This window comes from Dermacentor silvarum, chromosome 7 (assembly GCF_013339745.2).
Source record: "Dermacentor silvarum isolate Dsil-2018 chromosome 7, BIME_Dsil_1.4, whole genome shotgun sequence".
Taxonomy (NCBI): Eukaryota; Metazoa; Arthropoda; class Arachnida; order Ixodida; family Ixodidae; genus Dermacentor; species Dermacentor silvarum.
This window is the reverse complement of record NC_051160.1, coordinates 18,488,666-18,632,844: the sequence shown is the minus strand read 5'-3', so window position 1 is coordinate 18,632,844 and position 144,179 is coordinate 18,488,666. Positions and strand designations below refer to the sequence as shown.

Here is a 144,179-nt window from a genome sequence, read left to right as displayed (position 1 = left end):
CTGACCATGCAGTCCGGGGTAATTCGGGCGCGTTGGTTATTCACAGTGAAATCTGTTTTATACCGTTTGACAGACACGAGCGCGCAAGAACGGGCACAAAGCTCGAACGAAGCGCTACTTTGAGCGCATTTATTTCGAGAAAAAAACAAAACGCTTATATTAGGGAGTGCCACGTGACGTCCCATACGTCATTTTGTAGTCCTATTCGCAGCTCTGACTGTGCATGCTGGAGTTGAGCGGACCTAACTAAAAGCACAGCTTATCACCGTGCTGGCTATACAACAATATGGCGGCTTCAATGACGTCATTGCATAGCCCGGCCCTTACGTGACATATAGGTACGCGCATTCAAAGCGATTTTTTTTTTTCATTTAAAGAGAGCGGGAAGAGATAGAGGGAAGGCATGCCGATACGGCACTCAATACTTCACTGTCTGATCGCCATGGCAACGATGATTTTCCTGCGGCATTTGTCTTCGCTCCGTGTCCTCGCTCCAACTGTCAGCGGTTTGAGTGTCCTGTGCCCCTTCTTGTGTGTCGGTGTCCGTCAGCGCTGAAACAATTTACCATGTGACCCATGCACTTATTCCTGGGAACCCACACCGAAACTCTTTCTAAAAACAAGTACAATATTAAATCATTCCTGGTATTCACACACTCTCCAGTACTTTTTATGGGGTTTGTACAGCTCGGACTTTCGTTTAACAGTTGAGGTGTCATACGTCGGCTCTCCTTTAAAAGCGACGCAGAAGAGCAATAGTGAGTAAGTTTAAACAACGTGATCTTTCAAACGTGTATTTCAATTCAAGTTCTCGGAGAGAGGTTTCGAAGTGTACTTCAAATACGCAGAACGGTGTCTTAATTTAATTCACGAGAAAATGAAGGCCGAACTCGCTTTTCTTGAATTACGCGACAAAAGCGTCGTCGCCGGCACACACACCATGCAGCGTGTCGTTCCGCATTTCAAGATATTTTCTCAAATTTCGGCAGTTCTGACGCAGGAGTACGTTCTCGCAACGTACTATAGCTGCAGTCCTTGCATCCTCTAGCAAGCAATGTAACCCTTGCTTACTGATAAAAAATTAAGTCGTCCAGAGCAGCAGTTATCAAAATCGCTGACGTCATAGCGAGCTGGTATACGGGAACCTCACCGAGGCGTCGCCCAGCCGTTTTTCGCATGTGCGTGCTTTCTTTTGCGTGCTTTCTTTTCTTTTTATTTTTTATATTTTTTAATGCTGTTCAAGCCAGTCTTCCCGGTAACGAGGGGCCACTTGGCCATTGCAGAAACATATCTCGCTAATACAGGTTGCGCTTATTATCCACTTTTGTGCTATTGTTAACACGAATAAATAAGATGTTACCAACAGATGGCACCGGCTAATTGTTTCCACCTGTGCGACAGGAAAATTTTACCACGCATATCACAAAGGTAAAGCAGACATTATAAAATGACACATTCGCTGACAATCTGCTATGAAAATATCCTTGCGCATGGTGCCCGAACGGGTAATCTAGGGAAAACAGAGTCTTTGCCATGAGACGCAACTATAAGCGCGACTTAACGTTATTTTTGTGCTACGGTGATAAGACAGTACTACAAAAAGACTTGTAGGCTTGTACGTAACTGCTATATTTAACTGATATCGTATGTATACTGTTGTATACTGTTGTTGTTAGTAGACTTGTAGGTAACTGCTGCTGGTATGGCTGGTAAACGCTATAGCGCTGTGGACGTTTAACGTCCAAATGATGGAGGCCTGCAGTGCGCACGTTCTCGGTGAGCTTTCAGGTAGAGATTGCCGCATTTTCTACTCGTGATTGCCCTTCCCATTTAGCGTCCCTTTAGCGTGACATTTCATCCGAGCCAACCTAAAGATTGGTGCTAAGGTATAGGTGAACTGACCCGCATTTCACGCAGCCACGTGTCTCCTAATTCTCTCACGAGCACTAATTTTAAAGCGAGATATTAACACGGACAGCATCTCCGCTCACCCGTCTCTTTCGCAAGAGGAGCGCAATGTGGAATGATGTTGCACCTGTGCTGATGAGCGAATGGTGCTCGAACTATAGGCGCCAACTCTCTGGGAATCGGGCCTCCGACGGGACTGCACCGACGCGATGCGTCTCTTCTATGTCGGTTGTGGTAGGGAGTTGCCTTTACGAAAAAAAAAAAAAAACGCATTCAGCACTAATTGGAATGACTGACAGTCCTGCGTGTGAAGTCTGCGGATGCCGCTGTCCTCAATTTGAAGCAGAAAGACAATCTATTATCAACGCATTCAGGATACTAGATAATCATCCTCTGAGTGAACAGACTATACTAGAACACCATCCCCGCCGATCATCGGCTCAGAAGGCAGCGAAGGCACTCTTGTGCTTTCTGAGAGAGCCTGGTTTGTACGAGCGCCTTTGACTCTGCGGTACGGTCCGTGCGCGCCTCCATACCTCCCACCCTCTCTCCCTTCTTTCTCTTCCCGTCCTCCTTTCCCCAGCGTAGGGTAGCCAACCGGACTCGTGACTGGTTAACATCCCTGCCTTCCTTATCTCTATTTCTGACGGAGAATTTCTATAGGCTATTATTCTTATAGTGGTTAGCGTTACGATACACTTTCTACCGTATCGTGGCATACATGCGTTCGATATTCTTGTCACCTATATATTTTGCGCGCGCGCAGGGTGCTCGTGTTTTCTTTAGATTTTCTCGCTACAGCTGCAGCGGAAAAAGATTAGCACAAGTGGCCGACGACCGGAGCAGGAAAATTGTGGTATGCGGCGCTGTTGTTCCCGGGCAGACTGGTATCTAATGTGCCACATGACTCACGTTTCATAGAGGGAGTGCCCAGGCACTCTTGTCTTCGGAGTGTTGGGGCACATCAGCGTCGCGTGCTGCAATTTATCGGATCGGGTGATCGGTCACTAGTGCTAGTCTTTTTCCGCTACAGCTGTACATCAGACAATGCCCAATGCACTCCAATACAGCCCCAATGCAACTCGATCTCTTTCACCAGAGAGCTGCCGACGGATGCCAAGAAATTGCACCCGCGACCATTCTGCTCGCTTACAACAGAATGCCATCCGCTTTCCACCGCATTTCCACATACGCGCGCCAGTGCGAGCGATCAGCAGTCCCAATTTCCGCGGCGCTGCACCCAAGCTCTCGCTCTGAACGATGCGTTCGAGCACGCCGTTTGTGCAGCAAACCGCCGCCGCCGTCCGTTGGCGTGCCGCGATACAGACTCGGCGAGGCGTGAGCAACGGTGGGGTGGGCTGCTCGCGGGGCGAAGGCCCATAAGTTAGCGCGCCGTTGTGTAGCTATACGTGTACGGCGGGCGGTGGCGCGGCGGTGAGTGGCGGTAAATTGTCGCGGCGGCCGACAGGCTGCCCGCCCTCCCGGCTGCGTGCTACCGCTGACGCGCGTCACGTGACCGCTAACGCCTGATGGAGCTTGGATCGCTACCGACATGGAGCGCACGCTATATAATACGGTGGTGGTGCGGTGTTTGGGCAACTGCGGCGTGTCTCATGAGCTTTGCTGAGCACTCCGAGAAAAAATAGCTGAAGCGTTGGAAGACGGTACGTGACGCGGTACTGACAAGTGGTTTAAATGCTACATGCGCCAATTTGTAGAGAGGTTCGGGACGAATGGATTTCTTTACGAAGATAGCCATTTTCAGCTTGTTTTTTGTGTGTTTGTTTGCTCTTTGTTTCGTTTTTGGACGTGACAACTTGCCACGCGCATTGGGATCCTGTTTCCGTTTTCGTGTGCTTTCGTTTCTTGTAACGTGCCCGACCGCTCGCGTTCGTAGTCACTGATTCGGAACGTATACGAATATATAAAACGTAAAAAAAAACTAAATAGAACAAACCTATTAAAGTGTAAACACACGCTGGTCCTAGTTTCGCTACACAATTCTAATTGAGGCTTCCAACAGTAATTACTGGATCGATAGCTGTACATAAAAAGATATGATTAGACCGAAACGTTACTTCGATACTCCTTCAAAAGTAGTATTATCTGTAGTCGTCCTGCGCCATGGCAAAGGAGTGACCACCGAACAATCGAACGACCGTTCGTAACACGCGGGGACATTATTGATGTTAGGCTGGTAGATTTGATCACGCTTTCCTTGCCTTAAAGAGGCAGGCAATTATGAAAATCTCTCTCTCTCTCTCTCTTCGCCCTCTCTCTACACACACTCGCACACTCTCTCTCTGTCTTGTACTCGGCAAATGCCATAAGCCAAGGCAAGCGCTCCAGCAAATCATCAGAAAAGAAAGAAAAGAAGAAGAAGAAAGCTTCAAACGAGAGCAATCACAACTTTGAATGAGAAAAAAAGTAAAACCTTCAAGTTCCCGTTGAAAGGAGGGGCCGACGAGTGGTGTGTTTATATCGACCACACCTACGCGTTTCTCCAAAGCAAGCGAATCAAGTATACACCTACTATAAATTAAGAAAATAAAAAGAAAAGAAAGAGAGAGAGCGATAGACTGAGAAGAGAGTGGGTGATTACGTCGAAGGCCCTTATATACAAGTCGAGAGAAACGGATCGTTTGTCGAATTGCGAGACGGAGTCAACTCGTCGCCCAAGCGAACACATCGCACGCGTGCGAGCGCGGCGGCGCCCATTAATGCCAGGAAAGTCCACTGGCCGGCCATTCACGCGGCCGCTCCCGCGACAGATCAATCAAAGCCTCAGTCGCAGCGCATTGGCCGCCGCCGCCGCACCAAAAACGCCGCAACGCGCATAACAGCGTGGCGTCTCGGCAGGAATCTTTACTTATACCGCCGCGCAGAATGCGAGAGAGAGAGAGAGAGAGCAAACGATATACGCAACCGAACAACACCAATCTTACGCACAAATAAAACCGCCAGTGCACGTGGCTTCGTTGTAGGAACGAGTTACGACAGACCGTGAACACCCCGCAATGGTTATGTATAACCAGCGCGCGATCGTGGGCATGTCGCGCTTGCCGGCCGCCAGGGGAATCTCGTTGATAGCATTCCGCATTATGCGTATTTCGGGATAATACGTTTTTTTGTTCTTTTTCCCGGCCAATGTCTTACAGGAGCAATGATTACCGGATAATACGAATTTCGGATGATACGTTTTATATGTCCGGTTCCCGTGGAGATCGTATCAACGAGATTCCTACTGTATATCTGACATCTTGTCAGAAAAGCAATATCATAACGCGGCACACATTTAGTAAGCGCTGGGGCTGTGCCAGAAAACCATCTTGGAATAAAGGCGTTACGTCCCTTTGTAGCAACAAAATTTATTGGCATCATCATCATCAGCAGCAGCAGCATGCAACTTGTCAAGCTGCGAGTGGGGCCCGTATTCGGGTATCGGCATTCGCAATGGTAGAAAGGTATGCTAAAGTATATTTTAAATCTCTAGTAGTGCTGCGCTCTGTCAGACTTTATCGTAGAAGCCAGCATGCTTATACAGGTCTGAACGCTCCCAAACTGCACTGACAAATGCTTAAGGAAGGCTAACTCCTGGGCCAGTTGGTCTAGCGTATAGCGTTTCATACGATGTTACCTTGATAGAAAACTGGCGCTGCGACGCTGTCATTTTGTTGTATGCGTGGGAAATGCCGGTATGCAGTGGCTTCGGATTGGCATCGCTTGGAGAGCCGTGGACAACTTCCAGATTAAGCGACCACAGATACGCAATCACAAGAGAGAGAGAGAGAGAGAGAGAAACGAGAAGGAAAAAAAAAAACACCGCATATCCACGGGGTGAATGATGATGAGTGGGCGAAGCTCCGGAGGGAATCATCGGTAAACCGTGAATCTTCCGTGTAATTCCCCCAGTCTCGCCGCACTAAATCGAACGATTGACTTCCATCAATGACACGCGCCATATGTGACGTCATTGCTATTTTATAACAGCGCCCTTCATTATAATTGCACCATCTCCCGCTTAAGGGGACGCTAGCACAAACGCGTTAGAAACGTGCAGTACTCTCTAGTAAGGGGAGAGGCCACAGCGTCTTACGCAGCCGTTTACACATGCCGGAACGTGCACCGCGTTTGCCGACGCCATCACATGACTGCTGAGAGAGTATAACCCCCGTATTCATAAACGCTCCTCGACTTGAACTTGACTTGCCACCGCCTTCAACGCGTTTCGAACGCGCTGCCCTAGGCGGTGGCAAGTCAAGTTCAAGTCGAGGAGCGTTTATGAATACGGGGGTAAGGCGGAGAGGCCACAGCGTCTTACACCAGCTTCTTACACGGGCCGTAACGCGCTAGCACAAACGCGTTAGAAACGCGCTAGAAACGCGCTAGAAATGCGGCCTTTCGTTAATGTTGGGTATTTATTGCCATCGTGGTGCGTGTGTCCATGTCCGCTTCGTGGCGTAGTGGGCTAACGCCGCGCGCTCGGAAGCGAGGGGTACCTGGTTCGATTCCGTGCTACGGACACAACTTCGGAATTTTTTTTTCTCATTTTTCTCAGACTGGTTACACACTACTACTACGACGACGGGGACGAACGGGTGCCCCTAAAAGTAGACGTGGCTACCTACTACGACGACTACTACTACTACTACAGAGGAGGGACAGACCCACACCCTAAGGAGCGTCGCCCCTAAAATCACAGCATACCCACTAAGTGAATGATGATGAGTGGGCGAAGCACCGGGGGATCATTCGGGTAAACCACAGCTACGGACGCGAGATAAAGAGAGCGCGCGTCGGGAACGAGAGAGAAAATTACACCATCTTCCCGTAGGGGAACCCTGAGTAGTATGCGAAGCAGCCATGGGGTCGACTCAAGGTAGTTTTATCAGCTGTATAAACTTGGACATGCAGCAGCACCAGCAACGCGCAGAACTGTTGTCGACGCCGTCGGCGTTTTGCCCGTGTTCGCACCGAACGCGCGCAAAGTGGAACCGGAAGTGGAACCGGAACGCCATCTAGTGAACACTTCATAAAACTACAGGTGGCTACATAATACTACTACTACTACTACTACTACTACTACTACTACTACTACAGAGGAGGGAACGACCCACACCCTAAGGAGCTTCGCCCCTAAAAGGTAGGAAGGTTAACCAAGGACGTGCACGGTTGGCTAACCTACGCTTGGTGAGAGGGAAAGCAGAAAAATAAATTAGCGAGGAGAAAAATAAAAAAGGCAGTCAATCACAGAGTCAGTCGCAGAGGAAGGTTCACTGTCACAAGCACTCGTACAGTCCAGTCGCCTTCAAGAAGTGCAGAAGGGCTTTCATAGCTTTTTTTTATTATATGGTATTTAGGAGATGTTGACGCCTTTAATTGGCGCCGGCTACTCTATTTCACATAGAGATATAAAAGAAAAAAATAACCTACATCCTTTAAAATTGAATGTCGACTCCAAATCACGTTAACACAAAGTCCAGTCACATAAGTACACTACCACACTAATACTAAACGCCAACTCAGAAACACAGCCACACAAAGTTCAGTCACAAAGGCGCATTAAGGTAAATACAAAATCCAGTCACATAAGTACACTAATGCCACACTAAAACTGAAAGTCAACTCAGAAAAACGGCACAAAGTTCAGTCACATAGGTCCACTAAAGTAAACATAAAGTCCGGTCCCGTAACTGTATTAAAATCGCGGCACATAAGATAGCATGGATTCGATTCAAATGAAGGTACATGAACCCAGGTGTTGAATTGGCCTTTCGCATGCAAGAATGCATAGGCCATGGTCCAAGGATATTTTCTTCCGAGAGCGCTCTGTTATCTAACAGGTTGAGTTTAGCTTGGAGAGTACGTCGTTGAGTGTCAAAGGATGGGCAGTGACACAAAGGTGCTCTAGAGTCTCATCGTACGCGCACAAATTGCACGCCGCACTGTTGGCTCTTCCTATCAGGAACAAATAGGTGTTGGTAAATGCGACGCCCAACCACATGCGACGCAGTAAAGTTATTTCGCGACGGAAGAGTCCAGGTGGCAGGCGAAGTAAGTCAGGGTCGAGGGAGTGCAAGCGTGAGTTGGTGAAACCCGGTGAATTCCATCGTAGAAGTGTGATGTGGCGAGCAAGTTCTTGAAGTACAGAAAATAAGATTTGAATCAAGCAAGGAGCTCAAGCAAATGTGAGACAGGGTCGATAAAGCAGAATAAAAAAATAAAGAGAACATTAATTCAGTCCCGATTTCCACAAGCACAATCGCGCAACGCACTGTCGGATTTCACGATCTTTTCTTTTTTTTTCCTCTGCTTCGATGCAGTCGTAGAAGACGGGATTCTACTACGAGCCGCCCCCCAAAATTCGGAAAAGGCATACACATTGTTCCGTAAAACACCTTAATGTCCATAAGATTGTCGTTTGTCTCCGACGTGTAATGAAGCTGTTCGGGAGTGCAGGAAGAGAGAGGGGAGGGTGGGGTGGGGGATTTCATCTTCTGCTTAAAAATCGCAGCATATTGAAGACGAGGTACGTCTGCAGAACGAGACACATTGACTCCCTGCGATTGACTCTTATTTCTACAGTCGCCCCTTGCCGCCAATGCGGAGCGATTTACCAATATACTTATGTGATACCGACTAGGCCCGAATTTACGTTTTATCTTCTGCTCCGGGGACTTCTTTCACGCGGCCGAAATGGACAGAGTTGAACCAGACGGTATGCATAAAATATGGCGAGATGTTCATCGTGACACGACGAGCGGCATGACGACCATAATTATCACAATGTGTTATACGCGTGTGGGACATGTAACTGCTTTGCATTTTTGCACACCCGGCTTTCTTTCATTTCCTTTCGTTGAGTAGCACTGACAATTGGGCTAGTTGGTACGGATGCATGGCTTCAGAACGGCGCAACAAGGAAGACGAAAAGACGAAAGAACACACGAACATAAGCGCCGTTCTTTTTGTTCAAACCTTCGTTCAGCTGGGCAACTACCAAGTAGCTGCCGCTTGCGCTCGTGCTTGTATGATCACGTATGCTGCAGTAGGTTGCGTCGCCCCGCGATTGACTCCGCAGTTTTGCAACCGCCAAATGTACATGCAGCGCGAGAAGAAAAAAAACGAGAAAAAAAAAGATTAAGAGAATGTCGGAATCAGTGACCGCCATGGAGGAAGGAAACAAAACAGGAGAGGCCCTGACGTCACATTTTTGAAGCCGGAAGTGCAGCCATGTTGGTGTGCCACCTCTCTTTGCGCCTCCAATCAGGGGTTCTGCAGCTCGCCGGAGCAGATGGGCGCGAACTTTGAACTTCCATTGTTACGAGCCACCAGAAGTGTGTGCTGCTGACGCGCGTCAACACAAAGCCTACAAAACTTCTGTAGCAGTTTTAGTGAAGCAGACGCGATCCTGTGTTTCTTCGTGGCACGTTGAAGAAGAAAACGAAGACCCGCGCCGTGATTGCTTCAGTGTATCTATTGCTGGCTGACACTCACACTCGCAGACCCAAAACACAACTTTCAATATCACACACCTCGCGAACAAAAAGTGCTGCAGGAAAGACACCGGCGGAAAAATCTTATCTCACTTTTCAGAGACCGAGAGCAGCAGCAAAGCTTCAGGAGCGCGGTTGTCATGGCAACGTTGACATTTGGGGTACCCGTCCCAGTGCTCCTTTGCGAAAAACAGCACGTGACTTCCGCCACACCTTCTCCAATACGCTCGTGCTGGCCAGGGCCTCTCCTGGGGTTTCCTTCCTCCATGGTGACCGCGAATTCCCGCTGTGCCCGAGGTGTTTCTGATTAAAAGCCGCACTTTCGCACCGGGGGTCCCGTATGTACCGTGTGCAGACAGTGATGGAACACACCGCACTCGCATATACGAACGCCAAGCGCGTGCCGCCACTCGTGGTGCAAGTATTACACGAGCTTCCATCTTGATTTTGTTGCTGTTTTGTTTTCGTTTTTACGATTTCTATTTGAAAGCTACACCCGAACGACTCGTTCCGGGGACGCAAGCGAGAGGTCGCGCAGCTGCAGCAGTGTCCCGACCTTCTTAGGACTACCGCGTGCTTACTATGTCCGTAGCCAGAGGGCGCAGAGTTCTAGTTTGTTGCTTAGCGAACATGACTCAATTGTAAATGCTTTATCTATATCCTGCTAAGATTCCTTGTACAATACATTGCACATTGCCTTCTACATCTTTTTTTATAAATTCACTGGCAAGTGATTACGCAAAATATTCATTCTGGGTATAAAGTACCGTGCATGTGTAACTGTATAAAGAAGTGTTTCACTCATATTCTTGTCATCCGCTTTCGAGGAATTTGACACTCAATTGATCTAGACCTCTGTGTCATCCCAGACCGCCGAAAGCAAACTCGAGGTGTGTTTCGAAATCACTGAGATTGCGTGAAAATAGCGGATGCGCCAGCAACATTGCAATGTACTACGCGTAGTTCCAACTTCATCTCTGCGTTAAAGCAAAGAAAAGCAGTTTTTACCATAACAAGCATGAGGAGATGAGGAGATTTTCACGTACATGGAAATGCAGTTTTTGACATCTAACCGTGGTATACAAATTTTAAAAATTGTTTTCCAAGTTCATAACATGACAGTAGAAAATAAAAACCAACCTGAATAGCGATTATATCACATTGTTCTGTTCGGGTCTCAGGAGGATATACACTCCTCATTCGACATCCCGATTCGACGCTCATCGACATCTGAGGCCGAATTCGCGAAACCTTTCTTTCGTATGTACTGTTTGCCAATAGCCGGGCCGCCTTTGCCGTATACACTCCGGGACACTGGAACTTGTGAGGCACCATCTATCTATATAGGAAGCGTTTCACCACTACATTTTTTTTTCAAGTTGTCTCATATATTAGTGTAGATAGGAGAAGCTGAAATGTCGCACGGGCATGCTGCCTGGAGAGGAGCTTCACTGCAAACGTGGACGCTCTGCCCGTTAGCTTCGGAAAGCAAGCGACATTTCTTCCGTGCATTCTCCATGCCGTAGCCAAGTAAGCGCATCCAGTTTACGTAATGTGTCCCGCCTACCCATTTTTGTTTTATTTTTGACCATTTTGGCAGTGGAAGCGCCAGCTGATCAGCACCCATGCCCGGATGACCAGCGCAAGCTGGAGGACTTGCTCAAGAGGACGGCTAAGCGCCAAGGCTTCCAGCACTAAGGGAGCCTTCCTATATATAGAACGAAAACAACCGTCTCCTAAATAAAAGTTTAATTTATCATCATGATCTTGGTCCTTTCTACATAACTGCGCGGCGCACTTCCAGTGGTGGTATATTGCAAGTTCTGTGTTGGATGATTTACCGAAGTCACGTGCCATAATCAGTGACGTTTCAGGCTTTCGTTTGAAATTTCACCTGTTTTAGCGCCATGCAGCTGTTTGACCCTCTGCGGGCACGGTTGCCAACGCTTGATATGTATATACTGTGCTTGCATGTCGGCAATGTCCAAATGATGAGGGGTCCCTTAACCTGCCGAGACCTTAACACAACTACGGGACATAATCGCTCTTCAAGTGGTTTTCATTGTCTAAAATGTTATGTTACGAATTTGAAAAACAGTTTTTTGAAATTTATATACCACGGTTAGATGGGATAAGGTGCGTCTCCATGGACGGGAAAAAAATTATCTCCATCCTCTCCTCATGTTTGCTATGGTAAAAAGGGCGTTTCATTGCTTAAACGCAGAGATACGAAGATGGAACTACGTGTAGTACATTGTCACGTTCCTGCCGCGTCCGGCATTTGCACGCTATCTCAGTGATTTCGAAACATACTTCAAGGTTGCGTTCGGCCACCTGGGACTACACAGAGGTCTACATCAAATTAGTGCAAAATTTATCGAAAGCGGATGAAAAGAATATGAGTACAGCACACTTATTACCAATTACACATGCACCATACTTTCTACCCAGAAATAATCTTTTCCGTAATCACTTTCGAGTGAATTTCTAAAAAAAGGTTGAAGGCAATGTGCAATATATTGTACAAGGGGATTTAGGAGATTAACACAGCCCCACAGTCTTCTTTCTGTTTGTTTAAGCTTCGGCACAGGAACATCTCACTTATACTGCAGTCATTATGTTTAAAATAAGACGTAAAATACGTTACGCGCTGGCAAATTCAAATTTTATTGTCTTCCGTCGCTCTTGTGCGTTCAATGAATGCGAAACCATCGCAAATTACGAGTTATGCAGATTGAGTATCCTGCTCCGAGAAACATAAACAGAAAGCGTTGTAAACCTGTGTGCCGGACTACACTTGGTGGGTGCTGAAACACGCATGCGCCGAGCCTTCAGCCCTAAAGCTTTTGATTCATTGCGACACGACGCTGTCCGCAGGTACAATATTATACTCGATGTCCAAAATCGCGATTGGCTAGCGTAAGAGTTCTTTTTTCATATTTTCACGCTTAAGCTATGCGTCCCAGCCTCCTACATTTTTAGTAGGCCGATGAGTCTTCCACATTACAACAAATTCTTTGCCTAATCATCATCACCATCATCATAATCATATTCGACTCTGTGTACAAGCTGCAGAGTGTGACGTCACGAAAAAGTTGTGGAGGTGGTATCATGACATTACGTACGGGATAAAAAAAAACTATTCGACAAAATCTACTGGTTCAAATTTTCATAGTAGGCAAGAATACCACGCGGCGCTAAGTTTTCAAAGGTTACTTTGCAAATGCTTCTGCTTGTAGCTGCATGTTTACAGGCAAACTGCGTTTCTCTATACTATGAGTGAGTCTATGAGTGAATACATTTGCTTTGGCTAAAGGGGGGTGGAAAAGTAGACGATTAGCGATATTTCGTCCACCGTACAGTTCGATCATAAAAAGCTAGGAGTACACGCACGCGAAGTCAACGCTAGAACATTGCCACTATCTTTAGCGTTTAAAGTAAAGAGCGTTTGCAACTTGGCCATGAAGTATACGTATATACACGCTTGGTGCGCTTCCGCTGTTCGGAATAATTCCCCCGTGAAATCTGCCTCCTGCGAATAGGCTTTCGGGGAACGCTGAACATCGAAAGACGTATAACGGACTTGAAAAAGCAAGACATGTAGCTAAGATATATACATATATAAGAAGCAGTTTAAAGCCTTCGAAGTGTTCGTGCCTGCACGGGCGGTTCAGCAACAGCGTCCATTCATCTGCCAACCTCCCACGACGTAAATCCCGGGAAGTGAAATTCAAGTTCTCTTCTTTCTTTTTTTTTCGTTCTTTCTTCTTTTACCTCGACGTTGTACCGAGACATCCATCTCTATAAAATGCACGATCCGGGCGCACACAGAAGAAAGAATCCATCGCCGCCGCCGAAATTCCAGGCGCAGCCGCTTCTCCAGAGCAACCCGACTCTCACCTCTTTCATCTTCTGACCTTTTGTGTGTCGGTGTGTGTGTGCGTTTTGGCGTAGGACAAACGAACCTTGTACGGCGTTGTACGCGGCTCGAGTTTGATTTAAAGGATGGCCGCGAGGTGTCGCCACATTTATTGCCTCTTTCGGAGCGTGAACGCAAGAATGTTGCGATCCCTTGAGGGGGGAAGCTTCGTGCCGCGAGTTTCCTTTCAAGGTTGCCATATTCTTCATATCGTGGTTCTAAGTGCGAAAGGCGCCACTATCTGAAACCGCAGTAACTCTATACAGTGATGCGTATGCTTGGCCAAGTGTGTGTGTATATATAAACGCCATTAATTTTCTGGAAGAGCGCTCGACAGTCTAGACCGCGCGTGGGCTCGAGATTCATGCCACACAGAGTGTTTCTTGCTTTTTGTTGCTTCTCGCACGATGTTGAAGAAACTTGAAGAAGGTTGAACGACCCCTTTTCCATTGTCTGGTCGGTTTCTCTTGTTTCGGCTCTCCGTTTTGAAACTAAACTCGAATGCGAAAAGAAAAAGATGCAAAAAAAAGGTAACAGAAATAACGCTGGCCAATTTGTTACCTTAGAACATACTAACGATGAATTTTTGCTTTGGGCACTGGTGCGAGATGGAAAAGGTAAAACAAAAAAAAAAAAACATTGGGCATTGTGAAAGGTATGCAATCCCTGTAAAACCTACCAGTCCCACTCAGTTTTCTAAGCGCTTTGTCCAAATTAATTCTTAGTAATATGACATGAAAAGTCACAGGCGCGCAATCACAAATCACAGATAACGGCTAATTGAATTCGCAAAGTGATAGTTCACCGCATGAGAGACACTTGGCACAATTTTTTTTTTCACGAGGATGTCTCGATGGGCTAGAACCGCAAGAGGAACATTGACTAATACATGCACGTAATTCCTTTTTATCGCTGTTAGCTATCGATTTTTTTCAGTATTAATTGACACAGACAATAGCTATTTAGCGATTGAGGATCGTTGGTGTGCGGATCACGTGATCGTCTGTGATTTATCAAAGGTAATCCACCATTGGGCGACATAGCTTGCACCGTACAAACTTCTTTACGTAAATTTTGTTGCTATACAATTGACTTTTCGTTGCATTCAGTAGGCTTTCTATTGAAATGTTATTGAATGTCCTGCATAATTTTAGCAAGGGTGTTCATTGATAACACTAAGAAATGAACGAGTAGGCTACAGTTATTACAGTCGGAGGTGTATTGTGTTACCGTTGCAAGTTAAATTCTTCCACTTTGCTGCGACGTAGCACACGCACGAATTTGTCGACAGCGTGAGCGTTTCAACTTTCCTTTACAAAAAATTTGTGCTATTAAAAATTTATTGGTGAACGTCAGGAATGCAACTGAAAGTGAATGTTCCGACCATTCGTTAAAACACCTCTGAGAATTTTATTGACAAATGTTAAAAATTGGCGTTTCATTTGTTGCGAAAAGCTATTGTGAAATTTCGCATTGAGAAGTTGCTGTTTTATCATTGGTAATGTATTGAATGTCAACGCCGAACTTATATTGAAATGCCATTGAAATATGGCGCTACTTGTATTGGGATAGTTAAAATTGTCCAGGGCTTTATCATTGGAGTGCACTCAAAGTGTACTGTTCTGTGAAGTTCTTATTTGACTATTGACGCAGTCCTTGTATGGTGCTTGCTTGTGAGTTCGTCCTGGTTCGGGACGAAAATGTTCCTCACATGCGAAGCTTGTCTTTTGAAATCGCATTTGCATATTTAAATCTTGGTGCATGGTAGTATGGTTGCGACTTCTCTATAGTCTCCCTGCTCTGGATCGTGCATCATATTCAGTTTTTCGCAGTAAGTGAGACCAGTGTAGTCTACACTGGGTGTCTAGTATATACTGGGTGTTTAGCCTACACGCACGAATATAGTCACGAGGCACTTTTTTTTTTGGTATTTCGCGGGCTTTCTTTCATGCTTGAAAAAACTTTTATGGAGCACGTATTGAACAGCAGAAAGCTGGAACAAAAATTTTTCGGATAGTCTACAATTTTCTTTAATCGACACTTTTGCTCTGAATATAATATTTGAGCAGTTAATTAATTCATAACCATTAGTTATGTAATTAGACGAAATACAAATAGTCTGACTTGCTCCGAGCCACAGTAAGCAACACAACCTCGGTTCTGCCCAGATACGTGGCACTTGCATACATTTTTTTTAAATTTCGGCAAACGTTACAGGGACACATGACATAGGCTGTGGACGCCAACAAGCTCAAATTAAGACGCCTCACTGCTTGCTATGACAATTCTGTTCTACAAAACACCATGTTGTCTACACACCTACATACGGCAATAGTCTGGGTGCATACACGTAGGAGCTAGCGTCGTATTGAGCCGTACACAGTTACTAGAAAGCGTGGTCATCCAGTCACCATTTGTTCCTTCTTCACCGAGTTGCACCAGATTATGGATCTTATGAACCGTAAAAGCTCTTGTTTATTAGCTAACACTTCGGACGCTTGTGACTCTGTGCTCGGGTACTCTCTGGAGATGCCCGTCTGCTTCGTCAGCGTCTTCAGTATTCTTCGGGCACAGGTGGGTGTCCTTAAGTGGGCGTCGTACCCAGCGTCTGAAACTCCCGTAGTTGCCGAGCACCAGGCCGGGAGCGCGCGTGTACCAATTTCACCTGCTAGGTACCCGGCGTCAGCACTATTGAGTGCCTCCCACAGTATACCGCGGTATACTGTGTGGCATCCACTGCGGTGGGTACAAGGGGCGCCCAGAGACCCTCGCAAATCTCTATTGAGCCGGCTTTCGAGACGAGAACCCACATATGAACCACCGAGCGCAAGGTCGTGGTACATCTCTAACCATTAGAAAAAACGAAAAAAAATAAAAAAACTGGAGGTTTCCGGCGGCACCAGGATTCGAACCCAGTACCTGCCGCATACGAGGCGGACGCTCTATGCCATTTCAGACGTGGCATGAACAGCCGCGTCTCCTTGTAACGAACCTCTCCAGAAAGAGGAACTAAAACAAGAAAATCATCCGCGTGTGTCATTCCTCAGCAACAACAGCGAGTACCTACAACCGTATAACCAGCCGCAGTAAATAAGTGCGTATCCCTCGTCGGCCAATAAACAAGCGTCGGTCGACGGATGCAAACTCTTGGACCCCCGTCAGGGGGAAGCGCATATTTCCAACACTCGCTTCTTTTGTTTCTGCCCCTCTGTCAGACATGCCTGGGCAGGCCGTTTGACGCAGCGCGCTGTACATGCATATACGGGTGCTGGCTCCTTCCTCGCCTTATAGAGCGTCGCGTATCACGCCTACTGCTTCTTCGATCACGCACAGCCTGCTGCTGCTGTCGGTCCCGTGATTACGTCTTCAGCCGCAGCTGCGAACATCGCTGGCGCCTCTCGGGAGTACGGTCTTAGAAATCCCGCGAACTCTCTTATCGATATATAGAGTTCCGTGTGTGTAACGTTGCTACGATGCGTCCGGCGAGAAAGATTTACGTTCGCCGTGTTTACCGTGGAGCAAGCGGCTCGTCTATATGCAAGTGCTCTCACCGCGCCCGCTGTGATGCCGACGAGAGCGCGAACGGGCTATGCCACCTTCCCTGCACGAGCACGCTCCCCTTGAATTTCGGCGAAATCACGTTGCATTTTCTTTTTTTTTTTTTCTGGCTAAGGCAATCTTAGGTTAGGACGAGGAATTGTTTCAACATATACCGATCGCGCGACGGGGGCTGAATAATGGGACGAGTCTGGCGCCGCAGAGCGCTAAATGTAAGGTTCCGTGATTTCAGCGCCCAAACTGTTGTAGATATATGGACAATAAGAGTGCACGCGCCAGAGCACTGCCTCACGGAGCACCACGTTAAAGTAAAAACATCTCCTAACTCTGGGAGAGTTGTTTGCTCTGTAAACATCCTTTAACTGGAACGGTCTTCCTCGCAATATCGTTGCCATCACCTGCTCATGCATCATCTTTTTTTCTGAGAATGTGACAGAGCGCCTGTCGACGCAATGTTCTGCGTCTTTATTCTTTCTTTCTGTACACTCATCCCTTATGTAATACCCCTTCGTGGGTGGTTTTAAGGTAAATGAATGAATGAAACACTTGAAACTTCAGCGGGGAACTGCATGCCAGTATTCAAAGGCATGCGTTGACAATATTTTGCTTGAATGGTCGGATAGATTGGTTTGTAAGTTCAAGGTCGAGACGTTGTAAGTGCGACAACCCCCTCATGTGTGATGTGCGTGCGCGCGTGTGTGCGTGTGCGTGGACTTTAAAACAATTGCTTTAAAAAAAAAAAACCCTATCGCGAAGAAACATGCATCAACTGAGCAAACATCGTACACGTACTAGCGGTAGTCTTTAATACCTTGGGGTGGGGGTTAAAACTGAAACGTGTGATTAACTACTAAATACGCTATAACTTAATAACTAGCAGCTCCGTATAGCGCATATCATAGGATTATGACCGCCAGTTTAAAGCTCTAGCTGTACAGGCAAATGAGTAAAGTTACGCGGCAGAAACTTTCCCCAGAGCTATAGTTGAATCGCTTGACCTTCCGATAAAAGTCCTACAAGGTACCTCGCGTGTTTGCAAATACTTATTAATAGCAGAAATCATGAAAGACATAGAAATCATAGAAAACACGGCATGGCTTGAGTGCTTCGCGGGGGACACGTGACGTCAGCGGCTAAGAATAGAACGGCGTTCTGCGTGATTCACTCGCGCAAGGCGACTCAACAGCCAATGGGACTGCGAGGAGCCAAACATCGACGCCTGTCTTATACTTACAAGTATAGAAAATGCTGGGCGAGTCGTTATTCCAAACTGAAGAAGGATGTAGCGCGACGCACAGAATGATGACGCAAGCGCAGGTCTGCAGTCGTGCCGTTATTCTTTCTCGTCCCTTGTGTATAAAGTACGAGTTAAAATACACTCCGTTATTTACAGGCGTCCATCTTGACTTCCTGAAGTATTAAAGCACCAAACAGACGACGCAAGAAGAGACACGGACGAGCGCTTAACATGCACCAACTCCACCAACTAACATGCACAAATTGCCCAACAAAAATTTCGGCTTGAACACCTTGACTTCACTTCCTCAGCTTCCTCACGTTCCTCGTGTTTCTTCAGTCTACTTTTTCTCCGGAACATCAAATGTATTCTTGTCAGTGTTACATTTAAAGAACGGTCAACTCTCAAACGAAACCCTAATTTGTTATTCAATCTCCCATAACTTCATGGGAGGATTCGCATTTTAAAGACAAATGGATGGTTGATATATAACAAATTCGGCAAACGCAGTTAATTGATGAAGGATCAGCCGGGAACGCCGCCTTCTTGTCAAAGAGAGTACACAGTAATTGAGACGCTCGTGTCTCAATTACGCGTTTTCTTTCGCAGTGGATTCGTGGGGGTTGCACAGTTACCACGGCGTTTCGCAGCCGAGCACGAAGTTACCGGTTCGATACCCGATCGCTGCTGAGCCGCATTCGGGTGGAAGTGAAACTCAAAGGTGCTCACGTATACAGGGTGTTTGAGCGAACACTTTCAAAATTTTGTAAAGGATGCGTGTGGCAGATAGCACGTACAATTCTAGTTCATGAGCTATGTCTACTCGAAGAGGCGGACATTAGTTGCACAAAATATTTAAATGAATGATCGACTAATGAACAAAAATTCACTCAATAATTTTTTAACTAATTACCGGCCTTATGTGCCATATTGCAATTTACAAATTCTAGCCGTGGTGTTCGCAAGGCGGATTCACTTGGAACGAATTATCAGGATGGCACCAGTTTCGAGATATTAGTTCCCAAACTTTGCAGAAAAGTGCATTGGCGCTCCAGTTACTTTTGTGCCTCAATGCATAACACGAAGTTTTTTAAGAAAGTAACTGGAACGCCAATGCATTTCTCCGCAAAGTTCGGGAATTATTAGCTCGATAACTGGTGTCATCCTGAGAATTCGCTCCAAGTGGATCCGCCTTGCGAACTCCACGGCTAGAATTTGTAAAGTGCAAGATGGGCAGTAACGTAATTAGTTAAATCATTATTCGAGTTTTTTTTTCATTAGTCGATTATGCATTTCAATTTTTTGTGCATGTAATGTCCGCCTCTTCGAGTAGACCAGCTCATGAACTAGAATTGTGCTATCTGCACAGGCAACCTTTAAAATTTTTTGAAAGTGTTCGCTGAAACACCCGGTATTTATTTCGGTTTACGTTCGCGTTAAAGAACCTCAAATGGTTAAAACTATACCGGTGCCCTTCACTTTACGGCATCCGAATCATGGCGAACCTGCTGCCCAAAGCAGCTTCCGGTCACGTGTCCTATCAGTCTATACCACGCCGGAACAAAAAGCATGTTTTTAAAAAAGTTGTTTGGACATGCAGAACGTCTCTCTTTAGGTTTCCAGATAAAATAAAGGCGCATAAGAATGCCTCGCGACTAATGCCCTATAATTTTTTGTGCAGCTTACGGCATACTTGACTTGTAAGAGTGTTATTATCTGCAGGGGAAACCGAGTTCAAAATGAGCGGGTTTTTGCGTTAACACACTCGTGCTACTCGACCTTGTCTTTCTCTCTTGTCGCTTCTCGCTTCGCGCTTCTTCCTTTCTTTCTTTTTGCCCGCTAGATTTAGTGGGCTCTGTCAGTGGGCAAAGCCGGAAACCCAGTAAGGCATACATGTATATGCTTGTAAACAGCGAAAGGATCTATGTTGCGTAGCTGCGGGACTTTAAACGCTATAATTTATTTGCTTAATAGTGGAACGTATTGTACATTTCTCAGAAGCTTGCAAATGTCTGCTAAGCCTTCTCCTCTCTCTCTCTCTCTCTCTCTCAGGAGTAGCTTCAGCAGCCTACCAAAAGAACGAAAACGACGACGATCCCACCCCCCCCCCCTCTCCTCCCCATCGGAAAGCCGATTCCATTCCATGTGCGACGACGGAGAGGCACACCTTGTTAGCAACCTCTGCGAAAACACGCCTGCTTTCTCGCACGACTCATTAACGGCCTGCGGCGCGTTCTCGTTCAAAAAAAAACTTAGGCGACGACGACTCCTCCACGGTCGTTTGTACGCGCCGCCTATCGCATGCAAGCACTCGTGCTCACTCGCATTCGCAATTGCCACGAGGTTTCTCGGTGCGCGAAGAGCGAGTCTATCGCCCGTCCACGGCCGTTTTCCTCCTGTACGTACATACGGAGTGGGAGCCGTGATGGATGAAGTGCCAAGACCTGTGCTACGAGGTGGTAAAGCATTGCCACGTTCATGGATACCCCAGGCGCTTGTCGCCTCTCTCTGAACGGCAAGCCAGAATCCGATTACTTCAACCACGAGACACCTCACTACAAGCCTGGCTTCATCCCCCCCCCCCCCTCCTCCTCACCCGGCCTAAACAACCTCCTCGTCCCTCTTCTCTTGACCATCCGGACCGACCACAGGAGAAGGCATCGTCGAGACCATTTATCAAGAGCGAGAGCGCCTTTGAAGAAGCCACGACCGTGAAGAATCGCACGTATCGTTCGCGCTAAACGGAGGATACGCGGGGAACAACCTGATATTTGTGATCATTCGTGTATCGGCGTCGCCTCTGTCACTGTAAAATAATTTGCGCCCTTAAAAGTGAATAAGGTGTAAATCAGTCTATAACTGACAGTCAGTACACTCTTTTTAGCACCCTTTGAAGTGAACAAGGGTGTAAATATGTATATAACTCACATCAGTACACTAGGTTTTACACCTTTTCTAGTGAGTAAGGGTGCAAATCTGTATGTAAGCTCACATCAGTACTATCTGTTTACACCATTTAAAGTGAATAATTAAGGATGTAAATCTGTCTATAGCTCACAGCCTTGCACCCAAAAATGACTGTAAGGGTGCGAGTTATAGACATATTTGCACCTATTTTTAACTTTTAAGCGTGTAAATTATATTTACCGAGTCGCGTACAGTGCGATCCACTGTTAAAGAAAACACTCAAATGTGTGGCTCTCACTTGGCTGACGCCCTAACTGCAAGTGGCTACGGAAGCAACACCAGAGCACTGCACAGGTGCGTCGAAAGGCGTCCGAGCTTTAATACAAATCACGAGTTATCTGCCGCAAATCTAGGCGATTGCAATCTTGCGAGAGAGGAAAACCCGGACACGGCTCCGCACTCAAACGTTAACCTTTAACAGTGGACCGCGTCTGCAGATATTTTTTTTATTTTTTGTTTCCTAGTTTGCAAAATCACTAATTAGTCATCTTCTGGTAGTCCTTACTCGACATGAAGCTGTGGAGTTGAGGCGCGAAGCAGGGTAATAGCAAACATTTTATGGAAATACGTACCGAGGGCTTTAAACTCAGCCCTACAGTCTTCTATAGCCTACCTGAGGCCGACCTCTCTGCCACTTTATTAATAAATTTCTTTCTCTCTCTATCTGTCAGTACTCAGTTCAGTTACATGCTTACGTAGTGCTAACACAATTACATTTATCAGCATATTGCACAAGTTTGATAGCTCCAATGTTAGTCAGTCAGTAAAGCAATCAGTATTTTATTTGCAATAAGAATGCGAGAAAGGCCAGGGAAAACACCATGCTAGCAACTTGAGACAACTTGGCTTCTTCGTGTACGCACGAGACAAACAGCAACGACCACGATATAATAAACACAGTTATACAAATCGAAATATAACAAAAGATTGAAACTCGCGTTTTCTGTCAATCCATGTCTTGTCATGTCTTTGTCATGTATTTGTCATGTCTTTGTCATGTCTGGGTCATTTCTCTGTCATGTCCTTGTAGTGTCCTGGTCATGTCTTGTCATGTCCTTTGTCATGTCTTTGTCATGCCTTTGTCATGCTTGTCATGCCTTTGTCGTGTATGGTCATGTCCTGTCTGTTTGTTTATACTATACATAATTCTTTTTTTAAGATCGCCTGTGGCAGTTAGATAGCCTCATTATGCTCATTGAACTAGATTTCTCGAAGCGGCAGACATTACTTGCCCAAGAAATCTAGATGGATATTCGACAAATTCACAAAAATCGCTAATTATGTTTTTAACAATTACTTTACGGCACATTGGAGTTTACAAATTGTCGCCGGTGTGTTTGTAAGGAGCCCCTACATGCAAGATGCAGCCGTGAAAGCTGGTTCGTGGGGAATTGAAGAAAGTTGGAAAAAAGCGAGATTCTATAACGGTTGTTTCACGTAACTTGAACCGAACTTAAAGCTTAGACGTACAGCTTAGACGAATGAGACAAATGGTATATTGTTGCCGGTTGACTTGAGTTACTCAAAATAGTGTTTGAAGTGTGGCTAGTTATTTAATTAGTCATCTTAACTTATGCAAAAATTTAGACATTCGTTTTGGAGCTCTATTCGTATTTGAAGGTTTCAGAGGAAGTTTTGTTTACAAGCCGTTATTCTTCGCACAAGCTTGATCAAATAGCAGCGTATTTTCGATTTTTAATATTGGTCCTGCTACAACTTATGAGGTGTTCTTATTTACAACTGCGATTCACTTGATTTTGTTTCTGAATAACGCATCCACTAGTGTTATTTTCTCTATTAAACTTACTAATCTATTCACTGTATTACAAAATGCAACCGTATATTATCGCATTTCAAGTGCTGCGGCCACGTGTAATGTAACCCGGGCTTCTGTCAAACTGCTTTGAGTGCTTTCATGCCCAGGTGCCTCTCCAGTTCACCCCTGTTCAGTACAGAAAGTGAGAGAGGCATAAAGGAATGATGCCTCGACCTGCACACTACTGTATCGCAGGTACACTGTACAATTGAATTAACTTGAATTGCACTGAATTTAATGGAGTGTCCAGAGGTGGCCTTGTCGTCGCTTCTCACATTAGCTTCAATATGCGCCGCTTGAAAGACAACCTCCGAAGCCGCTTTTAATTTACCCTCAACGTGGAACCTCCACCAGTATCTCGCGTTTCAATTCATATATATATATATTACTTTACGACGGACGGCTTGTATACGGTGACAAAGACGCCGGGCGCAGAGCAAACAAGACCGCACACCACTCGTTGCGTGACCGCTCTTTCAAAGCCAGGCGAGGCCGAACGCTGCGTTACGCTTCAGCACACAACGTTATAAGCGCAACACACTCCACAAAAAATCAATTGCATATAGATCCGAGACGGTGCGTATGCTCGGATAGCCTGACCTTTACTTAAAGAGCACACACACACTTCCCGTGTCATGTTAATCCATCTCTTTCCTATATAGATTCTGCAGACGCACTCTCCCTTTACGCTTGTCCTCGTGCTTATCGTGGCTGTCGATTTCAATGCGTAACACGACCACGGGGCTTATTAGAAAGCGGCTCGGGTCACAACGTGACACGCTCGATAATCAATGCTCCTAAATGACGGGGGCGCTCGTTCCCTCCAACGTAGAACAAGAACTACCTGACAAAAGCGGGGACGAGCTTCGTTGTGAGTCAGCAGTGGGTTGCACGCGGTTGAACGCTATATTGCGAACACGCAATGTTTGCTGGCCCACACACGGCAGAGTTGCGCGCGCGAGCTTTGTTTGGCCGGCCGGATCTGATCATGATCTTTCTTTTGAGAGTGGTATAGCTTGTTGTCCGCAGTATTAAGATCACGGGGCGAGATGATTCAGAGGCGTTGATTGCTTGCTTCGGGGAGTTTCGAAGGGAATATTTGTTCGGATCGGAGAAGAGGCGTTTCTTCACCACGCAATGTTTCCTTGGTGCGAATCGAATTTTTGGGGGGTTTTCTCGTTCAGTCTTTCATGACAGTTTCGGAAAGGCTGTGCTTGCCAAGGGAGGTGCTGCCAGCAGTTTCACTTTACGGTTTTGCTGATTAATCCTATACTGGTTCGTATAACGAACGCCGTTTGGCATGGGGTGCAATCGGCGAGTGTGATGTGAAAGGCCGCCCTTAATTACTGACTCGTCCTCGATGCTATGTTACGTGTCATGAACAAATATGTGCCTATTTTGTGACTTGCCTAGCTCGACTACCTTGACACCACGGAAAGAAAAATATAAGAAAAATATGTAGGTATCCGTCCATGCACGTCTTGTCGCACTATCGACTGCCAAAAGATTAAGTAAACGCTTTTGCTTTCCCCTTTCGTTTTCTAACGGCCAACAAATGTCGGTTCATAGAAATGTGAAATTGTTGGACAAAGTCTCGTCGAAAAATTGTGCACCGTCTCCAAGGAGTAATGGAGTATAGCAATTTGCTTGGCATTTTGGATTTTTTATTTTCTTTTTCTTAGCGGGAAACACACTTCGCATCTCACGGACAGCGCAACTCAAGCACAGCAATCCCAATGTTTTCTTTTTTCTCTCTTTGTTTTTTGTTTTTTTTTCTTCAAGGGTGGCGAGCTCGACACATCCTCACTTTTGACCTACGCTTACAGTGAAGCCATTTTCTAGCTTCTGTAGGGCCTCACGCTTTCAGGCCGGCGTTACTGCAAGTACGAACACATCAAAAACACACCCCAAACAACAACAAAAAGCAAACGCAATCATCTGGAGAGTGAAAGCAGTTTGAAAGTTGAAAAGTTGTGCAGTGGCCACGATATTTTAGGTGTACCTCATAACTGCACGTAAGCACCATTTGGCACGCTGTCCGGCGGAAATTGCTCTCACCTTACCTCGGGGCACCCAATAAAATTGAAAGAAAAAGAAAACAGCCATAGGGCACCGAGCATATACACGAGCCACCTAAGGAGCTCGGCCAAAAAAAAAAAATCACGCGTCCAGCAAAACTGCCGCGCGCGCGAGCGCGCGTTAACTTCACTTCTGCACTTCTTACACCCGGGGACACAAAAGACGGGAGCAGCAGCAACAACGAACACGGCAAAAGCGCGATTTACGCAGCCAAACTTTAAATAAAGGTCGCACCTATAGCTGTCCACCTTTCTGTTCTCGTTCCTCTATACCTCTCCAAAAGGTCGACAGCAACCCGCCCCCCCGCCTATCCGCACCCCTCTTAAGAAAAGAAAAGTGAACAATTGACGTAGACAACGGAAACGGGAGACATATTCTTCAGTTCAATACACGGTAGCGCCCCCTGTGTACTACAGTACATACCTGTGTACTACAGTACATACTCGGCACTTTTGACCACTCCGGGTTTTAGCGTAAGTGCAACAAAAGCCCTGGCAACTTTGGAGTCAGGCAGGCAGGCAGGCAGGCAACGACTGTCAACGCCACTTCGTTTTGAGTTTCGAAAGACAAACACGGGGGCGCGTTGCGTATGTGTGTCTGTAAATGAGCGAGTGTGTGTGTGTGTGTGTGTGTGTGTGTTATTGGCGCTGCGTGTGCTTTTTTTGTCAGGGCGGGAGCAGCTGCAGCCAGGACGGCGAATTGTCGCTGAAAGCCGCGCTCTGAAACAAAGACGCTAGAGATGACTGCTCCTCTGACTTCCACATGAACGACAGCCTCGAGCACTTCAAACTTGCTTACAGAGCAACCCGACGCTTGCAACCGTCCTTATACAACGGTGAAAAACTTTTCAAAGTAGGTATATATATGGTCGCGAGGAGTTTGGAAAACCGGAATAAACGCAGTTCGGTACATTTGAGAAGAGCAAAAGAAAGAACGGCCTCAGGAATTGACACGAGCTTTTAGGCGCTAAGTATAGAGAGACATGTAAGGTGCTGTGTGTACTGTATACAGTGCATCTCTGGGTAAACTGTTGGTTTGTTGCCAATTACATGGCCGGAGGAGCCACGAGAAAACTGAAATTGTAATTTTTTTTCTCTCTTTCTCGTCAGAAACGTCGTTGGATCATAGGAGCAAGCCAAAATGTAGAAAAAATACATTCTTTATTTCTCATTTATACAAACAATAAATGGAGGCAGTTGAGAGAAAAAAGCCACAATGAATGTTTTGAGGAGTTCTCAACCTCCGGCAACAACATCCTAATCTGGAACACACAACACACACAAAACACAAAACACACAACACACACACGCACACACACACACACACAGAAAAAAGAATCAGGAAGCAGAAAAAAATTTGTCGCAGTTTCATCCGAAAGGTGAAACACCAATTGCGATAGCAAATTAGTAGAGAGCTATACGGAGTAAGGATAGTAGTTTTATCAGCTGTATAAACTTGAACATGCAGCAGCACCAGCAACGCGCAGAACTGTTGCCGACGCCATCGGCGTTTTGCCCGCGTTCCCTTCGAACGCGCGCGGCGTTTTTATATAAATATGTATTTGGTGCCGCAGCTAAACGTCGCCTCCCCTCCCTCCCTCCCTCCCTCCCGTCCCCCCACAGCCTTTCGCGCGACGGAAAAAGTTGCGTTTGCTCTCTATATATGGAAAGGAGGAAAGAGACGCTCAATTCTGCAGCCCTTCAAGGAGCACGGCGCAGAAAGCGCGTTTGCTCTCCGACGTGCGTTCGCTGCCCGTGAAAGCGCGCGTCCCTCGCCCCCTTTCACTCGCACATACAGCGTCCGGAGCGCGGCGATGATTTCATCGCCATTGACGTCATACGGAACCTCACGGCGACGGCGACGGCAGAAATCTGCTTTGGAGTGTCCATATATTTGCTATCGCAATAAAAGAAGGAAGTGATTGCGCTCACTGTACACCTAAGTCAGAAGAAGGGGGAAGATTATGAAGGTCAATCCTGTAACTTTAAATTACACGCGCCTTAAATATCATTGAGTGTTATCAAGGAAACGAAGTGACGCTACAATTGTCACTTGAGTTTTAGCCTTTGCGTGATAAGTGGTAGGCAACCCTGATAGCCAATACGCCAGCCAGCGCTTGCCGCCACTTCGCCTCTGAAAGAGGGCCGTGCATGCGGCAGTCCACACGCCCACCTCAAGAGGTTTCGCCCTTGTAATAAAAATGAAACAAGAACCATAAAATAAAAGAGTGTCGTTTTCAGACAAAATATTACTCATGAAATAATATTGGTGTCGTTATTTCTTGCCAAAATTTATTAACACGCTAGAGCTTCGTAATGAAGCTTGTGACACAAAGACGCACATCGAGAAGGATCTGTACGAAGTTTCACGTGAAATGCCAACAACGTAAACGATCAGAATATCCCATGTCTATACATGTACATTCACAATGCATTAAAGAATTGTACTTCGTTTCAGACATCAGGTACAACGCTGAGGAGGCTAAAGAGTCTCTTTGGAGTGGCCGCGTCCGCACTTAGAATAGTTCGATGTTCTTGACAGCTGTTGTGTGAAACTGTTCATTATGTAGGCTCAGTATTTTCTTAAGAAAGCTTTAATCCTTATAAAGAAACAAATTGGGATATGTGGTTACTAATGCGTGTGTGTGAGTAGTTCTGAAAAGGAAGAGAAAAGTACAGCGCGGTAACTGCCTCTCGCGAGAGGGCACCTCTACAGCGCTGTACGGAGAGGGGTGAGGGAGAGATAGCGAGTTAGTAGAACAGATAGAGTGTGGGGAAGATGAAAAAGATCCCACGCCCTGTGGAATCGATGTTATGCGAAGCAGTGTGCGGGGAGCCTACCAAGTTAACGAAACGACCATGAGAGCACCAAGACGTAGGCGGCGGCTCTTTCGTGACCTACATGACACGCATGTCATGACATTCATGTCATGAGTCCTCAGGAGTCCCTTTAGCTACACCTAAGAGACCTTAAGGCGAAAGCCATAGTCATGCACATGACTATGACTTCGACCATCAAGCTTTAGCCTTTTCCTTCACTTAGTACCACATGAGAACCCATTCATTTGGTTTTTTGAGTGTTAATCTTTTTTTTTCGCTGAGTCATTGTCATTTTTTTGCTGAGTCATGCTCATGACTGACTTCTACCAGCATCATTTAGTGTTTCGTTCACTTAGTACCCACGTCCGAACCCATTTCAGTGGTTTTGGGTGTTAATATTTTTTTTCGCTGGGTTCATTTATGTTCGTCTGGTACATGGTGTCGCCTTGAGTACATGGTGTCGCCTTGAGGCGAAGCACATACTAACTGAATGTAATCGTTCCTTGGTTCATTTTAACGCACGAAGCCTCCGCAAAAATTCAGATAATATCTATAACTTCATAAGTTCACTTGCTCATTCCTTCGATATTGTTTGCGTCTCTGAAACTTGGCTCTGCACGTACTACAGGAACCTTTTCGGCCTGTCATCGTACGAAGCTGAGTACTGTCACCGTTCATCAGGTAGTTATGGTGGCTCAGCAATCTTTATTGACTCTGATATACCCTACAGACGCCGACAAGATCTTTTGTTTGACGTCATACATTGTGAATCCGTGTGGATTGAATTAGATCATACTTTTTTTAATGATAATAACAAGGTTATCCTGGGGTGCATTTACCGCTCTCCTTCCTCGAACGTGAGGGATTTCATTTCTGGCCTGGACACCATTCTGCATAAGTTATCATCAGAAAACAAGCGTGTTCTCTTAATTGGAGACATCAACATTAACTTGCTTAATATCGAAAATACCACATACGCAGAATATTCTGATTGTTTCAGTGGCTATGGGTTTGAGTCCCTCATATCATCTCCCACTAGATGTCCTCTTCTTGGTGGTGCTTCATTGCTGGATCATGCACTTTGTAATTTCTCGCCTTCTCCCTATGCTGGAGTAATAGATGTCAACATTACTGATCACTATCCCATATTTCTTGCATTCAACGTGGTTAAGCCCTTTAGAACACTTACTCATGTTACTTCCATATTTGACCAGGAATCATTCCTTAATTCGATAACTTCAACTGATTGGTCCAGCGTTACATCGTTATGTGATGCAGATCAAGCCTTCAACAAGTTTTCTTCTCTCTTTCTCAAAGCCGTGCACGAGTGTACAACAACAATAAAATGTAAAAAAAGATACAAATATCCCCAGAATCCTTGGTTAACGCAGGGATTGCTAAAAAGTATGCGGAAGAAAGATAACCTGTACAGAAAAGTTAAAAGGCAACCATTTAACGCTGCTCTAGCTTCGCGCTATAAGAAGTATTCCAACACTCTTTCATGCCTGCTAAAAACTGCGAAGAAAAAATATTACGAAACTCAATTATCTAATGACACTAACAGTTCCAAGAAACAATGGCAGCTCTTGAACGACTTCTTAAATCGATCACCACATAGTTCACCTTTACAGAAAGTAATACATAATGGCATTACACATGACATCCCTGACACTGTTGCTGACGCGTTTAGTAACTACTTTTTCGAAATTTTCAGTCAAGAACATAGCACTTCGCATTGTAACCTAATTCGTTCTGACCACTCCTTCTTTCTTTTTCCCGTGACACCTGCTGATGTGTCGACAGCAATTGTAAATCTTAAAGAGACCAGCCCCGGTATAGATCAAATTTCTGCCCGGCACTTAAAACTTGTAGTTGATGTTATTTGTGAACCACTTTCTGTAATTATAAATCTTGCGTTCAAGAATGGAATATTTCCTAACTCGCTGAAAGTAGCTAAAGTTATTCCGGTATATAAAAAGGGTGACCGACTGTCAGTTTCCAACTACCGCCGCATCTGTATTCTTTCATCCCTCAGTAAAGTTATCGAAAAATTATTTATAATTCGCCTAAGCAAATACCTGCAAAAATTTAATCTACTGAAGCCATGCCAATTCGGTTTTCGAGAAGGAAGTTCCACTAACCTTGCCCTGCTTTCCCTGACTGACTATATCAAGCGCTCTATTGATTCAGGATGCGTAGTTGGCTCAGTTTTTTTGGACTTCACAAAAGCATTTGACACCATTAATCACCTCGTCCTGTCTAACAAACTCGAAGCATACGGTATTTCAGGTCCGGCCCTCAAGTTCTTAAAAAGTTATCTACTGAACAGAAAGCACACGGTATACATATCAGGCTGTTTCTCCGCTACTAAAACAATTAACCAAGGGGTGCCTCAAGGCTCATTACTTGGTCCATTACTTTTTTTACTTTACATCAATGATCTTCCCGACTGCATACACATGGCTCACTGCGTTTTATATGCCGACGATACCACTATTTCCTTTGGTGATACATGTATTAATGCTGTCGCTGCCAAATTAAATGATGTCCTATGTAGCGTGTCCAAGTGGTGCCACGAAAATTATTTACTTATTAATCCAAATAAATCTAAATTTCTTATTTTTAAATCACCTCAACGTAAGTTAGCCTCATTGCCAGGCATCAGAATTGACTCGCATTTCATAAGTGTCAGTGATAGTGCATCATTCCTTGGCGTTCAACTCGATACTAACCTTAAGTTCGTTAACCATATTGCTCACATTAGAAAGATGACAGCATTCGGCATTCGTGCATTGCTTAAAGCACGCTCATATTTCTCCCATCAGACCCTGCTTTGTCTTTACTTCGCTTTTATTCATTCTCATATCACTTATGGCATCGCATCATGGGGAAATACTTATCAGTATCATCTTTCATCCCTTCAGCATTTACAAAATCGAGCCATTCGCATTATTTTTCACTGTCCTCGCGACGTCAGCGCCACTGCTCTTCTTCGTTGCAACAACATCTTATCTATCAATAACTTGTTTCGGTTTAGTCTAATTTTGTTGTTATATAAACAATTAACAAATCAACTTGCCATCAATTTCATTGATTCAGATCTTTTAGTAAATTACAACTGTACTAGGTTTGCTGCTAACAATAACTTTTTGTTACCTAAGGTTTCTACCAATTACGGCAAATCATCTTCATCCTTCTGTGCGATCACATTGTGGAATCATTTACCCATGTCTGTTAAATCCAAAGTTTCTTTAATTTCATTCAAGAATTCATTAAAAGATTATTTGTTGAATTATTGATGTTGATGCTTGTTAAGTAGTACTAGATTTGCGTTTTTATACACAATAGTTATTTCTCAATTTACTCTTTTTTTTGCGTTCATGCCTTTTGATGTTTTGGATTCCTTTATGCTTACTCTTGTTTTTTGCGCTCATGCATTTTGATGTTTTCTATTCATTTATGCCTAATGTTATTTTTTACTTCATAAATTTGTTCCATTTGTTCGCACTGCTGCTAATCCTTGTATTATTTTATTTGTAACCTTCATCGAGGGTCCCGTTGCAGTCTTGTACTTTGGGACCCTCGTCTGTATATTTTATATGCTGTCATTAACATACGATGTAATAATAATAATAATAAACTGATTTGATTTGATGCCAAGTTAACGAAACGACCATGAGAGCACAACGACGTAGGCGGCTAGATAAGAGATTAGCTAGCTCTATCTATCTATCTATCTATCTATCTATCTATCTATCTATCTATCTATCTATCTATCTATCTATCTATCTATCTATCTATCTATCTATCTATCTATCTACCTTGATATAGCTTGTCAGATATAGCAAGATATAGCTTGTCAACTTTCTAATCGTATTGCACCCCCTATAATCTGTTTCATTTATGGGGTCGTCACTAATAAAAATTGGGCCCCTCATTTACCCATTCTTCCCGTTCAATGCAAAGCGAGGGACTCGACACAGGCAGGTTTGATGCCTTCGGGATAGCATACGAGGGTTTATTGGCCAGCTAGCTGCCTGCTCCTTAATGTCCACGTGCTACGGGACGTCAGCAGTCGAAAGGATGTGTCGCAGCCAGTGCCATGACCACGAGAGGCGCTGAATGGCCCTGCCGAGGTCAGACCTTGCACACATACACAACTACCAAAGAATGTGGACGTGTTAACACGCGTCGGCCGTAGCTCAATAGGTGAGAAAATCGCACCAGTGTAAGGGTGTATCGATTTGCACCCTTAACGACACTTCAAGGTGTAAATTGGTTCGCAGTGTGCCGTGCCCTCTAGGAATAAAGTGTACAACCATACGGACAAGTATGTTCGAAAGTACCGAAGTACACAGCGGGCCGCAGGTGTGTCGAACCATTTGTACATCATCAACGGTTCACCGTGAGAAAGTACCATGTGCATGATGACTGCATGTTTGTGTTTGAGCCCTGTCTGCGCGTACACAAGTGCGCAAATTTTACTTACTAACGAAGGATAGAAAGCTCAAAGCAAAAACGACGGAGCTCCTCACGTTTCTATGCCCGACGTAGAAGTTTCTGACGCCTTCGTATATACTCGCGGCGGATTTTTTTTTTCTTTTTTACTGCTCTTTCCACAGACGCGAGAGAGGCTGTTATAGCTCTGACTCGCTACACTTACCCTTCGTGTCTATGTTGCTTTCTTACATAGCAAGCCTGCCTTCTACAGGCAAAAGTGAATTAGGCGCGAACTGCAGCCTATAGACAATAGCCGTGCGTCCATCCTTAGCCGTTGCGCCTAGGAATAGCATCATGTCCACCCCCGCACCCCTAGAGAACGCGTAATCATCACATTGTTCGACACGCATTCACCCTAAAGAGTTTTTTTTTTACCACACCTCCTATTCTCTCTCTCTCTCTCTCTCTCTCTCTCCTTTTTTTTTTTTTACTCAATGTATGAACACCTTTTCATGCATCCAGAGCGCTGCATCGTCCGCCCGCGCAGCTTCTATCTTATGATGGAGAAATCATTCAATCGTTCTCCCACACTGAGTTTTTGTTGTCCTTGTCATAAATTTTTTTTTTTCGCCGGCATTTCTTTGGTCGTAACCTCGCGAGAATGAAACAAAAAGAAGTTGCACTAGAAACAGCCGAAACAAGAGCGAAGAAAAAGAAAATGAACTACAACAGCGCACGAATTTGAAAGAAAGAAGAAAGAGCAAACGATAAATTCACTAGCGTTTGCATGGCTGCGGCTAAATCAATCAGCACTCGCGCGCGCCCGCGCAAATAGGCGGATAGCGTGCCGAGGTACTACGCGTTTCTGAAGCGCATGATTGGGGAGGCGCTATTGGGACGACCGTTCGCCGCTTCATTGAGGGGACGGTGAAGAAACAAGTCCGCGCTGCAGCAACTATAGCGCTAAACAAAAAAAAAAAGACAAAAAACAGCTGTATTTAAAGTAAATGCGCACGCCTTCTATAATGCAGATCCAGAGGAGACTTGCTTTAAGGAATGGCAACGCAAGGAGACCAACACAAACAAGCTCTCTCGTGTAACAATCTCGCTGTGATGGCGTACGCGTGAAGATTTGAACGTATACAGCATAAACACGAAGAGTACGAGGACGGCGCGAGGTGAAACGCGGACCGGCCGGCAATGGAGGCGACGCTGTGAAGAACGCAATTTGGAGCCATTGAGTTCCGATTAAGATGTAGGAGGCGGGCAGAAGGGGGCTCTCGAGTTGGCCGCTTTTCCTTTGCTCCGGTGGGCTCTCTCTTCCTTTCTTCTTCGTCTTTTCTTTTTGCTGTGTGCATTTACAAGGAGAAGAAACGGGAAAAGCCGCTGCCGCAACATCCCTGATACTCATCTATGTTTTAAGTTTTGTTTAAGCTTTTACTTGCATTGTTTCTTGTTCTGGCCAGTAGTCTATAAGGGTCGTTAGGAGCTGCCGCGGACGTATGCTTGGAGTCTTCAATGCGGTCGGGTTCGCGGATTTACCCGTGTCGCTTTTTATGCGTGTGTTTTCGACAAGATATATCAGCAACGTGTAACGGTGCCATAGTCGTCTGCAAGGAGTGTTTGCTATCGTTAAGGTGTGCTCGAACGGCAGCTTTGCAAAACACAGGGTGCACGGACGAGAATTCGAAACATCGGCATGCCGTTGTTTAAGTGACGGTCGAAGAAGAACTACACGAAATCGGTACTCTCGATAAAAGCGTATAGTGATCGGTATAAAACGCGTGCTGCTGATGCGGTTAAAAATAAATAAATAAATAAATAAATAAATAAATAAATAAATAAATAAATAAATAAATAAATAAATAAATAGGGGAAGAAAGGCGCGAAGAAAGGAAAGAAAGTAAGAAAGAAGGAAAGAAAGAGTGTTGCAATATTCGACTGCTTTTGAGCAACAAATCGAATATATTGCCTTACTCGATTCGGTTATCGAATGGAATAGTTGCTATTCGTAAATACGAATGTTTCGAATAGTTGAAGTAATTTAAATCGCCACCAGTGCGCGATCAAGCATAACATCAAAGCGCCACATTCATTTTCGGTGGCCATAGTAGACACAAAACGTGAGGAGTTACGTGGCGAAACACGAACCGTCGCTCAGGGATCTGAGGCTAAATTGCCATCACGCGCAATCTTCAATGAGTTCCGAGTTCGCGAACAAGTTGCTTATTTCCTCCTGATGCTCCTTCCATTCGTGCCTTTAATAAACGACTACGTGTTAACGTGCGATAGCATCGTTTTATAATAATTGTGAAAACGACGGCTCATTATTCGAAAGCTATTCAAAAAATGTTTGATATTCGATTTGATTCGATTCGTTTCTGACACTGTTCGTTTCGTATTCGATTCGATTTCGAAAATTACTGTTCGCAGAGCCCTAAAAAAAGAAATAAATAAACAAAGAAAGAAATAGCAAGAAAAGAAATACTAAGGTCATGCGGAGGAATTTGTCTGTTTGGCACTTTTCCTTACGGCCAAATCATGTTTTGTTACATTTCCAACTATTCTTATAGGTAAACTTAAGGGAAAGGGTGGCAGCGTTGAGCGTCCTTATTCAATAGCTGACATGGGTGAATAATGGATCAGAGCAGTATCATCATCATCAGCCTATTTTTATGTCCACTGCAGGACGAAGGCCTGTTCATGTGATATCCACTTACCCCTGTCTTGCGTTAGCTGATTCGAACGTGCGCCTGCAAATTTCTTAACTTCATCACCGCAGTATACAGGCGCACGTATGGAAATTGACAAAGTAATCTATTCATTACCGAGTCAAGCAATGTACTTATTAAGCACGATTCTTCGAATGGCAAATGCCAAATGTTGTGATCGTTGTTGAAAGTGATTGATGATTATGTTGCATGCGCGCAAATTGCGTGTGTGTGTGTGTGTGGGGGGGGGGGGGGGGGGGCACAGGAGAACACTGGAGATTACAAGTATAGCAGATTACACGTAACTATTAAGACTAACAGATTGGTCACAAAACGTCCAACTGAAGCAGAAAACTTCGTCGGATTATAATAAATCGAGCAGAAAAAAAAAGACCCTGCCCCTGAAGTCATAAACCATGGCCTTACGTTTCTTTGCTCCCGTTGTTTGCGCTATTTGTACACATACAAACTCCACTCAGCCAAAGGAGAGGCCCGCGTCGTCTTTCGCGCGTCAAACGCCTCGCCGAAATCATCGCCGAAAGACAGGTTCGTTACAGTGGCCGAGCCACCGCCGCCTTCTATACACATCCGCGCACCAAACTCCTCGACAATCGAAGAGCTCGCGACGCGTCACGGCAGCGCGTCTGTTGACAACGACGACAACGTCGTCCCACGTCACCTCCTCCTCCTCCTCCTCCTCGACCCTCTTTCCTTCGTTGTGCTTAACTCCGGCGTCGTCTCGACCGGACCTAGTCAACGTCGTCGAGCCTATCACACGCCTCGGGGAAACCGGGAACATATTGAAGCAATTCCCGTGAAGCCAGCCGGGGTCGGGACTTAATCTTTGATCGGCCCCAGGCTCTCGCTTCTGTAGTCTCTTGTTCTACGAAACCCAGCTCCCTGCCTTCTCTCCACTCTCTCTCTCTCTCTGTGGGTCCCTTTCCCAGAAGACACACACTTGCGCGAACCACGCAGCGCGAGAGACGCCCGAACACTTTGGCCCACCACACTCCCTCGCTTGCGTCCACACAGACAACAACGTCGCGCGCTCGGGAAGCACCCGAAGCTGGAGAGCAAACAAGCGCGCGCGCCCTTTGCTCGAGCACGGTGCTGACAGGGGTTGGGACACCGGAAAGAGCTGTAGGCTATCAGCGGGAGACAATAGGTCGCCGGAGTCTGCGCTTAAACGGAACACTGTTACTCGGTGCCCTCCAGGAGCGAGTTGGTGGTGGCTCGATCGATGCCCAGTGTGTGCCACTCCGTCGCTTTCCCCATCGCACAATAATAATAATAAAATAATAATAATAATAATAATAATAATAATAATAATAATAATAATAATAATAATAATAATAATAATGTATACGTTTCATCACCCAGATATCAACTATTCCGGTATAAACGTATGTGCTTGTATATAACAACCCGTATGCTCCGGTAAATCATTTGGTATTATTGTATTTGAAAGTTTTTGTTTGTTCATTTCAAAACACCCCTATAGGCCCTAAGAGAGAGCGCTACATATTTAGACGGAGAGGGAATACAACGAGGCGTAGTCAGCAATACCATCATAACTAGGTGGCAAACATATATATCGCATATTATTTCGCTTATAATCAATTTAATGTGGCCAGCCCCGGTTTTCTTCGCCTCGTTTAAGTTGAAATAAAAGAAGGGGTTGTAGGAGGCCGCTAAAAAGGTCCAACAGCAACGAAATTTCACTTTGGCTAAATTTGTTGTAAATAAGTAGTATATGCCACTAAAGCAACGTGGGCAAAGCCGCAGCGCTGCTAATTGCATAGTTTCTTTTTTGGCAGCCTTATAAACAGCAGCTAAGTAGACGACGCATGCACCTGGTGGTTGTCGTTATGACGTAAGTCCCAGTGCGCCGCGCGCCGCCGCGGGCGCCGCTTATCTCGGAGGCCATGTCGTGGCGATGCGCGCTTTAGGTCTTGCGTCACTTCCGGTGAATACTAATGGCCGCGTTTTTTTTTTTCGGTTTCGATATCAAAGGGTGTGTTACAATTCTGTCTAGCATCGGATACAGTCTACGTAGACAGCTAAGGAAACAGCCGAGACAGCTTCGAGGGCAAGTAATGGAACGTGTTTCGAGTCCGTCTGGAAGACGCTTTCTGCGACGTGACGCCACCTCGCGGCGACAAAAGAAAGTTGAGAGAAGCTCACATTACTTCTGTATTTTAAGTCTTTGCGCCTGCAAACCTATGAAAAACACGATGTGGCTTACACTGAGAGCATACGAAAGCGTGTCTAATTTTTTTAGTGCGCAGACGACCTTCCCGTCGAGTTTCCAGTGAGTTTCCAAGCGTCCTGCTCAGCCGCCATCTTGTTTGGACAGGAAAGTAGCCTGCATCGCTTTTGACTTCGATGCTGTCTTCGCGAAGCTGTATACTTTGACGTCTTCGTGAGAATTGGAACGAGACTTAAAGGTGACCGCTGTCCGCTTAGCCGTCTACTTTGCCGCCTACGGCGAGCATTGGAACACCGCCAAGGAAGAGAACCGCTGCGTCGAAGCACAACCGGAAAGGGCGCGAACGCGGTCGCGGACGCTACATTGATGTCGAGGGTGCGATACCTGGTGTGCCACGGGGAAAGCGCATATTGCTACACATGCGAAGAATAGACACCGCGAACAATGCACAGCGAGCACATCGGCATCGAAGCACACACGGAAAGGGCGCGAACGCGGCGATGTTCTTCGCCTCCTGGCGCCTTCTTCCACCGGCGCTCACTTCCCTCACGGCGACAAACGTAATTTCGCCAATTTGACCGACGGGGCGGCATGCATCTACGCTTGCGTGTGAAAAAACTGGTCACGTCGTTGTCGCCGCGTCAAGGTCATAGCAAAAAAAAAAGAAATAAAGAAGTTAACACATGAAATAGCTATACAGGGTGTTCATTTTTTTTTAAGTTTTGCTCATTTTTAAAAATCGCCTCTGGCAGGTAGCATAATTCTTATCGTTGAGCTGGGTGATTCGAAAGGGCGGACATTAGTAGGACGAGAAATCGAAACACATATTCAACTAATTTAGAAAAATTTACTAATGAACTTCTTAGTTAATTAATTTACGACACATATTGCAATTAACGAGTTGTAGCCGGTGAGTTTGCAAGACGCACCCACTTGAAATGAATTTCGCGGATGACACCAGTTTCGAGATATTTCCCGAAGTGATGGCGCCGAAGATACGCCTGGGGATTCGTAAATTGCATGGGTCATAAGGTTGCCATGGACCTTGAACCGAATTTCTGCCGTCGGCGTCGTCGTTCGTCGTGTCGCGTGAGGTTCCCAATCTTCGCCGCGCGCCGTATGAAGCGTATTAGCGAACGAATCTTTGCTGCCAACAACCACGCTCGTCGCTCGCTCGCACCGTCTCTTATCTCCACACGGCTCTGACCTTTATGCGCCGCGTGCATTCGCCGCTCAGTTTCCGTTGAAGCGATAGACCGCACGTACCTTCGCCCGCTGCGGCGTATGCTTGCTGCCAGCGTTTTGACAGTCGTTGTCTGCTGTCATTCAGTGTGATCTCTTCGTGTTTGTGCGCGCGCACATCATTCTGAAATATCATGCTCCATCGGCAGCAGGCTAAGGTGTGTCCCTTCGCACGCGCTGCCCAGGAAGCGCTTCTCATCAACACCACCGTTTCACACGCGCCTTCTCGTGGTCATCAAGCTCACCGGCTACAATTCGTAAATTGCAATATGAGTCATAAGGTTTTTGACTTAGAAGTGAACTAAGAAGTAAATTCGTGAATTTTTGTTAATTGGTTCAATATATGTTTTGATTTCTCGTGCTACTAATGTCCGCCTCATCAAATAACCAAAGCTTTATAACCAAACAAAAGTTTATTAACTTTTGTTTGGTTTTTATAAACAAGGAAATAGCCAAACAAAAAGTTTTATCTCCCCGGTGACGTCACGGCCAAGCTGTGGCTGGTCGAAACCTGCCGAGCCGACGCCAGAGGCGCCTGCTGCATTCACGGACACCGCGAGCGTTCGGCGCGAACGCGGCGACACGGAGAAACTCGGGCGGCGTCGGCAGCAGCTCTGCGCGTTGCCTCGTTGGTGCTGCTGCAATTTCTCGCCATTCATTGCGCAATCCGGAGAGGAGAGGAGCGTCGGAGAGGATAGGAGGAATGCCGAGAGGAGAGATGAGACAAGGAGAGGAGAAGAGGAGGATGCGCATGCGCAGTAGCGCAGTAGGGGTGTGGACGCCGCACGGCGGATGGATGGACTGAGGGAGTGACATAGCCCCGACCATAACGTGTTTCGCATCTAAAAAAATTCACAGCATATCCACGGGGTGAATGATGATGAGTGGGCGAAGCTCCGGAGGGAATCATCGGATCGCCCGCTTAAGGGGACGCTAGCACAAACGCGTTAGAAACGTGCAGTACTCTCTAGTAAGGGGGAGCGGCCACAGCGTCTTACGCAGCCATTTACACATGCCGGAACGTGCACCGCGTTTGCCGACGCCATCACATGACTGCCGAGAGAGTATACCCCCCGTATTCATAAACGCTCCTCGACTTGAACTTCACTTGCCACCGCTTTGGGCAGCGCGTTCGAAACGCGTTGAAGGTAAGGCGGAGAGGCCACAGCGTCTTACACCAGCTTCTTACACGGGCCGTAACGCGCTAGCACAAACGCGTTCTGCGCCGTGTTCCCTGAAGGGCTGCAGAATTAAGCGTCTCTTTCCTCCTTTACAATCACCATATATAGAGAGCAAACGCGCCTTCTATCGAGCGAAAGGCCGGGAGTGGGGGGCGGGAGGGAGGGAGGGGAGGCGATGTTTAGCTGCGGCACCAAATGCGTATTTATATAAACATGTTGCGAGGTGAAAAGGTGGGTAAGATTTCCGACGCTGCTCGATGAGCGTCCCATTCTGATCTCGTCGAAAACCTCCGAGCCGCCCCCAGAGGCACCGGCAACAGTCACCAACGCCGCGCGCGTTCGGAGCGAACGCGGGCAAAACACCGACAGCGTCGACAACAGTTCTGTGCGTTGCTGCTGCATGTCCAAGTTTATACAGCTGATAAAACCACTATCCTTACTCCGTATAGCTTTCTACTAATTTGCTATCGCAATTGATGCTTCGCCTTTCGGGCGAAACTGCGAATTTTTTGAACACATCAAACTTACTTTTCTATTGCATGTCGTGCGACACATATAAAGCAACAAGTTATAAGGCACGATGGCGTGCTCGTGGTAGGATTATTTCACGCCAAGAATGTGAACTGCATTAAGCATTGTCGTTGCCTTCCAGCTGTACATAATGTATAAAGGGTGCTTTTCGAAGTTTTCTGTAATAAAGACTGTCCTTACTAGTCTGTTTAACTAAAACGTAGACGTGCCGTGTACGGCGCTCAGACGCGCCATTTGTCTCAGGCTGCTGAGGCGAAAGTTTATTAAAAGAAGTTAATTAATTTCACGTCACTAAGGGTTGCGGGAAATGTGGTCTGTCGGCTGGTCTTTCGCCATTTTGTGCCTCAGATTTAACCCGCCAATTTAGCTGACGGCGGCAAGTGCCCTTACAAAGGCTGTGACCACCCTAAAACGGCGTTGCATGTAGGCTCCCTATAGCCACACGTTTTTTTTTATCCAGGGGCCGTTTATTTACTGATAAAGAGTCATGACTGGTTCGATCAACTCAAGGCAGTCCAGAAGGCCCACGATGCGGCGGGGAGGCTTGGCCTTCCCGTCCCGACGTGGGAGCGGCCCGCGGTCCTCCCTCCATGAAAACGAGGGGTGACTACTTCAGGACGTCAATAGAGTTTACTACCTACCTACCAACCAACCAGCGGCCGTTTCCTAGCACGGCATCCCCGTTGAAACAAGAGAGTCATGCCATTGTGATTGTTTACGTTGTCGGCATTTCACGTGAAACTTCGTACAGATCCTTTTCGATGTGCGTCTTTGTGTCGCAAGTTTCATTACGAAGCTCTAGCGTGTTAATAAATTTTGGCAAGAAATAGCGATACCAATATTCTTCCATGAGCAATATTTTGTCTGAAAACGACAATCTTTTATTTTATGGTTCTTGCGTCGTCTTTATTACAAGGGCGAAACCTCTTCAGCTATGCATGTGGGCTGCAGCATGCACGGCCCACTTCTACAGGCGAAGAGGCAGCGAGCGCTGGCTGGCGTATTGCCTATCAGGGTTGCGTACCACTTATCACGCAAAGGCTAAAACTAAAGTGACAATTGTATGCGTCAGGTCGTTTGCTTGATAACCCTCAATAATATTTAAGGCGCGTGTAATTTAAGGTTACAGGATTGACCTTCATAAACTTCCCCCATCTTTTGTCCTAGGTGTACAGTGAGCGCAATTGCTTCCTTCTTTTTCTGCTTCCTTTGCTCGCGAGGTGACCACCTTTTACGTGGTCTCCGAGATGCGTGGCACGCCGGTGCGTGCAAACTCCTTATTAGAATTACTCATTCGATGCCCGCGGGCATTCGTGCTGTATAGCGCTAAAGCGTCGGGCTGTAGTGTGCCATCTTCTCTGTCGTCCCCATCGTCGTCGCTCAGTTCCAGGGAGGTTGTAAAAAACCTCGTTGATCAGTTCAAGTCCGTATCGGGTCAGAGATCTCTCCTAGTGATCAGGGCTTAAAGTCTCCCTTCAGTGGAAGGGGGAGGGGGCTCTTATGGCGGCGACCTGTATAGCGCGCGCACACTCACACTACGCTCATATATATAGATAGATATATTCCAGCAGTGAAACCGGTCAAAGAATAGACGCACGTAGGAAAAATATCAGGATTTTACTGAGGTTTCCGCAGGGGACCAGCCTTCACTCCGGCCCCATCAACAGATTGATCGCGGTTAAATCATTGGCCGATAAATTGGAGAGTTAGAATGGCCCTGCTCAAGGCACTACTGGTAATAAAATCACCGCCAGCGCTTGTCGAATGGGTGCCACAGTGCTACAGTTGGCCTGCCGAGGGGGGGGGAGCGAGCCTCTTAAGAAATGGAGGAGGGGCATCAGATGGTGGTCTTGAAAACGCGGTGTGCGGTACAGAAAGTCACGTGACGCAGCGACGGGCTCGTGCCACTGCTCGCGCGTTCGTCGTTGTCTTCCACAGCTGGCTCCGATGCCACTTATCATGCCAGAAAAAAAAAGGCAAAGGTAATTAATGTAGAGGCAATTCAGGCACTCGAACCCACGCCCTTCGGTGGGAGTCAAACCGTCGACCATTGGTGTTAATTAGGGCGAGGTTAATTAAGGCACAGATAATTAAAGTGGCATAAATTAAGGCGCTCAAACCCACGACCTTTGGTGGGAGAAAACAATGTAATAAGAAGTAACAACGCATTCTGAATGAGGATGTCAAGTAATTTAATGAATGTCTCTCGAACGCGCAGGCTTCCGCCTTGACCATCTTTGGCGGTGACTGTCAATTTTTCTACGGATTATAGGCCTCTCTTTCTCTACTAATTTGATAGCGCCACGTATCACTGCCCCACCGCTGCCATCGATAGCGTCTGGAACCTTGGTACCTGTTCTGTAACATCGATAAACCGTCGATTATCTATTCTAGGCATCACATGGCCTGCAAAATTCTACTCGATCTTCTTAATGTGAACTGCCATAACGTGTGCCAGAGCTTGCCGTCGCATCCACACCACCGCCTAACTATTTAGATTATGCACCTGTAATTTATTATTATTATTATTATTATTATTATTATTATTATTATTATTATTATTATTATTATTATTATTATTATTATTATTATTATTATTATTATTATTATTATTATTATTATTATAACATTAAAGACTGCCCTATGCATTAAAGTTGAATTACAAATTCGAAGGACGCCTAAGCTTCGCCTTTAAGAATGGAATGCGATAGCATTTGAGAGAGAGAGAAAATAACGCAGAATCTTCTCAGGGAGTTATCTGAATGATGCGTAAGCATTTCGTAGTAACGACGTGGAGTTGAGTGCTCGCACTCAACACTGCTGGTAATCCTAGCACTGCTAAGCAGCTGCGGTCGTCTTGGCGCCATTATACGGTAAATGCGACAGCGCTGCGGCCACGCGAACTGCTGCGGAAGGCGGCGCAACATGAACAGACGAGGCAAGCAGACTACTGCAGGTGTAAGCGCCAGGTGTGCTGATGACGTTCCAATCCGAAGCCACGGCTGCTCCACAGTTATGGCTTACGAAAGGTGTGCCTAGTGCGTGCCCGATTGCACACGTCACGTGGTCACAGAGACGCGCCCATGCCACTGCTCGCGCGTTCGTCGTCGTCTTCTTCCACAGCTGGCTCTATCTTGCAAGCGATCGTCTTACGCTCAGACAGTTTTCTCGTTGGGTAACCGTAGAAATTCTTACGCATTTAATAACATTTATTAGCACCCGTCAAAAGGGTGACGGGGATCCGAGGCGCAGTTCGGCCAGGGCGAGACGGATGACTTCACGTTGTCCTTTTTCTTCCTGGTTGAGAAGCAGTATATACCTCCCAGGACTCAATCGTTCTTTCAGGCTCTTTAAAGCTCGGGCACGTTCAAATCTTGTGTATGATGTTCGCTATGCCCTCACAACGTTTGCACCTGGGGCTGAAAACCAAGGAGGTTGAAAACCTTCTTGCTGAAAACCTCCTGGTACCATGCACTATAGCTATAATGCTGGGGATTTGGGAAAACTCCGGTTGTAGCTTACGCCACGCAACCTCATCGCTTTTAGTGAGCTGCTTACACGCTTTTGGAAGTACCGCTCTGCCTAATTTGTAGTGATTTAGGATTTCTTGATATGTATTTAGATCGTCATCGAACGTCATCGAACTGCAGGGGCTCCTCATCGCGCGAGGCCCAGGGGATCCAGGAAAGTTTATTTTTTCCGTTTTTTCATTACATTTGTTTGTGGGCTGTCATTTTCAAAATTCCCAGGAATCTCTTTGTCAAGAATGTAAGACAAAGTGTGAGCAAATTTAGTGGTAGCAGACGTACGTATTCAGTGCCGTACACAATATATTTCGCTCACAGGACGCCAACGCCGGCTACGGCGCCGGACGCCGGATGCCGACACCAAATTTTCTGCGACACGGGGCCCTATAATGCTAACGCGTTAAAACTGTCCTGTGGCTCGACCACAAAAAGATGTAATAAGTATTCTGCCTGTATTGACATATATAGCTGCAACTTCACTATATATCACCCTTAGCAGGGTAACCCTTAGTATAGGTGCACAAATTCACATTCATAAGGTACATTGTAACTAATGCAAAATATAAGGTGCGTTGTTGCCCTTTAAAAATATTTAGAAGGTACATTGTAACCAATACAAAATAAAAGGTACGTTGTTACCCTTGAAAAAGATGTAGCTTTATGCGTGTTTACTGTACCGGAGCGCCGATACTGCAGCTTTAATTCATTGTCACACGTGTGCGATCACACGCTTAAAGGCCGTGGCTCCTCGCACGAAGGGATACAGCATGCGGGAAGATCCGACACTGCTCCCTCAACCGCAATATTAGGGAAGAACACGCTATTTATGCCCCTTTTCAATATCCCACCCCCTTTCTATCTTTTTCTCTTTCCTTTTTTTGCAGTCGTCCAAAGTTTAGCTTTAGTTGCTATATACTACAGCACTTATCGTGCGTATTATTCCCGATATATATATATATATATATATACTTGCGACTGCCTCTGGAAACCACACGGCTCGTCTCCCGGGGCTGGTGTGTATCGTACGAACGTCGACGGCTCGTGAGTGATTCTGCGGACATGCAAGCACGCATATTCATTGTTTCTCTCTAAGTGGAACGCTCTATATCTTTAAATTAAAAAAAAAAAAAAACTCCACTGCCTTCGCGGGGGAATAGAGGATTTCGACACCTGGCAATTAGGGAGGAGCCTCGGCTGCGTTATTTTCTTTATTGCTACCACTTAATTTCTTTCTGTTCATGCGCCTATTATAATGCCTCCCCCAGAACCCTCAGTTAAAGATTTCGTAACACGTTGTAAAAGGGGGGGAAAAAAGAAAAGGAAGCTTGCTTCGGCGTTTCTTTGCTTCCATGTATAGATGCGCGCTCGGATACGTTGCGAAGTTCGAATATGTACTGCGTTTTATGTATGCAAAAAGCATTATATATATATATATATATATATATATATAGTCGGAGCTTAAACATGTGCGCGCAAGGCAATCTTGCGGGAATAATGGATGGAGCCGGCTTCCCTAATCACCCCCTTTATAGTCCCTAGAAACGTGTATCGGGAATAGATTACGGAGCAGGTAATTGTTTTCCTGTGGGCAGCTTTTTTAAAACACCTCGTCTGGGTTTCGGGGGCGGAGTTGCTGTCCTGTCAAGAAACGAATTCCCGGGTATACACACACGCGACGGCGTTTTCGAGGTTTTTTTTTTTTTCTTTCCTTTTTTTTTTTGTTTTCCTTATACTTATTCGACTTTTTATGTTGTGCGTCGTTTCCCGTCTTTTAAATCTTCGAGCGCGTGGGCGTGGCATTCTTTTCAAGATACAACTAAGTGTTCCGCTTCTATTTTTTTTATCTGCATGTTGCTTGCGTGCTTCCGCGATTAATGATAGCAACAATATTCTCCTAATACATCTCTCCGTTTATCATGCTATGACCTCTTTAAAAGCATCATTCAGCGCTTCCACGGTCATATCAGACATCTCGAATATAGCGTGTTTTCATATAGACCCCTCAACCTGGACCAGGTGGCGCTACGGACGCTGCCGAGCTGCGCGCCGCGCGCGGGAGCCAATGGAAACGTCGCCAGGGCGCGCCACGGTCGCGTCGCCGTGTGGTGCACGGTAGTATATGGGCTGCAAGATTATGTCTCCCATGCCTGTACAAGAACATGATTTTGGCCTAGTTGGCGTTTACTGCATGTCATGTTGACCGCTAATAAAAGAGGATGTGCGTTTTGTGTATTTCTTTCTCTATCTTCGTCTTTTATATTAGCGGTCCCGTGCCTTTGTTCGCAAAAGCCTTCCGTTCAGTGTCACAACAGCCTCAAAAACACGAAGGGCTGATACACGTCAGTGAAATTCAATGTACTTTCTGAAAAAAAAAAAATATATATATATATATATATATATATATATATATATATATAGGTGACAAGCGTGCACCACTGCGGTTGTTGGCTGAGTCAAGTAAGTCTCACTTGTTCGCTTTCATATGCCAAATTTTTATCCATGTAGCGCAGTCAGTCGAGGGGGCGCTTCCGCGTAACTGGGGTCCATTATTAAAGGAGGACACTGGGGTCCGTAGCCTCCTCTGGGCGCAGCAGCAGCGGCAGCAGCGGGAGCTTCGTGCAGGTGCAGCGAGCGGCTTGATGTGATGCGATCGCCATGTTAAAAAAATGAAAACGAAGACAGAGGCAAGGGATTCGTCAAATGCCAAAGAAATCTTGAAGAAACTCTAGTGGAGAGCCGGCTTACAGATACCTAGAGATAATAGTTTACCATCGCACCGCGCGACACAACGACTGTGACGTCCACGAGGTCCCGAAACGCACGACGAATTTATACGTCTTTCACACAAACACATCGGATCATAACCGAGTCCGCGATCTGGATGGGGTACTTCTACACGGGCACTTTCGACCACACTATATATTGCACGAACCGAATTCAGTAGATCGCGATCGTATAGGCTGTCGTTTGCACCGTCACGCTGAGTGAGCTAGGTGTGTGCGAATATTCGAAACTTTCGAATAACGAATCGAATAATGTCGTATAAACATAGAACTTGAGAATTGTGTAGTCGAGCAGGCTGTATATATACCCATACTTTACAGGCTGTACAGCGATCATTCGCACTATTTGAAGAGTTCGGTGCATGCGAATAACCTACTTGTTGACTCATAATGCTCAATTTGTGTTTTTTAATAATCAAAGCTGCATACAGTACTATCTAATGACAAAAACTTGCTAACTTTAAGAACACTAAGTTACCATTGCTTTATATGAATTGTGATAACGACTGTTCATTATTCGAAAGCTATACCGATATTCGATTCACTTCTGCCACTATTCGATTCGTATTCGATTTGGTCTCAAAGATCACTATTCGCACGCACCTAACTGTTTCTTATAGTGCATATTTCTAGTGAATAGGGCACGCCTTCGTTAACAACTGTACCATCTGCTACTTCTTTCTGTCTAAACGTTTTGTGTAAATTGGCTCGCAATACATTTTGGCTACAGCGAAATGTTCGTTCAAGAATAAAAAAAAAATCGCAATTACACCAACGCATACATAAATGATGGTATAGTTTCGATATCAATAGTAAAAAAGGCCTAGCAGAGCCACGTCTCCCAAAACGCCACCGCACTGAAAGCCACGACAGCATTAAACATCACGAAGCTTCCAAATTACTACGGCGTGCCGTTTCAGGGGTGAGGGGGGTAATTGCCCCCAATCGAACGCTTATTCGGGTGCACCGCCGGCTCACGAAACAGCATCGGCTCGTGTCGCGAAAGCAAAGTGTGGCGTGCTTCGCGCGTCGCACCGTACCATGCAGCGTGTGAGCCCGGCGTTTAAAACGCTCGTGGACTTGCAAATGATACTCGCTGACACGGCAGTCTGCTCATGTACATAACGACTATCCCAGAGCGGGGCGCCAAGAGCGCGGTCGAATGTGTGTATACATGTAAGCATACGCTCGATCCAGCCGTTTCGCGCGGGCAAAGCGATGCATGCGTCGGCGTATATTATAATGGCTCGCTTAAACACGGGTCTCAAGCCCCGCGCTGGAAACAGCGAACGCTTCCGCGTGAAACACGCGATGAGCGCTTGCCGTGACCGTCTGTTCTGGGATGTAAAAGTGAAATATATAGATATAGTGAGAGAAAGAGAAGTGGAGGGGGCGTAGCGCGACTGGCGCACATTGTTTGAAGTCTCTGGATACGTTCATCCTTGCCGGAAGGAAAAAAAGAACAGCTGATAATGGATTCTAATCACCGCTTTGATGCGTGTAAATGCGTAAGTGCGAGCTTGTATACGAGCGGTTGTAAGATATATGTACCGAGAATCACTCGACATCATCGCGTTGTCGTTCCCGTTAGACAGACACCCGATGTTATGTGCAGGGAACCTATATGTCACTTCGCAACGCCGTATGCCTTGAGCTCGCTAGCTCGACATATGTGTGGTATAAATAAGAGTGCGTAGGTACCGCATACTTCGGTTCTTAAGCACGCCTGATGCTTCTAGTTTTATGTCCCGTGGAGGTGCGCACATAATCACGCCAATCCGTAAATTTATAGTTTCCCCGCACTTCTGCTATTTTCAAAGCCTTGAGAAGCGCACAGCTGTAGAACAGGTTGGAAATTTTCAATGCTTCAGTGGGTTTTTCAAGCTCGCAGAATGTAGACTTCATGCGGGAATTCTCTGGAGAAACGTCAGAAGTGAAAACATTAACTATTCAATTTCTAGTGAACTTGGAAAGTACCTACCCGCCGCTTAAAAGGTATGCTTAATTTAAAACATTGCGAATAACAACCGAGCATGTGAACCCGCTACCTGGCGACAGACATGACTGACAGCAAAATCTCAATTGTCTATCTTGCAAACTAGCTTGCAACTAAAAGTCAAGCACAAACAAGAAGTAGCACAAATTCAATAAAAAGTGTTTCTATATGTATGCGAGACGGTCTGAATAATTATTTTTATAAGTGCGCTTGCTTTTGATGCACGAACTTCGGGTGTACAAGCGTGTCCGTAGCGCCTAAATAGTTCGCGTGTGACGTCACGGACGCGGCTTCTCATCATGCTAGTACCGAAACATGGCGGCCACGATGACGTCAGTGCACATTGCCATCCCACGTAAATCGCTTTGCTTTTTCACAGTGACCGTTTTAAAGCGAAGCTTTCTATATCTCACTGTTTCGTCCGTGAGCGCCGAAAACGCACTGCAGGAAAGCCAACTTACACAATGGAACCATCTGCGCATCTGCGCACACAATAGAACAACGGCGGACGACATACGTATTGTAGAACGCTACAGTTTACATTCGCAGTTGTACCGATAAGAACAATGGTAACTGCAACGCCACGCTACCCAGACGAACTGTATATATCTGCATTGCAATACGCGCGTCACGCAATGCATTCCCGGTCATCACCATGCATAGGTAGGCGGCGGGTGCAGCGCACGGCAGAAGAGGCTGCGGTACGCGAACGTAAGCGCGAGCGCCGATCATGCCCGTAAGGCCGAGCCCGTGTATCGGCAACGACATGCAGTCCGTGAAAGCGTGAGTGTGTGCGAGTGTAATCCACAGCTACGGGATCTAAAATAGAGGCTATGCAACTTAACGAAATGTGTCTTCATTCAACTTCAACGTTCAAAAAGTACATTCCTAAACAAGCAATCAAATCACTTATGCATCGCATCGGGTCGCTCAGCATTTCTTGGCGTCGTTGCGTGGTCGTTGGCTTTGGACTTCGACTTTGATTCAGTTTGCATGGGCGAAAGCTTCTTGTTCAACCATTTTTCTTTAAGAAAGGGGCTTTGCTTTTTTTGTTTTCACCGAATTGTCGCCGTTATCAATTTGTCGCTCGGTGCGAGACGCTCACGTCGTGCTGTCAGCTGTCTCGTTTACGCTGCTTCTCTACCCGCTAGCATCCTAAGATGGCGCGCGTCGATGACGTCAATGGAAGCTCTCTAAAGTTAGCGAACAGGTCTGCGCGGTGCTCTCTGTGGTGGAAGTGTTGGTGGCTGTGTCGCTTTATGCGTGGCCTCTGAGATCGGCGAGCCTGTGCTGTTTTATCTCGGAGGCCATGTTTCGTGCATGGAGTTTCTTACGAAAATTACGAGAGGGAATTCTGGCTGTCCAAATGTTCCGATACTATGGTAATGATTATTAGTATCCGGAGTTGCATATCCTTCGTGCCTGAGGCTTCAAAAGTTCTTGTGCCGTTGTTTCTTTTTACGCTCTATCTTTCTAAATTTCCAAGCCCTCGTAGTTTTACTAACGCAGCAAGTCTACGCACCCGCATATTGATTGCGAATTGTTGCACCTCTAGCTCAATATTTGGTCTGATGTGATCAATTTGCAAAGTCACAAAGCCGTTCGAATCCCCCCCCCCCCCAAAAAAAAGGGCCAAGTTTAGGCAAATCCGCGTACTTTCCATAATTCACATGTCTGAACCGTCACACCTACAGCTTCCGAAGACACAAACGCCACATCTGGCAACTTTTTGAGGAAACCTTATGGATTCATGCGAGCTTTTCCGGCATGCCCGTGCGATTTCCCATGCGTGGCTTTTGAGCCGCGACGTCAAGCTCCTATTCGTATACTCAACAGCTTCCTCCCTTATATGCCGGACTCGCGGGGACCCCCTTGTCGCTATAGTACCTGCAGTTATTCAGAAGTGCCTTCAATCGTCCTCTTCGAGATCACCTCGAGATCGGATAGTCTATCAAGGAATAGACGAGACTATGAAACAATCTCGAAGGAATCGGCAACAGCTCGACGAGAGGCCACGACACAATAACGCTGCAGGGTAACGCGCAACCTATACGAGTAATACGCACTGAAAAAAAAAGTTCATCCGTGTCGTCTAAATGTTTCAACATGTTAATGCGGGACACTTGCCCTCACGACCAGCCAATTGGTAGAAAACGAAGTGCGATGTATACGATCAAAATCGAGTTGTAATACTGATTCAATTGTTCAGTATATACGTTTTGCAGCAAGGCTTGCAAATAGGCGATTCCGGCAGAGCACTAGCTCCGCAGCGGTGTTATTTAGGTGCTGTTCTGATCTGTATACAGCGACACTCTCTGCACAGCTACACCTTTGTTTTCACGTTCCCTTCGCCGAAAAAATACCATGCACCGCAGAAGCTCTAAACATCCCCCTCCATCCGCTCCCTCGTCCCGTTTACCATTCTGCCATTCATTAGCCGGGTCGGGACCCCCCCCGTAACACTCTCACTACCGGTTCGTCGTGATTCCTTTTTGTTTCACCGTGCAACCTATTCTTTTGTAATCTGCAGCCCTATACACCTCCCGGCCGCATCGCAAACTACACCTACTGAATCTGGGCTTCAAACAACAAAACGATGCTGTACTTACCAAGGCACCCGCGTCCAAACGGGAGAGGAATTGCAACTCGCGTCGGAAACGTTTTAGCATCGCGCCCTCGTACCTACCCGCAGCATGCATGTGCGGTGGGCGTGACGACGATATTCGCTTACACGCGTCGTGAGATCATCCACAGTTGCGAACTATATAAAAATAAAAAAGGAATATTTAAAGAAAGAACAAGAAGAAAAATAACAACGATCTGCGGAATTGAAACCATGCGCCGAAGTAACAGCCCTTCGCAGCGTAGTACGCCCTCTAGCGAGCACCCGAAACACCACGCCGTTTCTTTCGTTTTCTTTTTTTTTGCCTTTTTGCTTTTTTTTTATGTTTAATGCCTTCCGTGGCGTGTTCGAGGGAAGAACGCAGCTGACTCACTTGCGCGATCTTCGCTCCGTTTATTGAATATATAGAGCTCCTAGTCACGCTAGTGATGATGCCTTATGAAACGAGCGTGTAGCACGCGCTCGCTGGAAATGTTGCGCGCGGCTCGCTTTTTTTTTAATTTCAGTTGTACGGATCATCGTGTTGCGATAAAACTGCTTTGTCCTGCGCGATATCTGCGGTACTGCCAGGAACACTTTCGCCCTACTTCAAAGTCGAACTGCGGCAAAAATTTTTGACTGTGTAAAAAAGCTTCGTTTCATGTAAACTGTAGGTGAAAGCTAAAAAATTGTCGTCCATCCGAATGTGGCACGAATCTACAAAGGAAACCCGTACGGGTCTCTAAACTGAACTGATTTGCCATATTGTGTGTCCTTGTGCTTCCAGTTGTCGATTAATTCGCCCTCGCGCTGCGATCTGCTAGCCTCCTGGTTAGCTCAGATGGTAGAGCGACCGCCCCGGAAAGGCGTTGGTTCGAATCCCGAACAAGGGCGATTTCTTCCTCAACTGCGAAGCCTTCTTTTCTGAGAAACCCGTATGGGTTTCCTTTGTGGCTTCGTGCTGTATTCGCGTGGATGACAATTTTTCCCTTTCATGATAATTCCTCTACCCTTTGGGAGTCCGCAGAACTGATTTGCCATAAACTGTAGGAGCTGCCACCGTACAAACGTGAATGCGTCGAGCAAACCTTAATGAAAAAAAAAACACCTTTTTCAATACCGTAACTTGAAAAAGAAGCAAGAAAAACGCTGTCGTTACCGTTTGCCCCGGAAATGACTCAGAACCCGGAACATTGAGGGTTGACACAGCATGATGATAATGATGATATGAGTATCCTTAGGATGGAAAGCTGGGATAGTTAGTTTGAGTATTCGGACACAGTTACATCGCTAAATAAGAAAGAAAAGAAAGAACGAAATTATGCCAATCCAACGCGCATGTTGGGAGCTATATGGAGCGTGAAGCTTTCGTGAAGCGGTTAATGAAATACTATAAATTTGCTCCTTTTCTTTGGCCTAAAAGAAACTTTTGTGCGCATGCGCTGTCGCTCACCCGTGCTACTCATTGTGAGAAACCTTACACTGATTTATAATTCCTCCTATCTTCTTATTTATTTTCAGTGTACCACCCGCTTCTATAGGTCAATGTGGGTTGGGGTTTTGTGCCCATAGTATGGTAAATCATCGTCATAATCAAAAATAATCAACACGTGGCGACCATCCGAAAGAGCTAGTTTGTGTTGGCATGCGAGAAATATAGGTGCGTTCGTAATCTAATTTTTAATTTTTTTTCTATTTTTGTTGGAGCATCAATTACTGCTGCGCTGGCGCACCGAGGTTCGAATCCTGGTGCCGGACGCCCATATATTAAAAAAAAAGTGAGGTCGAATCTAATGGCGAGAATCCGACCGGCAACCGACCGACCCAGGCAAAACTATGGGATGGCAGGTGAAGAGAGCTTCACTTAAAAAAAATTAAAAAAACGTTGACAGTCACTTCAGTATCCTTATGTGATTTGAATGCGAAAGCATGAGGACTTGCCTAAGTTATCACCTTAGCGTAAAACTCCACATTAATCAACCTTGCTCTAACTTATACCATCCTTAATCCACTTCAATTCACCTTAATACAATTTTGGGACTGGGCCAGGTAGGTTTTTTGGGTGTGGGCCACGGCGTCCATCCGATGCCGTGGACGCTCGCCTTAGCATTTCGCAGTGCGAGCCGCAGCAGGTCCAGCACCGAGAACGTGACGTCACCACTTGGTCACATGGGTTTTGATACCATCGGATGACAACAGCTTTCCGCTTCAAAGGGCATGTAATACTTTCGAATTAAAACATGGAGATCCAGCGCACTTGTATGAATCTTCATGTGAAGCAAAGCTTAATTGGGACTACACTGTCTGTCCCTGCGTCGTGTGCCACTTGGGATGAGCAACGCGTGGACCAACACAGTCCTCAAACATCTTGTCGGTGGCGCCAATCACGTTGAAGCAAGAGTATTCTTTGACTACACATGACCGGCTTACAGACGTTCACTCCGAAGCAAAACGCGCTATTAGTACTTAAACAGTCATGAGAGTTTAAATTTAGAAGTAGTGACGTCATGCTGTGATATTGAACTACAGGGCACGTGTTTGCCAAATAAAGAATGTTCTTCAAAGTTGGTTGTTTGCTTGCCTAGCTGCCTGCCTGCTGGTCAGCAATCGTGTCTATCATACCACGAGACGATATATGACCTAACCTATCCACCACACCCCCCTTCGCTGCCGTGTTATTACTGTTTTCTTTGTTCACTCTATTCACCATGTTCAATCATTTCGCACTGCTTCTAAGCGGGGACGGCCCGACAAATTCCTTCTCGTTGAACGTAAGAGCCAGAAAAGCCATTTTCAAACCTATAGAGCTTCCGTTGCAGGATGCATGTGGCACATCACACGGGATGTTTTCATAGTTCGCGGCCGTCACGCCAAGGTGTAACCTGATATCGCCGACAGGGGGTACTCTGTTCCGAGAAAAAAGCCGAGCCTCGAAGAATCACCCTGCAGACCCAAAAAAACGGCGGGTGCAAAGCGTTCTACATTTTTTTTTCTTCCAGACCTCACCCTCGGGACCTCTTGGAGACCTCTCCGTCGAGACCACGTGTTTCCGCACCCCTCCCCCCCCCCCCTTCCATTACCCTCCCGGCATTTCTCAGCTGTCAATCAAGTACCTCGTGTCATCTTGTCTGGAGACTCCACTATGGCGTGTCATCTCTCGCATGCAGGGTCTGTCATCTTCTTCGGCTTCGTGGAAGCTTTTTTAAGGGTACGACAACGCATTCGTCGGCCGACCGGGTCTTACGCCGAGATTTTCCCGGAAAAGCCGCGGGGTAACCTGTGACCCCGCCCTTTAGATGTACGGACGAGCCTTCGGCCTATTGTGCCATCGAAGAGGGTGTGTTCGGCCTCTGCCGTGGCATTGTTGCGAATGAAGCAAAAAGAAAGAAAGGGAGAGAGAGAGCGATACAAAAAAAAAATGTACCTGAACAAAGGAGGCTCGCTTGTCCTACGGGGTTACTTAGTTCTCGTTAGCCTTACTCTTCAGGCGTGACAAAAGGCACCGCCATAGGGGGCCACATTAATCCGCAGGCCTCTCCATTACGACGGCGGGATCTGTAGCGGTGCCTTGAGGGGAGTGGGAAATGCTATAGATAGCATATGAGGGTCGCAATACGGTGGTCTCAGCCATTCTCGCGGGGCTTGTGTTCACTGGCTCTCGTCGCGATGAATGTCAGCTTCGAGCATGTACATGTAAGCACGCGGACGGACGTCGCACCTCTGCAGTGGTGGCTCTCTCGGAGTAATGAAAGCGAATCTATAGGAGGCCGTACCTTTGCCGTACTGGCGGTATACCGAAAGGAACCACTGACGTCATGGTCGCCATGTTTTTCGACACCGCCTAATGAGTGGTTCAGCGGAAGCGGGTGAAAAAAAGGCGGCCTCGGACGCCTAATGCGATAGCTTGAAATCGAATATTCCCTTCCAACAGTCACTAGAGCTTTAACATTTTTTTTTTTCGTTTAAATGCAACAAACCTCATTAAAATCGCTGCGAAGGTTACCCAGGAAAAGCATTTCTTCGTTCCCGTGTACTTGGATAGTCGCGTTTCCCGCTGGTAAACAGTTAGCAACTGGTTACCTTATGCTTACCGTTTTAGAGTGTCCCGCATTCATTGCGCAGCGGAATATAGACTTATTGGACTGCAATGTGCGACCCTTCGCGATTGCCTGTTTCCAAGGGGGTGCGCTGCTCGACGCGACCAGGCCCATCGAGCCCTGCTAACATTGCTGAAGGATACTGACTTGGCCTCCCGCTAACAGACGTTATTTGTGTTTTCTGTTTTGTTTCTGTCTGCGTTTCCGTCATTTCTTTATTTCCTCTTTTCTTTCCTCCTACATTCATTTCCTCTATTCCCTCCTCCTGAAAGTGTAGACTGGCGTTGTGCCCCTCTCGGTGGCCGTTGTCAGCTTGCTCCCTCCATATTTCCTTCGTGTCCTTGTGTGTATATGTGTACAAACTATCCACGTGCTGGTCTGTACTTATCATGCCAAAAAAAAAAAAAACGAACGAGAAATAGAGATAAAGAAGAAACTACCACCATGATGTAGGTATATAGTCACGGCACGATACAACACCCCGTCTTTCAGTGCGTCTGGTTTCGAAGCGGTGACAGCGGCAAAAGTGGCTTCGGGGCACTCGGCAGCAGCGCCAAGAGTCCAAGACGTAAGGCGAGTACAGAACTATAGACTTTCAACGAATACCCTAGCACGTAGGTGCTCCGGGCTACGACGCCGCAGTGTAGCCGGGAATGTGTCATCTGTGACCATAGGTTGGCATACTCACCGACGAGTATCCGCCCCCTCCACTACCTCATACTAGCTCAACACTAATTTCACAGGCATGAGATAGAGCGTCAGTGAGTGAAGGAAGGCGTGAGGGGACGGTATAGTGTAAGCGAGAGTGCGAGTTTGAGCTGGAGTGAGCGCCGGTTAACGTTAGTTGGTATGAACGAAAGTCACTGACGGTGAATTTAAGTGGGAGTGAACATAGAACGTGAGTTACTGCGCGCGAGTGTGAGTGTCCGTGAGTATGTATGTGAGTGAGCGCCGGTGAGTTGATGCGAGTACGAGCGTGAGCGGACGCCGGTAATTGTTAATGGAAGTGAATACAGTCGAACCCGGATATCTCGAACCCGCATATAACGAATTATTGTCTATAACGAACAGCAGTAAACCCCCCTTGAAAATTTTTGTATAACAGTTTAATTTTATATATCGAAATACGATAGATCGAACTTTTGTGATTACCTTCAGATTCGATATATCCGGGTTCCACTGTACATGGGCGCGAGTGAGCGTTGGTCTGTGTGAATGGGCGTGAGTATAGGAACGTGAGTGATGAGTACCGACGACGAGTGAGTAAACGTGACTGTCAGTGAGTAGTAGAGAGCCTGCGAAAAATATTGGTGAGTGATTGTGAGGGTGCTATATCCGGCTATTGTCCCGACCCAGGACCGTGACGCAAGGGCTATACATACGAATGTGTCCTATACTTCTGCGTGCGTACATCTGTCGTCGTCCTTCCTCGATACTCGACGATCATCGCCTTCGCCCTATAGTGACACAGCGCGGCGTAGACGTCTTGCACCGTTCACCCTTCTGATTCGGTGTTTTTAATTTCGGCATATACACATCTTGTGAATAGTGTAGTGCACAAACATGAACATTTGTGGTGGATAGACATAAACATTGCGTGAGGTTTCACGATGCAAGTGAACACAATTGAATCCACGCCGCTATAGACTGAAGCATCGCTTCGCATGAATTCCATCATGTGCGTGGGGTTTGTATAATTTCTCTCTCTCTCTCTCTCTCTTTTTTTTTTTTAGTGTCTCTTAACTGCTGATCAACTGGAAACGCGACTATCTAAATTCAGAGGAACGATGGACTCGTTGTTCTTAGCAACTTCGGTACAATGGTTAATGAGGTTTGTCGCATTTAACAGAAAGAAAAGTTAAAATCTAGTGACTGTCGGAAGATAATTGTTGATTCAAGCTGCGATTTTTTACGATATATGTTGAATATTGTAAGATTGATAAAAAAAGAAATTACAATATCCGTTTACAACTCTGTAACTCGGCAATAAAAAACGATGTCACAAGTCTGTAAACTATCAGTATCAGTTGGTAAGCTTGCTGCGTTTAAAAGAAAAAGTTAAAATCTAGTGACTGCTGGAAACAAGTTTTCGATTCAAGCAGCCATATTTTGTTTACAAAAGTTGCTGAAAATTGAAAAAAAAAGAACACTGTCACAATTATGTAAACAACCAGTACAAGTTGGTATCAGGCTCAATGTCAGTGGTAGCGTCACAGAGTAGAAGAAACCACGTGCATCTTGTAAGTGTATTGAGGAGTCGTGCGGGACTTCGAACGGTGTGACGCAGAGACAACGACAACGCAGGTGGTTCGCTTAAAGGAAACACTTTTTATTTAAATAATAATTATGATATAACATCTATTTCTCTTTCTTTTACTCTTCATCAGCTCCATTCCTGCAATTGGCGATTTGCGTGCCGACATTGCGACACACAAACACACGCACACACCACGATGTGAGATGTCGTAAAAGAGAACACAAAAGGCTCAAGACAAAACAAGACACTGGTTCGCCTCTGCAACACACACACGCACACACACACAAAAAAGGAAAATTGCAGTGAAATCCATCAGCCAAGAATCACCTGGTACAAGCTACTCGCTTGAGTAGCGAGCGGTTGTAAAATTATATCCATACAAAACCTTGACATTGACAAATCTCGCAACTTTGCACACACTTCTGTGGACTCCCCTTAGGGAGTCTATTCGATTGCAGCGCCATTTTGTTCGAGAAGACCGTGTTATAACATTCGAAGTTTCTTGGAATATACTGTAGAGATACGTTACCGACAGTACATTCAGTCGCTGTACGCGCGTCACAAAAGCAGCGCGGTTAAATCCATTCACACGTTGTGGGCACCATCTCCAACCTCGCCCAAGATACCACACTAGAGAAATTGGGGTTGGTGATTTCTCAAAGCCGCCGCATTGTTATTTAGCAGCCGGTAACAATCAATTGATGGTGGCGCAATTAAGGTTCACGGGCCACGACTACGTGCCAAAGCTTGATAGGTTAAACCGGACGATAGCGAAGGATCCAGAGAAACAAGGAATACGCGAGAAATGGCTATTGTTTGATGCATTGCCTCCGAGATGTGCGCGCTAAGCTGCCACAGTATCTCTGAGGTGATGGTTGACGTACGAGTTTCACACTAAGAATGCTAGAGGGAAATGTGGAGCTAGTGCGCGCGATCGCTGCCCTATAATATGGCTGGTATAAAGACATTGCGTTCTTGATGAGCAGCGTACGTATTCGCCCATAACTTTGTCGCAGCAAGCGACATTGTCGAATCTTGCGTTAGGCTCTCTGAAGTTCGTTTTTCATCGCGAATATGTTGCTAGGGAGTGATTTGCTTCGTTTAGCCTGTAAATGTTTTATCACCCTATTGCGCTTTAGAGCCTAACAAACAGAGGTAATTGTTTAGAATCAGCTAAACCTATGTGCTCAGGATTACTTATACAAATGTCACCTTGATTCAAATAAGTGGATACTTAAACGTGTCGATATTTGCTTACGAGGTAAGTTTTATAGGATAAGGTGAATCAGTTGAGAAAGATAACACGCTTAACTGCGTTAACGAAATGTTTTGTGGTTGGCACGCAATGACATCGAAACACAAAGACAAATAAAAGAAGGCGAACCGTGCTTTCTTAATGAATATTTGCCAAATTTCTGTATAAAGCCTACGTGTACTACCCATAATTCCTGCGGTGTTTAAATGACTGCAGCGCCATATTTGCCTCTGGTAACCTTAGTGAGAAACTCTAACGGTTTTTGCTATAAGCTCACACGGGAAGGACCGCCGGCCCCCGAAGGGAGCAGTTTAAAAACTTAACATTGTAAAAAAGACCATAGGCAAGAAAGGAAATAAATGCACACTTACGCATGGAACCGGCTTTCAACTTCATTTGCTAGGCGACCTCAAGAACTACGGAACCGGCGACGTTATAACGAATATGCGAAATTTCCGTTTGTCGTCAGACGTCACCAAAGAACGTTGTCACACGCTGCAGTGGCTGATCTCGAATCGCCTTATACCCAACGCCACTAGGCAAGCGAGAATTAATGTGAAAAAGAGTTATTTACAGAAAAGAACGCCTTGTCTCCATTTCGACGCACTTCTCTTACGCCAACCATCAGCATTAGAGAGTTTTAGATTAGGGGGACACAAGCGTTGGGGCCCCCTAATCTAAAACTCTCTATTATGTACAGCATATAAGTATATATGTACACGCGGTATCGTTCGGCGCCACGTTTCTCATCGGAATCTCAACCCATACTGCTCAGAATGGCATGTTGTCAACCTGACGCGTATTTCACCGTCAGGTCAGATAGTCACTGTTACACAAACAGAAAGTTTCAGCCGTACACGGCATGAACTGCGGTTTCGTAAAAAAAAAATATACAACCTGCGGATTTTTAACAGACTGTCTCAAATTTTTCTGTGGGGGAATCCCTTTAGGGAGCGTTGATTGCCTGAGCAAATGGTAAGTGGCCTCGACGAAAGACATAACCAACAGTCGTTATTTTTCACGTTGCGCAGTTCTCGAAAGCACGCAATAAATCTGTCGACGATAAATAGAAAATGTATAGACAATCTATAGACTTTCTTAGTCGTTTACGTCACACAAAGGTGAAAGTACACCACATTGTGGTCGACCGGCAATTTCGCCACTGCTCAATTTCCTAAGGTTCGGAGAGCCAGGTGTTTGACGCGAGGTCTTCAGAAGATGCTGGTAAGAGGTCCCCTCATAAATTGAATTTCGACAGTCTAACAAACAGTCAACAGAGGTCTTGTAAGCTGCTTTGCCTTCTCATATAGGCCTGTCCTTTTTTTTTCGCTAGGTAGTTTAGTATATCCTGACGGTTTTTACATTGGGATTTCCCATTGCACCCTTCATTTGTATTTAATGTATTTGTATATTTGTATGTTACGGGCCAATGAAGTTGAACAGACAAAAGTCATTAACAAGCCAATTTACATTCGTTTATTGTAGCCTGTACACTTCCAAACCGGTTGCATGTGGAATTTCACTAACGTTACTAGACAATAAGCGTAAGAATATGTGTCAAAAGGTAGTCTATATACATTCCAGAGACTTCACAGAAAAGCCTGCAAATTTCTTATTAACGGTATAAATAGGTAAATTTTCTGTAAGGAATCCTGTCACACTCACAGGAAGGCTTCGAAACTTTTTACGGAGACTGTAACTTGCGATACCTTTGTATTCTATATACAAAGAGAGCGCAATGAAATAAACGAAGAATTATATTCACAATTCAAAGTGCCGTAAATATAGGAGAGTAGTACAACATCGCCTCACAAATGATTGCGCATTTACGTGCATCCTTACCCTTCTGTACAGACGCGGAAGCGCCACTTTGCAACACGATACGTGTTTATTGCACTTATCTTACCTGCGCCGGTGGAAAGCAAAAAGATCCCAGACATAGCCCTCCTTTCGCGACGTCCTTTTCACACAGCAAAGAAATGTTCATTCGCGACTATTTTTCTTTATACAGTGATTACAAGGTATCATAATATGTTGTGAATGTACAAAAATCTCTTCCACAAACTGGCCCGAAATATCTCTGGCCACTCAAGTACACCTCTAAGAGTTTCACTTAGCCAAATCGCCGCCAATGGAGCCAAGTTCGAGTAATAGGCGCGCTGACACAAAACTTTCTTCGTAACGGAGAATGTTGGTGTTTCAAAATTTGTCACGGTTGATCACGCATCTTCAGTTTTGGCATGCCACGAATGTTTCAATAAAAAAAGAGAGACACAGAACTGACAAAATAGCTGTGAACGCGGTGTTTCTATTTCGATTCATTGGCTCCCCGTCCCGACGTGGGTGCGGCCCGCGGCTTCGTGGCCTCCCTGTCCCTGAGAGGGGGCAACGGAGCTTCTCAGGACCTTCATTAAAGTTCTTTGTCTGTCTGTCTGTATTCATTCTTTCGATCGCATACGATTACCCGAACTTTGATAGCCCTCGATGGATCGAGATAAACCGCAGTCTTAAGTCAGCATGCTCTAGCGTTCTTCCTAATACCGCATACGTCTTATCGAAGCGGACATTCCGGAGTATAGATAGCTTGCACGTGACGTCAGCGACACGCAGCTTTTCACCGTGGCGGTTCTCCAACATGGCGCCTATGATGACGTCAGTGCAAGCCATGCCCCTATTGCTTGAAAAAGGAATTCACGCACGAGATCTGTGCGCATGCACTGAATCTAGAAATGTTTCTACGTCTAAAAAAAAAAGCAAAATGAAAAATGAAGAAATAATATAGCATTTTCACTCTCGTACCTACCGTACGAAAACGACTTGTAGGCGGATGTGACCCCGGCACATTTCAAGTGTTGCGCAGTTATCAGGTTCACGTATTGCAAAAAACATGCGAGAGAAGGCGCCGTGTTCGAGCCAGCAAAATAGAAATGCGAGGACCTAAAAGAATTGCCAACCAACAGAGCACCAAAAGAAACCTTGCGAATATCGAAACACAGCAGGGACACGCATTCACACTTGTTGAAAAAGCAGGCAAAAAAGAAAAAAAAATTAGGGGTGCGCGAAATATTCGAAAATGTCAAAGAGCATTCGAACAATTCCGTTCAAATGCGGAGTGCATCGATTCTGGAATACGAAATTCGATTTCTACGGATATTGTCGTATTATGGCCAGCTATACGGGCTTTTTGTGATTACATGAGCCTATGCACCTGGCCATGGGGAACGACCGACGCATCTTGTTCATTGGCCGTTTCTCATGGCCGTTGTAAGACAACCAGCAGCAAAACAATGGCGGTGAACTTTTATGTTCACCTTTCACTCCGTGACCATTCACAAGCTGCCCAGTAAAGCGGAATTCCCCCCCCCCCCCCTCCGACGTCGTCTCTAAGCGACCCAGAGTTGCTCTGAGACATTAAATTCAATCAATAAACGAATTGATTCCATACTTCAACGTCATATTTGTTTCCGACACTCATATTCAATGCGAAAGTTTTGGTAGTCGAGCACCCCTACTATAAAACGCTGATTTTTTTTTAGTCCCTTCTATCTTTTCCCGTCCACAAATGTTTACTGCAAAATCGCACAACTGTGACACAGAAAAAAAATGATAGAAAGTTAAAAAAAGAAAAAAAGAAGAGCATCGAAGCGGCGTGTTCAACACGAGGCACCCGTACACATACACTGACACACGCGTACATGGTACGTAACATTCCAACACTGCGCTTGACTTTCTGAGTGCGAAGGTTTCGTACCCGCCGTGGTGGCGTAGTTAGATAAAGTTTGAGGAAGCATTCGACAGTATCACGCATGCGCACAAGGTCCGCATCGATACGCCGTGAACGCGCGCCGTCTCGATGTCGCGCGAGATTCAAAACAGCATCAATTAACTTGCGTGCCTGGCTGTAACGCATAAGAAAAAGAAAGAAGAAAGTGAAAGTAAAGAAGGGCATCCGTGATGTGTTCTGAAGATGTCAATGGTCACCGATCACACACACACAAAACAAAAAGATATTTTCCTTTATCGGCTGCGAGAAGGTGCTCCCATTCGGAAAGAAGGCCACCGCCCATCCGTGGTCTTGGAAAACATGGCTTTTAGCCGCGGCGAAAGTTGGTTTTCGGTTCCACCAAGATGACCCAAAGCGCATATCTGTTACAGCAAGTGAAACAGGTCATCCAATTGGAGCGTTTCGTCTGATGCACTGACCAAAGTGAAGTGCTTTCTTTTCCCATGATGTTAATGGCATTGCGACGCTGATTTGTATAGACATCACCCAGAACACTCTACACCGGTGCATAGGTCATCTCAACGATGATCTCCAATAGCCAATGATCCCGAAAACCCAAAATTTGTCTTTCAAATCAGTCATCGCTCACATCGTAGCTCAAAAGAAGAAAGAAGCACCTTCTCACCACTCCGACTGAACGTCCAAAAGTCTCTCGAAAAAAAAAATGACCATAAAAATGCCTGACAAAGAACGCGCGCTCCGAATTTTCTCGTATAGGACTCTTAGATTATTTCAGACACAAATCACCGCAAGGAGCCTCTGGAATCGACTCGCACGCTATTGCCGCATAATGCGATCACGGCGCCTAGTGCGTAAATACATAGTTACATAAGAACCCCACGGCTACACACGGAAGCCACATAAAATATGATGTGGTGTTTCTGGCAACCCACTCCTCGTTGCCGTGTCGTTTTTTTTTCTTCGGTGGGAGGGAAACGTCCAAGGTGTTCGATCGTCCGAGATACGCACGCAGATAAGCGTGCGCGTGAAGGTCTCTTTCTAAACCCGTCCGCGCGGCACAAGTTGCGCATGCGCAAGAGCTACGCGCCGACACGCGCACACACACATACACACACGCCACGATACGCTCACTCGCAGCAAGAGTGTTCCGATCTGTGCGTCCAGCACGGGAAAAATGTCTGAGTCCACCACAGTCACTTTCATCACAAAAAAAGTGAAAAAAAAAAACAAAGCATTGCAAAGATGTCCCTCGTCCGTGAAGCTGTACTTCAAGACACACACGTGCGGACGCCTCACTTTCTCGGACGCTCGAAAACGTGACGTCATGTCTTGTATACATTTCCCGTAAGAGGCTGGAGGAAGGTGAGAGTGACGGCCTTTCTTGTTCAACGGAGCGAAGATGCCGCAGATATATCACAGTGCCAGAAGACAAGGACAAGCAGGACAACTTCGAGGCCTTTTCTCCAGTCCAGGACACACAGCTTATGTCCTTGCGCTTCGTCCTCGTCGTCGTGCTCTCCACCGCAAAGTCATGCAGTCTCGAACCTACAAGCTTCCACTGTATACGAAGGCGATGAGGAGTCGAACTTTTCGCGCAAACAAGAAGGATGCGAGGAACTGAAGAAAGGACAGTAGAGCTTGTGCTGTCCTGTCTTCAACCCCGTCTATAGCTGTTCTTTACGCACGGCTTGCTTGCGCTGCGACCGTTCCTCCCAAGCGTCAACCAACTTGCCCCGCAACGAGTTCTTCTTTAGGTTTCACTTTTCTTCGTCCGACGCCGGCTCCGGCGTGGAGGACACGACGTCGACCTTCTCTTCGACGTCGTCCGTCGTCTCGGTCACCGCCGCCTGCTTCTTGAGCAACTGCTGCTGCTGGAGCTGTTGCTCCTGGAGCAACTGTTGCGCCTGCTGCTGGTGGGCCGCGGCGGCCGCGTAGAAGGCCGTCGGCGGCGGGGGCAGGGACATGAACAGATACTGGAGGTACTGCTCGAACGACGGCAGGGCGTCGGCCAGCGGTACGGCCGTCGTGGCCAACGGCAGTCCTGGCGGAAGCGGCACTCCCGGAGCCGCGGGACCGCCTACTAGGCAGCTGGGGTTCAGCGCGAGCCCACCGCCCGCCCCGGCCATCAGGGCGGGCGGGGCCTCATGTCATTGGGGCTGCCGAGGGCTCGGACTCCGGCTCGACTCGGACGTGGTCGACAAGGGGGTCGGCGAGCTCGGCGCCGCCGAGCTGTCGCCGTAGCTACCGCAGCTGTTGTCGTCGCCGATGCCGGGCGACTTGGGGCCGACGCCGCCGCCGCCGGTGGTGGACCTCCGGGTGTCCACGGCCGTGGAGGAAGAAGAGGACGTCCGGTGGTGGTGACCGCCACCGGTGCCGCCTCCCGTTCCTCCGCCCGCAGTCACCGAGGAGCCCTGGTGGTGGTGCGAGCCCCCGGAACCGGAAGTGCCGTTCTTGCTGCCGTGGTGGTTGTGGTTCCGGTTGGAGCCGGTCGAGCTGGTGCTGCTCGAGCTGCCGTAGCCCTGCTGGGCGAGCTGCTGTTGCTGTTGCATCTGCTGCTGAAGCAACCTGCGGTAGCAGAAAAAAAAAGACACGAGTTGTTGTAGTTGCTGCCGTTTAGCTTTTATTATATTGCACCATTCGATGGGCGGAAGCATTGAAGAGGGGTAATGTATAGTTGGAACGTGCTCGTCAGCAGATAGCCCAGAAACAACGCACAAATAACGAAGAAAAGGGCACCTCTAGGTTGTCACGAAATCGCGCTATTATACTGCAATCGCGAGAAATATATGTAAGTATAATGGTCTTAATGATGCTAAGGTAGCTTGACGAATGGAATGTGTCGTCTCAGCGAGCGTTTTGTACAACCATTCTCGTAACTAAATGACAGCCCGTCAAGAACGATGATACGAAACCGTACATTGCCACGTTGTGGTGACAGAGAACCCCCCCCTCCCCCCCAAAAAAGAAGAAGAAGAAAAAGGAAAGCAGAACAGTACGCGTACGGAGCTCTACAACATAATTTCACCAGCAGCTGTTCAAAAACTTCATAAGAATTGTCCGTTGGACGACAGGCTGCTTGCTTCACATGCCCTAATGCACGAAACCACAAACGACCGCGAAGAAACCCTTGCAAAGCTCGTCATTGGAATTACGTTGCGTTCTTGTTCCGTTGCTGTCACCTTCAATGAATTTTCTGTTGTGGTTTAATTGAATGTCATGGATAATTTCTACTAAGAATCAAATGGTATGGGTAGGCCATCCCACTAAAAAAAAAGCGTCAGGTTAAGGGTTTCAACGTCTCAAGGAAACTCATGGCATATAGATCTTAATGTGGGGGAATCGGATTTCATTTCGGCCGCCAGTGTTTCTTTAGCGTGCACTTATATCTAAGTAGACGAGCGGTTTTTTTTTTCTTTTTACATATTGTCCCCATTGGAACGTGGCCTCTGCGGTTGGGAATCGAACCTGCTACCTCGTGCACAGCAGAAGAGCGCCATAGCCAAGGAGTCATCACGTGCGTCGCCCTCTCATTTTAACCATCCATTCTTTGGTATATTTAGAGCCTGGAGAGATAGAGAAATAGAAGAGAGGAAAGGCAGAGAGGTTAACCAGACACACGTCCGGTTTGCTACCCTGCGCTGGGGGAAGGGGGTATAAGGATAAAAACAGAGGGAGAGGAGACAGGAGAGCTCAGTTTCGCGCACATTTGAAGGTTCGCACCAAGTCTACACACAGTCGCCAAGTCCTGTCGACTTGAGGTACTGCAATAACGCTTTCGTGGTTTTCTGTGCCATCGATGCCTACGGCCACGGTTCAAGGATCTCCATCTGGACCCTCCAAGTATACCTCGCGAGCTTGCTGTATACATAAGCTCTGCCGGGAGGGGGGGGTGGGTCTTCAGCTAACCGTTCATTCATGCGTGCCCTCGATCAATGACTGCTAAGCTATACCAGCTAAGCAAAGGATGTATACTGCGCGCGGGGCCGTTGTGTGGCGCGCATGCGCGCACATCCGCCAAAATGGATGGAAAGTTCAGCTGCTCATCTGCGTGACCGGCTCGTCTGCCTTTTTCCTCCACGACAGGTCACACACACACACACACTATTTTGCCATCCCTTTCCGCAGCTTTGTGTCTAAGTAGCCGCTACCGTACACATGCGCCCGCCGATTACGCAGATCGACGCGTCGATAGCGCGTCCTCAGCGCAGGCCTCCTGGTCCCCCGGTTTCCGGGTTTCTGCTCGATGGATACACCTGCATCCGAGGCCATAAGCGGTGTCTAACGTCCGCCGCGGGTATGGCTGGGGGAGCTACATTTGCGGCCCTATCGACTTTCGGTATCTGCACAAATCATCGTGCCGTGTACATGTGACTTCGGTGTTCACGGACGACGAACTCTCGTAAAATAATCAGCGGACGTCAGCTACTCCTTTTTTACAAGAGAAGTCGGAGTTAGCCCCGAGTCACAGCTTCCCCTTAATTGGGTGTTAGTGGAGAAACGGCACCTTAGGTGGCCAGTTTGGCGCGACCAGTGGCACTCGTGGCCCGGATATACATTCCTCGATTAAAGGTCAGGGAACAAACTTTGTAAGCGGTTGCTCCATCTGCGAGCTCATTTACTGCGACAGCGGCAGGGGCTCTCACACAGACACAGCCTTCTTCCCAAGAACAATTTCTCTTTTGCAATGGGCACGTACACAACCGCAGTCCACGTTCGTTACAGTATTGTCTGGTGCGAATAAAGTACACAAAACATTTATAGGCAAAAAAGAATCGTTAACAAGCCTATTTTCATTGGTTTAGTGTTACCCTGTAAAAGCAAATTTAGACAGGCTTTATAATGTCCGTGGACCAGAAGTGCCCTTACGGACTGATTGTTTACATCCATATAACGTACACACACTGTCTATAACGAAAGGCGTTATCGGGCTCATTTCCCTATGTATATTCTGGTCTATAGGGTTCCAAGTGGGTCATTTGCAAGAATTCTACCGGGAATGGTCGATAAATAACTGTTGGGATACACCACAAGAACGACTATAGGTGTCTGCGCCCTAATAAGCGCCGGCTTTACTGAGAAAAAAGGAGCTACGAGTACGTCAAAAATCACACGAAGTTCGTGACATCCCGAATCAGTCGCCGCAAACGTGCGTAGCACTAAATTCAACGAGCGTATATAGTCTGCCTTGCGCTAATAGAGAGTTTTAAATTAGGGGGACGCAAGCGTTGAGGTCCCCTAGCTCTTGGGGCCGCGGTACTGCGCATGTGCAGATCCCTCTGCATATGCGCAGTACCGCGGCCCCAGGAGCTAGGGGGCCCCAACGCTTGCGTCCCCCTAATCTAAAACTATCTGATAATCAGTTAAGTTTTCTACGAGGCCACATGCTGATTCCCTAATTTCTCCTATACTGTGTCTCCTTTATCGCGATTTAAAGCATAGCCCAGCCATATACGTCACGCAAGGACGCGAGCCCCATTGAAAACTCACAGGTCTTCTTCGGCGCACGCACCCGCCGGGAATGCTTATCAGGAAGTATTAATCTCAATTCTCATTTTCCTCCGGGCGCATGCGCAGAAACACGTGACGCGCGGAACTGTTCCGCTTCCTTAACGCGCGCGTTTGCTCGGGCGTTACATCCAGTATGTCAGTGCTATATTACTCCGGGCTTCATAAATGCATGCACCGTCGTTTGTTTCGATGTTTAATTTCCAATTAGATTTTTTTTTCTCCAGTTGTGTCCCTTCCCCAAAAACAACAACCACGGCGAAGTACGTGTGATCAAGACGAAAAAGTAACAGATAAATATAAAAGGAAAAAAAAAAAACAAAGAAAGAAGAAGAGGGGTGTGAGCCTCGGTGGGCGGGTCACTCGGGCTTCCGGCCGGAAATCCTCTCAGAAGCCGAGATTGCCATCACGTCGACTCGGCCATCAGTGTGTGCGCTCGTATACGGCTGCGCGCGCCTGCGCATAGGACTCACGTGATATAGTGTACGACGTATTGTGCCACGCAATTGTTTGCAGTGGCCAACACGTCACGCAAGTCGTCGCCCTTGTGTGCGATTCTCTACGTGCACAATATATGCGCGAAGGTTTGAAAATTACGACGTTGAGAGCGCGATCGCGCCATTTATAGTAATGCTGGCACGCCGTATCATGATTTGAGACTACCTCGTCAACCTTCTGGCATTTCTTTTTTTCATATCACTGGCTGATACGTACAGGATAGTCTGCTGAAATACATGTCAGCATATACATCTGGTTGCGCGAACTCGGTTCAAGCGGATGATGATCTATAAAACGCTCGCTGTCTTTCTCAAATTTGTCCAAAGATTTCGCTATATATCAGAAACAAAATTGAGTATATTTCAGCGATTCCTTCGGTTCAGAGCTAATTTACTTAGTTTTCCGGAAACTAATGTCATCAAGAGATCATAATGACACCTTTGGTTCGTCTGAAAACGAATCATGCGATGTGGAACACACATATATATTTCTTTACGGACATGCGCAGAGTCGCTACAATGCGCCCAAAAAGATACACGCACGAAAATAATAAGGACGCCTGTCATATCGCCAGATAGCACGAGAAGTCACACGGTTAGCGTCCGCTACGGGAACCGTGTACACATAAGAAATGTAATGCGCGTACAACCGACAACCGGTGCTCTGTTATATAGGAGGCAGAGTGAATGCTTATAGGGCCGTGAGGTGAATTGAATTGAATTCTGGGACCTTACGCGCCAAAACCCACGATTTGATTATGAGGCACGCCGTAGTGGGGGACTCCGGATTACTTGTGACCACCAAGGGGATCTTTATAACGTGCTCCCAATGCACGGGACACGGGCGTTTTTCTGCATTTCGCCGGCGTCGAAATGCGGCCGCCGCGGCCGGGATTCGATCCCGCGACCTCGTGATTAGCAGCGCAAAAGCTATTCGCAATGCACACAGACGGTCGCGCCGCGTAGTGGCCAGCGAGATAAATATTTCAAAGAGTATCCGCACAGTCAATGGCACAGTGTTACCGTGTGGCTCTCTATGCGCGGGTGCGTTCTGTTTTCTTGACAGCTTCTGCATACGCTATGGAAGAAAAAAAAATGTTGCGTACCTCAGTGCACCAACCGAGCGGTGAAGGATGAGATAAGCCTTGATTTGTTTTCGCTGCACGCGCATCTTAAAACGAAGTCGGTGGTGAAGCTGCGGATCGGCAAGCCTGTGACTCCGCCAATGAAAGTTTGTAGCGCACACTTTGTCGCCGAAGACTTCTTCTGGAGCAACATCGGTTAGCAGAATGCTAATCGTTGACATTGTTCACGAAAGCATAAAGATTACGCTTTTACGATGTGGTAGTTCTAGCTTATATGAACGGCACGTTCAATGCGGCACGAAAAGACAACCTAACAAGTTCGCGCCTATGCCTTACTATACGTCCGAACGCTGCTGCTACAGCTACCCGCCGTGGTTGCTCAGTGGCTATGGTGTTGGGCTGCTGAGCACGAGGTCGCGGGATCGAATCCCGGCCACGGCGGCCGCATTTTCGATGGGGGCGAAATGCGAAAACACCCGTGTACTTAGATTTAGGTGCACGTTAAAGAACCCCAGGTGGTCCAAATTACCGGAGTCCCCCACTACGGCGTGCCTCATAATCAGAACTGGTTTTGGCACGTAAAACACCACAATTTAATTTTTTTTTTGCTGCTACAGCTGAATATTTGTAAATAAGGCTGCCCAAACGCTCCCGCAACAGTTGATTATTTGTAGAGCCATTTAGGCAACTGGTGACGTGTTTTCGAGTGTAACTGACGGAGCGTAACTAGGTTCGGAGCTTCGTGCCAATCGCTAGCTCTGTGGTATATTTGCTTGCACTGATCTTTTTTTTTTTTGATTGATTGGAAAGCAAGATCGGTGAAAAAAAAAGCAGATCGGCGTGCAGACACGGACACAAGAGAAGTGGACAACACAAACGCCGTTTGCGTTGTCCACTTCTCTTGTGTCCGTGTCTGCACGCCTTACCTATTTTGCATTCTGAATCTTTACCAACTAGCTCAGCTCTCTGTCATTCCATGATCGGTGTACGTTTTCTTACTTAAACCGAAAACGCTGCACTCCAGCGCGTTCGTTCTAGATGCGCTTCGCGTCGCATGCATCATTCAGAAAGGTTAAGGGCGTCATTCGCCGTAAAATAACAAGCACGCACGCACTTCTCGTTATGCACGCTTTTGGTTATGCAGCGGCATTCCGCAGCCGATGAGAATAAAATCTGAAAAATAAGAACACACTCGGTGTGCGACGAGAATGATGAGAAAAAGGCCGGTGTGCTACCACACGGACGCGCAGTCGCCTATTCTGATACTCTCTCGGTCCGCCATCATGGATTGCCTCGCGCGCCACCTGTAGCCCGTGTGCATTGCGAATAGCCGCTAAGCCACCGCGGCGGGTATCTTATAGGGAACGTAAACGCATTATATAAGGTGGAACATGATTGGACGTTTTGAGACTTATATATGAAGTTTACGTGTTAATGTTGTGTTCGCCGGATGTGCGTATTGCATCCACGGTCAACTGAAAATTCTCGGAGGAGACTTTCTCCTGCACGCAGGAGTTTAAATTATCTGCTGCTGCCCGCTGTGGGTCACGACGATAATGATGAAATGTGGCATCACTGATTAGGCAGAATTCGACGACTGAAGAATTATTCTGATGGAACCACAAATAACCGAACCGAGCAGCGAAAAAAAAAAAAAACTGAAACGTTAAAGGAAAAAAGAAAAAAAAAAGATGGATATCCGATATCTAACGATGTCAAAAGAATTCTTTAAAGGAGCGTGAAAACGAAAACGGAGGAAAAAAACAGCAAGACAGATCGCTTTACTGAAGCGACGAATTGGCGGCATCGGGAACTGCGCTATAGCGTTTAATTTCAAATTATACCAAGGCCGGGTCAGCCTTACAGCACCATCAACGACTGTGCGCAACTGAAAAACGCAAAAAAAAAAAATCGACAAACACAGCAGAAGCGCAAAGACCCCTCTCTAGCCCCCCTGAGGGCACTTGCCGCAATGTTAGAGAGACGGGGAGTACAGCGTCGGGGGTGGCGGGGGTTATGGTCGCTCACCATCGCTCGTTCTTGATATATTGCGCGACCGGTCGTCAGCGGCGCTGCTGCGGCATTCGGGCGTGAAGGCACACATACCCGCGAAGCGCGAGCTCGCGGTCCTTCCGAGAATAAAGGGAAATGACCCCCAGAGCATTGTCTGCAAGTGACACCCCCCCTTCTCATCCTTGAACTTAGGTCTTGCTTCAATACCCAGTATCGCCTCGCATGTACTACTACTACTACTAGACGCCTCGGGCTGTGGACAGCGGATGCGCCGCAGGGCGGCGCCACCAGTAGGCTATAAGCAGGGAACTCGGCAGACGCCGGGCCGATAATACGGGTTGCGTGAAATGCAGCGGATGTGTTTGCCCTGAAGTTCGCGCGCTTTGAACTGGGTGCGTCGATATAGGTGTATATATGCGTGACGTGGGAACAGAGAGAGAGAGAGAGAGAGAGACAGACAATTACGAAGAGAAAAAAAAAGAATGAGAGCTAGAACACAGCGGTATATATGAGGAACGCTTGTTCAGACTCATTTTATAGGGAAGCTGTTATTATAGTTGGTCGGTATCTTTCGTGGCGTGCTCACCCGAAAAAACGACAGCTGGAAAAAGGGTTTGTGTCAGAGTTTCCGCGTGATACAGTTATGTTTTCTCGTATATTGGAATAACAATCCGATGCTATCATGCCTGTAGGTTGTCTTGTTTGCATCGTCTTTGTCCGTTGTGTTCATTTGCACGGCATGCGTGCGACTTGAGAAATATGCGCGAAAACGACCAGTGACGTATACCGTTGAAATTTTGGCTATATGCTTGTGATGTATAGTACGAACATCTAGGGTGACCATGAGTCTGCTGACTGACAGGTGCACATTGTGTCGTAACGCTGCCCCTCACTTTTCATGAGTTGATTACGACAGCTTAAGAGAATACTCTGAAGACATAGGAAGCTGTGATTTCAGAACACACGAAATTATGGCTTATTAAATACATATGATATGTGGCCTATGGTATAAGAAGATGACATTAACATTGAATAGCTCGCTCCTCGTCTGTATACAAAGAGAAATCAGTCAATCGATCAATTACTCAGTGACTGACTGCTGAACAAAGCGAAAGAATCGTGCAACGGAGAAGCGTGGTTTCAACGCCGAAATGGTAACTGAGGCCCAGCATGAGACGAGGCGTAGTAGTAGCAATGTTCATGTTATCTGATGATGCGTTTGGATGATGCCGCAGCTTCATGGAAGATGAGCACTGGCCGATGCGTGCTGTAGCACGTGACCTAATTGAACAGTGTCCCGTTCGGTAGACCTCGTACGTAGACGATGGCCAATGACGCTGCCTCCTCTCGACGCGAACTATTATCAACTGTGATATACCGTACTCCGGCGGCGGCGTATGGCGCGACCGCGCGGGCGCCCTATCTTGAAAGCGATATGCGATGGGGACAAAGTGTGGCGAGTGCTGATAGCTTCGTGTGCGTTGTGTTATCACCACCTAGTTCGCGTTGAAGTGAGAGGCAGCACGAAGATCAATTCGCTCGCTGCTGCGGGCCCTATCTTGAAAGCGATCGTCTTACGTGACGGTCGGAAGGGTTTCCTCATTGGGTATACATGAAATGCTTACGCATTTAAAAAGAACGAATGTTTTGTTTTCTTTTTTTTCTCCACGATAAGCATGCGACAGGAAACATGTCTCGAATCTTCCGCGTCCGCTTCCTTAGCCGTAAGAGTATCTCGTCAGACGAAGCTGAATTCAAAGCTATGTGACTGCAGCACGTAGAAGAAAAAAAAATACGTGTCCCGGGCTTAAAGACTTCGGTGTCGCTGAAAAATCTCTCGACCAGTGTCATGGTGCCGCACAGGCCACACTGCCAAACCTGCAGCCTACAGTCCTGTTCGACATGAATGTATTAAAAAGAAAGAAATGTGCGGATCCCACGCACTGCGTGGGCATCGGTGTAAACGAAGCCCTCATATATAAGCGATACGGCGAGCCCCCATACCAAGCCAGCGGTTAACCCGAATTATCCGCATATCCGCTCGCGCGTGCGTGTTGCAGGCAGCTGATTTGCAAGCGTAATCCGCAAAGCCGGCAACTTACTGCGGGACTCCGTCGCGTTACCCCGAGCGTTCAATTGGATTGCGGAGCGGGTGTGTATGCGTAACAGGTTGAACACACACAAGCCAACTGCTTATAATGAGATTTGTCGCAAGTGGGGATGAGAATACACTTTCGCAACGTTTGAAAAGCCCTGTGGATTGGCTGCGGTCGACGAAGCTCAGAGAGTTAGTAAAGAAACAGAAAAACTTAGCAAAAAAAAAGAATTAGGTGCTATAGAAGCTGCGGAGTGAACGAAGCACCTCCACCAAGATGTTACGGGTAGGACGACTAATCAGTCGCAAACGTAATGAATTACAATTCAATTACATTTCAACAGGAAGTCTAATGCAAACGTAATGAATGATAATTCAATTGTTTTTCAACAGAAAGTCTAGTGAGGGCAACACAAATTCAATGGAAACACAACAAATGGTCTACAGAAGTTTTTGTAAGGGTTAATTGAAAGGTAATATAAACCGGTGTTTCAGCCAAAACACTATATACGCAATCTACATTGTTGTCTTCGCGACCATGAAGTCATCTCAGCTTGTTAAACACAGAACGTCACAGCGACGACATCACGCAATATACGAGATTAATACTGTGTCGCGGCGAACGGTCGTCTCCTCATCGGTGACTTGCGTAGCCGAATGCTAGCAACGCAATAACGTTTTGTCCCACAACCATGACCATGCCCAGCGGTGGCTATAGGTGCCGATCATCACCATCAGCCTATATTTATGTCCACTGCAGGACGAAGGCCTCTCCCTGCGATCTCCAATTACCTCTGTCTTGCGCTAGCGTATACCAACTTGCGCCAGGTGCCGATGTATACCTCCAACTTATTATACACTTTTATCCCGGCAGCTTTCATATAGAGATACACATTCTCATAGCGCGTTGCTTTTACATCGCACAGCGTAAACAACGTAATGAGACGACCATAACATCACCATGCAAGTTCTGTGCAGAACATTGCCAGTGATTTGCGCACTTCAGCGGCTCAGTGGTATTTGTTCTTCAGCGGCTCAGTGCGCCAGAATCAGACCACATTGGTGCAGCGCGCTCTGGGTGCAGCTTATTGAATACCTCGTGGTCTGAATGATTGTATATACCTCTCCCTTCATGAAGTTGAGCAATAATGACGCCACTTTCTACTTAGCAGAAGATCTGTGCATTGCACAACTTTCGAGAAGTATATCTGCAATATAGTAGTACATACGACGAAACGTACCGATTTTGCAGTTAACAGTTATTGGAAGTGCATTCTTACACAGTGTTTATCCGAGCTAAATGGAACATCACTGCATTTCGCCACGGATATTTAGAACGCGTATTCAATGAAATTGTGATGCTATAAGAAAAACGTTTATGCTAAATTGAGTGCGGCTTCATTTTTTATTCGGCTTCAATTCTGCGCAATTGCAATACGCGATCTAAAGCGAACAAAATTTTGATTAGTAAAATACGTTAATTAGCTAAGATCACACAGCGATTTGTCGTGGAGATATTGCCTGCCTGTTTGAAGTAGTGCAGGCGATATGAAAGAATTGCGATATCAGCTATATATATAGGAGGTCTTTAACGAGTCTGTTCTCGGAAAAGAAAACACCTGGTATAACATAACAGGTTGGGTTTATATCATTCATTCCTTCCTTGTGAACGCCGCTTGATTAGGCGCTTGCCTTCGTATTATTTTCCTCGTATATGGTGACTGTGGTAGCGAGGAGACTCTTCCACACGTTCCGTGTTACTGTCATCGTTACAATTTACAGACATGAGCGCTCGCAAATCGCGATAGCGCACTTTGACCAAAGACCGTTAACAGAGGACATTATTTTAGAATGCCGACCTCGCAAGCCATCGCAGCTGAGGGCGACAAGGGCACTGCTGCAGTTTTTAAGCTCAACAAACCTGCGCAAGCGGCTGTAGCCATGAACTGATGTTTGTCGAGCTACAAGTGCTACTGTGTGGTGATAGTATGCGGTGAATATAGGGACGGGCTGTGATTGTGTGTATGTGATCCCTATTTCTCTCTCTCTCTCTCTCTCTCTCTCAACTTTCTGATTTCCTAACCTCCCCCTCCCCTCACTATCCAGTGTAGGGTAGCAAACCAGATTTTCTTTTCTCCTCCTCTCCCCTCTCTCCACAGTGTACGGTAGCAACCGGATTTTCCTTTTCTGGTTAACCGCCCTGTCTTTCCTCTTTCTTCTCTCTCTCAACTTTCTTATCTCTTTACCTACCGCTCTCCTCTCTCTCCCCAATGTAGGGTAACAAACCGGATTTTCCTTTTCTGGTTAACCGCCCTGCTTTTGCCCTTTCCTCTGTTCTCTCTCTATGTTGACATGTTCTTTGGTTTGCGCTAACGTTTAGGAATGAACCATCTCACAGATCTTATCGATACCTCCACAGAAAGCGCCGAAAACTCCGTATAACTCCGGCCCATGCTCTGTATACGCCGCAAAGAATAGAAGGCTGCATGCAAGGGTGTTCCTGCGACGGATACACCATGAAACTGCATGCCTTCCACCGAAACCGCGGGGCTCCCGCACACTCACTAATTCAATTTAAAAGACGAGCGAACGCGTATACAGCGCAGTGGAAGCGGAATAAATTCGCGAATGGGTGGGCTCTGTAGGTTTCGTTGTGTAAGATCCACGCACCGTTTAGAACACACGGCGAATGATGTAAGCACGGAGAACTAAAAAAAAAAAAAAAAAAAGTGGAGTGGCGTATGAGCCTACGAGATCCCGGGTCTACTAGCGCGCCCGCGCGGCTCAAGTATAGACCGTATATATAAATATATATAGACCTCCTGTTTCCCGGCGCTTAATTTTCGAGCAAACAGCGCGGCCTAGCGGCCGCTGCCGATGAGGAGGGGGATACAGAAGCAAGCAAGCAAGCCGCCAAATCCCGTTAGTGACACGGGACGCGTTTCCGCAGAAAGGAAAACGTGGAGGTATATAGGGACGCCAACTCGCTTTCCTACAACTCCCTTCTCCTCCCCCTCCCCTTCCCCGCCCACTTTTCCAACCCCAGCTACCTATCTCAAGCTCAATATACCGAGCCCGTTACCCTTCAGCGCGAGCGACGACCTCATTTGCATTTGTGATGGGAGTGGAACGGCTCCGCAGGGAACTTGTCTCCAGCCGTTATTTGCTCGCGGGATACGCCGAAGCTTCCCGTCAAACGTATTTTCTTTGTGTTATCACTGCGATAGGAGTTAAAAAGCTTGAAAATGAGTTTGGAGAGGCCTGTCCGTCATCGCAGGTTAACGCCGTCGTGTCGTGTCATCGTACGGCCACCTGCCGATCAAAGCCTCAACCGTCGCATATGTGACGAAGAAGCACAAAACTTTGTTGTCCGCCAACGCAATGCCCACATTCGCACCTCGGACCTCGCGACCGTAAAGCAGTGAGAAATTGCGAGTCCAGCGCGGTAACCACTGAGCTGTACCATTGTTTTCTCTCCCTTCCATGCTATTTATAACAGTGCGTAAAGTGAGATCACACAGGTAACATCACCCGATAAACAAACTACAGACACTCACAATCACAAGCGCAATAAAAAAAATGCTTGCATGCACAGAAAACCTCGAAAGCCTCATTGCAGTACCTCAAGTTGACAGGTTCCAGATACCATTATCAATTCCCGATTTTTGACGAGAAATGCATTGGCATTCCAGTTACATTTGTGCTTCAATGCATAAAACGACGTTTCCTTAAGAAAGTAACTGGAACGCCAACGCATTTCTCCGCAAAGTTCGGGAATTGATATGTCGAAACTTGTGTCATCCCGAGAATTCGTTCCAAGTGGATCCGCCTAGCGAATTCTACAGTTAGAATTTGTAATTAGGTAACTAAAGGTAATTAGTTAAAATTAGCTAAAATTAGGAATTTGTAACTAAAGGTAATTAGTTAAAAACTTAGTGATTTTTTGTTAATTTATCGCTTCATCCATTTCAGTTTTTTTTTTTTTTTTTTGCGCAAGTAATGTCCACCTCTTCGAGTAGACCAGTTCCTGAACTAAAACAAGCAGGAAGGTATTTGGTCTTCGATAATGCGAGGCAGCTCGGCACTCGTGGTTGTGTATCGGTTAGCATCGCAGAACGCGATTCTGCGGTGAGCAAACTCTCGAAGGTGTGGCGGCCGCAATAGCGTCTCCATCTCCGCCTTCGCAGGTGCAAATGTGCGGCGACGAATAGTACGCCGACACCGAAGATCAAGAATAAGAGACGGGAAGGAATGAGAGAGGAGGTGAAAGAGTGGGGCCATGCAGGACGGGGATCATTTGTCACGCGCCATGATACCAACACGCACCATGAATCCTCGTCTTCGAAGCCGCGCCGCGGCGTGCTTTCGCGGGTATGGCCAAGTAAATGAAGATGTTAGCAACTGCGCAGTTCGCGCGCGCGTCGTTGCGAACGTGAGAAGACCCCAAAGAGCGCATATATATGCAACGACCGGGGATGGAATTGCGGGATCGTTTATCTTGGCGAGCGCCGCGATTTCACGGCTTGCGCGCGCGCGCGTGTGTGCATTCGTGGGCAGCATTATATCTGAAGATCAACGAGACGCTGCGTAATTGTTCCTTTTTTTTTTTTTTCGTGTTCGTGTACGCCGATCTTTGCTTGCTTGAGGCTCCTTTACTTTCCGCGAAAACGCGGTATACCGCAGGGTCAGCGGTAGGTATACCGATATACATACAGGTATACCGATATACAGGTATACCGATATACAGGTATACCGATATACAGGTATACCAAATGCAGGTGTACCGGTATACAGGTATACCAGAATGCAGGTATACCAGAATGCAGGTATACCGGTATACAGGTATACCGTCAGTATACCTGCAAGGTCAGCGCGAGCTATAGATGCAATGCACGAAGCGCATTGCAGCTGTAACTGAAGCCTTCGACAAGGGCCTCTTTTTCAACGGGCGCGCTCGTAATCGAATGCACTCTTTACAGAGTCCATAGCGTGCATACGTAGGGAATATGCGCGCAAGATCTTCTGGTCTCACTGTGTACACAAATTGGCCGGCGACGTTCACGTCATACATCAGCTAGGTAGTTCGTATAGCTAGACTGTACTGAAATTTGGGTTCACGACAGCAGACCGGTATCATATAGCGGGTGTTTCTGCGAAGACATTAGAGGCAATTCTGAAAAAACACTTGTGGCAGATAGCACAATTCTAGTACTTGAGCTAGTCTACTAATACCAGCTTCTACGAATACACCAGCTCAAGGACAGAATTGCGCTATCTGCCACATGCAATTAATGTATTCGCAGAAGCACCCGGTATACGAGTAGTAAGTAGACAGTTCTAGCATGTCTGCTATAAATATACAAATTGCAGTTTACGGCATACCGGAACACTGGAGGCATGGACAGCAACAGTCGCGCTGGTAGACAACTTGTGGTGTTTTGCTGAACCACAATGCACAAGAGACGCGTTTACTTTTAGCGCTGTTCTCGTCAAAGAATAATCGTCAAAACCACTATTCATTCATGATTAAGTAGCTGCCGACAACCTTACGCAAAACACTAAGTTGCACATAGCCCCATCATTAGCATAATAGCATTATGTCCGTCTGGTTAAAGTGAATGTCGCAAGATGGAATCACTACTCCAGCTGTTGTTGGCGTTTATGTCTTGGTTATTCGGACATTCCGTCTATCGTTATACGAACACGGACACGGTATGAATATCTCTAATAAAGCACACATTCGTTCACGGCAAATTTCGCGTGAACTGTGGGATCGTAAACACCATCCGTTCTGGTCATCAGAAGGCTATTCTAGCCTGGGATGGTAGCTCAGTGGCTAACATGGCGTTGCAGTGCTGAGCTCGAGGTCGCAGATTGGAACCCCGCCGCGGCGGCCGCAAATACCAATGGGGGTGGTATGCAAAAAAACACTCGCGTAAACCGTACATTAGGCGCACGTTTGAAGAACCCCGAGGTGGTCCAAATTAATCCGAATTCCCCACACGGCGTGGCTCATAATCAGATCGCGGTTTTGGCACGCAACTACCCATAGAATTTTTTGAAGTCGCTTCCAAGAAACAGGTGCAACCTTTAGTACAGACAACGCCTTCAGTGCGCTGCTGCCTTGAAAGAGAGCCCCTCGTTCGCTGATTGGACGGAGCCACCCACATCGAGATGATTGAGTACCCGCAGCTGTAGGTACAGCTGGTCTTGCACACTATCGCTCGGTACGTATTGCAGCATGTTTCCTGCGATTGTCTACAACGCATACAAGACCTGGCAAATCCACGGCCGTCCATTCAATAAACGTTTACAGGCGCACTGCAGAATGATTCGCCAGATGATAGAGCCTCCTCATTGGGTACTTCAAGGCTCAGGCTCTACTCCATGGCCTTAGCCAGAGAATTAGCGTCACACGATTCGCGATAGCGTCTAATGTTTGTCGATGTCATTGTATGTGCTACGGCCCTGCTGATTCACGCTTATATAGCGTCCACATTCACGAATTTAAAAAAAAAGAAAAAAAGAGAAACTGCACAACACCTGTTGAGTCAGTAAATCAACCGCGTAAATCAACCGCCATACACCGGGTCTCTACTTCAGCCTGCCGCTACCGCAGCAAAAACCTACAATATGAAGTCCTCCAGCACACCTATACATATATACTGTCTGCGACGTCTTCTTCGTTCGTATACGTGCCACAGAGCACAACACCACCGCCGCTCCGGTCTCAGTTTCAAGGTCCCTCTCCCTCTCCGCGATACACAACCGAGGAGGAGGGAACCCCAATGGTCCCCCGGGAACCGCGGCGAGCCAGAGCTCGTTACGCGGCAAGGAGTCCATTACTCTTGCCCCCCCCCCTGTCTCTCTTTCCAATGGCCTGGTGAGAAGACGATGATACCAGCGCCCTCCCACGGTGCCATGATATATGCCGGCACGCAAGGCGTCAGGCACATGCAACGCGAGGAAGAATTACTTTCGAGGCATGCAGCCGAGGCAACAGAACGAATGAACCGAGAATCGTTATAACCGTGAACCTGCATGCACGTGTAGTGTATATATATATACGTGTGTACCGGATGGGAAAACAAATCGCCTACAACCTGTCTCCGCGGTAATAAAGTTGCCCAACACTATAGGCGGCGGTCGCACAGAGTTTGGGCGGTGCATGTAAGAAAAGGTGCGAGCGTACTCCGGGATGACTGAGTAGTTCTCGGCTGCGACTTAATCCGGGTGCCGACAAACCACTTGGGAAGTGAGCAGGGAAACAGGATGTGGCCATGAACAGTCATTGAACGTGGCAGGCCGGAGTGTCTTAATTGCGTGTGTACTCGTAGAGCACTTCGTAGTTTATGGGACACCACCGGCATTTTATGTTTTCCTTGTTGCCTTGTTACAAAGCGTAAAAATTAATGTATCGTTTGACATCACGCCGGCTGTGACATATAATTGTGCCCAATGCTGAATTCGATCGCCTTGCCAGGGAATCGGCCACAATTGCTGTTGTTGTTGTTGTTGTTGTTGTTGTTGTTGTTGTTGTTGTTGTTGTTGTTGTTGTTGTTGTTGTTGTTGTTGTTGTTGTTGTTGTTGTTGTTGTTGTTGTTGTTGTTGTTGTTGTTGTTGTTGTTGTTGTTGTTGTTGTTGTTGTTTTTCTTCTTCAGGGGGTCTGCGGGCTGCGATCCGTTTCACAGAAGATAGTAGTCCTTGCAGGTGAAACATAATCACTGCGGTACAAAGAGGTAATAGTTAAAGTAAGTGGTTACTATTCCTTTTTTTTTTGCGTAGTGCTTGCCCTGGACATTATAGTTGGTCAAAGACAGTTGAAATACAAAGATCTTGCACACATTGACAGCTAAAAGCCTCCCCTATCCACTTCAGCACGCACCCATATACGCCAACAACTGTACAGTCCAGAGACACGATTGTCCCTTCAGATAGTGGTCAGGAGGGGTAGAGAATGCTTACGAACTGATAACACCAACTTTTTGCTCTGTTCCATATACGTGAAGTATATTTCTACATACAGCGTCTAACTACTCGTATAGGGCAACAGATAGCGAACTTTTCAAGAAAAGGATCGGAGTGTAAGTCGTGAATGCGTGTCATTCTCGAGCTTGACGATAGTGACGTCCTCTCTGAATTAGCTTGACGTGATGACGATTCTCAAGCTTGACGTCTCTGTGCATGCCACGACTTGACGCGTTGGTATATAGAGCAGTCGACGAGCTGAGAGCAACTATAAAGCGTGTTGTGCGATTGGTTCCTAACGTTACGCGCAGTTATTCGAGGACCGTTCATTGGGATTGTGCACATGAAGCGGACGGTTTATCGAGCGGGCAATGGAGCGTGGGAGAGAGCCTGTCAACGGAGCGGTCGAGAAAACTTGCGAGTAAACGTACATAAAGAGAGAGAAAGAGATAACGTCAGTAGTAAAAATTTATGACGATTCTTCGATTCAAGTGCAGACGGTGGTTTACGAAATGAGCACACACACTTCGCACAACATATAAACACTCCAGCCACTTAAAAATTAAAAACAAAATAAGTATTCCAAGCTGTACATTAAGTATAACTATACTGGCATGCTGTCGCTTGACTTACCCCCGTATTCGGAAATGCGCCATAAGTCGAAGCCCATGTATGCTTGGCTTGGTCGACACCTTGTGTTTTCCTTGTTGCCTGACGTGAACGCGCTGAAGGAAACGAAATGAGGCATCTTGCCCACGTTCGCGCCAGACGTCATCCAAATCGAGTCAAGCATGGCTTCGAGTTAAGGCGACGGCCCATCTTCCGATTGTTTCTGTACATTTGGTTTCCACATTATGAACAATTGTTTCAGCGTTATACAAGCCTCACAAGCGAAAGTATTAACACCGAGCCCAATTGAATGTCGCGGTTTGTACTTGCTATCGTGCATTACCACCACTTCTTCTCACAGTTTCTGTGAGATTTTCATTAAAGTGTTTCGTCGGAAAATCACAGATACGGCAGAAATATAAATCACTGACGAATAATTTCCTGTTCTGCATGCACCTTTTAACATTCATCTACTGGTTCATAGAAATGGAACTTGAAAGACGCTTCATTAGATGAGCTTGTGCCGACAAAACATACACACACCTCGAGCGCTCATTTATCAGCAAGCACGGCCAACTGTCGCTAGGCTCCAATTAAAGACCCTAGATATTTTCTTGCTTTTAGGCCCAATGAAGGTGCTTGCACCCTTGCACTTAATACACGTTATGTGTGTGCATGTCATTTGCTTAGACTACCCACTGGGCTCGTTTAGTCGCAGCTTCGATTAGCATCCGTGGCGGTCGCACGCATTCAGATGGGTGGCTGAATCCAAGCAAAAGAAGAAAGAAAGAAAAGAAAATGCCCCCGTACGCTTACTTTGTTTCACAAAAATTGCTGCCTCTCCCGTAATCGAGAGTAGATGTAAGTAAGAAATGGCTATACCATATGGCGTGTTTTTCTGTCTGTGGTGCCGCCACCTTCAACCGCTTTTCTTCTAACAACAGTGCAGCACGCTCAGTGTCTGCCGCTACTTTTACTTCTTGTCGCGTCGAAGTGGTCGGCTGCAAATGTGCGGTCTTAGGTATGGTTCCCTGTATATGCCTTTTGAACGTCGCTATTGGAAAGGGCAAATAGAACTTCAGCGTACTAGAAGCTACAGCTTGAATGATATTGTGAACAAACATTTGGAAGAAATCGGTAGCAAGATTTTTCTTAAAACTTGTTTAGGCAGTAACAAGCGTATGTAATGCGGCCCTCTACAAAGGTTGGGGGCCGGAGACCTCATTTTCTTAACTTTTGACTGGCTGTCCGGATGATCTCGTTTTGTTCTTGCAGCGACGCCCGGATGTTCTCGTTTGAGCGCCCGGATAACGGCTCTGGCTTTTGGCTCAAGGTCACTTGAAGGTCGCCGACAACGGGAGCTAAAAGCATTTCATGCTTAAAAGTTCGGCAGCATCCATGTTACACTCCTGTAACACGTGAAGCCGAAAGCCTGCTGCACACTTGGCAATGCGCCGTCTCGCATCGTCGCGTTGCTGCTTTCGCACTTCGACTTCTTCGGCTCGTTTTCGGCGTTTATAGCTGCGGCTTCGCGCGCTCGTATAGCGGGGTCAGACTCGCGACCAACGACGTTTCTCTTCGACTTTACGATGCATCCTCTCAGCAGGGATTGAAACGTATACTGTTCTGTGTGTTGTGTGGGTGATTTCAATGAATGTATGCACTGTTTGTTTCACTAGCTGATCGCTTAATTGTAACCTCAGCCTTACGGGATATGATCCATTGCATTTTTGGCTTGCTTACAGGGGTACGAGCCATCGAGAAGGTCACGTTGTTGTTGTTGTTGTTTTTGTAGCACTCGAGTAGACGCCAGCGTTTCTGTACGTTGTATGCGTGACTCCAATGAATGTATGCACTGCTCACTTCACTTTACTGAGTGCTTGTAGCCTCTGCATTACGAGAGCGGATGAGCCATTGCATTTTCTTGCTTGCTTAGAGGGGTATGAGCCATTGCTGACTGATGATGATTTTTGTACCATTGGACCGGACGACGCATCTTTTTTTCAAGGCCATCGGGGGTATGAGCTTTCGCCTTAAAATTGAAAAAAAAAAAAAAAAACGCTACGTAGAGTGTCTCGTTCATACCCTGCGACTCGGCATCTTTCCAGTTCACTATACCGAATGTGGCAAGTCACACTGCTATTAGTATTGTTCCCCTTCTCTCCCCTAGCGATGCCAGAAGCTCAAAAGGATCCGGCAATTCGTCGAACGTTTCGAGCGAGCGCGCAGCTTCTCTCGACTAAACGGCACTTTTTATGCAGTGCTAAGCGCCAAAGTTGGCGCAGCGGCGCGGTGATTTCGTATTCCGAGCCGGAATTAACGCCTTCGCTGCGAACGCAACAATGTTTCTTCGTACCGGGAGCGAAGCTATACGAAGGCGCGAAATCAAGGGGGGTGCGGTCGTCCGGCTCGCGTTGTGCGCGCTCGTTGAGAGATGAGGTCCTTTTTGCAGCAACGACCTCGAACGCGGCTTTGCAACCGCCGTGATGGATCCTTCTCAGCGGTTGGCGCAACTCCGCCGGTTGCGTGCACTTGAAGCACGTTTTCTTAAAGCGGGCGGGAAGGCAGGCAGTTCGAAAGCGGTACGAGATCAAAAGGTGTCCTCCCCAGTGTATATATATATGGCCGCGCAGCCTTTGGTTGCGCCTATAGCATATGAGACATCCATATACACACAATCCCTTCCAAGTGGGCGATCAGGATGCAGGTCCCTTTCGGAGACACGCTCGTAGAATGCTTAATATGGCCAGCAAGAGAGATTCGTCGACCACCGGGAAGTTATAACCGTGGTTGCGTCATATGTATACACGACGTGTGAGACAGATTCGTATGCGCGTATATACAAAGTGTTTAAGGAGGTATATTATATGATCAGCGTATATGATCAAAAGGACGCGACAACAAGGGATGGCGCTAACCTGTTAAACAGCTTCGGTTTCGGCAACCATAAAGAAGCACCGATTGTATGTTAATTAATCGTATGGAGATCTTGAAACACTTCGGTCATGGGCCGAAAATCCCGCACGTTGTATCGAGTAAGAGAATGGCGAAGACAGGTTAGGTGTGCACACATGCATAACACGTACATAGCATTAGGTGTCTTTTTTTTTTTTTCGATGAAGGCTTGCCATAAGGCACAATGTTTTAAATGTGTTATACGAATAACGCTGTGACGGCTATCTTGTATAAATTCAATCAGCGTTTCGTCGAACCTGAAACTGTGTAGCCAGCGGCCACGAAGATATAGCACGTCTATATAGCGTTGTAATCAAAGCCCGGCTTCCACAAGGCGCGGGAGAGTTACGGTTGTAAAACTGAACAACTCCATATAACGTACTGGCGGGAATCTGCTTCCGTGACTCGAGAGGAGGTAGTTTAATTGGACACGAAGCATCTAACGTTGGCAGTGCGGCCAGTTCCAGGAAGGTGACAGCCGGTTCCAAAGTCGTTCCGACGTTTCCGGTGTAACAGCTTAGTGCGAACGTCGATGTAGCGAATCACGTCAACACCGAGTTCGAAAGAGCTTGAACGCACGCCGACGTTAAACCTTGCATAGGTTCAGTCGATTCGTAGTTTCTGAACGCGACGTTGTTTCGTAAATGAACCATTAACTATAGTTTGGAGCATGCGCTGTCGAAGTCTACAAAGACGTCACGAAAACCTGGTGCAGGAATTTCGTGTTATAGCGCCATCACCCGTGGATCGTAATTCTAGCTTCCTTTTCGACTGACTGAGCCTTAGTTCACTGCAAGTCCTGCCTATTAATTCTACAGTTGTAAGCTACTAGACTAAATTAGCTTAATTCCCGTTTAACGTCCTTTTTGATAATCCCTTAGCGCGTTAATATGTTATACAAGCGTCGCGAACAGCCAGAAGTATCCACAAGGTAAACGCAAAGGTGTCGGGCAATATATGTATACGTTCCTCGGGTCAAACTCAGTTTATCTTGCTCCCACTAATTTTTGTCATCTTTCTCAACGACTTAAACGTCAGACTCCCCATTATGAAAACGCACGTAGCTCAATAGCCATTTACGTATTTAGGCTATTATCTAAAGCTGCAAATAATTATCTCACTTTTATCAATCATTTCTGCTCGGCTCATAATTATCGCCACAGTCATCCTGAAAACGATGCTACCTCAAGAGCAATGTAACAGGTATACCGGTTATTAAAATACACGCATTGCTTACAGAAAACCGTATATAGTGGCTAAACGCACATGCCCTGCGCAAAAACGTGTTCTATGATGCTGAATGTTGAACGGGAAATATATATACTGCTCGAATATTAACACACCCTTAAACTCGTTCCCCCCAAAATTACACTAAGTATATGGAAAACGTTTGCAAATACGCTCCGTTTAATTAGCCGAATGAACCATTGTGCAACGAAATTAAGATGTTCTACTAAACGAAACTTTTGAGGAACTAGTTTAAGAGTGATATACAGTGGCAAGCATCTGAACCGAAGAGCCGGCACTCAAAGGACATTTGCCCCACATAGGTGTACGCCCCTTAAGTGTAACATCTTTGAAATTATGATTGCACTTAGTAGAGCCTATCTCGATCGAGAATTCGAATGCACACTTCACGAGTAATTGCTGCTTTAAAAATCGCGTTCGGCAATTCCTCCTGCTAAACCTGCATAGCTAAACGCCACCGTCTCTAAGCCTTTAAGGCGGCAACTTATTGGCGACGCGGCTACGTCACTACGAAAACACGTGTAAAAAAAGGCAATCCGCATATGCCTCCGTTTACAGAACATACACGTTCTCTATGCATTCCCAGCATGCACTTTCTCTATGCATTCAATACTCGTGACTTCAGGTCAAGCGCCAACTATACGTATAGTTGCAGGTACCGCCCAATTTGTCTACAGCTTCGAATAATTTACCCGAAATGCTCGCCATCTTTTTATGCCCGCATCATCTTCGAGCATAAACAGGCGCGCGTAAGCCCCGCGTACGTGATCTCGCACATTACGGCAGCTACCGCGAGAGCTCTCGTGCAAGTGTCGGCCGGAAGCGCGCAGTGATTGAAACGACGTTTAAGAAGAAGCCGAGCCGCGCGGTTGCGGAGCTATACTCGCACGCAGCTACATGGAAGAAAAAAAACGCCGCCCACATGGCGCGGAGTCGCCGTCCGTTGGCGCGCGCGCTTTTTTTCTCAGACGTGCCGCCCTTATACGCCGCCCACGGTTGAGCGCTGCTGAATGTGGAAGACCGAGCGACCCTTTTTCATTTCCCGTCTCCGCCTCGGGGGAGTCGAGCTGCAATCACGGAGGGGCAGCCCGCCGACAATCACGCGTTCTATAGCGCGTATTCCACCGTTCTCGTAAAGGAGCATATAGGTGTGTAGGCTGAGTATTTGGTTCCTTTAGTATGCAATAGACTCCCTCTGCACTAAATGACGATTAACTGCGCTCCTAATCAGGTGATCTATAGAGAGATAGAGAGAGAGACAGAAGAAAGGGGAACGGAAGGGAGGTTAACCAGACGGGAAGATCCGGTTTGCTACCCTACGCTGGGGAGAGAGAGGGGAGAGGGAGGTAAAGTGACAGGAAAGTACAGATAGAGAAAGAAAGGAAGCACAGATACACAATCATAGTCGGTCACTGTCACCGCATACTGTGACCTCACAGCACGGTAGTACACTTGCAGCCCTATAAACATCAGTTCAGGCTACAGCCGCTTCTCCGAGTATATGTTGTCCTAAAAAACTGCAACAGTGCCCACGTCGCCCTCCGCTGCGACGTGTTGTGATGCGCCGGCATTCTAAAATGGTTTCCTCTGTTAAAGGCCTTTGTTCCAAGCGCGCTATCGCGAATGCGAGCGATTGTCTCTGCAAATTGTAGCGAGGACATGTCACAGAGAAGGTGTTGAAGAGTCTCCTCACAGACGCAGTCATCACACGAGGCGTCGGGGGCCCATCCGCGAACCAGAAATCAGGGGGAAAATCTGAGGTGCTGTATAAATTTATGACGTCCATGCGAGACAGTTCCCGCACTCCTGTCCTAAGCGTTTACCGGCATCACACAATAACGCTTTGGTTTTGCAGTTGTGTAATTTACTAATTGGGCTTAACTAGACGTTGCTGCATAGCGTCCCTTGAATATATCACGTTTAGCTGCCCGACAAGATGTACTCTTCAATGACGTCTATATAGTCGGCATGCCATCCTCTATTCTGACTGAAATACTACTGCGAAAGTCAAAATAGAAATATCGTTGTGTTTTTGTTGATATATTGTTGATTGTACTCAATATACTTCCTGTTGAGATGCGACAGAATATCATGCGTGAACTTGGCAAGCGTATGGTAAGAAAGACGAACAATTTCTTGAGGCAGTTACGAAATGAGCCCTTCATGCCTGCAAGCCACAAAATGCAGATAAAGATGCAGTGCAAGAAAAAAAAACAGGTTGTTCATTTTTTTTTTTTTTTTATTAGTTTTGGCCGCACGTGGATAACTGAACTTTTGTCGAAAGCGAATCTAACAATCATAAGCCAGAGAATTAAACCGCGATTCGCGCCTCAAGTTCCTCTATCATTTAATTAAAGGGCATTATAACATCGACACGACAAAAAAATATAATTCATTTCTCATCTGTATATTCCACTAGGCAAAAGCATGGCTTATCAATAACACTCTTTATGGCTAGAAATAATTGTTTTAAGTATTCCTTCCTTCCGCGAATTGCTACTGAAAGGAATAAACTAATTTAAAGAAAACGAATAGTTAAGTGCTGGCGCCGACGCTAACACCGTTTGTATCTAGATTAGTTGAACGGCTTTACACATTTCGCCATGTTATCCTGCTTCTGTGCGACCTGTACTGATTGATTGTTTACGCAAATTTTGTTTACTGATGTACTATTTTTTTGTATTCCACTCGGTTAAAATTCTCCGGAGGGGCTTGCAGTATTAATAAATAATATTCATAAATAACCAAATAAGCTTCACGAACTAGACGGAAGAAGGAACTTAACTTTTAGTTAAGGCGACCCATATATGTAGACGACGCGTGTTGTCCCACATCAAGACCTAACCACACCTGTCTATCCGCCAGGTCACACGTTTTAGATCCCGCCATCTCAAGCAAACCGCCGCTTTCATCTCTCTCCTCCCCCCCCCCCTTCCTTCTTTGATTCATTTTTATTATTATTTCTTTTTAAATTGCGGATTCAGTCAAGCTGTATACACACCGCTACTTGAATGACGTCCTTTTTCACGCTATACGCAGCCTGCAAAAGAAGGCGCGCTGTCGAGGAAGATGGCGCATAGCAGTTCGCGGGCTGTTTGTCACCGCGCGCCTCTAGTATATGACGCCGTTGCCGTACGTGACACGAAATGGATTCTGTCCCGGCTTCGTATGCGGAACACATTGGGCTTCCTCGAGCCAGCGCGCCCTTCCACGTTGACCACGCACGCACACGCATTTATATACGCGTAACTCGCACGAGCGCATTGACGCCTGCGCACTAGTATAATACCCTGAGTCCGTGTGCAGAAAGGCGCGACTGTGCGGGCGGTGCGGGGATTATATACGTCAGCGTGCAAGCCTGGTCACGACAACCGGCCGTCCTGAAGCCAAACCCAACCGAGCCAAGCCAGCTCCATACAGCACTGGTGTTTCTTTCGTTCTTTCTTTCCTTTCTTCTTCTTTTTTTTACTTTTTCTTTCTTTCTTTCTTCTTTCTTTCTTTCTTTCTTTCTTTCATTATTTCTTTTCATACCCTGTCGCGTGCGCCAGAATGCTTGAAAGAGCCGGCGCGCACACTGCGACGTGACAGCATACCAATAGGTATACGAGCGATGAATTGCAGGGAAAATACAGATTTTCCTAACCGCTTTTCTCTAAAACTCTCTTGGGAGTTTTAGTGAATAACAGACCCATAGCTCTAACCCATAGATCTAACCCATAGATTTAACTCATAGATTAACTCATAGATTTAACTCATAGATCTAACCCATAGATGTGACCCTCTTTCTTCCCCTCTCCCCCTTCCCTTACGTAGAGTAGCAGGCCAGATGCTCCATTTTCCGGCCGACCTCTCTACATTTTCCAATCATTAAACTACTTCTTCTTCTTCTTAACCCATAGCTTTAACCCATAGATCTAACCGGTAGATCTAACCCAAAGTCGCGGGTTATATCGCGGCCGCAGCGGCCGCATTTCCACGGGGCCGAAATGCACAAAAAGAAAAAACGCTCGTGTACTTAGATTTAGGTGCGCGTAGTAGAAGCCTAGAGGTGGCCGAAATTAATTCGGAGCCCCTAAAATTCGGCGTGCCTCATAACCAGATCGTGGTTTGGGCACTTAAACATCGGGATTATTTCGAGGTGGGCTAATGGTTGGCTTTGTGCATATCCAAAGTACCTATAGACAGACAACCAAGGAGATCAAGCTAGCAGAATTTGGCATCTGCGCAAGCACACCACTGCTGACGCTTTTCCTTTTCCTTTCTTTTTCTTTTTCTTTTCTTTTTTTCTGTTTTTTTTTTTTTTTTACTGTAAGGTGAAGATATGGTAGAGCGTCCGTCCCGTATGCGGGAGGTCCTGGGTTCTAATCCTTGTGCCCACCGTTTCTTTTTTTTTTTTCTAATGGTTAGAGATGTACCGCGACCTGGCGCTCGGTTGTGTATATATGGTTTCTCATCTCGAAAGGGGTACCTATAGATATTTGCGAAAAATATGCCTGTAACTCACACCCTTACATTATTTCTGGCAAATTTACACGCTTTTGATGGAAAGTTGGCGGCAATGGAACGCCAGACTACTGTTTGAAATTTGTGTGGTGTTTTGGTTTGTATTGGTTATTGCACAGCAAGCATATAGGCGGTCTGTACGAACATCTATACTAAGCAACGCAGCCCCGGAAAGCCGGACGCCTGGCCGGGAGGATGCTTGTACCTGTCTTATAAACAGGTGGGTGTGCCCGGCGGTGGGAATCGAACCACGCACCTTCCCGAAGTCGCGAAGCGCGTCCAACCCACTGGGCCACAGCTGCGGTATAAGTCGCTTGCGTTCTAACGCTCTATATGTATAATATCCATCCCCCCTAACATTTATTTCTATTATAATAGTATAAATGGTTTAATTGTTTCGCGAATATCTCGCCGTTCCTATACCTCTGCTCATAATTGTTTCTGACATAATAAAACGACACAGAATGCAGACGCGACACAGCATGCCATTCCTTTTAAGCTATAGCCAGACTCATTATAGACTGATTTTGAAATGAAGCCATATACCAATGCCCAGTTTGCCTCGAAATACGCATTTTGCTGCATGATTATAAGCACCACTAAGCCTTCTCACCTTCTTAGCCTGAAGAATTAGGATTGCTAAATCGCAACTCACAATGGGCACTCCATCGTCATGCATGCCCATAAATGTCACATAATGTTTTGTACGCCTTAACATGGACACTATTATAGAGTAACTGATCGAATAGAATCAATTAACCAGTCAGTGAAACAGCAAAACGATAACCCGCGATGGCATCCAACATTTATGCGTCGGCATTTCATTGATGCATTTAACAACAATATGTTATATCACTTAATTTCTAATGAATGTGCTTGGCGCATTGGTTTAGTGTTTCGAAATAATGTGCCGAAACCTGTCGATGTATACACTTTCCATACTTGCCACGCATATCTCGATATATTCGCGATATCTCAACAGAAAAAAAAAACAGAAAATGAGACTGAATTTAATACGCTGTACGCAGAGCGCGCTCCATCCCTCGCAACTAGCTCGCACAGCGACGGCAGCTCTGTTTATATCGCGAGAGGAGAGAAGTCTGAATAAATTGCGGCCGACAAAAACTGAAAAAAAAGAACTCAAGAAAGAAAAAATACCAGCGACGAGCCGCGCATCGCTGAGCGCTCAGTTTCAACAGTCACGCGAGAAATCGGCTCTCTACACTTTCTTTCAGTCGTTCGGTCTGCACGATTCTCCTTTAGTACTTCTTATTTTTTTATTTTTTTATTTTACGAGACTTATACCCGGGTCTCCGTGTAGGATTGTATGGCTGCGCCGACGCTCTCGCGCGATGATCACCGCAAAACACCTCTCTTTTTTTTCTATTATACCCGCTGAGAACACAATATGCCGTGCTGCGCGGTCTGCGCAAGCGCGGCGGAATAGGACGCACGAACATGTGCGACCCTGAACCGCCCCCCTGACGCGTCAGCTGCGCCCGTGGCCTTCCGTGGAAGCACGCACCAAGTCGGCATACGCAGTGAACACGCCACGCGAGGTGGCGCTGCGGACAAGGACGAAAGCAACGATATAAAGCATGATATATATAGCCATCCTATCTGCGAGGAACGTACACGTTGTAGTCTCAAACCTCCACTTCGGGATATGCCGCTTACACAAAACAAAAACAAACAAACAAACAAAGAGAGAGAGAGAGAGAAGTCATAAGGGAAAGGCAAGGAGGCTAGGGGATTGAAAGAGGAGAAGGAAGAGAGAGGTTCACACCATCAGATCGTTTAGACGGCAGAAGGCTTGGAAATATGTTTTGTCGACGACCTCCGGTCCTTGGATAAACGCGGGAGATTTTAATGCTCCTCACCCACTTTGGGGAAGTGCAAGAACCAACCAAACAATCAAATATAAAAAATATCATGCGCATCGTTTAATATAGAAGGCCTGTAGACGCTTTTCTAGAGAGTTTGGAGGCAGTCTATACGGAGTCGATGCACTATGGGCTTAGAATTTTTTTGTTTCCCATCGTCTATATGTGTTTCGGTCAACATATGTTGAAGTATATCGACAAAGCATAGACTAATAATACACTTTAGCGATCGATAGATTTACCGTAGACTGAATCACAAGACTACAAGGAATAAGGCAATGTAGTCTGTTTGTACGCCTACACCGTTACTATAGACGTCAAAAATTCAGATTTATGGGAGTAGGTGTGGGGTGTAATGGAGAGCTTCGGATTTTTACTCGTTCAGGCATCTGAGTTCAGGTACACGACGGTTGTTGCTTTCCGGTCCCACACCGGAATCTCAGGCAGGCAGCCGAACCCAAGCCCAGCTGCCGGACGTGCTCAACACGCGCACTGAGCCAACGCCACAGGTACGACCTTACAAATACAGAGGCACTGTGGAAGGCGTATACATTGTTGAATAATTTACACCCTTAAAAGCGAAAAAGGGTGTGAATCGATCTATAACTGACGCACTTACACCTAAAATGGTGTAGGGAGTCAGTTATAGGTCATGTTGCACCCTTACTCACTTGTAAGGGTGTAATTTGCTCAACTTTGAGTGATTTACACCCTTAAAAGCAACAAAAGGGTGTAAGTCGGTTTATAACTCCCACTTACACCCAAAATAATGTAGGGTGTGAGTTATAGAGAGATTTACACCATTATTCACTTATAAGGGTGTAAATTATTCAACAGTGTTTAGGACAAGTCGTCGCCAAAGTTTTAACGGACAATGGCTACCACAAGAACGTGCGAACACCAGCGCGGCATGGCGCGGACGCCGCAAGCCTGTCAGTGATCAACCGGCTGATCTTTTTTAGGCTCTTCAGAAATTTTAAAAAATCGCCTATGCAAACAGATAGCATAATTCTATAGTTCCTGAGCTCGATTATTCAAAAAAGGCGGACATTACTTGCACGAAAAATTGAAACATATATTCAACTAACAATAAAGAATTATCTAATTAACTTTTAATTACTTACGTTACAGCATATATTGCAATTTGCGAATTGCGAACTTTCGGCCGAAGGTTGCATATTCGTAGTTGTTGCTGTTTTTGGTGTTGTTGTCTACCCCACGGTCATCGTCATTATCGTCGGCGTTCCAATGAGAAACGTTGTAAAATCTGCGTATATATAGTTAAGAACAAAGCTACCGACTACGGGAAAGCGTCGTGCTCATCAAACGTCGCCTGTACGCAATCAGGTCCGCATAAATAGGGCGCTCGCAAGGTATATACTTTAGACCAATTAGAGCTCATCGCTCGAAGGCGTACGCGTGGCATTTTCGAAATGAGATGCGTCGAAGCAAAACGAACGCCTCGGCGCCGGGTCGCACCCTCAGGTTCCCCGCTTCGAAAGAGTCCTTCGGAAAACCCGCTAACAAAGTTAGCGCCACGCCACACGTTTACCAGTGTCCCTCGTTTTATATAGGAATGCGTACATGGAAAAGTTAACTCAGCCCCGCTGAAAAGGCCAGCACAGAACGACAAGAACTTCGAGACAAGACCTTCTTCCTGAAAGCTTCCCTACTTTACGCTTTTGCGTAAGTCTTTATATAGCTAATCTTAAAGCCTGGTGATTCGTGCGACTAATTCTGTGCAGTACTCTTTGAACAACGTAGAATAATTGCTAAGACACGTATGCAGTCTGAAATGCGCGAACCATAAAAAAATAAGCAAAACTGGCCTTAACTGGGCAACATTCCAGAAAGTCGTTAGCATCGGTGCACTACTTAACTCAGGCACGCTGATTTATCTAGCTGGCTATAGAATGGGCAGCCACGTCAAGCCAACGTGTAGCCGAGACAGAGACCGCGCGCACAGCTAGATGCGCGGTTCTAGTACACAGAAGCCGAGGTCACCACGCTTCCCCGCCAGTTATACTTTATACTGTATAGCATCCGCACCAATGCACGTAATTAGATGAAGAGGAATGCAAGAGGTCCGTCCGTCAGGAGCACGGCACGCGCGTCGCAAACTATATCAAACTCGGCGAAGTCTCCTTTCTGTCCATATACGCTTGGCCACGTGCATAAAGGTCTTCTTCTGAGAGGACCGTGCTCGAAGAACGTCCGCACAAGAAAAGAGACCCGTTCGGGGACCAGCCAAGCACGCGCGGTTGGTGAAGCACCTCTTCACTCAAGATCCCGCTCGCTCCAGTGGGCCCACTTCTGAGAACTTCACTAATCCGACCCCCCCTCCCCTCTTCACGCCTTCTTCTCTCTTTTGCCTACTCGTTCTGTCGGCGCATGGCAACGATTTCCGCACATCGCCTACGCTCGTCTAATTCGACGACGAGTGTCCGCGACCTCTCCGGAGCCGCCGGAATTGTCAATTTACGCCGCCTGGTGGTCACTGCGGGCACTTCGGGAATGACGACTTGGAGAGATTATGCGCGGAGTTGCGACACGTGTAAGGTTCCGCACGGCGAGTCTCGAGGTTTCTTTCTGGGCTATAGTGCTTTCTCGACACGGATTTGCAGTTTTATTTTGTATCCGTGAGACTTACCCTGCGGCATAGATGATGTGCATTTAAATAAAATAGTGGAGGCACCCGTGATGCAGAAATTGCAGTATAGTAGCTTATCGAACTTGTCATCCATGAAACAATTAACGGGTGTTTATCTCAGACAATCTTACTTAGTATATTGATTTCGTCAGATCCTTTTATTGTAATCTTGTAGTTGACAATGCTGTTTCTTTTTTGTTATAATACCTTAAAACGACGTTGTTGTATTTACTTTTGTGCTACATGTAAGCTATTCGCTGTTGCCAAACTGTTTTAACGGAGCAGGCGCCTCTGTCAGGCCTCGATACCTTTTGCTCTTGTCACCGTTTCTGTAAAGATAACGAAGAAATATTTATTTCTTTAAAAAAAATGAGTATCGACCTTTCTCCTGCAGGCACATGCCACAACCGCAAATGAATGTCCGCTGTATAAAAGCGATCTGTTATTTTCCTGGGTAGTGGACTTTTCGCGGACACATTACAGAGCCGTTAGCATGTCTGTCATTGGAGGGCGCCCTACTGATCCCAAACGCATTGAGACGGTAACGAAATGTACCCACTTCACGTGTGTTTGGACAACACATATAGCTGTAGAAAGGGCGCTGATAGCAGAGTCTATACATATCGCCAGACAGTTCTAACCACTTTTTCTTTTTTTTTTTTCGAAACACGAGATATACCATTTTAAAAAGTATTCTTCCTGTATTTCAATTCCTAAAAATCACATCCTTTTTTCTCATCGCAGAAGAAGAAAAGGGAGTTCATCGCTATTGCTTTTCAAAGCTGCTGTCTGTGGAGGTATGATTTCAATTAAGAATAGCATAAGAATCAGACCTGTACTGAAATATCATAATCACACTGCAATAATGCCCCCCCCCCCCCCCCCCATTACCTACACCAATTCTGCATAAATTCTTGTCCTCTTGTGCCTCCCTCAACACACTTAGCTCGCAAGAGAGAGAGAGAAACTGTTCGCTAGATAGCCACAGCCTGCATGTAGTGGTGCCCATTCAAGATGATCTTTCAATAATCATATTCGTTTCACCTACATCATTCGATTTACGATAGGAAACTTATTGGTTGGGGGAGCTTAACGCAGATTTCATTTCCGATCAAATGACTCATCATCACCATTCAAACGTGGTCGTAAAAAAAATGTGACGCAAGTTAATAGCCGTTCTTCACATGTTTCCAGATACTTTGAAATGTGATAGTCCCTCGTTTCGTGTGATCCTCCAAAGCCCGATGCTGAATAGCTTCACAAGCCTGGTGCGAAACTACGACCACAAGTTTCGTTATAAGACGAAGCCATGCGATCCTGAACAACCTTTAAAAAGAGATTATCCATTTCTCTTTCCTTCAACAAAGTACACCGGCGTAATCCAGGTCGCCACACCGTTGTGAAAAGCTGCACTGTTATCCCGATTCCGCTTATCTCCAACAGCACAGTGAAATCCATCAATAGGATTCCAGTACGGCATACGTAACGTCATGTGAATACTCCCTCTATAAGACGCCGCCGAGCGACCAATTCCTCGACTGCAACACTGTGACCCGGTCTAGCTCCCGTGGAACGAAAGACGAAGGGTCTATATTAAACTGCACTTAGCAGACACGCGAAGCTCCATAATCAAGGACGCCAAAGAAAAGAAAAAAAGACTAGAGGCAACGATCCGTGTCACGAGGGTCCGCTCCCAGGCAAACTGGTGTGTATACAGAAGTCGCTCGGGTTCCATACGAATGCCTCTTCCACGATCACGACGTCCTCCGTCGTCTTGTGTCAACGACACGTCGATTGTTCTCTATACTCTCTCTCCTCCCCTCCCCCTCCCCCCCCCTCCGACCGCCATCAAACGAGGCACCCAAGAGGCGACGTCACTCTCAACAGGCGCGTCAACGCGTCACGTGGGAGACAAGCCACCGCAAGCTATATCCACGCCTGCAAATATATACATACCCGCAACAGATGCGAATAGAGAGCTAGAAGAAGCAGGATGCCTCCATCCTCGCCTTTCTTCGATGCTAAAGAAAGGTAGCGTTGGAGTCATGGAGGAGAAGGGGAAGTAAAGGGGGGGGGGGGGGGCATGTTTATTCTTCGGCCCAAAAACCGGCGTGCTAAAGCAGACAGAGAGAGCTGCAGGCGACGACCGTATATGACTCCCTCCTCCGACAATGGCCCGCACGAGCAGGTCTCTGTTTCAGCGACGACTCCCAATCCCTGTATTAGCGCGGGACCCCGCTAATGAACTCTTGACATGCGAAGCGTCAGCAGTTCGTGCGCGTGTGTGTGTCTTCTATACGCGCGACTGTCTGTGTACAGACAGAGCGCACTCCATGTCTGTTCCCTAATCGTTCCAGGCACGGCGATGCGCTCCTTCTACAAGGCAACCCCCCCGCTTCCACAACCTCATCACTACCCCGCTACTTTCCTCCGCCGCCATTACGTTTTCATTGAACGCACCAGAGAACTCCGAGTGTGGTCGCGTCGCAACACACACACGCTGCTCGCTTGGCTTCGTGTACTACTACCCTTCCCCCTCCTTCTTTCCCGCTGCTTCAAACCTCTAGCGTAGCGCTTTCCCGAGGCAGCAAGCAGGCGCGATTCGACGCCCCGCGGAGACCGCGACAAACCTGGCATTAGCGTACACAGATCGTTAACTCACCTTTCATCTCGCGTTTCTGCAGCGACTCGCCCCCGAAGAGCGCCACTTAGGAGCTCGTTTCCCCCCCTCGCAATGCCTTATTAGCGGACGCCCTCTCACCCTCGTTTCTTTGATGCTTCCCCTTTCCACAAAGATCGGTCTTTTTTGAAAACTAGTTGTCGACTTTTTTTCTTCGAAGAGACAGCGCCGAAGTCAGAAAGCCAGCAGACGAGACAAGTTTATAACCCGCGTTTTCTGTTTTCTATAGTTGTCACATTTGTGGATCTCGCACTATAGAGACGACGACGCATTCCGTTCGCCATTTAACAGGACAAAAAATAACAAGCTAGACGCTAAAAAATATATAACAATAACAAAATTCCCTTAGTGTTCGCTTGCATCTCTCCTAGCTACGGATTCGAAACGTGCCCGGACGGATGCTCGCGTCGTCTGCTACAAGGAGAACTGTCGTCTGCTCAATAGACCAGACGGAAAAAACGGGAACAGCGATTCGCAAAACGTGCGGATGCTAGCGTCGTCTGCTACAGCACGAAATGTCGTCTGCTGCAGAGACCAGACGGAGGGACCCAGCGGCTTCGGACAACTATGTCTATCGCATGGCATTCGCATGCTCTTCCGCAGTAAGAAAAATAATATTTCTGGCTAGATTTTCCTTTCATTTACATTTTGTTTCGTCGTCTGTACTTTAGGCCGGCAGTATGCGGCTCTTACCTGAAAGCCGTGTATAGTATTTGTGTTCGCATCGACCCTCGCGTTGTCGTCTTCGGCTCAAAAGTAAACGGACGAGAGAGGAAACACTCCACGTCTGGAAAACCGAATCCGCATCTTACTCTTCCTATGGAGGAGCGCACCCACCGCTATTGTAGAGCACGCGCGTCCGCATTGAAACAGCCTCTCTTTTTACGTCTGCTTCTGCTACACAAATGTGTGCTGACGCGTGTACCGGGCGCTGACATGCCATATTGTGTTTCGCCCGGTCCAAAACGAATAACACTAAGCCAGTTGAAAAGAAAACGGCAAGAAAAGAAAACCGACAAATGGGAAAAGAGCGCAAACAAACAATGCGAAACACCGCACTTCGGGGCGCGACCACGAGGTGGCGTGTTTGGCGCTGCAGGCAGCCAGGAAGTCGTCTGCACGCGAGGGCCCCTACCGGAAACAGGTCGTTTGGTTTCGTTTCTGTTTGGCTGGCCGCCATTGTTGTTTGGTTGCTTCCTATAGGCCTATAGCGAGGCCTCACGCTAATATATAGCCGCGGCGGCGTCGAGTACGTGTGCAGGCTCGACTTGTATCTGTCGTGTCGCTGTTATTGAGTGCGGCTGTTACGTGGTCATGTTTGTACAAGGACCGCGGGAGCTGTTCGGAAGCGTTGCCTGATGGCTTTCTGTCGCTACTTTCTTTTCTTTATTTAGCGCGAAGCTATACAGCTCGCAAAATAGCGTGGTTGGCGCGAATGCCAGCTAACTGTAGCTGGAGGAGGTGCTACAGGAACGCCATTTTTCTTTCGGCGTGTTCTTTTTTTTTTTCTGCTTCTTCTTTGCGTGCTGCGAGCCATGTCGAAGGCGCGCGAGAAGCCGGAGCTCTGAAGTGTTAAAACAAGGCGCTGCTGTGTTTAACTGAACAAGACTCGGCACAGGAAGGTATCAATTGTGCGTCCAGGTGCTTGACAACCTCTAATCAGAGCGCTGGAAGCCTCTCAATGTACTACGGCCTATAGTGCAAAACAGCAGTACGAGGGTCCCCTGCGGCAGATCTGTCACAGTGCGAATTACACTCATAAACAGAACACGCAATTAGTGTTTCAGCATCTATTACAAGCGAGATACCTGGCGATTGCATTCTTACATAGAGAGGTATACATGCCTAACAATCATACTTTTCGCGATAGAGCAAAAAGGGTAGTTATATCGACTGTATTACAAGTCACCTGTTCGTCTTAAGAGCAAACCCAACTGTGCCGGTATACATGATGCCGATTCTACCCGCAAATCTGCGCAGTGATACGCTATGATTTGTTTGTTTGTTTAGTGATTTAGCTATTTTCTGTTTGTGTCATGTACCCTTAGTCGCGGTGCATTATGGGGGGGGAGGAAGGATACAGAATGAAAATGTAAACTGTTTAAATACCTGCAAGTACAATACAGTAAGTACAGACATAACAGAAAGAAGATTTAAAAGCAATACAACATACCAGAAAAAAAATGCACTGAGCAAGGTCTGCAACTATTTAACAGATGTGCAGAAGGTTACGAAGGCAAGGGGGAGCATTGTTAGTAATGATATAACAGCAAATAAACGAACACACATATGCACACATACGAGTACACCCAAGCTAAGTGCAACCATTTCTTATCCGGTAATTAACGTTTATTATTAATTATTGCATCAGTACATTGTAAGTACATTTCCGCAGTAAATGAGAACAGACAGGTACGCTCGTATACACGCTGGTGATATATTGTAGACGTCAGAGGCCACAAGATAGCCACGATCAACCTGACACACTCACTTCCAGTTTCTAGTCTATTTCACCCTATGTGTGCATCAAAAATAATAGATTGACAGGTAACACGCTCTAGCAATGCAGCAACTTCTGTCGATCGGTTACCAACCGATAGAAGTATTAATCGATTTGAATGAAGTTGGTTCGATCATCTGACGCACTATCTGAAACCCGCGTTCTTTGAAGTACTGTGTTGTGCATATTCCCGTCCTGCGGTTTAGCGTTTTAGCGAAGTGTGCCAATAATGTTATTCAACTTAATTGTCGTAACGTGCGCTGCACGTTGTCCATGCTGTATAGTAGACTGTCCTTAGTCGAACTGAATGCAAATTACCATTGGCCGCGCCCCTCCCCCTTTTTTTTGCGTCTATATATAAATCGATTTTGTTTTCATTGGACTAGGAACTTTTTCTCAACTGAGCGTGAGCACGTTCCAACATTTATTCACATTTTATTTTGTAGTTCATTTTAGTTTGTTGGTGTGTTCCTTGGCTCGTTCCGGTTACATTAACATGTCTCCCTCGGCTATAAGCGAGAAAGAGTCACCGGTATCACTAACGATGCGAATCTCTCCTACGTGCACATCCAATAATAAGTGTATACCCGAAACCAAGCATCTATTCGAAACGCAATGAAACGTAATGTGACTTCCACAATTTAACCGAACCACAAGTTGTGTCTCTCGTGGCAACAACAACCGTCTGAGTCAAGAATCATAATGAAGAAAGGGACAACGAATAGATAACCAAAGAAAAACAAAAAGTTACAGACGCCAGCAGGTAGTCGCAAATGACTGAGTCCACTTTTTGTCGAGATTACAGCCACACGCACACAAACATTAAACAGAAAGAAAAAAACTACACACCACACGACCGTCGCGTTAGTACCCTTAAGCGACCACGGTCGCCTCCGCAACATGAGACAAACACGAACCTACCCCATAGTTTACTACGCCAAGCAGCCGCTGGCACGCTGGCGCGTAATGACAATCTTTGGGCCACACAGAAACCACCCCTATACGCCACAACTCACTCGAACGCTCTTACCCGCAAATTGTCACCGCATTTGCACGCCTTACCCTCGAAAAAGAACAAAACAAACAAAAAATACAAAAGAAAACTAAGAAACACAGAAACTATACCTACATTCTCTCTCTGTGTGTACACAGACACGTCTTCACCGGCTACCTATATTTGCTTCCGCCTTAACTTCGCTATACAGCTTCGCGGATCGCCGAAGGCGAGCTGGACATTATACGTTGTCCACCTCATTAAGATCTCAGACGTTTTTTCTGCCGGGAGATATTATTTCTTTTTCTGTCCCTTTTCCCGGGTATTCATTTCATTTTTACCTTTCCTGACCGCAGTATAATAGCATGCGAAGGAACATGACAATTAAAGCCGCGGCGCGCGCGGGGTGATGAGGAGAAAAAAAAAGCGCAGCTCATGCCTCGCGAGTACAAATTACGTATCTCTCGGGAGGGGGAGGCGTGTGTATGGGCTACCCGAGGAAAGCCACAATTAGCGTCTCTCTCCCTCATAATGGTCCACCAGAGAGCGCGCGCGTGCTACCCGTATACGGCGCCGAGTGTCGAGACACTCATAAACACAAACACACATACGCACACACGCACGGACCCCCTCCCCCCACACACGCTATTTCTCTCTCTCCCTCTCTCTCTCAAAGAAACACACACTATCTCTAAGAAACACTCTATACATATATATCTCTCTCAAAGAAACACACTCTCCAAGAAACACTCTCCTCTCTCTCTCTCTCTCTCTAAGAAACACACACTCTCTCTCCAAGAAACACACAAGACACGTGTTTTTTACATGCATGAGCCCAAAAGTACACACGCTCACGTCTCGCGACGCCGCAGGTGACGTTAAATCACCTTTCGCGCGCGCGGTCACCTGATCCCGGCACTTTGAAAGGGGCCGAACGCAAAGACCGGCTCGTGTGCACCTAAGGCTATTAGAAGGCTCTCGCGAAGAAACTACGGGGGAAAAAATTAGCCGTTTCGTGGCTGCCAGTGAGACGGGAGCGCGCGGAGGCGGGGGGAGCTAGCTGCGCCCGGGGGATATTTGAAGCCCAGAAGTTAAGAAGACGGAGCGCGAAGACAAGCAATAAGGAAAAAAAAAAGAATAACAATAAAAAGTAACAAGGGCCAAGCGGGCCTAATGAAGATGACAAGGGCAAACAAGATGTTAATAATAGCCGTCTCATTTCCCGGCTTCGTTTATCCGTTTTTTTTTAATTTGTGCGTCTTTAACTTTGTTTATTTTTTTTTCTTTCGTTTTAGAGTGAGGAATTCTTAAATGACCATAGAAGCAGTAGCTAGGGGTGTGTCTCGGATGAGTGTGCACGGTAACGCGAAAAGCGTGATTACATAGACCCTAAAAGTGAAACCACGTGACCTTTATGCCAATGCAACGAAGTTTCTTTTTCTCTCTCTTTCTCAAACGTGTCTTATACTCTGTATGACACTTCACTGCGACGCATAGGATCGTCATGCAATACTTGGTTGTACAGTCGATTGCACTTATGACGATCCCAGTCATAGCGAGTCATCGGTTATTACGAACGAAGATGGCCGTGGCGGCCATGATTTTCACGCGGTCATAGCCATCGCTGCAAACAGGGAAAGAAATACAGAATGCACAGACGCACGCAGCCTTTCGGTTATGGTCAAATGATTTATTTATCTGCATTTTATTCCGTCTGTCAATGTTGCACTCTTGCGCACTGTACAAACTGAATACAATGAGGCATTGCCCGAAGTAACGGAGAGCCATTTCATCCCGCCTTCGGCATGCATGTGCACTCTGGCACAAATAGTCAAGTAAGTGAATCCGGTCTTGCCTAGAACCACAGCCTCCAAGATCACCACCGCGAGCAGGGCACGTCCGGACAATCTCAGAGGCCATGTTAAAAGGTTTCTTTATTCGACATATTACGATTTGACGTATACCTGATTGCTGGCAGAGTTGAGGCTCGACTAAAGAAGTACCTATACGCTTCTATGACACTCCACGGTGATCAATTCTAACAACAAAGATAACGCAACCCTTTCGGCGCAAGCTCCAATGCACTGGATGATAAGTGTGTATCTCAAGCAACTCCTCAACGTAGGAATCGGCGAAGGAGCGTTTTGAAGCGCGGAATTCAGCCGAAGGGCGCAGCTGTGTGTTAGTATATACATTCAGTGGACTCCAGGAAGGGCACTGAGTCGATGCCTTCTCGTGTGAATACGGGGCAAGTTAATTCGCGTTTTCCGCCGCGTTTGTGGGCGTCTACCGAGCCTTGTTGTTGGAACAACCGCATGAAGTTTGAAAGTTGGCATGCCAGCATCGGACTTCTTGTTATAGGATGCTTTTATCTTAGAAGACCTTATATAAAAACGCGAAAGAAAGAAAAAAAAGAAAGAAAGAAACGCCATGAATCGGTACCTTTTGCAGATATGAATATGTAAATAATGATGACGTTCCGTGTCACTGTAAACCGTTAAACATCCTTAAGGGTCCTAAGGATGCAAATCGGTCTATAACTCACACTATACAGCCATAAAGGGTATAAGGGTGTGTGTTAAAGAAAGCACCCTTACGGGTGTAAATTGGTTTACAGTGAACGACACGGTAACAGTAAGAATACATGCGCCACACGGTATGCACTCGTTTAAAGAAGTACAGAGTACTTAAAAACGCTGGCCTTAAATTGTATGCAAAGAATACTATGCTGAGCACGAAAGACAGCGGATAGAGAGACACAGAGATACGCAGTAACAGAATCACGACAATGAGTGGTGAATATGGAGTGACTCTTCGTTACAGGTTATAACAAAATTTCTACAGGGGAGGTCAATGGTTCCCCCTATAACCGTTACTTTGCTGCAACTATACCCAAACAGCCCCCGGCTTCCAACACACATCGTATTTGTTATAGCCGGTTCTCTCTCGCTAAGCTTCTTTGTAATAACACGCGACGTTCAAACGCGGAATCAGAGACATGGTAATGGGCTCTTGCGAAGACACCTGAAAACATTTCGTGCAACCTTTGACCGCCGTTTTTCGGCGAAACATCAGCGCAAGGGGTCAGCTTCGGCGTTATGCGACCCCGAGGCGCTGCAGTCGCACGCATCCCTTCGCTAAAGCGCCATCTTACGGGAGTTCGTTAAGCCTTGTTACGGAATATTATCTCTCGCCGCCCATGTACTGGGACTTCCTTCAATGGCGGACGGCGCGGAAGATTATTTTCTACAGATACTCGTCTGCTACAGAGGTTCGTCTGCTACAGAGATTCGTCTGCTACAGGCGAAATACCGCACGCGTTTCTTCGGCCACACACGCCAGCGAATACACAGAAGCGATTCAGCGAAGCCGCAGCATCCGCAGCGTGGGCTTAGTTTGACTTGGCCTCGCGCCCTGACGACCAACTTGAAAAAAACATCGCCGAGTATTAGATCGTGTGGGGCCCCGCGTAATCGTCTGCACATAGGCGGAAGGAATGTACAACGCGAACGCCTCTGTATACACCCTGGAGCGGCTGAACGAGGCTTTAATTTGGGGTTTCGCGAAGTGCAAATGGCGCCGATGAGGCGGTTCCGCCATTTGCATGATGGCTGCAGTTGTGTTATACGTGCAAATTTGCGCGTGCCCTAAGCTGTCTGTACCAGGGGTTGTCTTTTCGACCGCTAACGACGGCTGCTTATTCGCGTGACGTCTGGCAGTCTTCTGGAGGACGTCTGCTTGTATGGCGCGTGATAGCAGACGACGCGTTCGGCAGAGGGAGCTAGAGGCAAACGACGCGACCGACTTGGCGACACAGTCGGGCTCTCTGTGGCGATGGCGCCTATATATGTTGTTTGTGGTTTTGTTTGCCACGTTTCTCACGTCGTTGTCGTCGATTACACTGACCGAGGTTCTGGTAGAAGGTAAACATTTTTACCCTTCTGACAAGGTGAACCCACCATTCAAGGGTTAACGCCCTTCGTGTTATCGTCGCTCCAAGCCCCCTGACAACAAGGATGCGGCGATAAGCATGGTGTAGAGGATGTGGTGTAGAGGGAAAAAAAAAGGATGTTTCCTGTCAACCACCGAGTTTAAAACCGCTGCTTTCTGGTTTGAAAACTTATATATCAACACGGCAAACTATTTTGCAAACAAAACTGCGTAGTTTCACGATTTCAACTAATATCCAGATCGTGCATCACAATCACCGTTGAAACACGGAATCTTAAACTACGGTGGCTTCCTCGCGCTGCTTGCACAGTTATCGATTATAGCGAAAGCTAAACGGCGCATCAGTAATCGCTCACGGAGCGCAAGTGCGTGAAATCTGTGAGCGGCCCCGACTGACCACATACAGGAGTCGAAAGGGTGTACTGTTGGGCGTACGTAGAAAGTAGAAACACCCTTCTTCGCTCCCAATAAGGCGTAGAAATAGTTAAGGCAGGAAGTTGGGCTAGTAGGTAACGAGCATAATAAGACATGATAACTAGCGTAACAAGACAGGGACGAAAGAAAGAACACTGGTAGCGTGGTCCCGTGTTCTTTGTTTAGTCCCTGTCTTGTTACGCTAGTTATCACGTCTTATTATGCTAAGAAATATTCACTGTGGAGAACCTGGACGCAGAACAGTTATGGTCGTGACGCTGTCAGGGGTCGCATGCATGTTGACGGTGCCGAATGTTTGCATACGCCATTGGCGGGATATTTCTAGTTACCATCACATGTATATATACACCGACACATAATGAGAATACTATAGCCCTATCCACCAAAGCGTGATACGCGGGAATAAACGAGAATATACGTCATCGCAGAGGCCTTGAATCCGTCAGCGTGTAGCCCACCGCGGCATCACCCGAAACCATGACGGGAAACTGATCTTGTCTTCAACGCCGGCGTGCGTGACGGCTTGAGGAGCGTGCCTGCGTGCGCCATGCCATGGGAAAACGGACCCCATAGCTCGTCGCTGCTGCAAGAGATCTCTTGGCCGGATCTCTTTTCTACCTTGCGCGTCGTTACATTCGGGGCCGGCGGCAGCGTGGCGTGTGGAGACTCATAGAGCACGCCGTATACCACAGCTCGGCGTAGGCCTCTCGCGTCGTCTGATGCCGGTTAATGATACGTCGTGCCATCTCTCTCTCTCTCTAGCTTTTGACTACACCAGCGACCTGGAGCGATAATCAACCCACGCCGAATGCAGAGACGGCAATGTGAGTAAGTCAATTGGAGGAAGCGGCGGATAGAGGCAACAGGTGGACTGGACTGGTGTGTATGCGCTTGCGTCGAAAACAAGAGAACTATAGGATTGATTGGCCAGGAGTATTCCAGACTCCGATAAGACTTAAGAAGAGAAAGGCGAAAGAATAAAGGGCTGAGTCGAACGCTATGCTGCAAAAATGACTTACTGTTTTGAAGTAAATATGCATGCTTCCCAACTTGGGGCAACATTGGCCCGACATTAAGGACAACGTTGGGATACGTCGGTCTTACAGTGGACAACGCTGGACCAAGATTAGTCCCATGCATACAGTGATAGTTTCGGATAGCATTTACTTCGAACAGCGCGTGAACCTGTAGGTCACGAGGTACACATTCCTTGATATACATGTCGTAAAAGAAACAAGTCAAGATACAACCCATATTAACGCCATTGCAGTATTGCAATACTCTGAAACTGCAAAATACTGAAATAAATGTGAGTTCAAAAGATTTATGTACATGGCCAAATGTCATTCTTTTTTACTTCAGATAATAACTTACATCTGTAAGGTCAACTAGGTCTTTGCTGACACGGAATAGTCCCTTTCAGAACTCAAATTCCTAGGTACCCCTGCAGTGAATATATGTTTCTTCCCCTTTTCCTCTAGGGCAATTCCTTTATTTGTCCAAAACCACGTATCAATCACCTTTCTTTACAATGGTTTCTCGTCATGCGCTTTGCCATCGTTATTTAGAATGCAATTTAGCGCCAAACATCTGCTTTGATCCATGTTCTGCTTCTATATTATCCTTTGTGATTGCACTTGTCGTGGACGTCTATGTATACCTTCTTCTATCTGCCTTATTGGTGGCATACAAAACCATATTTGTTCAGAGCTCCGAGGTGCTTGCCCCAGGGCTTAAGCCCTCACCCCTATACTGTCACAGCCTTCCCCGCATAAGATGCATCAGTCAGACTAACAAACATGGCAATTTGAATAGATAATTACGAATCATTCATGCACAGTTCATTATACGAAAAGAACCCCGCGTTAGCGCCAAGCCATTGACCTGCAGTTATCCCGATCCTACTGGGAACCCCGGTAACTAGTGCGTATACTACGGGCAGACATCGCGCACGCGAACTTAACTATAAGTTTACGCCGAATCAGCAAGGACTCCTCCCTGACAATGCACACGCCGTCCTCAATGCAAAGGTCCGAAGCCTTCGTATACAGACATGCGTGGTATACCAGAACGGCGCAACCCCAAGCAACATACCGCTAGCCGGAAAAGAAAACCTTGCCGTCATTTGGAAACGAGCGTGCCAATTATCCTCGCGTCGCCGTGGGAGGTCACGTGCCCACACGCATCGTGTACCTATACGTGTATCATTGCCGCATGCATGCACGTATACGGTATACATAGCTGCGTGATCCTGCATGCGCGCCCGAGTATGCGCGTGATATTCCAGGATCTGCGCTGCAGTGCGTGCATACATGCATATATGAGCGATCACAATCCGCGTGCATATCAGCGCACGGAATAAGGAGGGGCATTGTGCGCGATCGCGTCCAAGGTTTCGTATTCCTTGCTCAAGCCTCTACTTGCTGCTATTGTTTTCGGTGGATGATAATGAGGAGACCGCGGACGCGTATACGCGCTAAGACGCTCGCGCTGAAGCAGCTGGCAGGTTTGCTTCGCGGTATCCTGCCCCCATGTCAGGCAGTCCTTCTGATATACTCCGGGTGTGTTCCAATTCTGGCCAGCATCGGAGACAGTGACAGCCGGGTGTGTTCCACTTCTGGCCAGCATTGGAGACAGTCTATAGACTGTCTCCAATGCTGGCCAGAAGTGGAACACACCCGGCTGTCTATATACGTATACGTAGCCAGCTAAGAGGAAAGCTTCGAGCTTAAGTATAATGGGACGCGTCTGAAACCGTCTGAAAGACGATGGGGCGGCTGCTGATGATTATGATGGGGATGATGATTTAATGGCATCCCCTTTGAAACGGGGCAGTGACAAATAGTCACCTATAGCCTGCTTCTATGACATGACGATATACCTTGCGGCGGCAAGAAGAGAAGCCAAGAAAAGCTTATATTATTTCTGTATTTGAACTCTTTGCTCGTGCGAACTTATGAAAAACGACGAAGAATGCGTGGCTACGTTTTCTTGTGCGCACGCGACGTTCCTGTTGAGTTTACAAGCGGCCTGCTAAGCCGCCATCTTGTTTGGAAAGCAAAGTAGCCTGCATCGTTTTTGACTTCGATGCTGTCTCCGTGAAGGTTGTCTTCTTTGACGTCTTCGTCAGAATTGTAACGAGACTTAGGATGGCCGCTCTTCGCTTAGCTGTCTACTTTGCTGTTTACGGCAAGTATTGGAACGCAGCCTCCCTTTCATACATAGCAGGCGACGCGGCGGAACCTATGTATATGCAAGTAGTGCAGTCATAAAAGTGTCACTCCGCGCGTCTCACAGTGCAGTCATTTTTGATCTGCAACGTTCTTTACGGAATAACTACTTCCCATATTACAACTTCACCTTGTGGACGCAAGTTTATGTCTATGCTTCTATAGCGACGTAATTATGTTTTGGTCGCAAGCGCAGGTGACGGGCTGTACAACTGCCGATGGTCGCAGAAACATGTTACTCCGCTCGTGTGGTGGCAAATAGATTTAGTGCTCCGACACGTTTCATGTAATCAGTACGTCATATAATGCGACGTAAGAGTACGAGTCCTAATTTTACATCGAATTACATGGGTTCGTAAGCCTAATGTCTTTCACATCTGACGGACTACTTTTTGGTCACAGATGTGAGCAATAAGAGAAATCTCTCTAGACTTCGTAGCATTGCCTGCTATAACATAAATGGAGTACGCGTACATCGTCCCATAAGCATGACATATATCTACAGAACGTCTGCGGTAATAGAGTGAGTCACGCAGTCATTTCAGGTACACATATGACTCGACTAAATTCGATCAACATAAGTTATAAGCCACAAACTTCCGTTTTCGCTGTTGAACGTTGGCATCGCCACTTGTTGGAACGAACTTTTATTGCGATATGAGCGGGGCTCGCGCCTGTCCTACAACAAAGAAATATATATATGAGGTGATTTAGCGGTGAATGCGAGAGAAAATTTTACAGCATTACGGTCGCACCTCTTTGAGGTCTCGGATCCATGACTGAAACCGCGTTCACCTTATTGCAATGTGCTGTTCAGTTCAGTGTTGTGCACTCGACACACGCGTCCTACCTCTTAAAGGATCAAATTGCAACTGCGTGACGGTGGTCCCGAGCAAAACACCATCAGTTGCACTATATACATGTACGTCTACCACGTGACCGGCTTCACACACTTCACATACACTTTTTTTTCCACTTTGACATTCTTAATGCTAACGCATTAAAAAAGTTGACCCGCTGTCCCGCTACCGACGGTGCATGCATGCATGCGCGCGACGGTGTCTTAACGGGTGCGGAGGGCGTTTGACTGAGAAAACGAAGACGCAAAGTGACCGCTCCGCTCAATGAGCGGACCAATGTACGGAGCGGTCACGGAGCGGTCAACGAGAAACGAAGTGACCGCTCCGCTGTCCTGGCAGCGGAGCCAGGACAGCGGAGCGGTCATACCATTCCCGCTGAGTTGTGTCGTGTATGCGCTAGTCTGAGCGGAACGGGCCGTAGTCGTCAAGCTAACATTACCTAATATTTTCACTCGGCGCCGATTAACGCCGCCGGTTCCGATCCCGTCTGTCTCGTCTGGAGTACCACCGAGTTGTGACGCCTGCACCACCACTGGCTGCGCTCTTCATCAAGCCACGCGTTGCGAGTTGTTCTGCCCAGCAGCAGTTGGCCTTGTGTGCTCGCTGTTATCGCCCGTATAGCGCTCAGCGTTCATTAAAAAGAGCCTCAGTAACATGTCTGTGCGGGCCCCCTTATGGTATATAGCCACAGTGCTCAAAGTGCACCAATATCGCCAACAATCTCGTCGGCGGATCCAAAATACTCGCTTTATATACTCAAACACGAGCGATCGACCACGCACACGCCCATGCAATGGCGGACGCGCCCAAAATTTCTCGTGTATCCCGTAATTACGTAATAGACACCGCCAGCGGGGACAATTTTACGAAAAGCAAACACTCACGAAAATGTACACTGTAATACGGTATGTGGCAAAGCGGCGGAAAAAAAGACGGGAAAATACATTAGGCGCGGGAGAGCCCTCCAAACATCTATAAAGTGTATATAACGACGCAGCATCGCCGACCGACCACTTAATAAAGACGCTGCACCCATTAGCTTTTCTTCCTTCCTTCCGTCCTTTTTTTCTCGGGCTATAGTGAAAATTAAAATAATCCCAGACGGGCGTCGCGAGCCTTCACGACGAAAATAACAGACACCATACGCAAGGTGACGCCACGCCGACATGACAATATTTCTGGTCTACTCGTTATTCTATATATTTTTTTTTCGCGTAACTCGAACAGCAGATGCTCGCAGCGGAAAAGCCTAATGGTGAGCTGTTATCATCATTAGCGAATCATAGGTCCTGCAGCTTGACGTCCCCCGGCACGGCGCCCCGTGGTGGACAGCGCTTCAGATTCCGGCGCCCGATAAGGGGGATGTCAATTTCAGCTTCGACCGCGCTTTCTTAATCGGTGGGCGTTTCTGCGAGCCGAGCCGAGCCGAGAGGAGCCAAAAGCGACACGCACGTATATACGCACACACGCAAGTTTGTGTACACATGCGCGGGAGACGCTCGCAAGTCTGTAAACCGGGAAAAGCAGACGACAGTATAATCACTGGGGGGGAAAAAAACGAAAAAAAGAACGCCCGACATCGTAAGTGACTTTGCCACTTTGGTTTTATAAAATGCGTGCAATGCGTCTGCATCTAAAATGTACTCGTCCGCCGTATCGGAGCAGTGTGCCGATCGCACTAAGTTTTCCTCGCGGAGGACGCATTTGCGGCTGCGCGCCGTCTGTTAGCGACTACAAGAAGCAGACGACACTGCGGGGGCCGCTGCCTGACATTGAAGTGCATTGGTCGGTTCGCCTCTCGGGCAGAAACTAACACACAACGTAATAAACACCGTGTAAGAGCTTCCTTATAATAAACACACTGTTCTGGGGATGATCTGTGCATCGTCCATTCCGGCAGTGCTGCACCATTTAAGGCGACTGCGTGAGCTGTCGTAGATATCGTCTGCACGCAAGCTATCTCGTCTGCTGCACATATAAAGATGCAGACGGCAAACGTAGAGAAGGCGGAGGTGGCGGAGGAGTAGGGGACGGAGTGAATTAAGCCAGAGACAAGCGAGATCGCTCGACACATTCCGAGACATTCGATAACCATCAGCTTATAACACTCGCACCGTGCACGCTCCCTTCTCAGAACGGCAGCTCTTTCGCGGTAAAATAATTACATCGAGATCGGTGGCGAGTCGGGGCGTGCATGTGTGGCTCGTGACCGCAGCGCCGAATATCAATGAGGCGGCGGACGGCGCGGCGCGGGCTCGACCGGTAGGGGTCGCTCCATCTGTTGAGCTGGGGACGAGCTGAGCATGTCATCACGTTCTGCATGTGCGCATGCAACGTGATGGGAAACGACTGCGCGTTCAGCCGTTTCTGATACGAGCTGTGTGATGCGCAAGCACTTATACTCGGTTAAATGCGACTGCGTCATCGTGCGCGGAGGCCGATAATTGTATTCCGTTTCGTTTCCCCACTATAAATATATAGTTCGATGGCGTGTACGACGTTCCATAGCTGCACCTATAGGCTTTATTTACATAGTGGCCTGCGCTTGAAGTTCCCTAACAATTGTGGCAGAATTAAAAATTAAAATTTGTGGTTTTAGGTGCCGAATGATCGGTGGCAATCATTTGGCACGTGATCATTTGGCACAAAATACAAGTGGCACAAACCACAAGTGGCGATTTGAGGTTTTATGTGATTATGAGGCACGGAATCTGCAAGGAGATTTCGCGCTTATCGCTGCTTTGTTAACGCTCGAATTTCGCGACAACGCACACTCTTTTTTACGTTCCTCTCGTTAAATAAAACAATGGGCAAATTTGCTTGCATGGTCGTCCGAAAATAAACATAAAAAAGAGCACGCAGATCCAATGCACACCTTGAAATCTATGTGAAGCGGTTAATAAAATGCAATAAATTAGCTCATTTCATTCCTGCCACTTTGTGGTAAAGGAAACTATAGAGCGCGTGCATGGCCACTCGCGCACGCATGCTATATACGCAATGCGATATCTGCGGCGATCACCTTGAAGACCTCGTTGGTGTTGGGACGATAGAAGCATACACGTGCGATTGGGGCCTACCGGTTGGATCGATCAACTGCTGTGCTAGGGGAGGGAGCGAGGTCCGATCTCATCATCGGGCAGGTACTCTTACAGAAGTCGTTACAAAAATTATGTTGTACTTCTATTGACTTCAATGTGTACCCTATGTTGATTGAATTTCACGCATAACTTTTACTAGGGGTAGTTCAATGTTTCTTCTTTTCTAAGCGGGAGCTATTCGGTAAATAATCAGCAGCAGCAGCAGCAGCAACCGCGGTCAGGAAAGTCCAGTAGGGTTCCGCAAAGAAAAGGCTTCGCTTTGATAGGGTAGATTCAACGCACTGGTTCGCCTTCCCCAAGGAGTGTTTTTTTTTTTTTTTTTTTTTAACCTCCTTGGCCTTCCCGCAGCAGAAAGACGACTACGAGCATTGTTCAACGTCTGCCAAAGTCTTAGCACGGGGAATTGTTTGCGTGCATTCCAGCAATGCGGAGATTGGGATTCGAACCCACGATCTCGGGGGGAAAGCGTCAGGACTCCTTCACCACTGCAATGGCAAAAAAGACAAAAAAATATATTCGCTTTAACAGAACGGGCACGCACTCACGGGCACACTACGTATACGACCACTACCGGCCATAGGAGTGGGCCGGTCCAGTTATAAAAAAAAGGGGGGCTATGCGATGTCAGGGCTGTTCTTGTAACTTTTCTTCTTCCATGCGTTGTTGCCACGGGGAGTGGAGAAGGATGGCGAGGGGGAGGAGGCGGCGCAAATCTGAAGGGCGAGAACCCCCCATCGCGAAACTGGTTTCACGTTGCGGTGTCGGCGGTGTGGCGGGCGACATCGCCTGCATACAAGAACGACGTTTTGCCTCCGTGCCGCATCCATCTTCGATCGACGCCGAATTCCTTGTTTCGGCTACCGCCGACATCACAACGCTTAACGCTAAGAGTTACGCTTAGCGCATCGTACGCGCTAAGCGTTACGTGCCAAAGTTCTTGGAACCGCGATGCGCGGCCGACCATAGAGGACCGTTGTATCACCGCTATCTTGCTTTGTTAATACCGTTTTCTACTATAAATGTGACAGCCAAATACACGCGACCTGCCGCCGCGGTGTCTTAGCAGGCTATGGTGTTGCGCTGCTATGCACGAGGTCGCGGGATCGAATCCCGGCTGCGGCGGCCGCATTTCGATGGGGAAGCGAAATGCAAAAGAAAAAATAAACACGTCCGCGTGCCGTGCATTGGGGGCACGTTAAAGATCCCCTGGTGGTCAAAATTTATCCGGAGTTCCCCACACGACGTTCCTCATAATCAAGTCGTGGGTTTTGACACGTAACACTGCAGAATTCAATTCAGCCGCGGTACGTCAAGTCAATAGACCAATTTCACGACGAGTTTCACTATACGCCACCGCTGCCGCAAAGCATGCCGGTTGTAGTAGTCCTTCAGATTGGTGTACTCGAAGTTGACAACTATTGCATGCCAAGAAACTGACAACTATTGTATGACGTGCTTGAGCATTGACATGCCCACTTGGCCCTCGATATTAAGTTAGGATGTGAGAAAAAAAAAAAGAAGAAGAAAGTTCTGTCAGAGTGGGGCTGAGTAAATGCGTCACCCAGTTTCACCCTAAAATGTTCTGGGAAAATCAACAATGGCATCGTCGTTGGCATTCCTCTCAGTGTTAACTTCAACTCAAGTGCAGCGGGAGCGTGTCGAGGACTGTCATCACGACAGGCTAACTGTCATGTTCACTAACTGTCATACTGACAGGTTCACGACACATGCGCTCTCATGTAATGTCCATCACGCCCATGAAATATAATGAATAAATGAAATAATGTGGGGAAATATCGGTCTATTCGTATATATACGCATGCAGATGATTCTACGGATGAGTTCGGAAAGATCGAACCATTTGATCGGTGACGTCATAGCTTCCCTCGATCATATATTTCCACGACGCCATGTATGGTAGCGCGTAGATAAGAAGTATAACAAAGCGTCGTATATGCTACCGCCCATCGGGTGTGAAACTCAGCGGACATCCTGTCCAGTATTATAGGGAGTATAATCGAATAGAACGACGCGCCTGCTTCTTCTTCTAAGCCAAGTCCAAGCTATACGGAGGGTATTGAAGGTCTCTCGCGAGGAAGCTGTGTCTATAGACAGAAACGCCGCTCACGGTCGACAGCGCGGTTGCTGTCTTCATTAAAACCCATCCCGTATATAAGTGTACACGTAAGTACGTTCGCACATACATATGCGAATGTCTCTATCCACTGGCCGCTGCCGCGTGAGTACGCCTATACCCTTATGTACACGCTTGCGCGCGCTCACATACTCGTGTGTGTGCTCAAGATGACCCGTCAAAGGAAGACAAGAAGCAAAAATATAAAGACATATAGATGAGAAGGACCAGTATTACATTGCCCAACAGACAGACACACATCCTGTATATATATATATATATATATATATATATATATATATATATATATATATATATATAAACACGGACTCGCTTTTGCCAGCGGTGCGCCGCGCTTACTTTTGATTTAACTCATAACAAAACAAAAGAAAGACCGACTTGCTATAAGAGAGAGAGAGAGAGAGAAATACGTTTATTCAGTCATAAAAAAAAATAGAAAATTGTACTTGTATGAAAAGGCAACCTCAGTGGTTTTTCCGGTGAGGTGCCTAGATTAAGTTAATGGTTTCGCTTCTTATAAGGTAGGTGAGGTATAAGAAAAAGGGCTAATGAAATAAAAGATCACGGGAAAGAAAGATGGAGTGCGAGTTCCGAGAACGGACAATGGCGATCGAAGGACAAAACGCCGCTTGCGTCATTGCCGTACAACTCCGCGTGGCGTCCGTCGTCTGCAGCGTGTATACGCGTTATAGCCGTTTCCAGACGAGGCTTAGCAAACAAAGAAGAGAGGAAGGGCCTCATGGAGACGTCCTTCTTTTTTTTATTCTTTTCTTTCTCCACTTCCCGCGCGCGTCTCGCGAGCCGCAGTGTCGACATCACGCCTTCGGCGCGACTGAGAGGAAAAAGAGAGAGAGAGAGTGTGTGTGTGTGCGTGTGAGACTTGAACAACAAAAGAAGGGACGACGCGAAAGCGAACGTCGACAGAGATTATCATTGAAGAAGCAAAAATGGATTCAGTGTCAACAGAGTCAAGCTCGGCCCCTCGCTGCCTTCTGGCGGTTCATTTTATACGTCTGTTCGTCTGCTCACTCGAGCAGACGAAAAGTGAAACAGAAGAACGGCGTGGCGAGGGTGAGAAAACGTATATGGCCGCACAGAGCGAAATAAAGAAGCGTCTTGAGAAAAGAAAGACAACGCTCCTTCTCGCCTGAAAGATACGAAATATCGAACAACGGAAGCGCTAAAACAAACAAACGGATATACAATACCCGTATACAACAACGGGCATATATAAACGGGTAAATCAAAATGGCTGCTGCGCCACCATCAAGGAGACATGCAGAAGTGTGCGCGCGCTCGGAGTCCGTGTCGTCTGCTTCCCGATATTCCTATATAGCAGACGATAATACGCAAACACGCAAGCTCGCAGACCTGTTTGTGCTCGTTTGAAAGAGAAGGCGCGAGCTTGCCTGCAGTTTGCTTTGCGCATTCAACAACATTGCAGCCTCGAGCACCCGTGAACGGGAGTGTGCGTCAGCGCAGGGTCCATGATTAAGCTGTCTTCTGCGTATAGAGTCCTAACTCTTTAATTCTGTGTACACTTATTTGATGATGACATCGCCTAATCCTGCGCCGTTTTGTACGTCTGGGCGACAGAGCAACAGAAGGTCGATGTATGGAATAAATAAAAAACTCACTGAAACCATGATATATATATATATATATATATATATATATATATATATACGGTGAAGCGATTTTTTTATGGGCCAAACGTTATTAGAGAGGTGAGAAAAATAACCTCGCGGTTATCTTCAGTTCACTTGCCCAACAGTTTTGGTCGGCGGACCGTTTCTTCAATGTCGTTCCACCGAAGTCGTGTTTCTCATCAGCTGTCACCGTAGCACAATTGGTAGTGCAACGCACGCCCAATGCGGAGGTTGTGGGTTCGGCTCCTACCGGCGGCAAGTTATCTTTTCATCCACGTTCATTTCCCTTTTATTATTATTATTATTATTATTATTATTATTATTATTATTATTATTATTATTATTATTATTATTATTATTTCATGAATAATGCGATCCCTGAGAGATTATAGCAGGGGTGGTACATAACCTGTTACAAAGAATAAGGCCCACAATACTAATCACATGGAGAAAAAAACTACGTAAAATAATTTAATTGGTTTAGAAGCCAACAAGCAGAAATAAAAACCATAAGTAACACTAAATTATACAATAAACATCAAAACACACACAAAAATTGCTGTAAGTGTCTCTCAAGCGACGACAATGAACCTTCGGACACAACATCATCGTTAGAAAGGTTATTCCATTCAACAATGCATCTATAGGAATAAAGGAGTACTTAAAACAGTTATTTCGTGCAACTAAAAGTTTTACTGTAAAACAATGCCGATGTCTTGTAGCATATTCTTCAGAGTAAGTAATAATATGTGACGTATCAATATTACCATATATCATTTAACTAACTTATAGAAAAACTTTAGCTGACCAATTTGATTTCTGTTTGTAACAGAAAGTAGTCCACTTCGCTTGATGAGTTCAATGACTGAGTTCAGTAACGTACGAATTGTATATACTATTCCGCTCTACTTTCTCATGTATTCTTTCCAGTTTGTTGATGTTAGTCCTAGGGAACAGATCCCAAATGAGTAAACTCCATACACGAGCATAGGACATAGAATAGACTGGTATGCGAGGAGACGTAACAGAAGGTGTGGATAATCTTTAAGAGCGTCTTAAGAATAACAATTCGAATAGAGCTTTACACCTTGTCAACAGACGTATAGAAGTAGGTTACGGCTTTGTCGACAACATTATCAACAGACAATAAGCCAAGGAAAGCATCCGGGGAAATTAGCTGTGGTCGAAATTGAAATGGAGAAAATAATGAAGAAAAGCTAGGGCAATGAATATAGACGAAAAGATAATTTTCTTCCCTTTTCTTCGTATAAATATATAGTCTGAACACCGTCAGATGCTTCGCCGTCAGATGCTTTTTTTTTTTTTTTTTAAGCGCTAGCATTATTACTGTCAAAGTGTGTGTGTGTGGAGAGGGGGGGGGGTGTACCTGCATGAACAGTGGGAAGCGGGTCACGTGATAGAGAGCACATGGGAAAGCTTAGGAGAGCGTGTAAAGATAGATAGATAGATAGATAGATAGATAGATAGATAGATAGATAAATAGATAGATAGATAGATAGATAGATAGATAGATAGATAGATAGATAGATAGATAGATAGATAGATAGATAGATAGATAGATAGATAGATAGATAGATAGATAGATAGATAGATAGATAGATAGATAGATAGATAGATAGATAGATAGATAGATAGTGTACGTATATATAGTTGCAGACTGAGTGATAAAGATCTCTTTATTCGAAATATGTATTACTTATATGTGCCGACGAGGGCAATGTTCTTTTTCGTCTTTCTCTTCCGTCTATCTTGTTTATTATTATTTTTTAATGTATACAAAACTGGGAAATGAAATTGTCGGCTGCAAGAATGGCAGGCGCGGAAAATAGTGCCTGTGTATGCCCATCACATCAACCACTGAATAGCTTATTCCTGCGAGAAAAAAAAAAGTTAACTTCCATATTGCTTACGCGTAATTGTTTGTTTCAGGCGTGGTATACACGCTTTTCAACCAAAGACAATGCAAGGGCATGCGAATTGTAAATCCTTCCTCGTGGCCCGGCCGGTAACACAGGACAGAGTGACAGAAGTCTTGGAAAACTGAAAGCATATTTAGCGCCAGCGGACAAGGAAGGACGGGAGGGAGATGACGACACAATGCGCTAACTTTCAAGTAGCCTAGAAGGCTAACGTCGCCGATGGTTCTAACACACCTAACATTTGGCTAACTAGCCGAAGACTAACACGCCCAACATGTGGCAATGCTAAAATTTATTTCTTGGAAAACGTTGTCTGGCAAGGACAATGTGCAATTTGCAAGAGTGGGTATATGTGCACAGTGTGTGCGTTTATGCGTGCGTGTGTGCGTTTTTGCGTGCGTTGTGCGTTTTTGCGTGCGTTTGGGTGCGTTTTTGCGTGCGTTTTGTGTGCGTTTTTGCATGCGAGGTGCCGGGGGGGGGGGGGGGGAATAATGCCTCTGCGTATTCTAAAGTAATCAATAGAGAGTTTTATAATAGGGGCCCCAAACGTTTTTGGGGACCCAAGAAATAGCGTCGAAGCCACTGCGCATGCGCGAGACGCGAACTGCGTTTGGGTTTTGCGTCGGGCACGCGTCGGACACTGATTTAGCGGGAGCTCCAAAAGCTGCCCCAAAAGCTTTGCGTCAACAAACATGGCAGCACCCATCGAAGCGACGGCTCTAACCGAGCACCAAATTGGGCTCGATTGGAGGTAACGCGTGAAGTTCGAAAGTTAGAAGTGCATTGCGGTTATCGCTTTCTCTCAACTATAACATGTGTAATGGAGATTGATTCATTAGACGCCGCTGATTACGAATTCGACAGTCGGTTTCATGGCTGGTAGGCCTAACGTGGATTACATTGGCTGGTGAAGGCACGTAAAGTTGGTTACTCAAAATTAAGCGCTACAAGTCGCTTGCTGTTAACAGAATAACTTCTAAATTGTAATTAAACGCAAAACCACGAAAGTCTAAATTACTCTTCTTATCATAAAATGGTATAGTGTTTTTTATAATATTTATAATAGTTTTTCTTTGACACCGTAGTGGCGCTGCAAGCGCAAGGCGCTATGCGTAAGCGCAAAGCCCTATTCTAAAACTCTTCACTCCTGCATGCCCCAACGCTAACACCCGCAAAGCTCTTTGGGGCCCCGAACTTTTGGGTCCCTATTCAAAAACTCTCTAATGAGTCCAGAACACGGATCTTGTGTTGGGATACGCGTAGTGCATGGTACTTACGTATATACTCGCCAAAAACCGGAATAGGAATCGCTTATCAAACGAGACTTTTGAAGAAAAAAATACACGCGTTTAGGTTACCCGCGACAGACGAAGTATACGAACGGATGAACGCGCGTCTTTTTCCGTTGCCTATTGCGTACATGCCGGGGGTGTATATATATATATATATATATATATATATATATATATATATATATATATATATATATATATATTCTAAAACTCTTCACTCCTGCATGCCCCGACGCTAACACCCGCAAAGCTCTTTGGGGCCCCGAACTTTTGGGTCCCTATTCAAAAACTCTCTAATGAGTCCAGAACACGGATCTTGTGTTGGGATACGCGTAGTGCATGGTACTTACGTATATACTCGTCAAAAACCGGAATAGGAATCGCTTATCAAACGAGACTTTTGAAGAAAAAAATACACGCCTTTAGGTTACCCGCGACAGACGATGTATACGGACGGATGAACGCGCGTCTTTTTCCGTTGCCTTTTGCGTACATGCCGGGGGTGTATATATATATATATATATATATATATATATATATATATATATATATATATATATATATATATTATGCAGAGGCTAAAAATTGCAACCACGTAATCGCATATCATATACCCTGCATGAGTGTTTCGTTTAACGGTCTTTAAGCCGCCTTTACATATTGACTACTGTTATCTCGGAAAGTAAGTAATGCTATGCAAACAGTTTGTGTTAGTTTATCTGTTTGTTTCACTGTACCATCTTAGAAGTTGGCGTGACTATAAGCAGACAATAAACTTTACACGTTCTCTCGTGACGTCATCACGCGACTAACAGAAGCCCTCACGTCCACTCAGCTCGTTCAACTTCGTACTTGCAATTTTTACGGAACACTAAAATGATAAAAAAAAAGGACACACAGTGCGAGCTGGAGTCAGAGGTCGAAACTGTACAGCGACTGTCCATATGTGAACAAACACCGCACACTCAATATGACCAGAGCAGCTCTCACGGGACACATATCGGCAGAGTTGAATAAAAGACCAGAGACGATTGTTCTATTATATTTTCTTTTTGCTCTCGGCTCCCCACTCAGACGGCCGGCACCGAAACACAGAGCCTAACGCCGACCCACTTAACGTCAAAGCAAAGCCGCACTTATTCGCGCCAGACGGCTTCAACATTCACATCCATTTGCCAGCGAAAGGAAACAAAAACAGAACATTTACGGGAGAATGGCGGGAAGAAAGAGAAAAAAAAATTTCACGAAACCATCAGCCCACCTTAGCGATGAGACCTCGTCCAAACGTATACGCGTCCGGTCAAGGGGCGCCCGGCTGTGAAGCAGACTCGGCTTGGCTAGACTCGGCTATATAACGCACAGCTAGCAGCAGGCAAGCGGGCTCTTTGAGCTTCTCGCGCGGGCGGGCGGGCGGGCTCGCGTCAGAAATTGAGTTTGACGTTAAAAAGCGCCCCGCAAACCTTTTCGGCGACACCGTCTCGCTTGGCGAATGGATATTCGCGACGGTGCCCCAAGTGCCGAGTATCTCTCTGCCGGCTCGCTCTGTCTGGGGCATGAGCCTTCGCTTTAGCACAGTACGTCTCACCCCTCCCCCTCAGTGCCCCTCCCCCCACCCCTTCGCATCACCCACTCTATACATACATACGGCACCGCGGAACAGAGAAGCTTTCAGCGAGTCATCGCGTAACTACATACATTGGCGCTAGCGCGCCATAGTACGTTCGCGCGTTGGAGCGCTGCGTATATATATATATATATATATATATATATATATATATATATCGCGAGAGGCGTGAAGTGCGCACGCGAGAGAGCGTAATTGAGTTTTTAAGCGATGCCGCGGCTGTGCGCAGAGACGCAAGCGCGGAACCCGGCCGATTTTGTTGGTGCGTGTAAAAGGTGGGGACAGAACAGGAAAAATGAAAGCGGAGTCCCTTGTTCGATCTATATATCACGCGCGCGCTATGCGCGCGATATGCTCTGTTGAAGAGTTGCTAGCAGGATTGACACATCTCTCTTCCGGCGAACTTATTTTTCCTTTTTTTTTTCAATATCGAAACTATACATGTCTTACTACATGTTCCCTTTATACGTATTTTTTTTTTTTCGTACTTGTCCGAGATACGCTTCTTAACTTCAGCGACTCTCACAAGGTGGCGTTCGCGTTCCGTGGTCATTCGCTTCTTTTGCTACAAAACAAAAAGTAAATAACACACACACACACACACAAACAAAAGCAGAGCTGCCGCTTCCTCTTTCAGGGACGCCTTAACTTGACCCTAATGGGACACTGAGCTGTCTTGCTATTTGTATCACCTTACCCTATACGATATACTCCGACACCTTTTTTTTTTTTCCTCCAACACCTCCAAAATCATAGCGAGGCCCCCACCGGTAAAAGCCATCAGACCCACCTCGCCGGCACGAAGCCGGTAACTCAACGAAGTTTTGCCATTAGAGGCCGTCTCTGGAACGCTATACCGGTCTATAGAGATATATATACGAAGAGCCAGCGTCAAAGGCAATATGGCTCTCTATACTGTACCTATATACACCTAGGTGTAAGTCGCAGGTGTCGGGACCTGTAGATATATATACGTATACTTATAGACACGTCGCAGAATTTGTGGGACCGAGCACCAGCATCGAAGATACTGCTCTCGATCGTCTTTGCCGAATGTATCGACCCTCACGTCCTGCTATCGAGTGGACGTTCTCGGGAGAAACAGCTTCTTCGAGAGAAGGATAGAGCGTCAAATATGATGACGCGAATTGCAATTTGCTATCCGTCGTGGAAGAATATCCGTTGTGCCAAAAGAAGGGAAGCGCAGTCGAGGACGGCAGAAAACCAGGTGGGGCGATGAAGTTAGGAAATTTGCAGGCCCAAGGTGGAATCAGCTTGCGCAAGACAGGGGTAATTGGAGATCGCAGGGAGAGTCCTTCATGCTGCAGTGGGCATAAATATAGGCTGATGATGATGACGATGATCCATCGTGGAGATAAATATAGACACAGAGTCAGCGATACATTCGTCTATGCATGCAGGACAGTGTCAGGCGGTGCCGAAAGAAAAACAAGTGTTAAGTTGAGTTGTCCAAACCATAAAGCTCACGCCATGTTAGTCCGGCTGATTGTGCGGAAGATGTTGGATCGGATTAGGAGCTTACTCCTATACATGTGTGTGTACGAGTGCATCCGTGAAGATTGAAGATTCTTCTAAAAGAACAGTGCAGTGCGTAGGTAAATAACTATTTTTTAGACGTGGGCGAATATTAACTTTTTTTTAATACGAATCGTATACCAATAGTAAGCATCAAATAACGAAGCGAATATCAAATAGCCAAACACAGATGCATATGTTTTCAGGAGCAAAACCAATTGGGTATAATTAGGTACCACGTCAGTACTAACTAGTGCAAAAAAGAGTGTAACCATCAGGAACAAACGATCAGTTGCAAACACGAAATAATTGTCAGTAAAGGCCTGCACGAATAGCCTCTCAACAACTTTAGAGCCTGGCTGCAAACAAACCTTCCAAGAATGAATGAAAAAAGCCACAAAATCGGTTTTAAAAAACCCTAACCCCCCCCCCTCCTCCTCCTTCCTAACCTTCCGCCACTTGTTAGAACAGACGCGCCTTTACATGCACAATCACTGCAAGCCAGTGCATGCGACGTTCGCTTTGATTGGCCTACATTGCACGCAGCCACCGCCAGAAGAGCAAGCCTTGTACATTTTCCGCTTTTCTTCTAACCTGCGCCTGTTCGGTACAAGCGAGTCATAGTGCCGGCAGGCACGCCTCGAATACCAGTTCTCTCATTAAAATACGCCTGCAGCTTACTCGTGCGATGCGTCGCTCGAAGCTAAAGCAAGCGTTTATAGAGAGACTGAGCAAGGTGCATTGTGAACGATGAGACGACATACGTATAGAGTGAATACACTACACGGGAAATGAGTGCGCGCGTACTCCCGCACAAACGCAAACACACACGCACATTCCTTAAATCAACGCAGAAGCATAGAGCACAGCATTGTCCTCGAGCTCTACGTATACAGCCAACTTCTCGAGGTTTTCGAAACGATAATGGTCTATATAGCCTTCATTCCAATAGCCGTATAGACGCAAACCAAGCGCAATTGTTGTAGAACACTTGCGAACTATAGGTAAACAATAAAAAAAAGAGGATCGAAGGTCGCGAACGCTAACGGAACTCGGCGTCGCGCTAAACTGCTTTCCGGGCTGAAAGCAATATACCATACGTATACATACGCCGTCTCGAGCGCTGGATACAAAGTCCCTTGTTTGAATTCAAACAACTCTCGCTCTTTACGGAGTGGTGCGCCAACATAACCTAGTTTCTTTATCGCTACAGTCGGCATACAACGCGGAACACAATAGGAATGCACGCGAACGTTCAAGGGCGGCCACGTTACATGTTTTTCGCGAACGTGTAAGGCTCGTGGCTCGCGTTACGGGCTGCACGCGCGATCAACGTGAATGATCACGAGAGTTTTATCGTGTCCATGGTTTTACATAAACGCAGGTGGACTGGGCGTTTTACCGGAGGGGCGGAGGCGTAAACGCGAGCGGCCTGCATGGTGCAGCCACTTTATGGCTCACAACTCAGTCAAACACAGCTAATATTGCAGTTACCAAGTGTACTTCGTTGTGCTCCCGGTGTAAACTGTCGGCAGCAAGACGATTACGCCGCTGCCGAAAATTTACACGAGCAGCGTAGTAGAAGAGTACACTTTGTTACTGCAAAATTAGCTCTGTGTTTGTCTGACTGAGCTCTGCGCCACCAGGTGACTGTACCGTGCAGCCCGCTCACGTGTACGCCTCCGCCCATCCGGCAAAACGCCCAGTCCGCGCCTGCGTTTACCGGAATACCGGACGCGATAATACTCTCTAGTTCATATGTGACAATTTATTTATTTGATTTATTTATTTGGTCGAAGCATCACAGAGAATATTACAAAAAAGAGATATAGAAAAGCAGTATGTGAAACGTAATAAAACAAGCGCGCTGAACCTGGCCTGCTTTATCTTATCAGGTATTACATACATGTATAGTAGTCTATATAGCACATTGCCTATATCTGCTTGATTTATCTAACTTCATTAAAACATATATCTCTTATATTGTACGGTTACCTATGCCTGTAACGACTCCGGTTCTATCAATCTTTTCGCTGCTTTTATTCCACCAACAGCGAGTTTTCCAAGAACGCCCCACCCCCGCCTCCCCCTCTGAGCTCACGGAACTGCGTGCCAGCGTTCCTAGCGTTATGACAGTTCAACTAACCAGCAGTCTTAACTAGCCCCTTGTCGCCGGCGGAGGCCGCGGCATTTAAAACAATAACCTGAACGCCGAGGGACGACGAGGGAGAGAGCGAGCGTTATAACGCCTGTCAGAGAGAAGAGTGATCGTCGTTGCCTGAGGATGACATCCCATGAGGATAGTTCCCCCCGCGTCATGCGTCCTTGATGTCATCTCACCCGCACCGGACAAGGATGACGCGCTTGGTTTTCGGCACTTAAAGCACGCGTCATTCGTGCTTACACACACACGCGTGTTCTCTGTGTGCGTATGCGGCTGCGCAAACCTTACGGAGTTGTTGAGATGACAGCTTAATTGCGCTTTGGAGACGACGACGACGACGGTTTTTTGCGCCCGCCAGGTTGGCCGGGCGCAAATGCGTCGCGGCTCCTCTGGTTCCGTTGATGAGACGTGTGTATAAAGGTTTTGTTGCTTTCATCGGGGGGTAGGCGGCGCTCTTCGAATTTTCCTTCCTTTAGTGTAGGAGACGCACGTGACTTGCGCTTTCTCGAGTTCTAAAGGCCAACTTAGCCTCCTAAGACCCCATGTACAATACATTGTACATTGCCTTCAACATTTTACTCGAAATTCACTCGGAAGTGATAACGCAAAATATTCATTCTGGGTATGAAATACACGGTACATGTGTTAACAGTAATTAAGGGGTTTACTCATGCTCTTGTCATCAGCCTTCCAGAAATTTGGCACTCAATTGATCTAGACCTCTGTGTCGTCCCAGACGGCGGGAAAGCAGCCTTGAGGGATGTTTCGAAATCACTGAGATTGCGTGAGGCAGTAACATGGCAATGTACGACACGTAGTCCCATCTTCATCTCTGCATTTAAGCAATGAAATGCAGTTTTTTACCATAGCAAACATGAGGAGATGATGAAGACAGTAAACTTTTTCAAGTGCATGGAGAAGGAGCTTTCGGCACCTAACCGTGGTATTAAAATTTTTAAACAGTTTTTTGTGTTCATAACATAAGAGTAAACAATTAAAAACCACCTTGAAGTGAAGACTACACGAAATATTTGTCCGCGTAAAAAGCCCAGTCAGTACAATATTTTACGTTTGAAACGAAAGTCTATAGCAATATCAGGCGTTCAATTATACTGATACTTTAAATAAAAACATAATTTTATCGCTTGCCGGAAGTGACGTGTGACACACGCGGCTTCTCGGCGCAGTGATGATGACAATTATCTTTATTGGCATCCCATTAGAAACGGAGCGGTGACAAATAATCACCTAGCCCAGTTGAGCTAATCAGGTAGCATATATACATCGCCATCTAGCATTTTGCCTATCTCTCTTTATTAATTCATCTGTTCACTAAAACCTCTATCTCGATTTTGTACAGTATACCTATGCTTGTAATAACTCGACTCCATCAATTGCTTGCCTGTTTTTTTTTTTTTTTTTCATCAATATTCTAAACGTCTCTAGCGCTCGTCGGAGGTGCCGTGACGGGATTTACGCTGTAACGGCTAACCATCAGATGCATGCCTCTTCTGCTTAATTGTTATTTAAAGGCTGCTCATAAAAATAATTAAGCAATTACCAGCCCTGCAGCTTTGTCAATATTGCCTCAATATAGTTTATACTCAAACCTCGTTACACCGAAAATGCATAGAATAATATAATAGATGTAACGAAGTGAAATTCCTTCTGAAATCCCCATATAGAAATTCGCACAGCAGTACATGTAATAATGTACATAATGAAGTAATTCTTGCTTCTCTTTCAACTTCGTTATAACGAAGTTTTACGTATACTATACTCATGTGTAATCATTTTAGTCACAGTGAAATTTCGGTGCACTTACACGTACTTTATCGTCACGCGGGTTGCAGGTATACACCTTGAAAAAAAAAACAATGATTTCCCCCTTCTCCATGTTTTTCTTTTTCTTAAGCTTTGAATCTTTTTGTTCAAAACGACGCGATTCATGCATATTCGAAATTTTGAGGCCGCACCTTAATTGCAGGCGCAGAGAAGGACGCGCGTTCGGTCTTAACTTGAAGGTTGCACATGAAGCTCATTTCTTAACTCAAGTTTTACTGGCGATAATAAGTTCTCGAGCCGGGTTACTACGTCATCGACGATGACGTCATCGACGGGTACAGCGCTATGCTTACAAAGTATGCAATGTATAGTTTCAGCGCTCTTTCCACACACTGCGCGTGCGTATAATCGTCATCTCTAACTTTTTTTATACAACACCGTGGTCTCAACCACCACACGTATATATTATAGTTTCACACAATAATGCGCTGCTTTCTTTGAATCTGAAATTTTCCTTTTCATACTTTCCTTTTTCATATCTGCATCGCTGACATTTTCTTTAATTTTAAATGTTATTTCCGGATTCTTACGTGCTGAAACCACAATATGATTATTAAGCACGCCGTAATGGAGGATTCCGGAATAATCTTAACCACATTGGGGTTCTTCAACGTTCACCCAACATGGTATATAGTTGGGTGTTTATAAATAAATAAATAAATAAATAAATAAATAAATAAATAAATAAATAAATAAATAAATAAATAAATAAATAAATAAATAAATAAATGCGGTAAGTCTCACAGCAATAAATATCGGGTGGATGAACTAACTATACATGTGAGGCTGTTTGGTTTGCCCAAGCAGCCTCAACAGTGTTGGGATTATTGTTAGTTATTATGTACCCTCGTCATCAACCTCATCAGTGTACATTATTTTCCTTCATAAAAAAAGCTTTCTGGCGGCACCACAGAAAGAAAAAAAAGTAATAATAACGGATTTATAGAATACAGAGGTTCCCAATCGGGATACCAATTGAAAGGGTCTTTCAAATAGAATACACCGAAAGATACTGTCCCCCCCCCCCCCCCCTTCCAAGAAAAGACCTCATTAAATGCCCCGGACATTGCATATTTCCTATAGTGTGCTAAGCCGGCACGAAGACTTAAATTATGACAGGAAATGCGGCGACATTCAGAATTAGAAATAAAGATATTTTTTGGTATATTCAATGCGTTCAACTGCACGTCCGTAGAGTTTAAGCGTTTAAGTAAATACATTAAGGTAAATTTAGACACAACAGACGGCCAGAATTTAGACATATTAGCACACTACACAATGTTTGCACGTATTTTGCTATTGCGTTTTGAATAAAAAGTGAATATGATGTCAAGTTCTCGCATTAAAATCTCTAGCATGAGTCTACGTTTTCTCTTTTTTTCTTTTTTGTCACGCTTCGAAGCTGAAACCGCTGGAAAGTTTCACTCCATATTCAAAGTAGATACTTTTTTTCTTCCCTTCCTACAAAAAAAAAAAAAAAGTGGGGACTCATCAGATATTACAGTTTTAAAGATGCCCGTCGTACGCGTTAAAAATAAGCACACCGTATGCGAAGAATCTGCGCCACATTATATTAGCTCCTATACTCGACATTTTAGAGAAATAATAAACACCGAGACCGTCCGTATAGCGCTGAAATCGAGCGCCGAGGGGGTTTATTTAATTTACACGCGCAGCCGTTTCCAAACGTATATGTATACGACACGCTTTCAAAACCACGAACGGTACGGTTCGTCGCGTGCAGATGATATATACAGGGTGTATAGGTATATATTCGAAAAGCAACCCCCCCCCCCCCCTCTACCTTCATTGTGATGCGTAAAGAAGTGGTCTGACTGCATGCGTGTACATTTGGAAAGATCTCGCCACTTAGATATACACTCGCCGCCGGCACTTAACCACACATGCACACAGCATTTCACGTACACACGTATATATATATATATATATATATATATATATATATATATATATATATATAAGGATGAGAAGGCGATTGAACTATACAAAACGGCTGCTGAGCGTATATCACAAGGCTGCATACATATTCACGAATAACAAAAGTCTGTACGGGGTTTCGCAAACGCCATGTGGAGTTCCGGTCGCGGGGCCAACCGCTCAAACACTCGGTTCGACCCGGCGTCACCTGGGGACTCATTAAGTATACACCGGTGCCGGGTCATTTCGGAGGTGCGGCTCAAAACCTCCCGTCTCCCACAGCCTTTCATCCAAAAAGCGCGGAAATGGACGGCCTATATGTGTGAATCCGTGAGATGTTGTCGAAAAGAAAAAAAGAAAAGTATATATGCGTGTCCATGACTAAAACCGTCCTATATATGTATTTAGGAAGAGTTTTGTGTGGGTGGTATGCACGTCTACAGATGCACGAATGCTTATACGACGTGTGTTGGTCATGCAAGTGTATCATGCGTTATATATTTGCACCGCCGTGACCGATATATGACAGGGAATGACCAAATTTGCATTCGAGATCAGCCGAATGGAACGTTGAACGAATTCGTACGCGCGCTACTCTGGCGCCATCTTGTAGCATCGTCACCGCACTACGCTTTTCTTCTCACACTTTCGCCATACCCTCCTCCACCGATTTGCGCCTCATGGTTCCTCTGCACCCTCCTCTCCGCTTTCCTCCTTGCGTCTATAAGACCCTTTTTATCCGCCCTGAGGCAGCAGTGCATCCATGACCCCAGAAAACTTTCGGTCATGCGTTTTTGACAGTCAAGTTAGTCAAGGAAAATAAGTATTTGTACTCACAATATAATATAGGCAGATGTTCTTGATGCATTCTAATGTAAGGAAAGTGTCCCGTGCGTCGAGCTCATGTATGTAGCGTATCGAAAATCCTTACTCTGCAGCAAGACTGGTGCTAGCAGGAGAGTTCTATACAGTTGTAGGTTATTGTAAATTTAGTTGTTGCAGAGCACTCGACCGGAAATCTTTGGGGAGCTCTCTTTGTAAGCACAGAAAGGGTCTTTTTTTTTTTTGTTTGGAACAGCACGAAAAAAAAAACGGTATGCTGCCACAGAAGACAGGGCTGTCTTGTGTCGAACATGATATAAAGTGTTCCGATAAGCGACATGATTGGTGAGAAAGCCATACACCGTTCATAGATATATTCGCCTGCAGCCCTTGACTCCACAAGCAACCAGACATAGTTGGTTCAAAATATATAACAATAATAATGCTCATTTTATATTATGTTTGACTCGCTATTCCAACATAATCCCGCTTTTATAGCCACATATACAAATATGCACGGTAAGAATCGAATACAGTTGAGCTATATCTTCCTCAGAGCCCTTAACTGTATACATTATATTAGTTATACACTTTGCCCTTCTGCGTTAAATCTCGTTCGAAATTAACTTTCAAGGGCGTGCATAAAACATTCATATCGGATATAAAGTCAGATGCGCGCGGAACTGAAAGGAAGTTTATTTACAATCGTATTGTCGTGCCGACAGCTTAAAAAAAATATTAGCGCTAACTTGAGGTAGACCGTTATGACGTCGCGGACGTCGAAAAGCCGCCGTGAAGTAGCGACTTTCGAATACCGCGAGTTCACATGAAAATTTATAGGATGCAGCATCAACGTGCAAACCCAACATGGGCATCAAAACTTACTCTTTTACGCTTTTATTTCCCTTTAAGTCCCTAAATCTTCGTCTCTATCCATATAGGCAAATAAACACTTGTCGTGACAGTAACGAAAGTGAGGCAATATAGTTTATTCGTCTAAATACTAGGATGAGAAATGCGAGCGAGTTTTGCCTGGTGAAAATAACACCTATAATGTCTGCGCAGCGTGTATATATGTGCATATTGTAATGGACTTGTCTTTCATTTGACATTTTATGCACATATGTATTGTACTGGTACAATGCTTGCAACGTTTATATTACATCATTTTATCACCCAATTTTCTCTGTTGTGACAGTTTGTGTATCTGTAGGGTATTTGTAGTGCTTGCGACTACCTATAATGAGGCATTTCATACGGCATCATTTTCTGACGTCTTTCTTTAACTACGTTTGCGATGCATTTTCATGTCAGTCAGGTGAAATAAAAGCAGTAGCCGGCGCCATCTCTTGGTCCCCACAATTTCCTTATTCATTCACGTTAATAAGAAAAGAAAGAAAGACACGTTACTATCAGCATCGAACCGTGGCATCCAACGACAAAGTGGGTTTTTCCGATTTTGTTTAAACATGCTGCCATCAGGTGACAAAGACCCGACTTCAAGTTCGATTATGCCGCTGAGCTTTCTTCTGGTCATAGTTCTCGCCTTCATCTTGTCCTTGAATAATCAACCATCTCCCGGACAAGCGCGTGAATCGAAACGAACTTTTGAAAGACAATACGTTATCACGTCTAGACTAATTTAACGCAGCGCGTCGGCGTCCATCCACTGGCACACCCATACCGCTCGTCACCGGACACGTGGTAGCACAAACGCGACGGTCCATGGGGAGGCGAAAATCCGTTGGGGAGACGCACAATGTATACGTATAAGCGCGCGGATTGTACAGAAGCGCGCGCTCACGCTCGCAAAAAAAAAAAAAAAGCAAGTAAAGGGCATCGAAATAGAAAACGACACGACATGCTCACGAGCGAACGGAACACGACACAAAGGAAGCGGAGGATTGAGAGAGGGAGGAAAAGAAAGGCGGAGGGAATAGAATGATGGTCTGAGGTACAGGAGAGGACACGTAACGACAGCGCCAGCTGAAAAGTGAAGGCTCGCTGGTTTGAGGGAGGGAGCCTGAGAAGGGGACATATTAATGGGGCGGGCTTATATTCGGGTCGTGGGCGCCGTAATGAACAGCGAATTGAGCATAATTCCGCGATGATGATGACGAGATGAGGCGGAGGAGAAGGGCGGCGATAAGTGAGTGAGAAAGCGCACGAGGATGCGTGTGTGTGCGTTCTTTGGTGTTTGATAATAACCCGGTATATGTGTGTACGTGTGTTTGTGTGCGCGTGCCTACGTGCGTTTAATAGCTCGCGTTGCTTGACTGGTGTTTAATAGCTTGTGTTGCTTGACTGGTGTTTAATGGCTTGTGCTACTTGACTGGTGTTTAATGGCTTGTGCTACTTGACTGGTGTTTAATGGCTTGTGCTACTTGACTGGTGTTTAATGGCTTTTGTTGCTTGACTGGTGTTTAATGGCTTGCGTTGCTTGACTGGTGTTTAATGGCTTGTGTTGCTTGACTGGTGCTTAATGACTTTTGTTGCTTGACTGGTGTTTAATAGCTTGTGTTGCTTGACTGGTGTTTCATAGCTTGTGTTGCTTGACTGGTGTTTAATAGCTTGCGTTGCTTGACTGGTGTTTAATAGCTTGTGTTGTTTGACGTTTAATGAGCAGCGCGAGAGGCGGAATGGAGAGTGAGTGAATACGCGTTTGTGATTGTAAGTATATACATTGCTCGCGTTGTGCGTTGCTTGCGCTTGCTTCGGCGCGCGCAACGTGTTGAGCGAATATACCGAAGGGCGCGGAATGTGTGAACGACCTGTTCTGGCGTTAGTGCGAGTGAGTTTGAGAGACGTATAGAAGCGACATTAAGAGGGTATATTAACACTGAGCTCGTCGCGTTCAAGCAACGATTACTTGCGCGAAGTGTCGATTCGAATTTGACACCTTATAATACGCATACCAGAAACCGCTTGTTCCGTCGAACGTTTCGACTCACTGAGTCCATCATTACGGGACATGCGTGTTCAGCCACTACGGCCTATTGAAATCGATTAGTATGAGAGGGTATATAGGTATCCGCGCACGCGTCGCACATATCGCATATCACTGGTACGCTGCACTCTAATCTTTTTTACACCTTTATGGATGTATAAAGGGTGTTGGGTTGTCGCATGACTAACACCCTCACGTTTAAGGGGTAAGAACAAATTGTTGGTATAGGAACCAATGTTGACATCTTGTTTGCCGACTTTTTCTTCCAAGTAAAAAGGATGACAGCTGTAACGGGCGACATAAAAAGCGCATTAAATAAAGTTTCATATCTATCCCTCTGAAATTCTCATGTCGCGTATTTCTGCGCGCCCAAGGCTGTCAGAATGATTACACAGTTTCCAGCTAATTCTTTTGTCATCGCACGTCTATAGTTAGAGCTCCGTCGTCGTCCTCAATAACTTTTTGTAAGGCCCTAACGGTCGGGGTGTTACACGAGTGACAAGGAATTAACACCCTTAAAGGTGTAAACATTTTTAGAGTGTATTCTGCCGAGAAACGAACGACGAGCTATGGAATAAAGACGGGGGTCGCAACGAGAAAGACACAAAGATAGGTATAATGATTCGCGGAGCGAAGTAATAAGACACGGCCCACCGCTGCATGCATACATAGCGCTGCAGAAAGACTACACGCGGGGCACAGCGATTGTCCATTGTGCACCACGGGGCGCGCACAACCTCATTCGGCAGCGGCTACGCACTCTGCCAGCAGGAGGCGCTGACAATGCGAGTGTGCATATAATACGTATAGAGAGAGAGAAAGAGAGGGGCAGGTGGTTTGGGGGGCTATATCATTGCGTCGGTCTCCGCTCTTTTGGGGCTTTCATGTCTTCTGTGTTCGTGTGGTATACGCGACGAAGAGGACAGTAAATAGGTGGGGGCAAGACTGTGGAGGGGTATATAAGGTAATCTCGATTCCATCACGTTTTTGTCCGCTGTGCGCTTTGCCGCAGTCGTATGCTATATATAGTAGAGGTATGCAACAGCGGATCGACGATAATGGTCCAACGATGCAGCCGTGCGCGAACGCGGGACTCCTACACTGTAAAATCATTTAACTCCTTTAAAAGTCAACAAGGGTGTAAATTTGTCTATAACTCGCACTCTTGCACCTAAAAAAGTGTAAGGATGCGAGTTATAGACCGATTTACACCTCTTTTTTTGTCACTTTTAAGCGTGTAAAGTATCTGACAGTGATATTACGGGTTTTGTTTGTTTTCACTGCGAAGCAGGATGTGTTACGCTTACAGCTTATAGGGAAACTTAAGGGAAATAATTAATGACGGTGGAAAACTATAAAGGGAAAGGCGAGAGAAGGTGCTTTGAAGTTGCTTTGAAGACAAAGGACTATAGAGGTAACCATGAAGTCACTTATCTTGGTAGAGTCAGCTCGGCGCTGGTTAGACATTTATAAGTTATACAAATAAAGGAGTAAGGGGTGGGGCTGGGATCATTCTTCTGGTTACAAGTGTGTCGAGAATGAAAAAAAAAAAGGAAGAAGGCGGGCGTTTTGGAAAAAAAAAAGAAATAGGAATAAAATAAATACCAAAACATGAAAGAAACTTCGTAAGTATAAGCAAGCATTACGACCCTGTTGAAAGAAATAAGCACACACAACTTATTTTACAAATTTTGCTAGAGCAAGAACAAACGGCCTGTTTCCACGAATCTACTTCTCAGAGAGTTTTGTTTAAAAGGGCGACATAATTCAAATGCACACCGAATCATGGAATATGGCAGCAGCATTTCGCCCCCATCGAAGCGCGGTTGCCGTAGCCGGGATTCGATCCCGCGACCTCCTGCTTAGCAGCACATCATAGCCATATGACAGTAATGCCATCGAGAATGAAACCTTAGTAACTGTTTATTTATTCATTTAGTATTAGCACAACAAGAGCTTCCGAAGTTAGAAAATTGTAACTAGGAACAATAAACGTGCACAGTATATATGAATATGAAGAACAAGTGTGCGTTTGTGCGTGTGTGTGCGGAAAGGGGGGGGGGGGGGGGGGGTTCGCATGTGTGCTGCCGTAGCACAGAACACAAATAAAGGCTGTACAAGTTCCAACAAAATTTAAAAAAAATGTGGTAAATAGAAATCAACCGTACAACATGACCGAACATATGCTTACGTCTAAACAAACACAATACACCAGTCTGTCTGTCTTTTGACCAAGGGCATGCTTGGAACAGGACTGGCAGTTTTCGATTAGGAGACTGCAAGCAGCTTGCGTATACGCAAAAAGAACGCGAGCCATTTTACGAACATTATAGTGTGAAACTGCCCAATGTGTCAAGAACCTTAGCATGCTGCTCATCCGAGGTATAACCAAATTTTGTGTTCATGCTGAGGATTTATTTAACTCATCTTAATAGTACAAAAAAAAAGAACGAAATGTTGCTAATTTACGCCAAAATGCCACATCCGGCCTCAACCGACACTCTAAATAGTGGTTTATTCCAAGCTCACGTAGCAATTATGCATTTCAAACATTTCCTTTTTGTCTCCCACTATATGAATAACACAATTACACTTAATAGACTAACGCATGAAGGTTTATTCCACGTGCAAGAAATGATTCACTCGATCGCGATGTTCTTGTCAGTGGACTAATTTTTTCTTTTGACTATTTTCTGAAATTTCGAACTTGGAATTTGTTATATGATTAGATTATACTCTGTATTTCAACATTTCCATTTTGTGTATGTTGTCATTTTGTTGCCTTGTTTGTATAGGGAATGGGGGGGGGGGGGGGGGGGGCAGTTGTCAAGCTGCTATTACACAACTCTTTTCCCGCGACTACTTGCGTACGTAATTGTGATTTGCGGTGAAATATTCCATATATACTCTATAATGTACTATATGTATTGGAGGCGCATAGAAATATGAGCGCGTGGTGAGACTCTCCAGTGGAAACCTCTTATACACAGAATACATGGACCTGAATATTGATTCATCGTGTGCTCCACGCGATAAAGAAGGTAACTTTCATTTCCTTTATTGTTTTGGACTCAATACAGATCAGGGTAGGCACCCTATACCACTACTACTACTTATACTACTCGTGGAATGTTCAGCCGTATAAATCGGGCATTGAGCATTGAATGAGAAATTGTACAACTCCTAGTGGAATGAAATGTGCAGCAATGACTTAGTGTAGCAGATACGCGCACATAAATGGCATCGCACAAAACAAATTATTAACATTTATATGCAACGTAAACCAGGTGATACTTTATCAGTATACCGGCGCAATTTTATTTTATTCCCGTGGATAGAAGCCAGCAGGTATATACGATTTAATACCAATTGTAAAACGAATTACTGACTTACATTCCTCATCATTAGTTGGCACAGGTTCGTTGCCAGTTGTCGTGGTTTATTAATGTTGAAGTTGACAATAGGTGTCGCCTGAGTACTTCACTGCTTAATATTCAACAATACAAACTGGCATGGAGAATACGATCCGCATTTTCATCTCAGTATTCTCAGATGGTATTCCAATCGGTGCGTTCCATTGACAATTCGATCGTCGTTATACATTTGTTTCCATCCATTATATGCCTGCTCAGCAAGTTTTCAATGCAATACGAAATAAACGTGCACAGTTAAAAATCAGTATATGGACCCTTGATTTGACGATCTGGGTTTCGCGTCGTTTGAAAAGAGTGCGCGGATATATTTGTTCCCCTTGTTTCAAATCACAGGATCCAATTATGGACTGTCAATGGGAAGAAAATGAAAGGGCAAAAAAAAAAAAGATGCAACAGCGAAATTGGGATCTGAAACTGGCCCAAGTTATCATATACTTCCTCTAGCCCATTCCACCGGAATCAGTCCATTATTTGCCGATAACTCATCGTTTCATGTTCAAGCAAATCAGGATTAATTTCAAGGAAATTTTAACACTGTGCTGCCGTATAGATGCGCTAATGGTGAGATTGTGACGTGATTATCCTCTCGCGAGCGAAAATTTGTTTCAACTGTACACATGCAGCTCCGTTATAGTCAGTTGTTCAATCAATGAGCCGGCTAACATGAATGCAAATCGCCTCAGGTTACTTCGCTATGTGTAGCACTCACACATGCAACATAACCGTGATTGTCCACGTTCTTCCATGCCTGTTCGACTCTTTCAAGTATCACAGCAGGCTTTTCTCAACCTAAAACATTATGCCTTGAGTCTGAAAATTAATAGGATCCGAGGGGCTCTATTTTTGGGTACTCACAACAAGCAACATGCCAGCGAAAGCATGAGGGAAGTTAATTAGTTTGTTTAATATAAATGTAGAAATAATAAGGTAAAGCGATGGTGAAAGTGGACGAAAAGAGAACTTGCCGCAGGGTGGGAACCACATCCACTTCCCTCGTATTATAAGAGCGCATTGCTTTATCAATCAAGCTACCGCGACGCCGTTCCCTACTGTCGTAGGAATAGACTCTGAATTTGAATATCGGTTTCGCCGTGTGAAAAGAGTCCCTTCTTTATATGCTTTGTTTTTTCACGTTCTGGCGCAGCGTATATATAGCTCCTCGCCCGGCTCACTGTCTCTAGAGTTGTTCACGTCATCGTGTGTTTATTTTCGTGTTTAAGATATAGACGCATCCATGTATAAGCTTTGCTCAGAGAAATTATTGTAGTATATACTATCAGCTTCATCAGCTTCGATGCAATGGTCACGAGTCTCAGCCAACAAGCTGGTGATCCTATAAATCGCGTATACACAACGGAAAGTGGTCGCGAGAGACGAAACATAGAAACTCACCGGTTCTTGGCGGCCGCCGCCCTGTCCCTCTGGCGCCGGTTCTTGAACCAGTTGCCCACCTGGGTAGGCGTCAGCCCCGTAGCTTGCGCCAGCTCCCGCTTCTTGGTCGGGTTCGGGTAGGGGTCCTGGAGGTACCACTCTCGAAGCAGCGACCTCGTGCGCTCCTTGAAACAGTGCGTCTTCTGCTCGCCGTCCCAGATGGTGCGCGGCAGCGGGAACTTCTTGCGCACCCGGTACTTGTCCACGGGTCCCAGAGGCCTGCCGCGCAGCTTCTCGGCTTCTTGGTAGTGCGCCTCGAGCCACATAGCCTGCAGCTTGGCGTGCGAGCCTCTGGCGAACCGGTGGCCCTCCAGGATCCGGTAGAGCTCGCGGAAGTTGCCCGCGTGGAAGGCTACCAGCGCCCGGGCGCGCAGCACCGCCTCGCTCTTGTTCAGCTCGGCACAGTTGGGGTGCGCCACGGGCAGCGACCACAGGAAGCGGCCGAGCCGCTCCACGTCACCGCTCTCCTCGAGCGTCTCGCACACGGCGGCCACCTGGCCCACGGAAAAGTTGAGCGTCGGCAGCATCAGCATCGGCGGGTGAGGCGGAGCCGCGGCCGACGCGGGAAACACGGCCGCTGGAGCGGGCGCAGGCCCAAGCGCCATCGCCGAACACACAAGACACAAATCTACACGGCGGCTGTGAGCGGGAGGAGCGGCATATATACAAGTTCACTGCGGAAAAACCACGTCGTCTGCTCCTGAAGAAGGTTGATCGGGAGCGGCTGAGTCAGAGCGCGTCGTCTGCTCCCGGTCACTCGAGGAGCGGCACACAAGTCACACGTCGTCTGCTGCTTACGCTGTCGGGAGCGACACAGAACACGGCTCGTCGTCGTCTGCTCCTGGATTGCCGAGGAGCGGTGAGGAGTCACTCCGCATGGTAGCCAACCGGCAGAGCGGCTCGGGAAGCAAGCAGAGGACGAGTTTTCACTGAGCGCAGTCGTCTGCTACTCAAAACGAGCAGACGGAAACCAAAACGGCGGCGGCTCACTCGCGGGAATGCGCAGCGCGCGCGCGCGCGTGCACACAGTGTGCGTTGTCGACCGACTGATTCCGAGGCGGCTCGGTTGCGGAATCGGCCGCGGTGGGCAACACGCTCCTCGCGCTCAACTTTTTTTCGGGCGGGGCCAATCAGCTCATGGCCGGCTCAGGCGCGACGCGCAGGCGGCCCGCTCGCTGGCTCGCGCTCCACTGTGCCGGCGATGATAGGGCCGGGCTTGGGGGTAGGCGAGCCGGCTCATCGGGGCATCGGTGGCGCCGCCCCTCTCCTCTGGCCGAGCCTCGGGCGCGTAGTACAACCGGCGTCGCCGTGGATACCGTTCCTCCCCCCCTCCTTCTTCTACCGCCAATGGCATATCACACTGCGTAGCGAGAAGCCCCCCAAAACCTTCTTTCCACGCGTCTCTCTTTCCAGCGCGAGCCGGCATGCGCCCTCCCCGCGCAACTCCGCGCGCACAGGCCGCCTCGAAAACGGCGCGGCGCGCCTTCGCCGATCCGTACCGGAATGCGAGACGCGTACTGCGCGTGCGCGGTAGCGGCGTTCTCGGCGCGTGCGCAGAAGAGGTCGGCGAGGCTTTGCTCTCCGGTTTCGATGAAGCGCGCGCGGGAAGAGAACAGACGGCTCTCGGCCGGCGGTGGGTGCAGGTCATGCGTGTTGTGTTTCGTCTGTCCTGCCATTTTTAAGTGAAACTGCGTGCAGCTGAGCAGCCCCCTGAAAGCGGCAACGTGTTTCGAGCGTCGAAATTAGTGCGGCGCACTGAAGATAGAAGCGGTAAGCGAAGGTTTGTGAATACTACCTACTTATATGTCGAGATCATTTATGCACGGCTTCCCGCAAGCGCTGCACGTTTCTTGCAGTTATTAAGGAAGGGGGGGGGGGGGGGGGGGGGTTAGTACTCATCTTTGAAGACTATGCATCAAGTGCAGATGTTCTTGCGTCAGGTCAGGGTGTCATAATTAATGCTAATGAATCGTTTAGCAGAGCTAGTAATGATACATATATGTTGTTTTATGCAGGCGTTGCCATTTAAAGTATGAATTATTCATCGTAGACTTCGTGAGCCTCGCTAAACTATAATATAAGCTCTACACGACGGTATGGGTACAAGACGTGACTTCAAGCTTTTCAAAGGTTCAATTAGCTTTTCTCATCCTTGAGCTCTCTCTAAAATCTTTGTTCGTAAGGACCCATTCACACTTGCGACTAGGCGAGGTCGCCCGACCGATTGCGACTGGCGACCAGAAAGCTACTCAAGACCAACGATGTTCACACTGACAAATGTGACCGACGAGTCGCTAAACCGAAATGTCACGTGATATGCCGTTCACGTGTGCTTGAAATGTCATCGCCGCGTAAAATAAGCGTCAGGGTATACGGACGTCCTGTTCCGTCGCATCTGATTGGTTCAGCTGTTCTACGACTGCGGTCGCGCGACTGAAAAATCGAGCAGTGAGCGACTGGCCCGAACGGTCGCATTTCGAGAAAAGCGACCATTTGCGACTACTTACGACTGGTCGCTTTGTGACCAACTTGGTCGCGCGACCTCACCTAGTCGCAAGTGTGAATGGGCCCTAAGTTTGGTCTCACGCAGTTCTAAGTAACCGAGTGATGGCTGACGACGCACGAATCGGAAATCTCCTGGCTGTATAAACTAACACCAAAATTCGTGTGCAATGTACGGTAAACTGCAAAAGTTTATAAACCGTGGTAAACCGGGATTCGAGAAAAAGGTTAACGTTTCCATAGCCTCGCAAACGTAACATGGGGCTCGGATTTATAGGATGCACATTAGTAGATATGCGAACAACATACTGGCTACGATCAGAAAACTCCTCGCAAATTTAAGGATGCTCAAATGGCGTGATACGTAAACTTCTGATGATGATGATGATTGGGGTTTATTGGCGCAAGGGCCAGATGTGGCCAAAGAGCGCCAAGGCTACGGTAATAGGCTGCTATTGGTGGAAGAATAGTTAATATTAAGATGTGGATAAAACATGGCTGTATAGAGGCCTAAAAGATTCGTTGAAAGGTCCGCAATTATATATACATTAAAAGTTGACGATGATGCATGACATGTTACGAAGAAACGATGTATTAAGAAGAGGTGATATACTAAAAGATGTAGCACTAGTGCCTCACCAGGGCCCTTAAGCACAAGGACCTGGAGGCATGTGCCATACAGGTCACAACTATCGTAGCAGCAGCCTCCGTTGAGAGGACGCGCTACGAATCACGTGGACTTATAACGCGCAATAAGTCGACATCTCGTAAAAATTGTAAAACTGATCTATGGTCAAAAATTGGATCTGCTCCAAGAAACAATACCGGATGAAGGGGAATGTGGTATCGGTGTGCTATAGGAAAGTGCTTATTTCTTTCAGCCTCTAGTTGCCGACACTCCACCAAGACGTGGAGAACAGTCAGCCTCTCACCACACCTACCACAGAGTGGAGGTTCACCACCAGCCAGCAGGTAAGAATGAGTGCCGTACACATGTCCTATTCGCAGTCGACAAAGCACGACATCAATTTGTCGCGATTTCGTTACCGAAGGCCAGTTTCGGAGGTGCGGCTTGATTAAATGAAGTTTATTAGAGATTTCACGGTCCCAGATGGATTGCCAAAAGTTTCTCAGCTTATTGCGCAGGAAAGGCTTCAAGTCTGTGGGAGGGATTGCTACGGTAGAGGTGCAGGCTCTCCTAGTTATGGACGTAGCAAGTTCGTCTGCAAGCGTATTGCCCACTATGCCTCTGTGCCCTGGCACCCAACATATTACGATATATTGGTTAGATGCGTACATAGTACACAGATATGAGTAAAGGTAATTGATTATTGGGTTTTTATGTTTCCGTAGAGACACTAAAGCTCTTACTACGCTTAGAGAGTCTGTAAATATGACAGCTTTTTCGAGTTTTAATGCCTTTATGTGTTTTACAGCCGACATTATAGCGCATGCCTCCGCAGAAAAGATACTTGTTTCGGGGTGCAATACATCAGATTCTGAGAAAGATGGACCAATTGCTGCATAAGACACGCCAGCATTGGACTTTGATGCGTCAGTATAAAATTCTGGGCATGAGTATTTTATTTGAAGTTCTCGGAAGTGCATTCTGATGTGTTCCGCTGGAGCGTGCTTTGTAACTTCGACAAATGACGTGTCGCAGTTTATCATTTGCCAGAGCCATGGTGGTGACAGCCTTGCTGGTGCCATCAGTGGGTGCACATCTAGTGGGACATTCATTTCCTCGCTCAACTCCCTCACGTGTAGTGTAAAAGGTTTTCTCATTGAAGGTCGGTTTTGAAATAGCGTGGCAGACGTCAAATCGTTAATGGTATTATAACACGGGTGTTCAGGATGGGATTGCACTTTGAGGAAATATGTGAAGCTTATATATGTTCTTTGCAGGTGGAGTGACCACTCATTTGATTCTACGTATAAACTCTGTATAGGACTTGTTCTGAAGGCGCCTGTGGCTAGGCGAATGCCTAAATGGTGAACAGGATCTAAAATCTTCAATGCACTTGGAGCGGCAGAGTGATAGACCACAGACCCATAGTCCAGACGTGACCGAATGAGGCTCCTGTACAAGTTCATTAAGCAGCCCCTGTCACTGCCCCATGTCGTGTATGCAAGAATTTTAAGAATGTTCATTGTTTTCAAACATTTGGCTTTCAAATACTTTATATGTGGAATGAATGTAAGTTTAAAGTCAAGTAAGACACCAAGAAATTTATTCTGTGTGTTCAGAGGTAAGCGCTGACCATGGAGCTGGATACTCGGCTCTGGGACAAGGCCCCTCTTCCGTGTAAAGAGGACACAGGAGCTTTTCTGTGGATTCAGCTTGAAGCCGTTCTGATTTGCCCATGTTGAGACTTTGTTCAATCCGAACTGAACGTGTCGCTCGCAGACTGCGATGTTACACGATTTAAATCCAATCTGCAGATCATCAACATATACTGAGTAAAACATACTCTGTGGGATAAACGAACGTAAAGAGTTCATTTTAACAATAAAAAGGGTACAGCTAAGTACACCACCCTGCGGTACCCCAGTTTCCTGTGTAAATGGCCTAGAGAGGGCATCACCAATTCTAACTCGAAAAGTACGGTGTGAGAGATAACTTTCAATTATGCTAAGCATGTTGCCACGAATACCCATTCCTGATAAGTCTCTGATAATGCCATAGCGCCATGTGGTATCGTAGGCCTTTTCCATGTCGAGAAAAACTGACAAGAAATATTGTTTATGAGCAAATGAATCGCGTATGTTTGCTTCAATGCGCACAAGATGGTCGGTTGTGGACCGGCCCTCTCGAAATCCACACTGGTAGGGATCAAGCATGTTGTTTGATTCTAGGAAATGCAAAAGACGGCGATTTATCATTTTTTCGAAAAGCTTACATAAGCAGCTTGTAAGTGCTATCGGACGGTAGCTTGTTACCAAGGATGGGTCTTTACCCTGTTTCAAAACTGGGACAACGATAGCTTCCTTCCATGCCGCTGGAAGGTGCCCGGCTGCCCAAATGTGATTAAGAAGTGCGAGCAATGTTATCTGTGTGTCCGTGTGCATGTTCTTGATCATGTCATACATAATCCTGTCTGCTCCCGGCGCAGAGCTTTTGCAGGCGTTCAATGCTGCTTTAAGCTCGGCAATGTTGAATGGACAGTTGTATAGTTCGTTGCCTCTGCATTTCCGGTCCAGTGTCTTCCGTTCTTCTATTTCTTTGTGTTTAAGGAATGTATGTGTATAGTGCGCGGAGCTAGATACATACTGAAAATGTGTTCCGAGAGCGTCTGCCTGGTCTTCCAACCTGTTTCCTTGATTATTTACCAAAGGCAGCGGATGCGGTTCCTGCCCCTTTAGCCTTCTGAGCGCATTCCACACTTTTGTTTCTTGGGTATACGAATTTATCCCTGACAGAAACCTCTCCCAGCTTGCTCTCCTAGCCTGCCGTCGCGTGCGCCTTCCCTGTGATTTAGATAGTTTGAATTGAAGAAGGTTTTCTGCAGTTGGGTATCGGCGCAGAATGCCCCAGGCTTTGTTTTGCTTTTTCCGAGCTTGCCTGCAGTCCTCGTTCCACCAGGGAACTCGTCTTCCGCATGAACGACCTTTTGTTTGAGGGATGAACTTTTCTGCGGCGTCAATAATAAAAGCGGTAAAATATAATACAGCATGATCTATGCTAAAATTACTTATAAAATCTCGTGATAAGTATGTGGATTCTTTAAAACACTTCCAGTCCGCTGAGGCAAGTTTCCAACGA

At 46.4% G+C, this 144,179-nt stretch overlaps 1 protein-coding gene across 1 annotated transcript; it reads right to left on the bottom strand.

The window, feature by feature from the left end:
* Nucleotides 1-62,149: 62,149 nt before the first annotated feature.
* On the bottom strand, nt 62,150-138,744 carry LOC119457647 (homeobox protein SIX6). Its single transcript, XM_037719279.2, has 2 exons — nt 137,876-138,744; nt 62,150-64,940 (listed from the first exon to the last, which is right to left on the bottom strand). The coding sequence occupies exons 1-2, from the start codon at nt 138,517-138,519 to the stop codon at nt 64,523-64,525; spliced, it is 1,062 nt and encodes a 353-aa protein (XP_037575207.1). The 5' UTR covers nt 138,520-138,744; the 3' UTR covers nt 62,150-64,522.
* Nucleotides 138,745-144,179: the final 5,435 nt, after the last annotated feature.

Excerpts from the sequence above, each read along its gene's own strand:
- LOC119457647 (XM_037719279.2), bottom strand. The coding sequence starts at position 138,519 with ATGGCGCTTGGGCCTGCGCCCGCTCCAGCGGCCGTGTTTCCCGCGTCG. Across the intron at positions 64,941-137,875 it reads GCGGCGGCCGCCAAGAACCG|GTTGCTTCAGCAGCAGATGC; the intron begins GTGAGTTTCTAT and ends CTGCTACCGCAG.